General features: G+C 37.0%; 10 protein-coding genes, 1 long non-coding RNA gene and 2 pseudogenes across 17 annotated transcripts; 4 read left to right on the top strand and 9 right to left on the bottom strand.

Moving 5' to 3' along the window:
- Window positions 1-465: 465 nt before the first annotated feature.
- ccdc120b (coiled-coil domain containing 120b) lies at window positions 466-17,804 on the bottom strand. 3 transcript variants are annotated; one of them, XM_059529550.1, is made up of 11 exons: window positions 17,590-17,804; window positions 9,810-9,923; window positions 9,621-9,724; window positions 9,284-9,414; window positions 8,819-8,926; window positions 8,270-8,390; window positions 6,486-6,542; window positions 6,170-6,368; window positions 5,973-6,074; window positions 4,247-5,278; window positions 466-887 (listed from the first exon to the last, which is right to left on the bottom strand). In XM_059529550.1, exons 3-11 carry the CDS (start codon window positions 9,667-9,669, stop codon window positions 788-790), a joined length of 1,899 nt encoding a protein of 632 aa, XP_059385533.1. In that variant the 5' UTR covers window positions 9,670-9,724; window positions 9,810-9,923; window positions 17,590-17,804; the 3' UTR covers window positions 466-787. The 3 variants fall into 3 exon arrangements, with proteins under 3 accessions (XP_059385533.1, XP_059385532.1, XP_059385534.1); XM_059529549.1 differs by lacking the exon at window positions 17,590-17,804 and adding an exon at window positions 12,429-12,588; XM_059529551.1 differs by lacking the exon at window positions 17,590-17,804 and adding an exon at window positions 12,429-12,587 and having other exon boundaries at window positions 6,170-6,326.
- Window positions 17,805-19,047: 1,243 nt separating this feature from the next.
- LOC132119513 (uncharacterized) lies at window positions 19,048-26,555 on the bottom strand. 2 transcript variants are annotated; one of them, XM_059529547.1, is made up of 16 exons: window positions 26,418-26,555; window positions 25,548-25,918; window positions 25,233-25,370; window positions 24,481-24,604; window positions 24,254-24,395; window positions 24,049-24,217; window positions 23,872-23,954; window positions 23,672-23,703; window positions 23,397-23,567; window positions 22,420-22,482; window positions 22,307-22,339; window positions 22,140-22,220; window positions 21,714-21,878; window positions 21,115-21,345; window positions 19,927-20,061; window positions 19,048-19,840 (listed from the first exon to the last, which is right to left on the bottom strand). In XM_059529547.1, the coding sequence occupies exons 2-16, from the start codon at window positions 25,883-25,885 to the stop codon at window positions 19,364-19,366; spliced, it is 2,382 nt and encodes a 793-aa protein (XP_059385530.1). In that variant the 5' UTR covers window positions 25,886-25,918; window positions 26,418-26,555; the 3' UTR covers window positions 19,048-19,363. The 2 variants fall into 2 exon arrangements, with proteins under 2 accessions (XP_059385530.1, XP_059385531.1); XM_059529548.1 differs by having other exon boundaries at window positions 21,115-21,342.
- A 1,290-nt stretch (window positions 26,556-27,845) lies between these two features.
- On the bottom strand, window positions 27,846-34,230 carry LOC132119512 (CXXC-type zinc finger protein 1-like). The gene is made up of 15 exons (XM_059529545.1): window positions 34,144-34,230; window positions 33,961-33,985; window positions 33,387-33,502; window positions 33,195-33,295; window positions 32,957-33,081; window positions 32,543-32,698; window positions 32,322-32,459; window positions 32,022-32,129; window positions 30,228-30,406; window positions 29,906-30,113; window positions 29,667-29,777; window positions 29,496-29,545; window positions 29,024-29,120; window positions 28,202-28,354; window positions 27,846-28,121 (listed from the first exon to the last, which is right to left on the bottom strand). Exons 1-15 carry the CDS (start codon window positions 34,215-34,217, stop codon window positions 27,975-27,977), a joined length of 1,788 nt encoding a protein of 595 aa, XP_059385528.1. The 5' UTR covers window positions 34,218-34,230; the 3' UTR covers window positions 27,846-27,974.
- A 313-nt stretch (window positions 34,231-34,543) lies between these two features.
- On the top strand, window positions 34,544-38,918 carry si:dkey-245f22.3 (uncharacterized protein LOC492819 homolog). Its single transcript, XM_059528803.1, has 6 exons — window positions 34,544-34,666; window positions 36,287-36,337; window positions 36,846-36,978; window positions 37,070-37,207; window positions 37,284-37,511; window positions 38,314-38,918. The coding sequence occupies exons 3-6, from the start codon at window positions 36,873-36,875 to the stop codon at window positions 38,625-38,627; spliced, it is 786 nt and encodes a 261-aa protein (XP_059384786.1). The 5' UTR covers window positions 34,544-34,666; window positions 36,287-36,337; window positions 36,846-36,872; the 3' UTR covers window positions 38,628-38,918.
- Window positions 38,919-39,221: 303 nt separating this feature from the next.
- Window positions 39,222-56,813, bottom strand: LOC132119511 (transcription factor E3-like). The gene is made up of 9 exons (XM_059529544.1): window positions 56,714-56,813; window positions 55,569-55,804; window positions 53,997-54,221; window positions 45,764-45,859; window positions 44,731-44,842; window positions 44,569-44,625; window positions 44,401-44,476; window positions 43,652-43,799; window positions 39,222-41,685 (listed from the first exon to the last, which is right to left on the bottom strand). Exons 2-9 carry the CDS (start codon window positions 55,758-55,760, stop codon window positions 41,233-41,235), a joined length of 1,359 nt encoding a protein of 452 aa, XP_059385527.1. The 5' UTR covers window positions 55,761-55,804; window positions 56,714-56,813; the 3' UTR covers window positions 39,222-41,232.
- A 5,862-nt stretch (window positions 56,814-62,675) lies between these two features.
- Window positions 62,676-64,952, bottom strand: LOC132119510 (red-sensitive opsin-1). The gene is made up of 6 exons (XM_059529543.1): window positions 64,737-64,952; window positions 64,123-64,419; window positions 63,859-64,027; window positions 63,538-63,703; window positions 63,215-63,454; window positions 62,676-63,120 (listed from the first exon to the last, which is right to left on the bottom strand). The coding sequence occupies exons 1-6, from the start codon at window positions 64,837-64,839 to the stop codon at window positions 63,022-63,024; spliced, it is 1,074 nt and encodes a 357-aa protein (XP_059385526.1). The 5' UTR covers window positions 64,840-64,952; the 3' UTR covers window positions 62,676-63,021.
- Window positions 64,953-66,503: 1,551 nt separating this feature from the next.
- LOC132119509 (uncharacterized) lies at window positions 66,504-70,550 on the top strand. 2 transcript variants are annotated; one of them, XR_009426164.1, is made up of 3 exons: window positions 66,504-67,024; window positions 67,273-67,307; window positions 69,331-70,550. It is a non-coding gene; the product is annotated as an uncharacterized LOC132119509 (long non-coding RNA). The 2 variants fall into 2 exon arrangements; XR_009426163.1 differs by having other exon boundaries at window positions 67,207-67,307.
- Window positions 69,531-71,915, bottom strand: LOC132119508 (blue-sensitive opsin-like). The gene is made up of 5 exons (XM_059529542.1): window positions 71,406-71,915; window positions 71,116-71,284; window positions 70,733-70,898; window positions 70,013-70,252; window positions 69,531-69,872 (listed from the first exon to the last, which is right to left on the bottom strand). Exons 1-5 carry the CDS (start codon window positions 71,776-71,778, stop codon window positions 69,765-69,767), a joined length of 1,056 nt encoding a protein of 351 aa, XP_059385525.1. The 5' UTR covers window positions 71,779-71,915; the 3' UTR covers window positions 69,531-69,764.
- Window positions 71,916-76,982: 5,067 nt separating this feature from the next.
- LOC132119507 (host cell factor 1-like) lies at window positions 76,983-92,632 on the top strand. Of its 2 annotated transcripts, none has more exons than XM_059529541.1 (28): window positions 76,983-77,129; window positions 78,227-78,406; window positions 79,541-79,689; window positions 80,174-80,334; window positions 80,419-80,627; window positions 80,734-80,818; window positions 80,911-81,017; window positions 81,599-81,778; window positions 81,963-82,301; window positions 82,425-82,567; window positions 82,671-82,865; window positions 83,165-83,383; window positions 83,471-83,575; window positions 83,673-83,886; window positions 83,963-84,099; window positions 84,201-84,333; window positions 84,477-84,673; window positions 85,463-86,321; window positions 86,841-86,968; window positions 87,169-87,501; window positions 88,325-88,550; window positions 88,657-88,923; window positions 89,111-89,214; window positions 89,301-89,438; window positions 89,543-89,728; window positions 90,049-90,346; window positions 90,446-90,509; window positions 90,965-92,632. In XM_059529541.1, exons 2-28 carry the CDS (start codon window positions 78,235-78,237, stop codon window positions 91,002-91,004), a joined length of 5,388 nt encoding a protein of 1,795 aa, XP_059385524.1. In that variant the 5' UTR covers window positions 76,983-77,129; window positions 78,227-78,234; the 3' UTR covers window positions 91,005-92,632. The 2 variants fall into 2 exon arrangements, with proteins under 2 accessions (XP_059385524.1, XP_059385523.1); XM_059529540.1 differs by having other exon boundaries at window positions 88,657-88,935.
- A 649-nt stretch (window positions 92,633-93,281) lies between these two features.
- Window positions 93,282-93,960, bottom strand: LOC132119194 (ras-related protein Rab-7a-like; annotated as a pseudogene).
- A 6,484-nt stretch (window positions 93,961-100,444) lies between these two features.
- LOC132119054 (GATA-binding factor 1-B-like) lies at window positions 100,445-105,744 on the top strand. Of its 2 annotated transcripts, none has more exons than XM_059528801.1 (6): window positions 100,445-100,577; window positions 102,845-103,052; window positions 103,609-104,100; window positions 104,183-104,328; window positions 104,930-105,055; window positions 105,142-105,744. In XM_059528801.1, the coding sequence occupies exons 2-6, from the start codon at window positions 102,845-102,847 to the stop codon at window positions 105,424-105,426; spliced, it is 1,257 nt and encodes a 418-aa protein (XP_059384784.1). In that variant the 5' UTR covers window positions 100,445-100,577; the 3' UTR covers window positions 105,427-105,744. The 2 variants fall into 2 exon arrangements, with proteins under 2 accessions (XP_059384784.1, XP_059384785.1); XM_059528802.1 differs by having other exon boundaries at window positions 100,446-100,573.
- A 2,447-nt stretch (window positions 105,745-108,191) lies between these two features.
- On the bottom strand, window positions 108,192-114,049 carry LOC132119505 (activity-dependent neuroprotective protein a). Its single transcript, XM_059529538.1, has 4 exons — window positions 113,483-114,049; window positions 111,556-111,668; window positions 111,326-111,415; window positions 108,192-111,231 (listed from the first exon to the last, which is right to left on the bottom strand). Exons 2-4 carry the CDS (start codon window positions 111,661-111,663, stop codon window positions 108,532-108,534), a joined length of 2,898 nt encoding a protein of 965 aa, XP_059385521.1. The 5' UTR covers window positions 111,664-111,668; window positions 113,483-114,049; the 3' UTR covers window positions 108,192-108,531.
- Window positions 114,050-117,179: 3,130 nt separating this feature from the next.
- On the bottom strand, window positions 117,180-117,296 carry LOC132119767 (5S ribosomal RNA; annotated as a pseudogene).
- Window positions 117,297-121,896: the final 4,600 nt, after the last annotated feature.

Raw genomic sequence — 121,896 nt, 5'->3', positions numbered from 1 at the left:
GAACATAAACCCTCTAGTCTAAGTGAAAGCTCAACTTCACTTCAAGGGCCTCTATATGAAATGCTTTTTAGCATACTCTTCATAGCTACATATAGATATTTTACATATACAGATATAAACAAACAGGTATGCAACACATTCACTGCTGTTATAGTACATTAAAACGCATGAGTTCATTAAACTCTGTATATAATTAAATGACTGTTAACCTGAAACATATTAGTTACAAAATAGTCATTTAGAATACCTACATCTTATAATCTATTTTATTCTCTGAAAATATATATATATATATATATCTATATATCTCAGGATGAAGTTGAGATGATATGATTACCTTTATATTTTGTTTTGAAAATGTAAATACATTACAATAACATCCCAATAATACATAAACCGAGTATGAAGGGGGGGGGGGAGCTCCTTGTAAACATCAATTTATAATCAACACACTGATTACTCAATTTTAGTTCTGAGCTGTTACAGATGCCTCCTTATTTGCTCAACAATATAGGGACGCACCAAAATCATTTTTAAATGTAGTATAATAATTGTACTTTTAAATAATGCTGCAATTATATACCTATCTCCAATCAAATTCTATTTTGTCCTGCTGTCATTGTTTGTGTGCCAGCATTTATGCTACAAAGGATGCATTATTTCAATGATTTTTCCCCCTTAATTTTGAGCACAGTATTGGACTGGTGCATGCCTAAAACAAGGTGTCATTTTGCATCAGATATTGCAACGTGTTGCACTGGAGGCTGTGGGGTGTGTTGGCTGCCAGTCAGACAAGTGTTCCAGGTGAAGGAGGCTCAGAGCCCGACTCTTTCGGAGAGCCCCCCTCGGTGGGAAAAGGCTCTGGGTAGAGAGAGAGCTCCACAGACCTGTCATGATAAAAAAAAGAAAAGAAAAAGAAAATGTCATCATCAGAAAACATGTATCTAATTAACTAATTAATTAGTTAACTAATTTTCTAATTAAACTAATTAAAAAACTACTCAATCCAAACCATTGTGTTATATATAGATTTAAAGCTGCAGTCCTTAAGTTTTGCCTCTTTGTCGCCATCTCGGTTTGAAAACCTGTAATTGCAGTTATTTGCAGAATTATTTTGCTCTAGTGGGTTGTGCACCGGCACGGCTCCAGCATGGACGAATCTAATGTGTGGATACTCCACTTTGTATTCACAGATTCTATCATGAAAGTACGACCCAAATAAGAGTTGTCACTGGGGGATTTAATCTGTACAATTAAGTAACAATTGCCACTTTTGTTCAGATCAACTGAGGAAAAAAGCATTACAATAAATTGCGATATCAATGGTGAGTAACTCAACTGATTCGGTTAGCTCAGATCACATCAAACCGTGCCAATTATTATTATTGTGATACTTTGTTTTCAAATTGTTGACGTTAATAACATCAGCATTTCGCGAGTATGTGTATTTAGTGTGTATTATTCTGGATAACAATGGGCAATTTATTCCAGCTGTTCTGAGAAATGATAAACAATCCATCACCTGCACATCCTCACGTGTGATATAGCATTCTATATTCTTTATATTTACAGATGTGACATAATGACGCAGCGCCATGCTCGAATTGCCTGTGAAAACCTACCCATGCCACTCAAATTAGAAACCTTTATTACAAGTTTACCATTGGGGGAAGTCGTGGCCTAATGGTTAGAGAGTCGGACTCACAATCGAAGGGTTGTGAGTTTGAGTCTCGGGCCGGCAGGAATTGTGGGTGGGGTGAATGCCAAATAAAAAAAGTTGTGGCCAAAAGTTTTGAGAATTACATAAATATTGGAAATTGGAAAAGTTGCTGCTTAAGTTTTTATAATAGCAATTTGCATATACTCCAGAATGTTATGAAGAGTGATCAGATGCATCGCATAGTCCTTCTTTGCCATGAAAATTAACTTAATCCCAAAAAAAACCTTTCCACTGCATTTCATTGCTGTCATTAAAGGACCTGCTGAGATCATTTCAGTAATCGTCTTGTTAACTCAGGTGAGAATGTTGACGAGCACAAGGCTGGAGATCATTATGTCAGGCTTATTGGGTTAGAATGGCAGACTTGACATGTTAAAAAGAGGGTGATGCTTGAAATCATTGTTCTTCCATTGCTAACCATGGTGACCTGCAAAGAAACGCGTGCAGCCATCATTGCGTTGCATAAAAATGGCTTCACAGGCAAGGATATTGTGGCTACTAAGATTGCACCTAAATCAACAATTTATAAGATCATCTAGAACTTCAAGGAAAGAGGTTCAATTCTTGTAAAGAAGGCTTCAGGGTGTCCAAGAAATCCAGCAAGCACCAGGATCGTCTCCTAAAGAGGATTCAGCTGCGGGATCGGAGTGCCACCAGTGCAGAGCTTGCTCAGGAATGGCAGCAGGCAGGTGTGAGCGTATCTGCACGCACAGTGAGGCCAAGACTTTCCACTTCTCTCCAAAAAAAACATCAGGGACAGATTGATCTTCTGCAGAAAGTATAGTGAATGGACTGCTGAGGACTGGGGCAAAGTCATATTCTCCGATGAAGCCCCTTTCCGATTGTTTGGGGCATCTGGAAAAAGGCTTGTCCGGAGAAGAAAAGGTGAGCGCTACCATCAGTCCTGTGTCATGCCAACAGTAAAGCATCCTGACACCATTCATGTGTGGGGTTGCTTCTCATCCAAGGGAGTGGGCTCACTCACAATTCTGCCCAAAAACACAGCCATGAATAAAGAATGGTACCAAAACACCCTCCAACAGCAACTTCTTCCAACAATCCAACAACAGTTTGGTGAAGAACAATGCATTTTCCAGCACGATGGAGCACCGTGCCATAAGGCAAAAGTGATAACTAAGTGGCTCGGGGACCAGAATGTTGAAATTTTGGGTCCATGGCCTGGAAACTCCCCAGATCTTAATCCCATTGAGAACTTGTGGTCAATCCTGGGTGGACAAACAAAAACCCACTAATTCTGACAAACTTCCAAGAAGTGATTATGAAAGAATGGGTTTCTATCAGTCAGGATTTGGCCCAGAAGTTGATTGAGAGCATGCCCAGTCGAATTGCAGAGGTCCTGAAAAAGAAGGGCCAACACTGCAAATACTGACTCTTTGCCTAAAAATTTTCATGTAATTGTCGATAAAAGCCTTTGAAACGTATGAAGTGCTTGTAATTATATTTCAGTACATCACAGAAACAACTGAAACAAAGATCTAAAAGCAGTTTAGCAGCAAACTTTTTGAAAACTAATATTTATGTAATTCTCAAAACTTTTGGCCACGACTGTACAGTGCTCTCTCCACCCTCAATACCACGACTTAGGTGCCCTTGAGCAAGGCATCGAATCCCCAACTGCTCCCTGGGCGCCGCAGCATATGGCTGCCCACTGCTCCGGGTGTGTGTTTACAGTGTGTGTGTGTGCTCACTGCTCTGTGTGTGCACTTTGGATGGGTTAAATGCAGAGCACGAATTCTGAGTATCGGTCACCATACTTGGCTGAATGTCACGTCACTTTCACTTCACTTTTGTGAATGGAGCTAAAGGCGATAGTTCTGAACACTGCCTGGTTATGTACTTGCTCAAAAATTTATTTTGGATAATTTTTAAACAAAAAAAAGTTAAGGACTGCAGCTTTAAGGTTTTTAAGATTAATTTTTTAGGATTCATTAAACAATGCATTAAATTAATCAAAAAGTAACAGTAAAAACATTTAGATTTCAAATAAATTATGTTCTTTTGAACTTATAAATAATATATATATTTTTTTTAACGTACCACTATTTCCACGAAAATAGTAAGCATCACAACTATTTAACATTGATAATAATAAAAAATGTTTCCGGAGCAGCAAATCAGCTTATTAAAATGATTTCTGAAGAATCATGGGACACTGAAGACTTGAGTAATGGCTGCTGAAAATTCAGCTTTGCCACCACAGAAATAAATTACATTTTAAACTACATTAAAATAGAAAATTGTTATTCTAAATTGTAATAACATTAAAATATTGCTTTTGCTGTATTTTTTATCAAATAAATGTTGCCTTGGTGAGCATAAGATGACTGTAACACAAAAACTAACTTCCAAATGTCTTGAAAACTGACAAGCAGCCGAGCAAGAAGTAATATAATAATTTGTAAGTTTATTATTAGTATTAGTACTACTACAACTACTACTACTGTTTCTGCTACTACTAATATAAGTTTACTAATATAAGTTTTTCATTATCATGGGAAACCTCACCTGGCATGCAAGGGATGCCCATGAAATGAAGCTGACTGAGGTATTTGACGGTGCACAGAGTACAGTGGGTCGGCTGTAACGGACTGAGGCTGGTGCACCAGGTGGTGAGTATGTGAATGGCGCATGGTGAGTCCATCGTGACCTTTGGCCATAGTGGAATAACCTAAGGCATTCCTCAGATACCAGTCCCGGAGTCCTTCCAGAGCGAGAGCCTTGTGCAGACTGCGGGTGGAGTCCTCAGGAGTGGGCAGAGAGAACTGAGGTGGTCTGCGGCCGAGCGCTGCAGCAGTGGACAGCTCTGTGTGGTGAGGGAGCAGGTTAGGAATAGAAGAAGTTGTGGATCCAGCAGAGGGATGTGATAGATCATACGCAGAGAACAACACGGCATCCTGTGAGTGCTGCTGTAAAGGGATGAAGGGTCCACAGGACTTTGTGCGTGTCACTTTTACCCGACGGGTTTCGGCCTCTTGACCCCGCAGCAGCATAGGGCTGTAAAAAGGTGGGGCGGCCGCCAGATGTAACTGCGAATGAGAGAAACCATTGTAGTGTGGAGGGGTGCCCGATGGAGGAGTGGAGAAGTCTGGCCAGATTCGTCCTGCTGACTGGTTCTGTTGAGCCTGGATGGGCCCCTTTTGCTGTTTGCCCCAAATGTAGTCCATCAAAATCTCATTGTAACCCATGCCACTGCTTTGGCCGCCCAGAGAGGAGCGCATTCGACCCTGGTCTTTAAATCCCATCATCTGTCTGTCTGGGCTGCCTTGATAGATCTGACGGAGCTTCCCATCTGTGAGGGACTCGGAGCTCTTGTATGGTCCAGCTCGGGGTGGCATGCCGTTGCGGGAAGGACCAGGCTCAGGGAGACTCGAGCGGTCGAGTAGCGCCTCAGAGCTGTTGCTACGACGGGCACGGGAGCCGTACGGGCAGCTGCGGCGCTCAGAAGAGGAGCCCTCTAAAGATGCCAACGGGACAAACTGAGGAACATCTGGACTACCGTACCACTGCTTTAGTGCAATACCAAAAGACATCTCCGGCCTAGCAGGAGGAGAAGACACTAACAAGTTATTATGCTTTAAATTGATCAAAACTGACAGTAAACACTTATAATATTACAACAGATTTATATTTCAAACAGATGCTGTTCTATTGAATTCTTTTAAATGCAGTTCTTTAGAGAATTCTATAAAAGTGTTTCATGGTTATCACAAAAATTAAGCAGCACAACTGTTTTCAACATTGATAAGAACTGTTTCTTGAGCACCAAATCAGCATATTAGAATAATTTCTGAAAGATCACATGACACTGAAGACTGGAGGAGTAATTACTTGCCATTGCCATCACAGGAATATTAATATGCAATAATATTTCACCATATTATTGTTTTTGTTGTATTTTTGATCAAATAAATGTAGCCTTGTTGAGCATAATATTTGAGCATAACGTTTCAAAAACATTTAATAACTCAACAACCCCAAACTTTTGAATGTAGTGTATGTCTATGAATAATATATTTATTTTTTTAAGCATAGCAACAAGCTAATATCAAACTATATTAGAGTATTTTGTGCAGAATGTGCTATTTTGTGTTGCTGCCCATGTAAGTGTGTAAGTAAATGTAAGTTTAAATGCTGCTTTAGAAGGCAGATGCCTATGTAGGGAGTAGAAAGCTCCCTAGCCATAGTCTACATATAGCAGAAGAAAATGGTCAATAAATAAAAGAGCCATTACCTCATGTGGACGCTCATTGGTGCAGTGCGGGACAACAGCGGTGTGGCTGGAACACTTCTGCCCTCCACATTGGATGCACTTCTTGGGAGTGAGTGACTCGGGCTGGATCAACATCCACACATTCATAAGTTAGAATTATAGTGTAAACCTCACCCATATCAGCTTGTGGAAACATCTTGTCCTCCTCCTCCGCTCACCTCACAGAGCTTGAGGCTGAGTTGCGGCGAGTCCTCATCTCATAGTAGATCTCCACAGGTGACAGCTTCCTACAGAGCCTACTGTCAGGACTGCCTGGGGCCAGCCGGGGGTGAGACAAGGAGCGATGCTCAGGTGCCACACTGGGAGACGAATCCTCTGTGAACCACAGTTGACAGGGTTGTGTATCAAAGTTACAGCCTGTAATACACAGGCCAATGTGGTAAAACTAATTATTGAGAGAGAAAAAAAATAATAAATTTTTGAAAAAAGTATTGAGATGTACTTTCTTTGTTTCATAATGACAAGACTCCTCACCATTGTCATGTGATGTTGAGTCTGACATTGAACTGCTCTCTGACTTCACAGTTTCTTCTAAAAAAAAAAAAAAATGAGAATAAAAAATAAAAACAATTACACAAATATCTAGTTTTTCTATGGTCTATAATAAATATTATCATCACTATTATCTAAAAAGATATATAAAAAATATTATATATGAATTAATATTTAAATATAAATAATCAGATGAAACACTTCATTCACAATTGTTTACACTACTGTACAAAAGTTTGGAGTCAGAAATATTTTTCAATGTTTTTGAAAGAAGTCTCTTATGCTCACAAAGGTTGCATTTATTTAATATAAAAAAAAGGTAAAAACTAATCTTGTGAAATATTACTACAATTTGAAATAAATGTTTTCTATTTTAATTAAACACTCCAGCCTTCAGTGTAACACGATCCTTCATAAATCAGTGTTTTCAAAAACTCTCAAATTTATTACTCAATACATTTTTCAAAATAATTTTTTAAAGGGGTCATGATTTGAGATTTTACTTGAGCTTTTGATATAGAAGAGGCCATCGTACTAAAAGAATATCCTGTAAGTTTCAGAACTGAAAACGTCCTTGTTACTAAAATTAAAGCTTTTATTGACACCAGGCCGAGTGAACGCCAGATCCTGGAATGTGCCTACCTATGACGTAATAGATACGTTAAACCCCGCCTCCACACAAGAATGTTAATGGATAATTATGTAGCCCCGTCCACTGATTTGCGCATGACATATCAGGGAAATAACATAAGTGGTGCTAAACCGGATCAAGCAACCAAGCAATAAACATGCCGTTGAAAATCAAAAAACATTGTGCAATGCCTCGTTGTGGAAGAACACAGTCGCTGCATAACTTTCAACTGGTTCAACTGGTTGAACTTTATTTTTAACAAAGTTTCAGCTCACATGAGTAAAACATTGAGTGTTTGTTCACTTCTTTTGTACACAAGACACAGGTCGAAGCAGGATTTGCAGAGAGACCGAGATTAAAAAGCAATGCTGTGCTTTCTATATTGGATCCAACAGGAATGGCGCAGCACACTTATGGGAGTAAAAAAACATTTGTACTGTGTCACTACTGCTTTGTTAGAGATCACGTGATTTGTCCTGATTATTTTTACGTGTCTAACCAAAGTCACAGAAGGCTCCAAGTATGAAGGACGCAGCTTGTCAAACAGACTGTTACCCAGTCATAGCAGAGGGCATTTACTTCCAAGTCTTCGATGTGGCACGCCCATAAAAACAGAGCGTTTCTCAAGCCGACCACAACAACAGGCTCTTACTTATTGATTTTGATATTTTTGAATGTAAAAACCACGTGATCGTCATAAGCGGACGTCAAACAACAGTATAAAATAGTTTTAAAAAGCCAGTTCATGACCCCTTTAACACTGTAAATGTCTTTTCTCTCACTTTAATCTAATGCATCCATGCTGAATAAAAGTATTAATTCCTTTAAAATAAGAATATATCTCCTACTGACCCCAAACTTTCCAGCAGTAGTGTAAAAGACCAGTAGTTAAAAAAAATTATAAATTCTCTGTGCAAGCTATTTGTTTAAAACACATGATCAGGTCATTTATAAATATCAAACTCTGTCAACATGTGTCCATTGTCCTTTTCAAGCAAAGGCAACGGTCTTGGAAAATAAAGGGAAATGACTCAGTTACTATGCACTTCCTGTAGAGACATTCCCAATGTGTGCACGTTACCAAATTACCAATGCTTACCAGAAACGGTTTTGTGGTTTTGTGAGTGTGTTTTACCTGTGTGGCATCCCCGATGAACAGTCCTCTTACTATGCAATGCATTTTTATCAGAATCGATGCTCCGGCGCAGGGCACCACTGAAGAGAGCCTTCATCTGTCGTCGCTGACCTGCATCATCCTACATGGAAGACAGATATGGCTGTTATTGTATAAACCTGTTAGGAGAATCCTTCTACCGTATTTTTCGGACTATAAGTCGCACCTGAGTATAAGTCGCATCAGTCCAAAAATACGCCATGACGAGGAAAAAAACATATATAAGTCGCACTGGACTATAAGTCGCATTTATTTAGAACCAAGAGAAAACATTACCGTGTACAGCCGCGAGAGGGTCAGTCTAGACTACAGGAGCACTGAGCAGCATCTCTGGCAGCATAGAGCGCCCTCTCGCGGCTGTACACGGTAATGTTTTCTCTTGGTTCATGTCAAATTAATTTTGATAAATAAGTCGCACCTGACTATAAGTCGCAGGACCAGCCAAACTATGAAAAAAGTGTGACTTATAGTCCGGAAAATACGGTATTAGCTTTCAGAAATCAGACTCACCTCTCCTTTTGAGGTAATATGAGGGGCCAGACCAGCTCGGCGCTGAACAAAGGGAGGTCTTTCCCCTTCTTCTAAAGGAAAATCCTGTGGAAGCTTCCCAGTGAGCTCCTGTACAGACATTTAAATCTTTTACTTTTGAATCACTGCACTGGGGAGTGTTCTGGCATTGGATAGAACAGATGGTTCTAATACGTACGCCCGTTTCTTTCTTTTGAAAAACACAACTTAATAACAAACGGTTCTTCACATTAATGCAAATCCTAAAATCACACATCGAATAAGATAATTCACTTTCAGAACAAAAAGAAAAAAATATTAAATCATGTATACAGCTGGGTGCACATTTCCTTCACTGTTGAAGTCACCATTTGTTTTTGTTTTTGTTTTGTTTTTTTTAGAGAGAGAACATTATTTTATAGTGACTGCCCAAAAGTAAAATACTGCTTTAAAGATTCATTTCCTCACCGCCTCCAGAAGACACACTTGTCGCAGTTCTCCGAGACGACTGTTCAAAAGGCTCTGCAGACTCTGCTTTCGCTCCTGGAGTTCTGAGATCCGCTCCACTTGCAGTTTGCTGTCCTGACAGCCCTGGACATCTGTGCATGAGCATGATGCGCATGAGACAGAAAGCCAAAGTTCAAAATAGATTTACACTTTCACACTTCCATTATTTTTTATTAAATAAATGCCGCTTTGGTGAGCATAAGAGACACAAAAGGTGTTTACGGTAAGTATGAGCATGCAAAATTCAATATCCAAGATTGACCCACACAAAAATCAAAATGAAAATAAGCAGACTCACCTGGAGCCCCTAAGCCCATGGCAGTGATGAGGCGACCTTTGACCTCCATAGAATGGATTTGAGGAAGTCTTGTGAAGTCTTTAGCTCCCAATTACCCTCAGCTCCTGCAGACAAAGAATATTGACCTAATTAATAAGGTATAATTTGAGCTACAAGTGAACCGAGACTGATTTGAGAGCCTCCCATCACCTTGTATTTTGAGTCACATGAGGCATGTCATTCAGTGTTGTGGTCCACAATGCTGCAGTATCCCAATGGCCTGCAGGGGAGCCACTGTGCGACTTCTCAATTTACTGCTGAGACCTTAGTAGTCAGGAAAAAAAAACGTATGTTTGTTATACACAAACTGAAAACTTCTATTAGTTTCTGCTGGCTGTAACATAGTCCTCTAAACGATGGCTTATATAAAAGTTGAATGGCTCGTTCTGCCACAAAACACAATTTAAAGACATCAGAATTTATTTATTTAAAGAGGCAAACAGCACTATCAAAAAATAAAAAGGATGAAAAAAAAAAAATCACTGTCATACTTAAATTGCTGCTCAGCCATTAAATAATTTATTAAACAATTAGCGCTCTTCTTTCTGGAAATTACGTCATGACAGCCAGGGTAACATGACCGAAGGTGTGAAAGTGAGAGCCCATATCAGGTCATTGTGGCAACCCAGGTTACCCAACAAGTGATTCAAATCTTGGTTTGCAGTCTACTGACAGCTATATGACCACATAACTCATATTCATATGAATGAGCAACATTTAACAAAAATACTGTGTAATTTATGCATTTTTAATGTCAGCATTTTCACCTAAAAATGTTTAATTCTGTCATTAATTACTCATCTTCATGTCATTCCAAACCCATAAGACCTTTGTTCATTTTTAGAACATAAATTAACATATTTTTGATGAAAGCAAAGATAGACAGCAATGCATCCTGCGTCAGCAGCACCACATACATGCGTTGTGGTATTCTCATGAACGCGCATCGAAGACTGATACGGAAGAGAAGAAATTGTTAAATAAAGTCATTATTTTAGTTTTCTTTGCACACAAAGTATTCTCGTAGCTCCATAAAATTACTGTTGAACCACCGATGTCACATGGATTATTTTAATGATGTCTTTAATAGCTTTATGGCCCTTGAACTTTGTAGTTGTGTTGCTGTCTATGCAGGGTCAGAAAGCTCTCAGATTTCATCAAAAATATCTTAATTTGTGTTGTGAAGATGAACGTAGGTCAGAAATGACGAGGATGAGTAATTAATGACAGAATTTTCGTTTTTGGGTGAACTATCCCTTTAAGATCACTAATGAAAATTATTCACTGGCATAAATTATAAACCATTAATAAAAATAAATTCTAAACATTGATGAAAAAATAACAACCCTGCATACTGACATCCGTTTAAAATCACCCTGGATGCATTTTACTTCCGAAAAAAAAAATATATATATATATAATAATAATAATAATATTATATATATATATATATATATATATATATATACATAATAAAATGGTAAATGTTGCAAAACTGTTTATCGAATCACAATTGTAGTATAAAGGCTGCTGGCAAAAATTGGAGAGAACAAGCAGGATGTGTTTTTGTTTGTGAGGAAGTGGCATTGATCGTGTGGTTTCGATAGGTGGCTGGGAATGCATCCAAAAAAATTAATAAAAAAAAGACAAACCACCATGTGCCGGCTAAACAGACGACATTGAACCGTAAGTGTAAGTAGGCGAGTAAATAAATGAGGCAAAATATTCAAAACAAGAAGCTCTCAATATTCATATAGGAGTAATTGCAAAAATAAGATTGTTCAAAACACTGTAAGCACATCTGGTGGACACATGCTAACAGATATCGCACACCACAACTCTTGTAGAGACCTGGCAAAGAGCATGATGGGAGGAGATATGGGAGGACAGATGCTCAGAGATCAAAACCCAACTCTGAGGGAATGATGAGATAGATATAAACAAGGGATTTATGGGAATTTGATGACAAAGCACCCAATGTCCTGGGACAAAACCTGCAAGAAAGTGTGAGAGAAGGAAAAAGCACACAACACACACACAAAACTCAATGAAAAAAATACTAATATGCGATTACCACGCATATTTAAATATGTCTCTGAAAAATACCCACATAATTCCACATTTTGCCGAGTGTTTGCTCCATGTTGTGATAAAAGACATTTATGCTGTTGTTTATGTATTTACAAAACTGTCAGTTTTCATTTTATTGGGCCAGTGATAATAATAATAAAGGTGCAATGTTTAATTTTAATGAAATGTTTGTTACTTTTGTACGGTGTATGGCCGCAAGTTATTGTCACATGTAAAACCTGTCTCCTGAAGCAAAGCCAGTTACTGTCTCAAAGGGTTAAATCTGACAAAAATGTAAAACTTTTATAACAGGAGTTGTTAAGCAGAAAGAGAGTCTCAGGCACAATTAACTTGTGTGTGAAATGACCAGCTTTAGCAGGTGTGACTGTATACACAGCTGACTCCAATAAACTGTCTCTAATCGTTTCAGGAACATCCAAATCCGTCAAGATCAACATTTATTTGTTACTGAAAAAGCGATGCGATTATAAATGATCCGACAAGTGGCTGTTTTCATTTTACAGATGTTATTCCCATCAACTAAACACGAGTCAAAAGAGGGGACTATCCTTCCTATAAACTTCCTCGAAAGCAATTACGTTACGTTAGACTGTTTATAACGTAGCCTTTTACACTCTTGAGCAACTGGGGAAAAAAATTGGTTTACCAGCCTAACGTTAAGTAGTTTCAAGAACTTACCTTGACAAAATTCACTGAGAATATATCCACAAAAGGACAGAAAAAGCAGGCTTATTTCATTGCTTGTCTGATTTCATTAACGAGTTACGCTTGACGTGGTCTCTAACGCACGAACTCAACAGTTTCTCGCGTTTCTTCTGTTGCAGTCGTTGCAGTTGCAACTCGAGCAAGTCATTTCTTCGAGCCCTAAAGGCAACAAGGGCGAAACCATTTACACGGGCTGAAGGGGGTTAGCTGCTGATAGAATGGATAGAAAATATTAAACTTTAACAATTTTAAAGAAATTATAAGATCGTTATCTTTCGAGACAATTCGGCTATATATAAACCGCATACAATCGCATTCATGTCCAAACAGGCGATATAAGTCCAGGTTATCCCGGCAACTCATTTCAATAGTTTCGTCTGAAAAGTGGACAGGTGAGGCTTTGGCGTCCGTGACAACCATATGGTTTCGAACTTAAAGGGATAGTTCACCCAAAAATTAAAATTATGTCATTAATAACTCACCCTCATGTCGTTCCAAACCAGTAAGACCTCAATTTATCTTCGGAACACAATTTAAGATATTTTGTTATTTATTATCTGGCTCAGCTCGGTGTTCATCTTCAGTTCTCTCTTCACAGCAGTTCAGTCAGTGTACTGTTTGAGTAAATGAATTACTCCGGGATATTGGTTTGTTTGAACTCAGAGGAAGCGTCAGCCACATTAAAAAAGTTAACAGCTTAAGTCATTTGTGAAATGGAGACGCGAACCGTTTAAAACGATTCAGTTCAATTTGGTGAACTGTTTCAAAAAGATCCGGTTACATCGAATGAACAGACACGGAAGAGAAGACAATGCTGAATAAAGTCTTAGTTTTTGCTATTTTTGGACCAAAATGTATTTTCGATGCTTAAAAAAATTCTAACTGACCCTCTGATGTCACATGGACTGCTTTGATGATGTTTTTCTTACCTTTCTGGACATGGACAGTATACCGTACACACAGCTTCAATGGAGGACTGAGAGCTCTCGGACTAAATCTAAAATATCTTAAACTGTGTTCCGAAGATAATTGGAGGTCTTACGGGTTTGGAACAACATGAGGGTAAGTTATTAATTACATAATTTTGCAAATTGGGCGAACTAACCCTTTAAACGTCGCAGACATGAATTATTTACTCTGATTGCAGCACTTGGAAATTTATGGAAAACATTTTTTATTTTTTTTTTTAAGTATAAGAGGTTTATCTAACACATGCGTTACGTTAGTTGCAAAGGTAGTTGTAAGGAGTCTCATTAACCATTGTATATTTTAAGGGACAGTACAACCACCCCAAAAAAGAGATAATCCTGTCATCATTAACTCACATTGTGGTTTCCAAATATGGATGATTTTCTTTCTTCTGCAGAACTAACAAAAAAAAATTAGCTGAAACAAAATGCATGGAAAAAGAAACACGAATCATGACTAAAAATGCCAAAATCACCATGAAGGTTTAATTGTCCATTAAATGTACTGATTGGGCATAGAAGAATTCTAGAATAGTGATGCAGATACTTTTATTTATACTTTTTAGTAATTTTGCGTCCTTTTAAAAGCTGAACCTTTTTGGTCCATTCATTCTCATTAAATAAAAAAAGTGACCAGTACACTTCATGATTTCTCATTTTGTCTTCCACAGCTGAAAGTATGTCATGGGTTTTGAACGACATGAGGGTGAATAATTGACGACTGAATTTTTTAACTATTCCTTTAAGTCAATAGTCATGTGGTCAAACAAATGTTAACTGTCAGCAGTGATTACTTAGCAAGTTACTGACCTCTGCATCTCAACTTTCTTCTATGCTTAGGAAAACAGCTGTGACAACAGTGCAGGTAATTATTTTATTTTAAAACGGATTTACAGTATTTAATCTTTAAAACGATCAAGCATTATGTGATTCAGTGCCAAGTCCCTCATGTTGTATGTTTTTGTACAATATGCTTACACCCCACTGACAGATAGGTTAAGCATCATACAAATTCATGTGAAATTGCCACCTCGTAAAATACCTGTAGTTATGTTTCATCATGAGATTGGGTTGTAGTTTCTGAGGGATGCTACAACACTAACATACTCAATAACATGAGCAGGACGACACCAGCAGACTATGAACAGGCAGCCTAGAAATTTATGACACGCTTTTCCTGCACATGACAGCATGGTGAATTGGCATAGCAGAGGGATCTGACGCAATTTGCAACCTTGAGACCTTATTGTAGAAATTGGCGGGGTTGAGATTAGCACTTGGGGGAGAAGTGCTTTCTCAAAGCAGACAAAGGCAATTCCAGGGACCTGTCATGACCTGTCTGTCATTTGCACTGCCCTGTTTTAGCACACCAATAGGACTTTGGCACACAAAGAAATGGAGGATTACTGCTTGGAGATTACGCTGCTTCTCACTTTCTTTCTTGCTCTGGCCATTGCATCACGTCGGAGTTCGAAATACCACAGAGATGCAATGAAAAGTGTTTCTGGGTCAATGACAAAATTACTTGAGCATCATCTAATGGGCCATGCTGGGAGTGTAATCATGCATTCTCCAAGTAAACAAAAAGACATAATTGAGGACACATTTAAATTGACATGGAGTGTTGATAGTCTCCAAAGCAATTTGACTAATTATTAACAACTGTAGGTCAGAAAATATAAAATAATTCTACAAGAATGTGTATTGCGCTTAATGATCATAAACACTGCAGGTGGGGTCTTTTTTATTCAGTGTTTTATAAACACTGCAGGTGGAGCCTTACAAAACACAACAAAAAAGTCTAAAACTCTAAAATGGATGGCAGCTTAAAAGTGTGTTGTTTCTGCCTGAGTAATTGCTCAACTCCTCTTTCTTGTCCATCCAAAGACGAAATTCTTTCCTCCATGTTTTCTTTACTGGATAAAGAAAGACAAAACAGACAGTCAGCAACAAAAAGCTGACCAAAGCTTGGCAACACTGTGGTAAATCCCTCTGTGAAAGCATGTACATTTCACAGCCTAGCCAGGGTGGAGACAGTGTTTTGCCACCTCAGACCCTGTCCTGGGGTCAGACAGCATGGCAGCTGGACAGATCACAGAAAGACACTTGTCTGGACACTAACACTCACACCCTGCACAATAGTTTGTGGTCATGACTCAAGCCTGTAAAGGGATGGTTGGTTCACCCAAAAATGTACATTTGGTCATCATTTTAATGTCACTCCAAACCTGTATGACAATTTTATCTTCTGTGAAATATAAAAAAGAAAATATTTTGAAAAGTGTCTCAGTTTTGTCTTTGTCAATACAATGAAAGTCAATGGGTTTTATTATCCCTTTAAGCAATTAGCTGTGGTCTCTATATATTGTCACTTCCTATAATCATCTAAAATACTCCAAACTCAAAGAGACAAGGGTGAAAATATAACAAGCTAAACAGATGTTCCCTGAAATTCCCAGCATGAGTCTTTAGTGCCTGCTTGTGTGCACAAGGTTACAACATCAAGCTACAATTATCTGAGTTTGAACTCTTTTTTTTTTTTTGCCAGTGCGCCCTGGATAGGAAGGAGCTCAAAAACAAAAGAGATCTGCTGAAAATACACTCTTGACACTGCTAGACGGAGCAGGAAATCGGTGCTTTGCAAAGCGTTGTGAGTCAGAGTCTAGACACTTTAAACCACACTCACCTCCTCACCTATAGCAGTGAACTCAGTGGGACATGATTGAGAGAGGTTCAATCATAGAAGAGCAGTTCATGTGCCATGATAGGCAAAATGTAAATGTCTCGTTTAAATTATTGGGCAAATTTATTGTTAGTCATACAAATTAAGCATTATTATATAGGCTAGATGAAAAAAAATAAATCACATGATAGTACGAATGCCACACAAACGTCCCCTTGTCAAATGAGTGCTTTATGCCTGGATGCAGGTCAGTAGTGTTCCTGTTAACAAACTATTAAAATCAGTTTTGTTAACTGATATAAAGCTAACAATAAAATATAAATGTTAGATGAATTACAAAACTTAGACTTACAAAACTAAATTTGTACTTAAAACCTAAATAAATGTAAATGAAAGCTAAATATAAATCTTAAAAAGAAAAAAAATGTCTCTCTCAGCATGCTCCCATCAGGCATCAAATATAAAAAAAAAAAAGACAAAAACACATCAAATTACTGAAATTTTAAAATAATATAAAATACAAAACTAAATAAATAAAATGGCATTAAAATGACGAAAGGGTGTTCCTGAAACATTTATTTATGCTTTATAGCTTGATTCAAATTATAACTAGCAGTTGACAACTGGATATAAAGATATTAGAGTTGATTTATTGTGGGGAGGGGGGGGGGGTGTTCAAGCACTCTTTCTGATGTCTTTTAGTAGATTTATGGACGAAACAATTATTTAAGAATAATACGACTATGGTGAACAAATCGGTGTTCACTCAAGACACACAAAATGAGTTCTTAATAGCATACCGCATACTAGCACAATATATATTGTTATGCAATAAGAAAGCAGCAAGACTTTGTATTATTATAATTATTTACCTGTGTCCAGCCACCTACTACTGGCGATGTAGCCTGCGTCACTGAACGAATCAGTAACTGATTCGAACTATTCGAATCACTTAAATGAATCAAACTGAGACACACGCCACGATACGTAGTATCGCATCATTGATCAGAGTGGCTTTTCCAAAAGAACGCATGCATTTACACACGACACATTATTGTTAATCAATCCAAGCCGACAAATAACATCATTATTTGTTTTGCATCATTAACCCATCGCATAGCAACATGCCACAGAAAATCCCATTGAAAGCCACACGCGACGCTTTCATCAGCAAGAACTACATACTGGATGAATGAGACGCGGATAAGAGAATGTGAACGCTAGTCTTCAGTGACAGGATATTTTCATACAAACATTCAGCACAACACCAAAAAAAGGTGTTTAAACGGGACAGCAGGTAGATTCCTCCTCACGCGTCCCTGCATTTTAGGGAATCACATTCGGTGTCTGCCATATCCAGCCCACATATAAATCTAGTGATATTTATATTTCATATATTAAGTTACTCTCTTTACAGCTTGTCTGTTCGAAAAAACGCGACGTTTATGAGAGGATAACGTGAGAAAAGACCATGCACACGGACCTGCGATGCCAATTAATATTCATCTGCGGCTCTCCTCAGTCACATCCTGCAGATCACATCCTCGCCTTCACGCAAAACACACACAGGGTCCCTGCATCACGCCGAAACGATATTATAACAACATCTCTCACTATTCAGCAGTCACCCAGGTATCCAGTGTAAAGCGCGGTCACGCCTCTGGAACAAGACTGGCAAACAGAGAAGAGCAACACGCATCCACTTAACTGATTAACTCTTTCAGTCTCGCCCATTTATATAGATCCAACTGACAAACTACACACACTGTTTCTGAACTGAGGTTTGCGTTGCTTTCTAGTATGTTAACAGTCTGTTTGCAACGAAAACAGGGGAGGTGGGTACAGGTCCACATTCCAGTGAACGACTTTTCATTAGCAATTAATAAACTGTTTAGGAGAGTAAATAGAGTTTTATATTTCATTATATTTTATTGTGTCTTAATAACGACATAGGCCTACTTAAAAACCATTTTTAAGTTCAACTTTGCACGAACTGAATGCTGAAGTGCAGTTGTACTGTGTCATGGCGCCCCCTTTGGCGTATGTGTGAATTGCGTATTTTATCCATGATACCGCAGGGGAAAATTGACGTGGATGCTGCAGCAACTGTGTGGTAAAGCGACTTTTCGTTAATCCATCATTTAATTATGCTATTGAACAAGGCAAAACACTACAGCAAAAAATAAAATTTAGCTTCCATGTCTTCTTTTGATTTTTTTTCCCCAGACGGTTGACATTTTTTTGATTTGAGTGATCCTCCCTCTGTAAAAATCTTTACTATATCAACAAAATGAAAAGAATAATTTTCAACCTGGATTTATCCACAGTTTAAAGTCTGTTTGAAATGTATGTAAACTACATAATTAGATAATGCCTCATTTTATATATTTAAAGATTTGAGAAAACTTATACAAAAATGTACTGTGATAATTAACTGGCAAAGTATGACGATATCTATTGCACATAATGGCAGTCATCCAACAGATAATATGATTTATTAAATAAACAGAATTCAGATTATTTATATGAAAAGCACATACAAAAATTCAAAGTGTTTTGTAATGAAGGAAACAGAAATTACGAATAGCAAAGGACATGTTTAAACAAAACAAACAAAAAAACATTCTCTATATTTTTCTCTGATTTCTCTGCCACCACTTGCACCATGTACAAAATTGTCTATCCAAAATGAGAGCAGCCTCATCCCATATCATACAGCAAATATTAAATCTTTTAACAAACATGGATCTTCCATCTGATTAATGCATTCTGAAAAATCCCCCCTGAGAAGTACATAAGCATTAACACATATAAAGATATCATTGGTGTGAGGAATTAATCCACAATGGATGTGAAGCACTATTACAACTTTAGTGCAAGGCAAGATGTACAGTTAAACTGCTGACTGTTTCATTGAGTAAAACATGCCCATTCACTACAATTAAGTCATTATTTATTTAGCCTGGTGCTGTTCATTTTTTGTCCAAAAAGAAAGAAACTGAATTCTGCATTATAACAAAACCAGGGCTGAACCAACCTGTTAATGTGGGAAGTGATGTTTTTGTGGTTTAAAGTAACCAAAAAAATATTAAGCTGTCAATGTAATGGTACCAATCCTTCTAAAGAAAAATAATAATAATAATAAATGGTGGTCTAATATTTCAATATTAGAGTATAAAGATATTCTAGAATAGTTCAAAATCAGAAATAGGAGATGTATTACTTTAAGACTAACTCCCTTGTGCTGAATAGTCTCTTCATACCCTTTGTAGAGCTTTGCATTTTTCACAGCATTCTGTTTCTGAAAAAACGAGGAAGTCACAGGTAGCCGCCCGCTCAGGAAACACAGCCTCAGACCCTTTTTTTGAATTCTTGTTTCCCGAGCCCTGGCAGACCCAGTACCTTTCTAGGTCCTCGAGGAGGGCAACAATCTCTTTAGTTGTGGTGAGACGAGACGGGTGGCTGTCGTAGAGTCTGTGAGTGGGCAGGAGAGGCTGTCCCTGGATGCTGATGTGGTAGTGGAAGCTGGGCTCAATATGAATCGTGGTGTCTGCCATAGTGGAGCGCTTGGAGCACTGCATCAGCTGTAACCGAGGGCCATCCACCACGACGCAGAACCAGAGGACAGGAAGTACAATGCTACGAAGAGATCTCAGGAGAGGCATCAGTTCATGATTGCTGTCGATGCCTTGGATCATGGGGTCACTGTCTGCCATGCTAAATATCTGAGTGATCTGCAAAAGGCAGAAGTACACAGTCATAGATTCTCCAGTCTTCAAACTTCCAGATCATATGCCATATTCCTAAAACGGCTTCTTACCGACGGACAAGATACGTCCTCCTGTTGCTCTTCTTGATACGGTTCCTGACCTGCCAAACCTTGTGATTGATTCCCTTCCCTCAAACTCCCCCGAGCATAGTTTATTGGAATTGCCATAGGAAGAACCTCTGGTCGCTATAAATAAATTGGTACAGGAAATAAAGCTGGTTAATTAGACCAAGCAAACAAAGAAAAACTATTAATAGACTGATAATGAGTACCGGAACCAATGTTTAACTAAATGTATTTTTATCGGGTAGACCCTTGAGCTACCTGAACAGAAACATACAATGTGATATTTACAAAGAAAAGATACATAATAATAATAATTATATATATATATATATATATATATATATATATATATACTGTATATGTATGCAGTTAAAAAAAATGAATTTTCACCAACCATTACTCCAGTCACAATGTCACATGATCTTTAAGTAGAAAGTTAAAAAGAATAGGATTTGTTTGAAATACAGATATTTTGTAATATTGTAAATATATTTATGGTCACTTTTGATAAATTTATTGCATACTTGCTGAATAAAAGTATTCATTTCTTTAAAAAGGTTATATAAAACAAATATTTAGTTATTTAATTTAGTACATTATCTAAAGGCCATGCGTTACTATTATTTTCGGATTTGTTTTGTCAAGATAATGTGAAAGAAAGCTTTTATTTTATTGTCAAGACAACCAAAACTCAATGTAATTACTGAAAACCTGCCTACTCATTCAGTTCTGAAGCCCACAGTCTGCCTTCTCCACCTTATCTTTTCCTCTCTGCATGGGAATATCATCAGAAGCCTACAGCTATGCATGCACACGGTTTAGAACAAACACTGATTGGTAGGTACAAACCTGAATTTATTCATTCTTTCACAACCCAACCTAAGGTAAGACAGCCCCTCATATGAACTTATTGGCTTGCTTTTTATTTCCCACTTGCTAATCTTTGTTTCCTTTTATTTGTTTAAGCTCAAACCAGACAATCATCATTATAATATAAATTTCTATATACCCCAACTTTTCGTGGATTGTAGAGTGGGATGTTGTTAATCAAATAAATGTTAGCTACATCAGAATAACCATAAGCCTATATCAACAAGAATAAACCCCCCCAAAAAAAAAATGACTGAAAGCCAACAAGAAAAGGTAAAACTTCCTTTAAGGACTCCACCGTACCTTTCCATTGTAATTGGCATGAAGGAGCCTGTCTCGATTCACCACCTGGGCAACACCCGAGGAAGCCTTTGGCACATACGCTTCAGCCTTATTAGCAGGAACCCCGATATTCAAATATAATAACTTTTTGGACCTGTTTCTATTATGTCCATATGTGTAACGTGGCCTTCTGCGAGGAACCCAGCCCTGAGAAAATAACATCTCCGCCTCATCCATGGGCAGTAAATGCTTCTGTTAAACACATTGAGACAAGATTATAATAGTTTTTTTTTTTTTTTATCTTAATAAATCATAAGGGATTTAACTGTTCTAATTCCACTAAACAACATTATTCATACACATTACCAAAATACACAAAACAAGTAACGGTACAATTTTTTTGTTAGATTAATTAGAAAGAACAAGCTTAGAAAAGTCATTGACAATGAATCAGTTAAAAATGATTTTAATAACAAACATGTTAGTGTATAATAGTCTTATTACTACTAGAATAATACTAGATATAGTAAGCAAATTAAAGGTTTCCAAATAATGCACCATTCAACAACATTGTAATTCATGAAAAATAATACGGTTTAAATTATATTTTGGCAGCTCACCATAGCCTCTCTTTGGCACTGCCGTAAACGGCATTTCTGTCTTTTTTTATTGCTGCCTCCAAACTTGGGTTTGTCCATGCAAAAATCACAGCTTCCACAGTCTGTACGGCGAACGCAGCCTTTACACTTCCCACATGAACGACGACGTACCTTTGGTACACCCATCTGCAATTCAAGAGAACAAAAATCACTATTTGAAGAGTATTAAGGACGCCAAGTCTCTGATTAAATCTGCCTGTATTAAATATTTGCAGCTTAAGCCTGTAGCATGACAATTTCATTAAAATGCAATATATCCCAACTAAGAAGAGAACAAATATTTTGTGAATCTCTTCAAACAATGTGAACATCAGTGATCGAGGCACTTGGATCATGCTACTGCTGTGTAATGATGCAGTGTGTTTAAATGGCTAGCTAGAGCTCTACCTCATCCAGGCCACCGTCACCATCATTAACCCCAAAGAACACAGACAGGTCCTCTGAGTCACTGTACTGCAAATAGGAACTCTGCTTACAGGAAAACAACATTTAGATATAGCTGTTCTATAGCAATCCCTCAGATTACTTTGAGAGATTATTCATAAAACTGTTACCTGTGATTCCTCAAAATCATCTGAGACTGTGGGCTGAAATATAAAAGAAGAGGGAGACTAAATTATTCATATGTTTTATGAGCATAATGAAGCACTGTGTGGCAAGTTTTCACCTGTGAAATATTTGAAGCGGTGCTTAGCGATCCAGCCATGTTGGAAAACTGCCATTCTGATGTCTGTGGATTGGATAAAGATGAGTAAAGATTAAAAAGTGACTTTTGTGATCATTAGACATAAAAAGTAACTCAGAAGGTTACTGTTCAAAAGTTTGAGGTCAGTAAGATTTTCGTTCTTACTTTTAAATTTTTTTTTTTCAGCAAGGATCCATTAAATTGATCAAAAGTGACAATAAATACATTTCTATCGTATCAAAAGATACCGATGTCAAATGCTGTTCTTTTAAACTTTCTATTTACCAAAGAAAAAGTGTCATGGTTTCCACAAAAAAAATATTTAAACAATAATAATAATAATAATAATTATATATATATATATATATATAAAACCAGAGGACCAAATCAGCATAGAATGATTTATGAAGGATCATGTGACGCTGAAAATCCAGCTTTGCCATCACAGAAATAAAAATATAAGTAGAATGCTTATTTTATATTACAATAATATTTCACAATATTGCTGTTTTTACTGTATTTTTGATCATAAACGTCTGGTCTTGATGAGCATTAAAGACTTTGAAAACATTTGTAAAAAAACTTACCTACCCTAAACTTTTAAACATTTAAATTACAATACTGTATACGAAGTGGGTTGCAGTCACTGATCTATAATATAGAATATATATAGTCATATATATAGATCAGTGGTTGCAGTACAAAAAACGGGGTTCTTCTAACAGAACAAACAAATATATCATAAAAACAACCTAAATGCGCTTAGTTTGATATTTTATCATCCCCTTCAGTGGAATTTATACTTTGCAATGTGCCCGAGGGTTCAAACACTTTGAGGCCACTGTATATTTAGAACATTGTAACGGTTTAGATTATATTCTAGGTTCTTTTTATTCTTAAACATATTTCCTTACATAACATAGAATATCATGTACTGGCTGAGAACAAATAAAAATTACCTTTACAACCCTGTCCCTACGCTTGGGGTGCAAACACTTCCGTTTGCGACATTTAACGACTTTACGAGAGTTTTTATTGAGTCGAAGGCGTAGCAGACCATTTTTGCAACTAACACATTTTCCACAGTCCACTGTATTTCGGCAAGCCCGGCATCGGCCACATGGAACCCGCTGAGAACAAAAAATACAAATAAATGTTTTTATTTGTAAGGCAACATTACAAACAGCAAAAAAAAAAAAAATTTTTTTAAATCAACAACAATATGAAAACATACCTTCTTGTAGGGTTTTCTGCGTCTTAATATTGCTAAACCAACATAAAAACAAATCATTCAATAAATAATCACCATGTTATCTGAAATACATAATTTAAAAGGAACAGCAATAGCCAAAAATACATTTCTGTTATTACAATAAAGCTGCTTAATTAAGGACATTGACAAAATGGAAAATAAATGACTACTTTTTGACTTACTTGTGTTACCCTCTGGCCTGCAGTTCTGGCACATAGTTTGTCCCTCTTCAAAAGTATAGGTTTTATGACACTTTTCACAGACACTGATTACAAACAAACAAAAGGAACACATTCACACCACTGTTTTTGACATTTAGGCTAGAGTGTAAAAAAAAAACAAGAAAGGGCACTGCCTACCCAAACATGTTTTGTGGATCTCCACTGGCACCATTGATGGGTCTAACTGGGGCCGCAGACACTGAACTGCCCACCGGAGGAGGATTTGAATGTGCAGAATCTTCAATCAAATCAACAATAGGATGAGTGGTGGTACTTGGTAAAGCAGTATTTGTCTCAGGACCAGTATTGGTACTCCGTTTTTGCGTGGTCACTGTATTGGCATCCTTTTGGATCGAATACGAGCTCGACTTCGGAACTGTACCAAGGCTGAGACTAGTTGAAGATGCTGGACTTCCGGCCGCAGGACCTGCATCTGTTAAACTGGGTACAGAAGAGTGTGCCTGGAGAGAATCCAGTTTCCTTCTCTATAGATACCAGAATGTAGGCATTAGTGGGAAATATGGGAACAAAGTGAAAAAATTGAAAAGAGCATGCTGAACATCATTTCACCTGTCTCCAGTGAAGCCCTTCACCAAGAAACTGGCCCGTTTTAAAATTAAAATTTGTGAGGTCCACAGATTGCCTTACATGTTTCACAAGCTCAACCCTACTTCTTACTTTATGACCTCTTGGACTGAAAGGAAAAAATGCAATATATGAGTAATGCAAAATGAAAGTCCCACATAGTAATGCCTTAGCATTACATCATTTGCTCACCAATGGATCCCCTGCAGCGAATATGGGTACCATCAGAAGAGAGTCTGAACAGCTGATTAAAAACATCACAATAATACACACGACTTCATCAATTTATGCTTGTGTAGTGAAAAGCTGCGTGTTTGTAATACATCCATCCACACAATTTTAACTTCAAACTGTTGTTTCTGGCTAAAATACGAGTCATCTATTCATAATATTGCTTTTTCCAGTGAACAAAGAGAGGAGAAAAATCTTAATCAGGAGAGAAAGATGCACAGACCAAGCACCGTTTACACGCAAAAACAGTCCAAAACAGGTGTAAACAAATAAGTCGGTAGATATTGATGTGAGAGGACATTTTTACTGGAGAAAGTGTTATTATAGATTCATATTTTGGCCACAAGTGACAGTTTAAAGTTAAAATGCTTTGCAAACATGAAGCTTTTAACGTAAACATTCTGACGGCACCCATTCAACTGCAGAGGATCTATTAGTCAGCAAGTCCTGTAATGCTAAATTTGTCCAAATCTCTTCAGTTGGAAAAAAACACAAACTCAAGATACCTCATATAGTATGTATCACTGCGTCCTTCACTGGTGCCTGATCGACGAAAAACCAGTTTGCGTTTCCATCCTTCTCCTAGTGATGGACAATCTTCCCAGCCTTCATCTGCCTCAAACTGTGTTCTCTTTCTAGGTCTCCTACACACACACACACACACACACACACACACACACACACACACACACACACACACACACACAAACCTGTTTTAGCTTAAACAATAAAGTAGTGAAGAGCATAAAAGGAAAATGTATTCTTTTTCTGTAACTTGTAAATGAGATGTCAAGTTAGTAGAATCCAGATCATGTACATACCCAACACCTCTGCCACTTCTTTGTCCAGTGGTTTTCCTAATACTAACCACACTCCCACTCCGTTCACTCCCCACAAGGCTCTCTATTTCTCCATCAAAGCTCTGGGAATCAACATCATCACAGTCTTCTTCGAGTGGCTCCAACCAGTCAAAAGGTGGTTTGTCAATGTCTTTGGAAGGCTCCCCTTCTGTTTCGGTTACACCTCCCTCTTTGTTTTCTTCTGTGACATGGTCCTGAATGTCTGTGCTTGCTGTGGACTCTTTGCTTTCCTGTGTATTTGCCTCTTTGACCTCGTTTTGTTCTGCAGGTACCTCGGCTGATACTTCCTCTGTCTCCATGCTAGTAAAGCCTCCCTGTTCTTCTTACTTCAGCTGCAAAAAGGAAATATGAAACAGTGAAGCAACCCTCAGACTGTTTCAAGCAGCAAACAATCATTGTTTAGCTCTTCTGCCTTTCAGCAATGTAAATCAACCAATTTTTATCTCTCTGAAGCTTTTTCATCTTAATTAAGCTGAATTATTTGAAAACTCTCTTTGCAATATGTTAGGCATTCAGATCAGACACCTGCAACTGAGTACAACAGTAAGCTTTCTGCCTATTGTTGCTTTCCATATAAGGGCCAAACGCTTTCTCTATTAAACCACGACTTCTGATGCGGAAAATGCTGTCTAGGTAGTCAGCATACAAAGTTTTGAGACACCGCCTAACACGTTTTAGCGACAATACTTAGCGTGGTAGCTAAAGTGTCAGCAAGCGTGAAATGATAGTAAATAACACAATTATTGAGATTTTACGAGACATTTTGCTGTTTTTAACGGTCCTGTTAGAATAAAGTCATGAACACGGCCTCGCTATTTTTAAAAAACCTACCTGTAATCTCCTTAACAAACCACACATTGATATATTTTAAATACTGAAACAGGAGAAGGGCCGGAAGTGTTGTTGTAACCCGGAAACACGTGACTCAAGCATTCTGAATATATTAAAGCTCCCCTGCTCACGTCACACAAAGCTGGGTCGTTGTCGCAGTTTGAGATAACGTTCATTTTGTACTGTTACACGATGGGTCTTCAGAGATTTAACAACATAGCATATATACACTTTTATTTAAAAAAAATTATATATATCGTAAAAACACTATATATATATATATACAGTACAGACCAAACGTTTGGAAACATTACTATTTTTAATGTTTTTGAAAGAAGTTTCTTCTGCTCATCAAGCCTGCAGTTATTTGATCAAAAATACAGAAAAAACTGTAATATTGTGAAATATTATTACAACTTAAAATAATAGTTTTCTATTTGAATATACTTTAAAAAAAAAAATTATTGCTGTGATGCAAAGCTGAATTTTCAGCATCATTACTCCAGCCTTCAGTGTCACATGTAACATCCAGTCTATCACATGATCTTTTAGAAATCATTCTAATATTCTGATTTATTATGAGTGTTGGAACCAGTTCTACTGTCTAATATATTTGATGAATAAAATGTTAAAAAGAACTGCATTTATTCAAAATAAAATAAAAATTTCTAATAATATATATTCTAATAATATATTTTCTTTACTATCACTTTTTATCAATTTAACACATCCTTGCTGAATAAAAGTATTGATTTTATTTAAAAAAAAAGAAAGAAAAAAAAAATTACTGACCCCAAATTACTGACTGTATACTGTTATTACAAAATATTTATATTTTAAAAACAGTTTTTTTTTTCTTTTTATTCATCAAAGTATCCTAAACAAGTATCACGTTCTGAAAAAATATTAAGCAGCAGAACTGTTTCCAACTTTGATAATGAATCATCATATTAGAATGATTTCTAAAGGATCATGTGATAATGATCCTAAAAATTCAGCTTTGCATCACAGAAATAAATGATAATTTAAAGTATAATACATTTAAAAACAATTATTTTAAATTGTAATAATATATCACAATATTACATTTTTTTCTGTATTTTTGATCAAATAAATGCAGGCTCGATGAGCAGAAGAAACTTCTTTCAAAAACATTAAAAATAGTAATTTTTCCAAACTTTTGGTCTATACTGTATGTATATATATATATATATATATATATATTTTTTTTTTTTTTTTTTTTCTGTGTACTGAAAGCTTATACCAAGACAAAGAGATTGTAAGCATGCTTTCTTATATATCAATTAAGTTAAAATAAAAATAATTAAAATAAAGCAAGACATCTGAGGGTCACAACAAAAACTTGTTTCAATTCCATAACTAAATAATTTGAACAGTAAAATGTAAAGTAAAATGAATATATGCACATTGAAGGAGACAGATGAAGAGCGTGTTTTAATAAGAATGACTTCATCCGAACAGTGACAAATATACAATATGAAAAGTATACAAATATAAACAAATCATTTTTCAAGCAAGCGCTGATTTTTAACACGGCTATCTGTCTTTGTTGCTGCGGAGGTCAGTGGTCAGAGGGTCGTGCTGGATGGTCTGGTGCAGCATGAGGGCCAGGAGTCCTGCTCTGTTGGTCATGGCCGTCCTCACATTGCGTTCTTGTTCAAACAACTCATCCAGCTTGTACCACTGTTGGGAGGGGGAAATATGAGGTACATTCATATAAATTCAGACTATTATGACAGTAAGTTTTGAAGGTCTTGACTGACCACTCTGACGCGCTCCAGGTCCACCTCCGCTCGTCTCAGCTTCTCCCAACAGTAATGCTTGTTGCACTTGCGTTTCGAGACCCTGCAATACTCTCCAGTCGGCTCAAACACATTACGTACTAGTGGACATCCACACACCTCATCTGCTGTGACCTGATAAGAGAAAAACAGAAAAGAGATTTACTGAACATAAATCCTGTCATGAAGAGATGTCTGAAGACATCAGGGGTTTTTCAAACTTATCCTTGAGGCTCCCCAGCACATGTGCTATTCTGGTCTTGCAGTCTTTGCTAATGAGCTGATGAGGTGTGTTAGATGAGAAAGCCATACAGGTTTGGAAAAACCCTGGTTTAGGTGGTGTTTACACAACACCATTTTCAACTAAGAACAAAACTTTTTATGCATTTTGTCCATTCATTTACACAACAAAAGCGTTTTGCGGGCCTGAAAATGTTTTTTTTTTTTTTTTTTTACTTTTGTAAGAAAAAGAAGGTTCAAAGTGCAAGCTTTTGAAAATAGCTTTTCCGTGTGAACTACGAAAACACAAATTAGTAAAAACAGTGACATCAGAGGCACCCATGTTCAATCAAAAGGATTGCATATGTGTGCAGGCGAATAGCATTTCTTTACAAAGTGACATCACCAACTACTGGCCTAGGATGCATAATACAGCCTTTTTAGTCCTTTTCATGGATCCATGTGAGTGGGAATCATTTTGACAATGTTGTCAGCTGTACACAAAACTTGTAAAAACTGCAAAGGTGTTGTACATGTACCCATAGTTTGTGCAGAAACACTGTGAGCATTTCAATAAACTCTCACCTTTGGATCTCTAGAATGTTCTGGACATAATACTTGAAGTCTCTTGCAGTATGTTTTACTCTGAGGGTTGTAAACGTCACAGAATAGTCTTGTCGCCCTGTTAGAGGAGAGAAAGAATGAAATATATTATTTATATTTGAAAAAATAATATGCAGTTTTTGGTTTCGAGTCAGCCAAATAAAAACGAGAAAATCAAATGAGAGGAAATACCACTTGTGTAGTATTTAATTTACTGTACATATCAAAAACGAGTCATTACAGTTATTCTAAATAATAATAAAAATGAAAGTAAAAAAACTCTTGGGAAAAAAAAAAAAAAAGGTTTGAATTATATACACCACGTAAAATTTTGGTCAGACTAACCACCCATAAAGAAAGTAGAGAAAGTATAATCAGAAAACAAAGGATATTGAGGGTAATTCAAACAAAATTGCTGTGCTGTATAATAATGTTTGAAATATAGCCCTCTTACCCTTCTATTCTGGTTGGGAAAATGGAACCAAAAGAGGTCTGACTTTCATACTGTTAAAACAACAAATCAAGCATTACTATAATTCAAATACATTTACCAAAAAAAGTATGCCATATAGATACAAAAAAAGAACAGTGATCAATAAATAGGCACAGAAAACAAAACATTCACCTTGGCATAACATCTCTCCATATGCCTCAGCGCCACCTTGGGGTTGATGGGGTGACTGCAGGACACACAGAAGATCTGAAGGTCTGTGTCCTCACTGTCTGTTTCATTCACCTGCAAGACAGGACATTAAGCTAGCTTACTCTAACAATCATGACAAATCCCTGGAACACATAAATTCCATTCAGTTATTCTATAAAATTCAATGACATTAGCATGAGAAAGTATTTCAGGAAACTCACATCCTCATCCTGTTGGACCACCTGCTGCTTGGCTTTGGCAATGATGCCCTCGAGCTCGTGGAAACGGCGCTCCATCTCGGCGAGGCGCATCCGTGCGGCCTGCTGCTCCCTGCGGATGCGCTCCAGCTGTTTTTTGCCCTGTTCCTCAGCGATGCAGGGGCTCTGCTGCCACTGCTGGATACGCTGCGGAAGGATCTCGTAGATCCGGCTGCACAGATCAGCAGATCAATAAATCAATACAATCTTCTTAAAACACATTAAACTGGTATAACATTGTGTGACTCTTCCATGCTGGTTGGCTGCACTTAATGAAATAACCTACTTGGCAGCCAGCTTCATGCCACAGTCCTCAGAGCAGTATTTGGAGTTTGGACGTGCTGACTCAATACAGTTCGGCCCCAGACACTGTTGCATGTCTCCTCCATGTCTGCCATCTCCCCTCTCACTGTGTCTGGAACGATCACGGTGCTTCTGTTTCTGCTTGTGGCGACGGGACTCTTTCTGTGAAAAGTGAGCACAATTAATGAAAACTATTTTTAAGAATGTAGGTAACAAAACATATAATATTTTCGGGTGAACTATTTAACCTTCATGTTCCGATCAGCCTATAAAATTGCTAATAAATTTCTCTTTACACTATAATATTACAAAGCACTGTATTTATTTATGTATTTTTTGGTCAACTTTTTCCCCTTAAATGAACACATTTTGTATTTCTTTTTGGAACTGACTGATCATTGAGTTTAAGCTTCTCAGTTTTTGAGTGAACAAAATTACCAACATGTAATGAATGCTTTTTTTTTCCATTTCGTACTGAGGTGAAGAAGCTCAGATAAATGAGGCCTACTATGAATCTGTTCTAAAAAGAAAACAAAACCTGTGCTCATTGAAAAAATACTGGACAGTACTACTTTTCTAAACTACCTTTGCATTTCAATTCTTATCACACGATGTCTGCGATTCCATGTACTAATTCGAATTTGACAAAACGAGTGTTTTCTAGATGTGAAAACGTTTATGTCTAATGAAATATGTATAAGTATCATTTTAATTTATTATAAAATCATTATTTAAATACACTTCACATGAGTTTATACAAGTGGCTGCTTATAATAAACCCATGTAAGTGAGCAGGGAAATCTAGACAAGTATCTTAACATGACACTGATGTTAAAATGGCCAATCATAGCAGTTTCCATGATTTGGCTCTTCTTATTAATTTTAATATTAAATTTTTTCGTCAGATACCATCCATAGTGAAAGGTGCAGAATGTGAAAGATTGGTGTGCAAATGGCAGCTCAGGTAGGAGAAAAAAAAATACATCAGGAGAAGCGTTGGGATTATACAGTATCAGCAATCACACACATCTGCATTCGGACGGGATTCGTTTTCTCAGAGGATCAATGCAGAAAACAGTAGGTGATTTGCTCTGGAATTTTTATAGAGGTCGTGTGAGAAAAACACAGACATGGCAGATTTGCACAGGATTGAAATCACAAAGTTAATGGCGCTTTTCCACTGCATGGTACAGCTCAGTTTGTGCTTTCACTGCAGTTTAGTTCTGCTTTAGAGTGGGCGGGATTATAGACATTTCGATAAAATTGCACCGCCTCTACAGCTATGACATCATCGTGAACGTGTTCGATCCTCACTGGCTGTGCTGATTTAATCTAGCAGGTCTAGTGTCTTGTATTGCAAGTTTAATGACACAGGTAGTGGCGATTCTTTAATGGCGATTCTCTTCGGCCAATCAGTGATCAACAGGGTTTACATGTCACAATTTGGTAACGGTACAGCTCGCTTGGAACCTCAGCCGAGGTGATACTGAAAAAAACTACCAGGTACTGTACACAGTGGAAAACCCCAAAAAATGAGCCGTACTGTGCCATACTGTACCCTGCAGTGGAAAAGCACCATGAGTCTGTGCAACACAGCTTTCTCTAACATCCCCCTAGAAAACTAGTCTCATTCAGATAGGGCTTAAGATTTGGTTTGATAATATAGCATAACAAGAGATTTTCAAATGGTCAGTGATTTTTGACTAGAAACACCAAATTAGGTAAAGGGCTGTCAGCATGGCACAAGGGTTAAGCAACTCCGTGTTTCTCATTGTACCTTTTTGTCAAATTTCTTGTTTCTCCTCTTGACGTGCTTGACTTTTATAGCTTTCTTCCGTGGGACAGGACTGTAAAATGGGCCGTCTTCATCATCACTGCCCCATGACTTAAAAAAAAAACAAAAAAAGTAACAAGAGAAGGGTGAGGTTTGTTTATAAGTGATAGACTTAAAGCATCCTCCCCAATAAGCATATCTCACAAAATGACTCATGTCAAATTATGTCTTATAACCTGACAAGAGCTCAAATGAATGTATATACTAAGCGGTTGTGGTTAAGCTAGTGCAATTAGTCATTACCGCATTTCTGTCCTTGTAACGATCATTTGGCTCCATATCGTTCTCATCATAATCATCTGAGTATCGTCTATGCCTGTGCATTATATTGTCCTTTCTCTCACACAGAGAAAACTCCTCGTCTCGAACACGCAGCATTTTCTGCAAAAGCATTGTGAGAGGAAAATTAACAACAAAACTAAAACCACCTAAAAAGTAAATAAAGCACCTAAATAAACACTTACTCGTGCACGGACAACACACTGCCTTAGACGACATTTCTGACGAATCTTGTTTGGGCCGCCAAATTTCTTCATGTCTTTACAGAAGTCGCACTGACCACAGTCCTCCGTCCTAGTGCAGGGTTCACATTCACCACACATACGGGCAGAGCGCTTCACCTGCAATGCAGTTAGTGGACAGTAATATCATTTACAATTATTTTTTTATTAATAAATGTAATAATTATACACTCTAATATTACACATGCACGTATAATAACTTAATAGTTATAAGGTATATATTCAGTATATGGTAAGTGATTTTAACTGTTTCTTTAACTAAGATGAGATTATATACATGACCGTCCCCCCATAATGCAATAGAGGAGGTGTTGCTATAATAAGCAAACTTATATGGTAAACTGGAGAAATACTAACTTTAGACCCTCGTCGCTTATCAATCTTGTACTCTGGAGTGCTGGATCGTCTTTCAACTCTCTCTGGCTCAACATCTTTATCACGGTTCCTTTTCCGATACCGTATCGAAAGAGATGGATCCAATTCTAAGAGATGAAGAATATTTTAGAATGCTACATTAACAGATATTCTAACACAATATTTAATTTGTTCAAGTGCATGTTTAAATATCTTCAGGTAAAAGTCATTAGTCACTGACCTTGACACTGTTTGCAGTACCACTCCCGGATCGCTTTGGCCATCTTCTCTGTCACATTTATACAGTGACCATGGAACCACTCATTGCAGTTGTCACAACCACTATGGGAAAGGGATTTGTTATAAATTAAGTTCTCAATTTGGAAACATGCACTGTTTTGTCATATTTTTGTGAGAACAAGATTTGACTTACATCATAAAGCAGTTTATGTCTGGTTTTCTACAAATGCAGTAGAGAGGAGCATTCTCTCCATCTACTACAGTGTTGTTCATAGCTGGAATCTGCTCTATATCAGACATCTCGCTGTCCTATGAAGACAGTAAGCTAATGATGGAAAACTGTTTACAAATACATGAACTACAACAAGCTAACGTTACACTAAACGGAAATTTATCAACCTCAAAAGATTGTCGAGATTCAGAGACAGTGTTTGTATGGCATCCCACACCCGAAATTATAAACAATAACAAAATGATACTAATAGTAACAATAATAATACTAAACAAAGATTAGACATTATGTTTACATGTTTTGACTGCAGTTCTACACCAGTGAGTCGCAATACATATTAGCATGATACCACACTTGTAAACAAGAAAACTGATTAGATATGAATCTATGAAAATGTACTTTTGTTTACACAATTAGTGAAATAATTCGTTGTTTCATTTGCAACGATTGTTATTAGAGCATTTATTTTGTTTTATTTAAACTGCTTAAGAATTTGCTAATATGCTATCAAATCAAATCATAATAGCAGACTTACCATCGCTAACGGACTCCCCCGCCTTCTAGAAGAGCCGATCAAACAGAGAAAATGAGGGTTAATTAAGATAATATCTCACTGCGTGGACACGCCAGGGTCTTGAATGCTTCGACCATGACAACAGTAAAATTCCTCACACAAAACTACGAATTGGACCGATATTATAAACCTAATAATTATTACCTCAAACAGCAGCTAGCAGCGTCGTTTCGGTTCTGTTTGGCCAGAGGTCTGCTTGTCATAATAAAAGTCCTCATTGAGAAAACTACGTTCACTTTCTAGGTCGTTTAAAAACGAAACTTATTCTATGGTAGAGCCTAAAGGCCTAACAATCAGTGTGTTGTCTGTTACTGTTTAATAATAAACAACATCAATAATAACAATAATTATATTACTATAAATGCAAATATATATATATATATATATATATATATATATATATATATATATATATATATATATATATATATATATATATATATATATATATATATATATATATATATATATATATATATATATATATATATATATATGTGATTGCGTTTATTTATTGGTAGGGGGTGTGGTGCATGTGGGTCCTATCAACACTTTATGTCATGCTAACGAGTGGATAATGATTGGGCAAAGCAACGGCCCCTACAGCACAAGTACGAGAAAATCAATTTGGCATCTGACGGACGATGGGATGAATGTGGTGGTGAAGGTTAGTGCATTTAAATAAATTTGAATGATCAAAGATAACAATTCCTAAGATTATATATGGCATAACTTGGAAAAGTAGGAAAAGTCAGCAGGCAGCTTAGTGTGTGTGTTATTTATTTATTTAAAGAAATTGATTTAGGTTGATAAAGAAACTATTATAAATGTCATACTTCTCCTGCTGATATATGTATCTGTATTAATTTGTCGACACGATACGGGTTAACTTTGTTTACGTGATGACGAGGTCAAGTGTGTTTTGTGTGTTTTTACGATAATGATTTGATATTTGGGTTCCAGGAGAGTTTTAAATAACTTGTAATGTTGAATTGTTTGTGATGAGAATATTCAACATCAATCAATCAGTTAATCAGTCAATTAACTCTGTTTATTTCGGTCCTTACAGACAACTTAAAAATAAATAAATGAATAAATGAAAATAATTTCCGAAAAAGCTGTATGCCTTGTTTAATAAGCCCTTCATACATATTTAATCGATGTACGTAACCTTTTTACACTAGTTTGATAATACAAGATAAACAAAAGTTACATAATACATTTACTGGTAATTATGGCCATAATATACAAACATACATAATTACAGGAATACACATTCCAGCTATTATTTCAATATGTTAAATAATACTTACACTTTATTGATGAGTCATATAATTATTTAACACGTTTTTATAAATTTTCTTAAATTTGCTAAGTGAATTAAATAATTTTAATTCCTTATCACAATTATTCCTTTAAAAGATATACACTGATTTTTAGCATTAGTTCTTGCCCTTTCTTTTTTAAACAAACATTCTCTCTTAGTTTATACTGACTTTCTCTTATTTGGAAGTAAATTATTATAGTACATTACCTGTGCTGTAGATAAATTAACTAAATCAGCAAATTTTAAAGCATATAATTTAATAAACAATTTGTTTGTTGGTTCGTAATAATCACCCTGTTTAACAATTCTTATAGCTTTTTTTGTAACATATATAGTGAATTTGTATTAGTTTTATATGTATGACCCCCACCCCCACACAATAAGTAATGTATGGAACTATGAGCGCACAATACAATGTGTTTTCATTCAAAGTATGTTGTGTTTGTTTAATATTGCAATGGATTTGGACATTTTTGTTTTTACATAATTTATATGAGCTTTCCAACATAATTTCTGATAAATTATAACACCCAAAAATTTATTTTCATACACTCTTTCTATTTCCTCATTGCTAATCCTTATTTTTACTTTACTGTTACTTTGGCGAATACTAAATATTAGAAAAAAATTTTTAAACTCATCAGTTCGACTTCCACTGTACTCAGAAGCTGTTCCAAATTTTTTCCAGAACATTATAATTTGTATCATCAGCAAACAAAACCATTTTCAATACTTTGAACACTTTACAAATATCATTCATATACAATAAAAAAAATTGGGGCCTAATAGTGAACTCTGTGGAACACCACAAGTAACTTTGTGTAAATCTGATTTAACACAATTTATTTGTAAAAAGTGTAAAAATATATATTTTAAACATCTATTGCATATAATCAATTTAAGGTTTATCTCAGTTAAAATCCTTCCAACTTGAACTGTTATTTATTTTTTCAAAACAAGGTTTTGAGATCTTCTTGAAAAGAAGCTTTCCTGGCATCTCTCAGACTCAAGGTAAGCAAACATTGGACTAATAGGTTGCTGAAATTTATTGCCCTCTTTACATCTAAGATGCCTCTTATCTCTGTCACACAATATGTTTGCCAAATGGATTGACATTAATAATAGATTAATGACTCTGGCACTTTTTTGCTCCATCAGTACTTTTTGTGCTAGGCTTTGTATTTTTTGCATTTATATAATATTATTATATGCTTTGTGCATATCAATTGTATAACTCGAAAATGAATATATCCATCCATAAAAGTAGTCATATTTGTCACAAAACAAGTAAAAGAGTGTTCAAATTATGAACTGTTAGTTCCATAATATATCAACATGTCAAGTGATCAATTAGCTTTCTCCCTCTACATTATTTTACCGTTAGTATTTAAAATATGCCACAGACTGTAGCACATCTCTTTTCTTTGCTTCCTGTGTTTGAATATTTAATGACATAGTTAAGAGTTCAATTGCTCCGGCATTTTTTCACTCTACATCTTTACGCTTATTCTTGTTGTAGCGAATACAGTGAGAGGAGTTTGAAAAGATGGAATGTGACCACGAGGATGAACATGGTGGTTCAAAATCCAACTTTCGTGACGATGAGCTGCAAAACAATTCAGGTCTTAGTACATCAGCTTGCGAACACACTGGTAATGTTACCAGTAACACTGTTCTGTTCTCTTTTTATACTTCAGTATAGAGGAAAAAAGCAACTAATAGTGTGGTTTATTTATTTAGCAGAGTCATCTGATGTAAAAGACCTGGAATCTATAAGAACGTGTCTTAAGGACAGTGAACTATCACCGACTGATGAACTTTCTGGGAAGGAAAACTTGTGTCTTATTTCTCCTCTGAGCAAATCAAAACCGCTAGCATTTGGTGAATATCCAACACACCAATGTTCATTTTTTAAGCTAACGTCCATGTAACTTTATTATTGTCTCCTTTTTTATAGATGTGCATATCAAAGAAGTACAAACAGATGTGAAAAAGCCATTTCAAAATGTCAAAAACCCTCCTGGCAGTGACATCAACGATGCTTTTCCTGTCTGCGTTCAACTACCCACAAGCCATCTTAAAAAATCACATATCACTGATTATAAAGCAACACACCGTCATCGCAAAATCAGCAAGTCCTCCAGCTCCACATCGAGTCATTTGAGCCTGAAAGCTCCTGTTGAAGGTAAGCAACACTTCAAATTACATTTGACTCAATTAAATGAGGGATTCAGTTTTTTATGACATCTTATGCATTATAGATGCTGAACTCCTCACTAGCACAACTGACAACAGCTTTCTCTCTTCCTGTCATCTTTTATCATACTGATGAGGATGCACAACAAACATTTTGGTGTGGTGCTGATTAGTAGTATAAAAGCTCTTAAATTTATACAAAACAGGATAGCAGATTTATGATGGACTACACTGTCGTCAGCAAATCAGTGCAATTTTGTCAGTGATTCAGCCATTAATGGAATATGCTGGGTTCAATACAAGTGAAGCTCAGACAACAGGTGTTGTTGATTACCCCAAAACAAGTTCATTTTGACTCGCCCCTCCTTTTCTTTAAAAATAATCTGGTTTACAGTGAGGCGCTTACAGTTGAAGTGAATGAGGCCAATCTTTGTTTTAATATAGTATAGCAACAAGACATCAGCAGTGTGTGTGTTAACATGATTCTACCGTGAAAAACCTTTTCTAACCCTTTCTGTCTAAAGTAACATTCAGTTTGAAAACTTTTTTTATTCAACTTTTTTTGTTGCCATGACAATGTAACTTAAAACAACTGCACAAATTATGATGAAAAGAAATAGTCCACCAAAAATTTATAAGGCCTCATATACTGTAAATGCATTACCATAACCTCAGTGTTTGATTTTAAGAGATTATGCCACAAATGTCAATTGGTCTTATCTTGTATTGAATGCAGAATATGCATTTCATCTTAAATAAATTATTATTATTTTTTTTTCTTGCACTTCTAGACCTGTGTGCATCCTTTTTGTTGGCGTGTTTGTTCTGCAAGTTTTGGGATTGTGTGCTGGCCGTTGGTGATGGATGTCAGTACAGCGTGGCCTCTATCTGTTCATCCTTCTGCTCTAACGCATGCTGTTGCGACCCTTCCTCTCTGGAGGACTATATAGATTTATGTTCATGTTGCAGCTGCGCTGAATACATGGAGGCTTGTGGCTGTACTTGTGGAGAAAACACCTTTGACTGCTCCATTTGTGATCTCTGTCTACAGACAACTGAGTGTCTGGAACTAGGCATGGAACTCTCTCAGCTTCTGTTTCACTAGCTGCTCATGATATCTCACACTCATTTATATACTGGTCATAACAATCACATAAAGGTGGAATGGAATGTAGCAAATATAATGTGCTGATTTCACAAGCATGCAAATCTGCTGGTTGATCCCCTGGCTGTGATACTTCTAGGCTGCATTTGATGCATTAGAGGGAGAAAAAAAAGCATATGTCATTTACATGTCACCTGAAACAGAATATATTGAAATATTAAGTTTTTGTTTAGCTCATTACAATTTGTCAATATTTGGTCATATTTTTTTTATTTTATTATGAAGATAAATTGCTTTCATTTGGCTAATTTTGATGCAATGATTCATGATATGATTTGGCAAGATAATGTTAGATTGCATTATACTAGATGTATCATATTCTGTTCTTGAATTAAAAATATAAAACAGCTGTCTTTATCTTTTAAAACTCCTTTGTGTGAAATGGATGCGAGTCGATGTATACATAAGTACTAGATTTATTTACCTACAACCGATCACTTGCACAACAAATCTAGCACTTCAAATTAATTTTAGATGATACTGGAGGAGGATATGCAAATGGAAACTCAAAAAAAAAAAAAAAAAAAAGAAACATTTGAAAGTCAAGCAATCTAATGAGATGTATTCTCATCAGTTTATTTTAGCCAATCAAAGGCCACCAACACACAAGAATTATAATTAAAATACATTTTCTCTCAATTATAAATTAAGTGCTTTGAAAAACCTTGTTTACAGAAAAAGATCAACACCTTCCCTTTAATTGAGTACAGATGTGCTGAAAGTTAAGGCAATGACACACACCAGCAGCAGAACAATAACTGGCAATTTAGTTTTAATGAGTGGAAATATGTCCCAAGACACACTATTGCTTATTTCTAAGGACAGTTCTGTCAGCACTTGAAACAATAAAAAAATATTATTGCTCTGTGGCTTCAAACGTCCATGCCTGTGATAGAAAAAAGGGATACTGCATAATCACATTCACATTCAAGTTTTTAAATACATTTAACAAGTCTGCGTTTAGCTTTAAATCATAGTTTTATATATTATACATTCATTTGAATTGCTGCAGAATTAATAGAGAACAACTTTTAAACCTTTAAAGAATTGTATTCATTTTTCTATATTTACAAACAAAACAAATGACTTTTGTTCGTTTACGCTAAAGGCACAGTTTGATCAGAGATGAAACTTCATTTGGCTTTCAGAGGCAGTAGTCTTAATGTCATATTTCTGGCCACAATACAGATGTGTACGTTTATCGTCAGAACATTTATCTTCGCTGGCAAGCATGTATTTAGCTGCATCTAACAAAATGCTGATTTAGATCTACTGGTTAAAAAAAAGCGCTTTAGGTAGAGGTAGCTTATAAAATGTTATACCTGAAAAGCTATTTGTGCTTGACATTTATGTGGCTTGTTTCCTTCTACACATCGTAAAAATCTCTAACACTTTATGCAAAATTAATTAACATAAGGTATCATGAACTAACAATGAACAACAATTTCAACAACATATATCCATCTAGGTTAAATGTTAATTTATAAATATACTACTGTACATTGTCCATAATTAATTTTTATTTATGAATTTTTAGAATGCATTACAAAATATAATCTTAAATTGTATTAGTATATGTAGAAATTAACTTCTAGTAAACTAGAAATAATTTGATGTTTTTTTTTTTTCATGATACCTGATGTATTCAGTAATGCTAATGAATTTATACAAATTTTACCTTATAGTAAATTGTTACTAAAAGTCATGTATGAGCACCTGCACCATCACATATTTGTTTAGCAGTGTAACATTGAAGAAGGAACATAAAAGGAAGGGTTGTAAATGAACAAATAAAATGTAGAAATTTCCAACCAGTTAGTAGTAAATGCGCAAGTACTTAGCTGAAAGTAAAACCAGCAAAGAATGTTAAAAAATAGAATTTTCTGTAAATATTGCTCTAACATTTTCAACATTATATGAAAAATAAGTTCATGCTATAAATCTACTCCAAAACTACTCACGACACACTCCAAAATCATATCTATATATATGTACATATATATCTATCTATCCATCTTTATATATATATATATATATATATATATAAATGTATATGTGCACACGCATGCTCTGAATGCAGAGTCTAAAACATTAATAAACGTCACATGATCCACCCTTACAGCAACACAGCTATGCATACATAGGTAAAAATGTCCTAAAATTTTGCTACAAAAAGGCTAAATGTTTTGGGTGCGTTTCAAATTTGGAATAAATTTTTGGGTTCACTGACTGCCTACAAAACAGTGTTAATTAACAGTTTTTTTTCAATTTTATGGCGATATGACAGCACAACACATGGAGTGTTTCTAAAAGGGACAGTCCACATTTATGCAGAACACAAAAGAAGATATTTTGAAGAAATATTAATCAGTTTTAGTAACCACTGACTTCAAAACTGAGACATTTCTCAAAATATCTTCTTTCAAGTTCCAAAGAAGAAAGTAAGTCATACAGGTTTGGAAAGACATGAGCATGAGTAAATAAACATCCCATGACATCCCACACGAGGAAAAGCACAGAAACATACATATAGTAGTCAGTTGGGTCACAAGTCATCCTCCATGTTCACACTACTCCTGCGGCTGCTGGTCTTGGAGGGTCCAGGGGACATCGTGGAGAAGAGCGGATCTGAAGACCTGAAGGTGGGCATCGTGTAGCCGTCATCCATCAGAATGTCACTAAAACCCACTTCAGGGTAAAGATCAGAGGCAGTATGGTCATCCAGCTCCGCAAAGCTAAACGTATCCAGACCGAGAGGGCTGCTTACTGCTGCAGCAGCCGAAGAGCTGGAGGAAGGTACTGTGAGGAAGGGAGAAGGGGAAGTCTGTGTCATGACGCCATCTATGCTAAGGTGGTTCTGAGGTTGGCCTTCCCCAGAGCCAGGCTGCATGGACTGGTTTCCTTGTAGAAGCTGTTGCTGAAGGAAGGGAGCGTCTGCACTCAGGCCTGGAGGCATAGTGGTGGAGAGGCCATGATGATGAGCTCGCATCTCTAATTCCTGTGTGCAACAAACAGCAGGGGGTGTTGGAGTCATGCGCGTAATTTGCACGGGGGTTACGGGGGTCATGACCCCCCCAAAAATCAGATCCAGCTAATATAACCCCCCCAATATCATCACATCATTCAGATTAAAATAGATATGAAATATTCAGAATGAATACTTTTGTTCATTTTCTTTATTAATTTCATTTGCCAGCAAGAAAGATAGTATCATATTTTAAATAATCTGTAATGTACCCCCCGCACCGATTTGGTATTACCAAAGTCTCTGGTATTACCCAACCCGCTTTCTGTACCAAGTTTGTTCACTATTTTGCGCAGTCGATGGGATGAATGGTTGGAGAAAGCTGACGGAAAGATGAAAAGGACACTGAAAGGCAGCCAGACAACGATTTTTCATTGTTTGTCGACACCAGCCAAAAAAAAAGAAAAAAGGAAAAAAAAAGAAACGAAAAATCCTGACCAAACGGAGGTACCCTTAAGTTAGCTGTTAAGTTAGCTCAGCGTTTCTCAAAGTGTGGGGAATAGAAACATGACAAACAGGTTTTGTGCCCATCTTTTTAATTCCTTTATTTATTGACCATACACTCAAAACAAAGACACATTTAAATGTAAGCCTTGACGTTACTTAACCTCTTCACACGTAAGTTTAAAAGTATTTCAAGGCTACCGTTATTGATCGTAGTATCGCTTTATGGTTCCCATGGAGACGCGCCATTCATTGCTTGTCACACCGTAGCCACAATAGTGCTGAATGACTGATGATCTGCTTTTATTTCCTTTTTTATTCAAAATTTCACAAATGTGTTAGCTATAGCAGGATATATCTGATATTCCGATTGTGAAATATGTGCAAGTGGATGTGTTTTGTTGTTCAAACACCTTTATAACGATCGCATTACTTGAGCTGTATGCGCAACGTATTTTAGGTATCTATCTTATTAAAATACCTAAAAAAAATACGTACATTATTAGGAATTTACCACCTCTGGTTCAATTTGAGATTATTTTTATTTTTGTTTGTTTGTTTGTTTTTTTGTTGTTCTTTTTGCATGGATTTTGCAAAGTGTCAAAATGAATCAAAGCACAACTAGGTTAATGTTAGTCCACACTTGTATTGATGTTATCAGAAGCTAAATGCAAACACAATTATTATTATTTTTTAATCTAATTTTGAGTCTTATTTCATGCAAAGTGATAATATAATTGCACTTTCATTTTCTTTATTTGAAAATTTTTAATGCTGTTATTTGATGTTAAGTTTTTAAAATGTGATGTTAATAAAATACATTTTAACAGTTAAACTTAAAGCCTAGTTTATTAACATTTTGTTGGGGTGATTGGGGACAGGTGGGGCTCGGAACCCTTTCCTACCTCTGAAGTGGGGAATGGCAGAAAAGTTTGAGAAACACTGAGTTAGCTGATGATTTGTTTTGTTGACTGGAGTTGGCTGGCTAGATGTTCGTTTGCCAGTGTCCTATGAGGTAAAGCCAGAGGGTGCCAGGGACTGTGTAGAACCAATGTCACTGAATTGTAACTGCTGTTTGCTCCAATACAGTCACCCGTTTTGGGGGGGATTGCATAATTAAATTATGCAAATTAGCATGTTACCTTTTACACAAGAAAATAATACAATAAATTAATAAATAAATAAATATGCCGCGAGTTTAACCCCCCCCAATGGTAGACCCAAAGTTACGCCCTTGGTTGGAGTTCATCTTTTTTCAGTATATCACAGTGTTCAGTTTTCTAGAAAAAACGTTTTTACATTCACATTTATGTTGATGGCATGTCCATGCCATCCTGCAGGCATGAATATTGTATAATAGAAAATGATGTGCAAATAAATATTGATAATTTATTGGAGGAAGTGACGTTTTAAATGGGATTGATAAAGGATGATGTGTTTTTGGGTCCTTATTTGGACGTTGTGTTGTAATACAGAATGACAGTTGATCACATACCTGTATGCGGAGCAGCAGAGCCTGGTTGGATTGCTCCAGTTTCTTCTGCCTCATCTCAATCTCTCTGGCCCTCTGTTGCTCTTTCTGAAGTTTTCTGATATAATCAACAGAAGCCTTCAAAATGGTTCCCTTGTTCCAACGCATCTCCCTGTAAATATTATGCAAAAACAGTAATATTGTAAAATATTACAATTTAAAGTAATGAAATATTATTACAATATATGGCATATATATATATATATATATATATATATATATATATATATATAAGTATTTTAAAATGTATCATTGGTGACAAACAAATAAGTTGTACTGCTTATTTTTTATTTTATTACATTTTTTGTGGAAACCATGATTCCCCATTTCATGATTCTTGGATGAATAGAATTTTTCAAAAGAATAGCATTTATTTGTATTTCATAAATCTTTTGTAACATTAAAAATGTCTTTACTGTCACTTTTGATCAATTTAATGCATCCTTGCGGAATAAAAGTTTAAATTTTTTTCAGTAAAAAAAATGACAGACCCAACATTTTGCACTCCGCACAATTTTTAAACAAAATAGCAGTGGTTCAAGTGCTGCTGACATGCCATTCAAAAAAAAAAAAAAGAGAGAGAAAATGAAATCAAATAAGAGTGATCACAGACTTCAAAACTAATTTCAAGCATAAGCCATAAAATCAGCCAAGAATGTCCAAAACAAAAGTATTGCACATTTTTGTGACATTAGGTGTGGAAATGAACTTACGGATCACTGGATTTGGGTATCATAGCCCCTAATTCCTTTATTCTGTCATTGATGTTGAATCTCCTTCGCCTTTCAACTGCAAAAAGCAAAACATTTATTGAGGCTAAGCGGTGCAATGACATAATACACAAGCAATATACTACTGGAGCCGGTGTCTTCTGAACTCACTGAGATTGTGATTATCTTTCTTTTGCCTCTCCTTCATGAAGGTTCTGGTATCTACTTCTGAAAATAAACAGCTGTTGTAACTACCACACAATACTGTAGATACATAAACACAACAATCAAACTAAAACCAATTAAGTACAGATGGGCTGAGTAAATCATTACCAGTTGATTCCCTTTTAATATTAGTCAGATCTGCTGGACAAGAATTGCTGACGGTGATGGTGGGGTTCAGCATGCCAGGACTGTTGTAGACATCCAGAAGGTTGCCTGGTAGCTAAGACAATAACAGAGAAGCTGAATAAAAAATCTTCAAACATCAAACTGCACCAGGAAAGATCACATTAGCCTAAAATAAAACAAAATATCACTTTACCATCAAGTAAACTACTGTTCAAGCATCTATGAACTCCAAGAACACTGACACGTGTTATAATTAACTGATGAAAATCTTGTCAATTATGTATACAAACTAAATGTTTTAGAATTAAATGTGACTATAACATGCAATTAAATTACTGTATTGTTCATATCATTCATTAAGAGAAAAAAAACTTGCAAACAAGTTATTATAACATTATTATTAATTAAAATAACTATGTAATTTCATTCTAATATAAAAATTTCTTATTTATACATTACAATGAAATATATAATATATGAATAAATTATAATAAAAACATTATTTCTTTAAGAATAAAGGCTAATAATTTAAAGAGTGAAGTTTTACCTTTCTTTTCTTTTCATGCTCCCGCAAAAAAACAAAAATCCTCATTTTCTGTCAATTCACTTTTACTCTTTGCTCCAAAAAAAAAAAAAAAAAACTAAAGTAAAATCCTTTCACCAGTTCTTTCTATCCCGTGCCATGCCCCAGCATGCTCTGTACACTCGGTCCTTTTTAAGCCCTCCCTGATGATTCCTGCCTGGCAGGTGTTAGTAAAGTGTTAGAAGTGAATGTTTATGTCGATTGCTGAGGTGCATCCCCATTTGTCGCCTCCCTCATAAGTGCAGTGGTTAGCATTCGCTCTTAAGAGGGGTGGGGACATTTACGTTCAGGAAGTGATCTCTCTGTAGCTTTCAAAATGGTTTGTGGTGGTTGACCACAAATATAGCTGGGGTTCAAAGAGGCTTTTATTCGAAACATCGCCGTAATGTTATGGATCTATTCATCAATAATGAAGATGATTGCTCAGCTTACCGTGTTTGGGAGCTGCAGGCCAGAATCTATCAGGGACATGATGTCATCATTGTAGCTGGATTCAAGGCTGATGATGTCATCGATTACATCATCCATCTGAGCATTAAATGTTGAGTGTTAAGACCATTAAATGTTGAGTGTTGCATATCTTATCACATAATTAAACAAACTGGGTTCTAAACATGTATTTAGGGAACCAATGAACTGTGCTCTTAACAAGAAAACTTTCCAGTGTGTGTTAAATGGGCGATCTAAAGCAGAAGTGCTGTATGGTGGGAAAGAGAGGTCCAAATATAATTAAGCCGTTGATGTGGTATTTTGCAGTACATTGTGACACAAAGCTAGTGAGAGGGCAAGCTGAACAGGGAAAGGTAAGCGTGATCTCCTATTAAAAGAATGTTAATGAAAAATACTTCAAAGCCATTTAGTAATCTTAGTTAATGTTAATTTACTAATACATTATTGAACCCAAAGTTGTACCAGTTGAAATTTAATGCACCTGTGCTAACTTTTGTATTTTGCAATCAGCCAATCAGAATCCATTTTGCGTTAACCCTCAAAGACCGAGACTGCAGCCCGCGGCTAAAAACTGTTCTTCTTAAAGGGTTAGTTTACCCAAATAGCAAAATTGTGTCATTAATAACTCACCCTCATGTTGTTCCAAACCTGTAAGACCTCAGTTTATCTTTGGAACACAGTTTAAGATATTTTAGATTTAGTCCGAGAGCTTTCTGTCCCTCCATCGAAGCTGTGTGAACGGTATACTGTCCATGTCCAGAAAGGTAAGAAAAACATCATCAAAGTAGTCCATGTGACATCAGAGGGTCAGTTAGAATTTTTTGAAGCATCGAAAATACATTTTGGTCCAAAAATAGCAAAAACTATGACTTTATTCAGCATTGTCTTCTCTTCCGTGTCTGTTGTGAGAGAGAGTTCAAAACAAAGCAGTTTGTGATATCCGGTTTGCGAACGAATCATTCGATGTAACCGGCGTCTCCAATACGCATTAATCCACAAATGACTTAAACTGTTAACTTTTTTAATGTGGCTGACACTCCCTCTGAGTTCAAACAAACCAATATCCCAGAGTAATTCATGTACTCAAACAGTACACTGACTGAACTGCTGTGAAGAGAGAGATGAACACCGAGCAAGATAGTGACTCGTTCTCGAGTCAAGAACCATTTCTGTCAGACGCGTCCGATTCGAGAATGATGATGCTGCGCATGTGTGATTCAGCGTGAAGCAGACTGACACACAGAGCGTCTGAACCAAACTGATTCTTTTGGTGATTGATTCTGAACTGAATCTGTTCTAAGGTTATGAGCGCGGGTAAACCGAAGGCTTGAATCAAGGGCAAACATCACCAATGACGTCATTACATCGAGCGCAAAAGAACCGGTGAACCATTTTCTTCAACCGGTTTATTGAATCGAACTGTCCGAAAGAAGTACTGGTGATCCGAAAACCGATGCAACCGGTTCTTGACTTGTGAACGAGTCAGTCTATTGTTCGTTATCTGGCTCGGCTCGGTGTTCATCTTCAGTTCTCTCTTCACAGCAGTTCAGTCAGTGAATTGTTTGAGTGCATTAATTACTCCGGGATATTTTGGGAGGAAGTGTCAGCCACATTAAAAAAGTTAACAGCTTAAGTCATTTGCGGATTAATGCGTACTGGAGACATGAACCGTTTAAAACGATTCAGTTCGATTTGGTGAACTGGTTCAAAAAGATCCGGTTACATCGAATGATTAGTTCGCGAACCCGATATCACAAACTGCTTTGTTTTGAACTCTCTCTCACAACAGACACGGAAGAAAAGACAATGCTGAATAAAGTCGTAGTTTTCGCTATTTTTAGACCAAAATGTATTTTCGATGCTTCAAAAATTCTAACTGACCCTCTGATGTCACATGGACTACTTTGATGATGTTTTTCTTACCTTTCTGGACATGGACAGTATACCGTTCACACAGTTTCAATGGAGGGACTGAGAGCCAGAGGTGGAAAGTAACGAATTACATTTACTCGCGTTACTGTAATTGAGTAGCTTTTTTGTGTACTAATACTTTTTAAAGTACTTTTTTAAATCTGTAATTTTACTTTTACTTAAGTATATTTTGTTTGAAGTATTGTACTTCGCTACATTTTAAAACAGATTAATTACTGAGTAAAAAAAAATAAAAATAAAAAAAATAAATCGCTCCCTGGAAACTACGGCAGTAAATAATGGGCAGGAGAGCAAACTGGCGCTAAAATCACAAGAAAGATGCAGACGGTCAAAACAGGCGTTAGTGGTGCAGACACCGCTGAAAACGAAACCCCGTCATATTCTGAAGTTGAACTCGAAGGAAATGAAGTGAACCCATGGCCATATGTATGCTCTATTATGCAGTGTAAGCTGTACTTGCCTGGGAAGTAGCAGCTTATAAAATCTCGACAAGACATACCCTGCTACCCTTCGCAAGAATGTAGAGGTAAGCTAAATAATTGCATCGTTGCATTGGTGGTTAAAATGAAGCTTTGACATTTTAGCAAGAGGTTTTGCACAAATTAGCCAAAAAGACAGTGGTGAGGAGTGTGCTATTTTTGTTTTAATGATGTGTGCGCGCATTTATAGTGCGTTCTTTCACTTTGTGATTCAGTCTCCTAAAATGCATTTAGAATGATCACAAAATTGAAGATATATGGGCAGAAAATTCACATATTTATATAATTTCATATATTAAATCAAAATCACACAAAAAATGCCATCTTTTCCTCCAAAAATCATCATGAATATATACATACATATATATAACAGTTCAGTAATAGGGTGACCACCCGTCCCGCGTAGCGCGTGCGCGCACAGCGTTTGAAGCCCAATTCATGCGTCCCGCAAATTGAGACTGTGTCACGCAAGATCAATGCTTGCTCAAAAAAAGTTGATGGCTCTATATCCTCGAGCCCCAGGCAGCCAAACGAACATTACTTGACAGTTCAGCACGCTACTGCGAGAGCGAGCGAGCGAGTTTGAATGAGAGATGAAGTTTACATCTTTATTATTTCTGTTTTAACGTTTTTGCTACATTATTTATATTAAAATATGTTATGTAGGCAATAACTCAGTTTACTATTTGACTAATTTACTGAGGTGGCATCGTTGTTAACTTACAAAAATGATAATTTGGTGGATAATTGACATTTTTCCGTTAATAACAGGTAGTGTATTCCGATGTAAAATTAACAGTCGCCTGTGGACGCTCAACAACCATCTTACCTGAGCTCAAAACGCTGCTTGAGCAAGTGTCAAGATACTAAAAGTAATAAATACATAATTATGAACGTTTATGTGTGTTCATTTTTGTTCTCAGTGCGTTATTTTAATAGCAATTAATGATTATGAACATAAAGCATTACAATATATATATATATATATATATATATATATATATATATATATATATATATATATTATTACTATATACTATCGATGAAACCACAAATCTGACGCGGGAGGTATGTATAACTGCAATATAAAGTAATTTTGAGTATTATTGCTATTAGTATTATTTTCTAAAATTAGGTAGATGTAATATAAAAGTAATGTTTTTGCAACAGCTCCAAGTCTCACGCGCAGTGTAGGTTATACGTCACTGTCCGAATCCGTTCACTTATTTATTTATTCACTCCTTCCTGATATAGTGAACTCAACTGCCATACACTATATAGGGATTAGTGAATGAGTGAATTCCCTTCCCTTGAGTTGTGATGTCAGACTTTTTTTTTTTTTTTACTTTTCCTGTGGTGTTGAGCAACTACAATTCATTTTAATCCTATAATTTTATATTATAATTTATTTAAAGTGAATAAATTGTAATGAAAAATTAATAAAATAGCTAAAGTAAATCGTAAGTGGAAGTGCATCTGTCAATTCTGTCATGAGCATACATCAGCAATTACACATGTTTAGGGGAATAGGGCATTATTAATATACCATGTAAGGTGGTATGTGCTAGAAATGGGTAAACCACTATCAGTGAGTCTGCCCATGGGGTGTCCCACATTGTCCCTCAGAAACGTACCCCTTGTCCCCACTTGGGCTTATTAGCAGGTGGTCACCCTATTCAGTAAACATGTTAATTAAGAGACTTGCGTTTTAGACACCATATTGCCTTTTTTAGCTCTATTTCTACAACAGAAAATAATTCCAAACACAGCCACCAAAGCACAGTTTTGCGTCTCTGAGCAACGTGACAGTGTTTCGTTCCTGAATGAATCAACCGTTTAAATGATTCGGTTCAGTCGCAATGACTCACTTATTAAAACAGTGACTTGCTGACACATACTGGCCATTTTAATTTCACATATAAAGTATCTTTTGATTTTTTTTTAAATAATTAATTTATTATCATTTCAAATGAGTATTCAACATTTTATGTCTTGTATATCAAAACATTATTCATGCATTTGTAACTGCAGGTTAAATGCATTCTTGTCCTGCCTTAAACAGTGTAATACATCTAAATGCCACTTCCAATGAATCTTCTGCATTTCCTCTGCATTAAAAGATGAGTTTGTTGATACTGATTTGCCTGGTAACAGCCCAAATGTTTTATTATTCTAAATAACTGATTCCTTTAATTAAAAACAACTAGTTTGAGATTAATAGACCTATCCCAGGGGTGTCAAACTCAGTTCCTGGAGGGCCATAGCCCTGCAGAGTTTAGTTCTGACCCTGCTCCAGCACACATATCATGTAGTTTTCAAATAAGCCTAAATGATTAGATTAGCTGGATCAGGTGTGTTTAATTAGGGTTAAATCTAAACTGTGCAGGACTGTGGCCCTCCAGGAACTGAGTTCGACACCCTTGGCCTGTCCCATTTTGACTCCCTCCCACTGTTAAAATGTAACTAAGTAATTTTTACTCTGAGTAAATTTTAAATGAGCTACTTTTTACTTTTACTTGAGTAGATTTTTAGACTGGTACTTTTACTTGTACTTAAGTAAAATTTCATTAATGTAACGGTACTTTTACTTGAGTAGAATATTTTTGTACTCTTTCCACCTCTGCTGAGAGCTCTCGGACTAAATCTAAAATATCTTAAACTGTGTTCCAAAGATAAACTGAGGTCTTACAGGTTTGGAACAACATGAGGGTGAGTTATTAATGACACAATTTTGCTATTTGAGTGAACTAACCCTTTAAATTTTTAATAACGTTTTAACCGCTAATGCTATCTGAATGCTTTAAAAAGTGCCGTTAAGTGGAGATTCTCCGCGTTTCGGTAATATCTGATTTCTCTCATTTGCTCCGTAGTGTATGTGATTACGTCATCACATTTCGACAACATTGATTTGTCAGAAGAAAACAATGCATTTCGTTCCTCTGAGCCAAACAGAAATGGTTGTTGAAACTTAGTCCCACCCCTGTGCCCAGATTGGTTCAAACTGTCCCATATTCAACCAATAAACATAGGTTTTGGACTTTTGAACAACTATTTAACATATTTCTTTGAAATATGAACAGACGCATAGTGAAAGAAAAGTATGTCGTGCGTGCATTAAAACAAGCACAAAATAACACATTTGCATGAGAAAACTCTCTGAAAAAGCACAGAAAAACACACAACAGGGTACTTTGACATAAAACAAACCAAAAACAAGGATAAAACAGTGGTACATGTCTGAAAAACACTGGGATTTATGTGTTCGGGTCACTAGGCAATGGCCCGGTACAATAGATTCTGACGTAGATTACAGCCAGATTACAGATCGATCATTTATATTATTAATAAAGATAGTTAATAAGTTAACAAAGATAATTTGCACAGTTTTTTCTGTTGCTTACTGAATATTTCTCACTCATTTTGTGCGTAGTCTGTGAATCATTTGCACTGTTTGTATCAGGGAACTACACTGCGACCAAAATGGATCTATCACTGATTATTTTTGTACCTACCTTATGTTTTAGGCAATATGCTATGATTTACTATGAGCATTTATTAAAACAGAAATGTGTATTTTAAAAATACGAACTGAAATAGTTGAACTGAGTAGCTGGTTACTCGTGCGCTGTTTTCGGTGCGCACGAGAGAGCCGCGTCTCACAGACAGCAACACTGAATGGATGCATTGTCTCTTAAAGTGACCGCGCCTAATTTACTAGCTCTGCTGTCGGTGTCTTTAATGTTAATCCAAGAAAATTCAAGTAAATCACTCACTGCTCTTGATTGAATTACTTTGTAGTTTTAACAAGAATTTATCCTCAGTCAAACTAAAAATCAGATATAATTGATTATATTGATTTACTGGTGGGTGCAGGACACTAGTTCATTTATGTAAGTGAGTATAGCAAAATACAGCGAACTGTGAAATATTATACCCAAAAATTCTTCATACTGTAGACTACCAGTGAAATTGATAAAAAAAATATTTAAAAAAAATTAGGGACCTGTGCTGTTTTAAATTAGTTTCTGGACACCTACAAACTTAAAAAAAAAAAAGTTAACATTGTGTAAATAGCACAAATAAATAAATAGAACGAACATACAGTAAATATTAAACAATTTCCAACAGGGCCCACTGCACAACCTGCACCAGGGCCCCTCTAACCCCAGCTACGGCCCTGGGTTAAAGGTGCTCTAAGCGATGCCGGGAGTCGTAACTTCATGTTGACGTTCAAATTGTTCTCAAACAAAACGGAGGCTAGCTAGACCCTCCCTCCTCCTCATCCGTGCACTAACCCCCCAAACCCCACCCCCAAATCTTTCTTGTCGGTTATTGGCTGGGCCAGTTTGTAATGTTTTGTGGTGCGGGTGAGCCCAGTTTGTTTTTCCTGTAGTTTGTGGAGCCTGCGGTGTCTAGAGAGACCCCGTTTTTTTTACTGTGTGTTCAGGTGACAAGCAGCTAGCGGATAGTGAGGAGATGTTTGCTGGATGTGACAAAAAATGTTTTGGCCTAAAAAATGTGTGACATCACTTAGAGCACCTTTAAGGTACCAAGACAGAGCAATGCACTGTGTGTACTGTAAGGAATAAAACAAGAAGGCATGTGGTTTAAAAGATGGCAAGTAAAATAAAAAGCACATCTGAATGCAATACAGTTTCATTATTATCCAGAGCGGCTTACTATAAAAAATTTGTGCGACCAAATCATGATTTGCGCCAGTAACTGAAAAAGTTAGTTGCGCAAGTGCCACCAGTGGAAAAGGTTAGTGTAGTTCCCTGTGTATTGTTGCAGAAGACAATTTGTGCAATTGTTTTTAATACTTGCTGGTTTTTGTTTATTGTTCATACTCAGATTGAAAATATATTTATCTGAAAAAAAGAAAAGAAAAAAAAAGTGTTTTGTTTTGTTATTATATTTCCAATATCTTTTTGGCCACATCTCTTTTATTAGTAAACGAAATAGGCCGGTTTTTCATTTAAAAGCCCCGATAACAATATTGTAATAAATGGTTATAACTTGCTTGGGGAATTTTATATGTAAACAAAATTTTTGTTTGGAAGTGTAAAACACCCAGAACTTTAAATATCCAAACTTTAGGAGCTACTGTTTGAAAACACAGTAAAAAAAACACCCAATTGTTGCTTGCGTTTTTCTTAAAATTCTGTAATTTCATTCATTCTTAGAAGAAACGAGGAAAATTGGGACATTAAATTAGTTAGACTTAAACCTAAAGTTCTTCTGTTTATAATGATATATGGCACTTGATGCTGACTGCTAGAATAGGTCTGAAAAACAAAGGAAAGTGCAGCTGTGTCAGGTGCCCCAAAAATGTTCTAGGTCTTTAAGGGTTAAAGAGCTCAAGCATTAAAATTAGCAGATGACTTAGGGACGTGACGTGGCATTCAGCCAAGTATGGTGACCCATACTCAGAATTCGTGCTCTGCATTTAACCCATCCAAAGTGCACACACACAGAGCAGTGAACAGACACACCCGGAGCAGTGGGCAGCCATTTATGCTGCGGTGCCCGGGGAGCAGCTGGGGGTTCGATGCCTTGCTCAAGGGCACCTAAGTCGTGGTATTGCCGGCCCGAGATTCGAACCCACAACCCTAGGTTTAGGAGTCAAACTCTCTAACCACTAGGCCACGACTTCCCCATTCTATCATCTTAACTATAGTAGAATGTGATTGGACGCCAATACAGTTATCTTGATAGTTATCATTCTTGATGTGAACTGGTCTTTAAGAAACTCCTACATTTGAATGAGATGATCAGCACACAGTGTATTTTAAGATGTGTATTACCTCTTCTTTGTTGGAGCCCAGGTTAAGATGTGCCATTGGGCTGTTGGGAGCACTGCTTGCAGAGAGGCCCCTCTCCGGAGCAGAGTTTGACTGCAGAACAGGGGATACACCGAGAGTTTGAGTGGCAACTTTATTTCCTAGTGTGGTGGACAAGTACTGCTTCACTTGCTGCCTCTGAGCCTGCTGGATGTGGTATTTAGTTGGGTTTTCAAGATGAGTTTGCACCTACAGCAGAAAACACTGGATCAATGGCCACGCTAAAACAGTGACAATTCAAGCTCTGCACCAGGGCTATTCAATTATTTTCATTTGAGGGCCAGATAATCAAATAAAAAATTTAAAGGGGGCCGGGTCGGGGCAATCATCCCAATGTCTTTTTGGGGGGGGCATATAAAATAAGAAATTCAATTGAAAAGCATATTCAGCTTTAAACTAAACAAAGATTATACCAAAAATGACATCTTTGAAAGGTTAACAATAGTGGTGTGAATTGATTAAAAAAAATAACTAATCAATCATACATTTTTTCTAAAATTAATTGCGATAAATTGCACATTAATATATTTATGTTATCATAATTTCACATTGAACCTCCAAATTAATGAAGAAACAACTTAAAGATAGTACATTTTAAATAAGGTTTACTTAGTAGCCTACTGTTAATGAAGGCCAGTATCACTGAAACCAGTAATGTTACCATCTCTTGTTAAATTAATTTCCCCTCAATTTTAGCCAGTAATTATAGCCTTTCAACATTACAATATAATTGAAAGCCATTATTTTTAACACTTAGTATGCTCTGAAAAATATGACAACTTTTAATTTAAGTGAACTTAAAACAGTCTTCACATAAACTACAAATGTTATATGTATAAACATTAAAATGAAAGTTAATTAATCGTTATTCAAACTACAAAAGTTAATCAGTGACTAGAGCAGTGGAGTGATTTCTCCTTTTTCTTTTGTTCTTTGATTTACATCAATGACAGACTTCAGCAGAGTTATCTCTTTAAAACCTGATCCACATGCAGTGGATCTGACACATACATTCGCTTTTCTCCCAACATTTTACCATCATTTAGAACTCACTTAAGACTTTAATTAATTTTTAGGTCATTAAAATATACCTTTTAACTATTTAGCATTTTTCTAAAACAGCATCTGCAAAAGTAAAAATTTAGCAATATTAATTTTTTTTATTTATTTATTTATTTATTTTATTTATTTTTATTCTATTTAGCGATAATATTTTATTTCAATTTTGGTTTAAGCTATTTTAGTACTTCAGCTTAAAAATAAATAATAAAAATTTAGTTTAGGTTAAGTTTCCAATATATCAAAATCCAATATTTACATTTTATTCCAGCTTTATTTCAGTTAATACAAATTATTTTTAATAGTTTTTGTTTACAATATCAGAAACTGGTTTTAAAATATTTATATTAATTTTTGTTTTACAATCTTTTGGGCCTAGTTTTAAACTTTCAGCTGATTGTATTATGGCCCCTAGACATGTAGAGAGAGTTCCGAGCAAGAAACTGTTGTAAGGCTCATAAGAAGATCCAAACCAACCTTCAGAACCTCCACCGGTACTTGAGCTGGAGAAGGCCGGGCAGCCATCGGTGGCACCGTGACGGAGATGGCAGGAGTGGATTCTAAAGGGCGGAGCTGAGCGACAGATGCCTGCTGCTGCGCCTCCCTCCGCTCCTGCTCCTGAGCCTGCTCCCGCATCAGCTGTTGCCGTAGCAACACCCGGGATGACATGGCTACACTGGTTCCAGAGGTCAAGTTCGAGAAGAATTAACAAGCTGCAGTGGTGAAAGCATCAAGAGGGTCGTCAATAGTACTAGAGCCAGCATAAAGGGAAATTATGGAAATAGTCACTTCTCCCTTTGTACAATGAAGGGTTAAGAAACGGAAATATATTTGAGTTGAGTCATCACACTCAGTTGCATTCAAAGAGAAATGTAATACTCTACCAAAGCTCGATCAGCAAACAGATTCGGCTCTCAAACTACATATTAAAATAAATTATATCAAAAATACTTATATACATAATAGAATAAACACACAAATCACAAGTAGCATACTTAAATGCAACTGTGCATTTGTTTAAAGCTATAAAACTACCCTAGAAGCGAGATATATATTCAGAAATACAACCATCCGCATCATGTCATATGATTGAAATAGAGCTCTATCATGGGGAAGTTCGGAATTTACCAGATGACAGTTAAACAAATTACCCTTTAAATACCAACAAATCACCAGGAATACTAATTGAATATATTTCTGGAGCTGTAAACAAACAAAAACACTTAAATCACGATTGTACAGTTAGATATGATACTGTAGCTGAGGAGTTGTGTAATAGTTCGCTACACTGTCGGGATTAACCGAACTATTTAAAGTTGGGCAAGTTCGTTAACTTAAACAAAATTAACTTTTGTATTCGTTATTTACAGCATTAAGCAAATGTAAGTGCATATAACTATCTCTATGGCGCACTTAACAAACCAGGAACAGTTGTTTTTGACAGCATCCAGCTGTTTACGCTAAGCTAACAAGCTAGCTATTTGACATGTCGAGCAACGGTAAATTGACACGTTGGCTGTATTTAACTTCATTTTCCTTCACGAAGAATTATTATGAGATTAACACGGTTTACACATAAATCTCAGCTCAACAAGAGGTCGAAATTAAGTTGTTTGATTTACCTGGTCGGTGTTAGCAGAAGTATAGCGAGTTGGCTAGAAGAATCGCCATTACTTACATGACGATTTCCTTGTTTTGGATGTGACAGACTGAGCCCATCTCTCCTCATCACACTCGTTCCTTTCCTCGAATCACATGGAAAGTTTTCTGTCACTGTTAGCTAAAACTAAAAACTATTAAAAAGTTAGTTAATTTAAATACAGCTGAAATATAGTAATGATATTATATGAAAATTAATCTTTAAAATTAAATATGCACTTTTGCATTCATAACTGGATAATAAGACAAATTAAAAAGCACATCAAAATTACACAAACTTACAACGAAAAAATAAAACGAAAACTTAAAATATAAAAATAAAAGCTATTTAACTATATAACTATATATATTAACATAGGAGAGAGAGAGAGAGAGAGAGAGAGAGATTTTAAGTAGCACTGGCATGGCATCTACATGTTTTCAAAGCTTACAAACATACATTTGTTTTACAGCACCAGTCAAAAGGTTGGACATACCTACTTAACTATTATTTTTAAAAATGAAAATTTTTAATAATGTCAAAATTCCAAAATGACAATGAAAGTATGGGAAAAATATTGTGAATACATGTGTGCTTGTTTTTTCCTTAAAATTCATAAGAAATAACACATTTCAAACCACCACAGTTGTATAGCTCAAGTCATACATTTTGAAAAGATTTAAAAAAAAAAATAATAATAATAATAATAATTATGGTTAAAAGATGGTTGACCAGAGATGAGTTTCTCTGGTACACGGAGCTATACAGTAAACAAAACCTGCAGGTGATTTATGAAAGGAGGTCAATAAATAGCCAAAGAAATCTAGTGGTGTTCAGAAATCTTTTTTTTAGTCAGAGTAAATATTTTTTATTTGCTTATTTTAAATTATAGAAAATGCATTTAAAAATGCATGTATTTCCAACTACATGTGAATCTACTTCCCTGACCATTTTGGATTTAATGCTACTGTAGCTGCTTCAGCTGTCAAGGAGAAATTCAAAGCTAAAGTAAGAGAATCTGAATGTTTGGTGCCCAGTTTATGAAAGAAGAATGGAGAAGATATGTTAGAATACATAGTTTTTAGAACAGTGAATATTTGGTTTGTACTACATGTATAAAACCAACCGTATCCAAAATAAATGTTTAACGGCAAGCATGTTGTAGATTACCTGACAGGCTGTCAATTAATTAAATGATAAGCTGGTTTGCCACAAGGCAATTTTTATTTTTGCAGTTTATTCAATGTAGTCTTTCCTATCTATCTATATACCGTATTTTCCGGACTATAAGTCGCACTTCTTTTCATAGTTTGGCTGGTCCAGCGACTTTCAGTCAGGTGCGACTTATTTATCAAAATAAATTTGACATGAACCAAGAGAAAACATTACCGTCTCTTGGTTCTTGGTTCTAAGGTCCAAATGGCATCCATGATGCCATTTGGAGTCTTGAATACCCAATTCATCAGACGGGAACAGCCCTTGAATCTGGCGCCTTAGACCACTCTGCCATCCTGACTGATCTCAATTGTGTGTAATACTATACTGCCCACTGAATTAAAGTTGCGGAAATATGGGTTGCTACCTGTGCTTTATTTTGTTTTCTCCACTCACTGAGAATCAACATATTTCATGATATAGCCTAGTTAATGGGTTTTGGGATGTTTCAAATAAAAATAAGAAAAATAAATCAAACATAGGCTAAGTGCTTTTCTGGTTGCTGTGTGTCACATGATGACCCTGCCTGTTACTAACAGGCTGTTAGGATAACTTCAAATAGGACTAAGCAATGAGCAACTCACACAAATGCCCTCATACACACAAATACACTCAACAGTGTTTTAACCTAATGAGTTCCGTCATATAAGCTTCCTAGTAAAAGTGGTGACTTTACTGGCCAGTCTAGGTGAAATCTTCTATCCGCTTGATGTGGAATAGAGCTTATGTGAGATTATAAGATGTTACCACTTCTGCTTCATGTGCTCTTCATTTATCTATAAAACCATTGCAAGATACTTTTTGAGATATTCTTAGATTCTTCCATAAGTTGAGGAGATCCAAAGTGCAGTTATCATTTAAGTAAAAAAGCGAGTTATTTATTCTTGAAAAGCATCATCTTTTATTTCTGTTCTCTTAGCTCATCTGCAAAACAACTTTACGTGGATTTTAATCTGTTCCCTGTACAGTGGGCTGAAATAATCAAAATACTGAGATGAGGGAAAAAATAAACAATTCACTTACTGGCTAAAATAAATAAATAAAATATTTGCAAATGCATCTATAAAACAAAAAAACTCTGTGACGATGACAACAACAACATTATTAATCGTACCTGTTTCTGAACATTTATTACAACTTTGAGAATGCGTGCATATGATAAATTTCATAAAAGATTTGAATGACATTCAAAATCTTGAATCTATTTGCAATACATTCAAACTAAATTGTATTGAAAATACAGTGGTGTGAAAAAGTGTTGTCCCCCTTCCTGATTTCTTATTTTTTTTGCATGTTTGTCACACTTTAAAGGTACAGGTTATAGGACCTGCCACTAGAGGGCGAACTACCAAAACAATAACAATTGCGAGGTTTGATGACGCTAAGAAGGAGCGTGGAATGATGGGATTTGTTTTCTTCTACCTAACCGCTGACGGCCATCAATCAGAGGATATGAAAACGATTACCACTTGTTCAACAAATATATACACTCGTGTACATTCAAACACAATAATTGGGCATACATAGCAAACAGGAGTTCAACAATATACGCGAGTAGATTACATACAAAGAGATCAGACTATTGATCCCCCGCGTTTGGCGTGTATGCCCCATAATACTAATCTTGTTGATCGTTATAATAGTATAAGTTTTCTGTAAAGATACGAATCAAAACAACTCACCTGTCGAGTAAAACACAAGCGAGTTCGGCATCTCTTTCTAGTTGAAGATTGTCGCAAAGCTCTCTCCATCTAGAAAATGCAACACCAATATTGATCCTCGCTCTTTCTCTCCTCTTGTCCCAAACTCTTCTTGGGTCGTTTGGTTGGCCAGTACGCTTATGTTTAAGGGAGCTGTCCTTGTCGACAAAACCAGCGGCAGCCGGTAAACACAATCCACCATAAAATGTGCAAGAAGAAGTAAATAAGGAACTGCTTGAAGCAAGCTAGTGGTTTGCTGGACACTACTTCCTCAATGAAAACATTAGAGATATTGTTAGTAATCAGATGGACAAAATATAAAAACAAAATAAACACTAGTGGTTTTTAGATATTTTACTGCAAATATCTTACAAATTGTACCTTTAATGTTTCAGATCAAACTAAATTTAAATTTTAGTAAAAGATAACACGAACACAACATGCAGTTTTTAAATGAAGGTTTTTATTATTAAGGGAAAACTAAATCCAAAAATACAAGGCCCTGTGTGAAGAAGTGTTTGCCCCCTAAACCTAATAACTGTTTGGGCCACCCTTACAAGCAACAACTGCAATCAAGTATTTGCGATAAGTTGCAGTGAGTCGGTTACAGTGCTCTGGCGGAATTTTGGTCCACTCATCTATGCAGAATTGTTGAAGTTCAGCCACACTGAAGGGTTTGAGCATGAACCGCCTTTTTAAGGTCATGCCACAGCATCTCAATAGGATTCAGGTCAGGACTTTGACTAGGCCACTCCAAAATCTTCATTTTCTTTTTCTTCAGCCATTCAGAGGTGGACTTGCTGATGTGTTTTGGATCATTGTCCTGTTGCAGAACCCAAGTTCGCTTCAGCTTAAGGTCATGAACAGATGTCCGGACATTCTACTTCAGGATTTTTTGGTAAACAGCAGAATTCACGTTTCCATTTATCACAGGAAGTCTTCCAGGTTAGAGGTGGCAAAACAGCCCCAGACCATCACACTACTGCCACCATATTTTACTTTTGGTATTATGTTATTTTTCTGAAATGCATAATGGGACACACACCTTCCAAAAAGTTCAAATTTTGTCTCGTCAGTCCACAGAGTATTGAAATGGCTTTATAAACATTTACAGACTGATAGATCTCAATTACTTTCTCATTTGTTTCTGGATTTCTTTGGATCTTGGCATGATGTCTAGCTTTTGAGGATCTTTTGGTCTAGTTCACTTTATCAGGCAGATCCTATTTAAGAGATTTCTTGATTTCGAACAGGTGTGGCAGGTATCAGGCCTGGATGTGGCAAGAGAAATTGAACTCAGGTGTGATAAACCACAATTTTAACGGAGACTTAGGTCTGTGCAGAGCAAAAGCGGGCGTTTATCACCTTGTGGGGGTTTTCAAACTGCTGGGTGTTTCTAAATCATGCAATCAAAATGATCCCCGTAACCAAACCTCACCCGTAAACCTAACATCACTATGACGTCAGGCAATCAGGTATCATGGTGTAAAAACACCCTGATCTGGCAACTCCCATTACTTTCCTGCAGAGACCTATACTTGTTTTAATGGGGGGCTAACACTTCTTCACACAGGGCTTATCTTTGACTAATATTTAAATTTGTTTGATGATCTGAAACATTAAAGTGTGACAAACATGCAAAACAATAAGAAATCCTTATTTTATAAGAAAGTCTTACAAAATGTTGTTCAACTTGAGTTCAATATTTCCCAGGACAGTAAACCATTATTATTGTTTTTTTTCCAGAGAAGTGTTATCTACAAATGTGCAGTCAAGACTATTACAACTTTAAGCCTGAATGTTCAGTTCAAAGCTCATCTCCTGTTGATAGTTGGCTTCCTCTGATGGATTTGTAAACAGATGAGACATTATTATTCAATCTTCCGTTTCTACTTATTCACTTAATGTACAGAATTCCAGCTGTGACCTGAAGATCAAACATTTGATTATTTTGCTGTATTATTGCTGCTGTACCCCTTGTTGTCTGGCCCACTCTGACATTTAAAATTATTACTTAATTACTGCCAAATTCCATTCTCATTTTCAATTAATTTGACCAAATATTGTAGTTGTTATAACCGTTACAGGTTTGGTGGCTGGCCCCTACTTTGCCTTTTAATTCTCCTTTTGTGGTTAAAATCACAACCAACAAACTGGCAGAGTGCACCCAAATCTGCATGTGAAAGTATGGGCCTTAACTGTCATCCATGACCTTACATAAAAACACACATCCACACATACATTTGCACCCACGCACACAGGGGCACATGGATACTCAGAATCAAAAAGGTAAGGTTACACCTCAATTCGAGGTTAATCTTCCTTAAATAAGAAGTGCTTTTAGTGTCACGTTCCAATTGAAATTGCTTAGCCCCCTCAGGCTTAATAGAGGAACTGCAATTGGCTTGCTCTTATTTGCAGTCTTCTAAGTGAACTTTAAGCTTTAAATCCTGTCTAGCAAAATAAAACATATTGAACTGAAAGTTATTTTTCTCTAAGAGGACTACATCCAGTTGTCTTAGGGATTTCAGTGCAATTTCTTTATTTTTGCTTTCTTTTAAGTGAAACCTGATAAAAAAATATGTAAAATTTAAATAAGAGACATATCTGAGAAAACTTAATGGACTCATAAATTACATTTCCAAGTTTGGACCACAGAAGTATGGGAGACCATAGCAAACGTTTTTCCATTCCCATTAGCTTCAACTGCCAAAGACAAATTAACTATTGCCTTTCCAAGACTTTCCAAAAGTGGAAAAACACATAGAGAGATGGATTATGGTTATGGCTTGCCAGCTGTATTAGAAACTGTATAAAGAAATTTAATGCCAGGGAAATATATGAAAGACACAAAAAACAATATATTTAGTTCTTTTTTTATTTTCATCAAAGAACAAAATAGAACCATATTACATGCTGTATGGGCAGGCATCTATCTATCAAACATTTTTTTGTTGTTGTCATTTTAGTTTTCTTGCAAGATTGCCACAAAATAAAGTTAAAGAGACACTATTATATTGCCACTGAACATCAGAATGAGGCAATTACTTTTCACTGAGTGTCACTTTCCCACAAAAAGGTGCTATATATAGGCGTACAACCTTCTGAATAGCCAGTGGACAATAATAGTGTGACACATGCTTACCATAAAAACTGTAATATTGTTCCTGTGGATCTTAAGTCACAGAGCCATTGAGAAAGTAATCTTAACACACACTGTCATGCAAAAAGATATTCCCCATCACTCCAAGGGAAATATCTGGAAGCAGAATCATCAAGATACGGCGAGGCTAAACAAGGAATATAAAAAGTCCCATTTTCATCTTTTTTCCCCATGTCTGACTCGAGACATTTGCTCTGAGATCTGGTGTGCAATTTATGCAGGAGCCACAGAGGACACTTCTGTCTTGGATGTGGACACCTCAGAGCCATCATCCACCTTCTTTCCAAAGAGCTGCATTATGCATACACGGAACTGCAAAGCAAGAGATATCAAGAATATTTAGCGAATATTTAGCGTTTTCTCAATGTGCTCACGGTCTGAGCTCCATTAAACAGCACGGGCTTACTTGTCGGTTCATGAAGACATAAATGATGGGGTTGTAGATGGTGGCACTCTTGGCAAAGTAGGCAGGCATGGCTGCTGCCAGTGGGTGGAAGGCATAGCCTGGGTTTGCAGCTGCAAAGCAGGCGAAGAACGTGTAAGGTCCCCAACAAACACAGTAGGCCAGGATCATGACAACCACCATTCTGGACACTTCCTTCTCTGCTTTCTGTGTTGACTCAGAATCCTTCTGCTGCTGGGCGACCTGTTAAAAAGAAATGACAGATGCTTAACAGCTTTTTCACAAACTGGAATACAATTTAGAAACCAGTCCTAGAGACAACTTACAGCATGAATGGCCAACCACACGGCAATATAGCAGAGAATGATAACGGCCAAAGGGATGATACAGCAAGTGATCATCAGGACAATCATGTAGGACTGGACACCGGGGTCTTCGCTTCCACTGAAGACATCAGGGCCGCAGGAGGTCTTCAAACCATGAGGCCAGAATCTGTAAGAAAATAATGGATTTTAAGATTCACATTTATTCTTTTATGGAACGTATGTGCTTGTATTACAAGACAAAGAATTTAATCATTTTATGTTGAAATACATTTACATAGCTGTCAAATGTCTTCATTTTGATAATTTAATAATGTATTTTACCTGCTCCAGCCAAAGATGGGAGGGGCACACCAAAAAGCAGACCAAACCCAGGAGAAGATGATACCACCAGATGCCCATTTAGCATCAAACTTGACATTTCCAAATGGTTTGCAGACAACCACCCATCTTTCCCAAGAGATGACAGTCAAAGACCACAGAGCAGCGATACCTATTGTGTTATATGTATTAAACATTTTTTTCTAATGCATTTATTTGTAGTTGTTATTTGACTGTGAATAATGGTGTCTTTGGTCAGTAACTTACCACACACAGACACAGTGTATCCCTCAAAAATACACATGGGATGTCCGAGGATAAAGTACCCAAAAAACTGGTTGATGACACTGATGGTGCTGGCCAAAAGAGTCTCTCCTAGATCAGCTATAGCAAGGTTGACCAGGATCCAGTTAAGAGGGTGACGGAGCTTCTTAAATTTGGCTGTGGCCACCAGCACCAGGCCATTGGTGAAGGTTGAGGCAACGACCACAAAGAACATCCATACTGTTGCTAGGTTGTATACCCATCGAGGGGCAATGTGGTAATTGGGTCCCTCAAAGGGATCTGGAAATTATAAATAGCAGTAATATCACCATCTTGAAATAGTTCTTACCCAATAGCCATTACAACCAACTATTATTTTTCTAAAGCTTCTTATTCATCAATCTGAAATTGTATATTCCTTCTGGCAGTAAAAAAAAAAAAAAAGTTTAAGACTATGACTACCAAAGACTTCCGTCTTCTTTCTTTGCCACTGTTCAGAAACAGCTTAAAGCTCAAAAAGACTTTCACATGGCTTTGTCATATTAATAGAATAGCTATATTTTTCTAATTATTATGTTTTTAAAAAATAATACAGATATAAGTTACTAAAGACTTACCCCTGGTGTTATTACTGTTGGTATATACAAACATTGTTTCCCTCGTCGTTTCATCTCCCTTTCGCCTGGCTGCAAAGATTGCATCACCCCACTGCTCTGCCATTTTTGGAAGTTGTAGTATAGCCCAAACCTGTAGTTAATTAGCTGTTGTAAAGGTCTGGGCCTTTGAACTTTTACTATCTGCTGTCTCTGGTCAACTCACACTGACTTTGGGCTCCTGTCAAAGTTCTTTTATAGACAAAAATAGAAAATGCCCTGGCTTACAGGGTGAAGATTTTTTTTTAGGTCAAAACAGGTATCAGGAGTAGAACAAAGACTCATTCATTAGGCTTATAGGAGGCCTAAGCTACTGTTCCTTCCTAGGATTGTTGAAGCCATCACAGGTAAACCAAAACAGTGTGCAGTGACATTTGGCATGACTTAGCCAGGAGTGATTATACGGTGACAGTGCCCATTGATGCTTCCTAAGTTTTAAGTTTAGGTCACAGATCACTTTTGCACTTTACTGAAGCTTCTTGGACAGTGTGTCAAGAATAACTTTTATTTGAAAATCCAAAAAATAATATTGCAAATAATTGAGACAGATGTCACTTTCTGAAACAATATAGCATTAGAATACTCTGGCAAAAAATAACAGAATCCTTTCTGGTACTTACTAATTACAATTCTGCATTTTAGGTTTAAAAAAATGGATTTGTATAGAAAGGTTGCATTTTGTGTTTTACAATAAAAAAATAAATTAAAGTTTAACAAATAAAAGAGGATTCTAAAGTTAGCTTGTTTTTTTATTATTTTTTTTATAATTATTTTTTGCATTATTACTATACATATTTGCACATTCATACATTATATATTGCATAGTTACATAGAATCTATTACATAGCTTCAATTCTATAATATTCTACAACCGCAATATTTCATGGGAAGTCGTGGCCTAGTGGTAAGAGAGTTTGACTCCCAACCCCAGGGTTGTGGGTTCGAGTCTTGGGCCGGCAATACCACGACCTTGAGCAAGGCACCGAACCCCCAACTATTCCCTGGGCACTGCAGCATAAATGGCAGCCCACTGCTCTGTGTGTGTGTTCACTGCTGTGTGTGTGTGCACTTTGGATGGGTTAAATGCAGAGCACGAATTCTGAGTATGGGTCACCATACTTGGCTGTATGTCACTTTCGCTTCATATAAAGGTTCTTTAGGTGTATGTGGTTCTGAGAATTTTAATATCATTAAAGAAGCTTTAATTTCAAAATTTCAGACTATTTCAAACCAGAAAGTTCACCTAATTTCAATAAGTCGTAAATAATGTTAAAATTACTGCACAACTTTACTAAAGACTTTACGGAGTATATTTAAGTCTTTATAAAGTACAGGAACATTTTCTCAATGATATCAATGCCATTGTAAACACTGTGCCATACAGTTCTTACTTAACACTTAAATTTTACTCTCTCATGCCCATTTAAAACAAATTCAATTTCAATTGTAATCATCATGTTTTGTGCAGGGTAACTGTAAGTCAGACATCTAGGTTACAGTCCAAGATCCAAATCAGCTTACTGGGACAACTGGGGTACCCTGGTACCCTCCACAAGGGATCTTAATTAGTATTGACAAGGATGCAGCCCAAACCTTCCTAATCCCAATGGATTGATGGTTCAGTTTAGGGAAAGCAGGGTTTATCTGAAAATCTTGATGAGGTCAGTTTTAATCTCTCCCTTTTTCTGACCATAGGCGTTTTCTTTCTTTCAGTTATCTGCTCTGCTTCTACTTCTATTGTGGCAAAGTGGAGCAGGAGGAAATGCTAGAACGTGAACAGACCAAACCAGGATGGAATGGATCCAACACGAAGACAATAGCAGTCTGTAAACCTTTTTTGTTTGTTTGTTTATTTCCTTGTTTTTGGCGAATAAGAAATTGCTGAGAGTTGTCAGGTATTTTTTTCAGTATGATCTTTTACACTTTCTTTTAAAGTGGACTTAATGAATTTAGTATATGCTTTGGTGGGATTGAAAATCATTGTGATGTTTTGTTGCTATTGCAATGTAAAATCAGATATATTCAGTGATGTAGTTGAAAAGGATGTTTTTCAGAAACGGATGGATCAGAAAGTATCATGGGGCAGGACTCAGTCAGTCGTATGTCTGGAATTCCGCTAGTTCTGAACTATTCGTGATTGGCAAAAGTTCACTACTAGCAGAACTCAGATATACAACTGAATTCTCAACGAAAGCTCAAGATTAGCAGTTTGGTCTCATATGGCCTGCCATTGGACAGCTGCTATATTCGCGGTATATAGTTCTGAATGTGTATTTAAAAAAATACATTTGAATGAAATTAATCCATATAATTGATGTTAATCTAACATGGGCAAAACTTTGCTTTTACTGCTCATTGTTTGTCTAACATCATTTGTGGTTTAATTTCTAGATGAACTACCAAGTTGTTCTTGTTCTTGATGTGATTGTGTTAGGCTGGATTGAAAATGACAAGAGCTCACTTCTTATTTTTTCTTTCCACTTTTCTCTTGATTTGGAAGTTATCTACTTATTGGATGAAGTACATTAAGTTAAGGTGAGTAAGCATGCATACATAAATCTGCGGTGCATGGGAGAGGACATGGTCGGTTTACTTAGCTTTGTCGTGGCCACGAGATATTAATTCGTAGGAACGTCATGATGATGTAACGAGATGTTATGTTGAGGGAACATGTTTTTCTCGTGGCCACGAGTTTAATTCGTAAACAAACCTACATGACCATAGCAACCCGGGATTATCAGAGATGTATTCATTAATATTTTAGGTGCCCTTGAGCAAGGCATCGAACCCCCAACTGCTCCCCGGGTGCTGCAGCATAAATGGCTGCCCACTGCTCCGGGTGTGTGTTCACAGTGTGTGTGTTCACTGCTCTGTGTGTGTGCACTTCGGATGGGTTAAATGCAGAGCACAAATTCTGAGTATGGGTCACCATACTTGGCTGAATGTCACTTTACTTTCACAGCCCCCCCACCCCAAGGATTTTCTAAATGAAATGTAAATGATAAATAAATTCATAATAAATTATGTTCCTGTTTTTGATGTCACTTTCATTAACATTATATCATTAAAAAAAAAAAAAAAAAGAAAAGAAAAAGCCTATTATGGAGGAGGTCTCAGGCAAGCAACACATAAACTGTGCAAGAGTTATGCCGGAGAACATCAGTCAATTCACTATAGAGAAAGTGGGAAAAAACACTGACAGAGCTTTCTAATGCTGCGTTAATGGCTAATATTCTCTGAGACAATGAGACAAAAGACGAAATTACCTCAACAAATTCTGATAACTATATTTAACTGTCTTAAATTATTTCCTTAATATTCCTCTTGTGTCCCGTATAGTGCAAAACATGAGAATATACATATTGTTAAACAGGTTGTTTTTGAAAATTGGTGCATGAAATAAAGCTGCTCTTAATTTTCATTGATGACTGCAGTGTTAATACATTTTTATTATAGGCCTATAGTTAACTGCATAAATTAATAGACCTGTTAAAAAAAAAATATATATATAAGGCCTACAATAATTGGAAATGCTAAATCATCTTAATATTGCCGATTTTTGATGCTTTTGACAATATCTCTGGCTATCGTCCACGCATGATACGACCCATCTTAGCATCATACATCAGAGATGTAGTCATTCATATTTTATTTGAAAAAATTCCAGTTAGCATAATCAAATCTTGATTTGCATGTCGAGCATTTACAGTAGACTATTATTTACAAAAGTATTCAGAAAATTAAATGTAAAAAAAGAATATAAAATATAACCAATAATAATCTAATAATAATAATATTAAGGGGAAAAGACGATCAGTTATCGGATTTACAAGATTGTAGGATGGATAAAAATGTTTTCTTTATTCATGATAAACTTAATTTGAATGCTGACTATAACACATAATAAAGTTCAGTAGCCAAGGTATATGGTTAATATAATATTTTAATAATGAAATATTTTCTATAATAATAATTTTATGATTCAAAATAAAATATTAATGAATAAATCTCTGATAATCGCGGGTTGCTATGGTTTGTTTACGCATTCAAGTCGTGGCCACGAGAAAAATATGTTGTTCCTTCAACATAAGAAGTTGTGGGCATGAGAAATGGATGTCATTTCCTCAACATAGCATCTCGAGGCCACGGCATAAGGATGTGGTTACCTGGACAAAATGATCTCGTGGCCACGACATAATATGACGCTCCCACGAGTTAATATGATGTTCCCACAAATTAATATCTCATGGCCACAACATATTATCACATTCCCACGAGTTATTATGTCGTGGCCACAACAAAACTAAGTGAACTGACCATGTCCTAAATTTAATTTAATTTAATTTTAATTTTAAAAAATTTAATGTCTTGTACCGGGCACCGTACAAATCAAGGATCCGAGCAATGACATTTTTCTTCAAATCTAAAGAGATATTGAAATCCACTGTACATAAGTTCTCATTATTGCTTATTAGTGCAATAATGAAAAATGATTAAATATTAGTGTAAAACAGTTTTGCATACTAGTTAGTATAGTCTGTTTAACTTTATGTTTCAGACCATCCTTGGATGTGTTTACTCCATTAATTATAACTGAAGGGCTATGGACTTAAGTACAACCAGACATGAGATACTTCTCCATTTTTATGTTTTAGTTGTGGTAAAATGGTGTGTTTGAGTCTGTGTGAAACAGGAAGAAATAAGAACGTGAACTATTTAATATACAAACTATTGTATTGTATGTCAATAACTGCTACATTTAACAACACATTCTTTATTTCTTTAAATTTATCGTACATTTTTATTGATAATAATGATTTTCTACTCATTCTACCAGTTCAGCAAGCCAAGAACAAGTTACAAAAAAAAATGTTGACATTAAAATCAAAAATTCCTATTGTGTCTATGTTTATTATTTACAATCATTGTAAAATTGTTTTTCACTTGCCAAAGTGGTTCTGTCCGCAGGAGGAGGTTACATTAAGAGTGGGTTTATTTCTCTGGTGCAACAGAGGAGACCTGGGTGACCTGAGATGAAGAAGAAGCCTCATCTTCCTCAATATTTTTGCCACAGACCATCTTCATCATACAGGACCGGAACTGGGTTTCAAAAGAGAAGAGCAGAACATGTTACTTGAAGTGAGTAGTTATGCAATGTGAATATGGCACTTGGTACTGTATCCCTGTAGGGACAAACATCAACAATACTGCAAATGTCCACTTAGCACATAACACTATACCTGTTTGTTCATTAAGACATAGATGACAGGATTGTACACTGTAGAGGATTTAGAAAGGCAGGATGGTATGGTAGCCATTCTCAGATCAAAAGCTTCACCACGGTGGGAAACTATCCAGAGAGAAAAGCTAGCATATGGTGCCCAGCATAACAAGAAGCCGAAAACCATCACCACCACCATTTTTGTCACCTCCCTCTCTGCCTTCTGGGTCGAAGCGGAATCTGCTTGAGCTTTGGCTGCCTGGTAGGACAAACATGGGATTTTAGAGCACCTGGCAACATGAGCAACACTGCAATAATACCGTCTCCATCTAGTGGACACGAGCAATGTTTATCCTAAAGCATTAAAAAGTGTGGCAGAAGAATGAAAGACACGTATAATTTATTCATTTAAAAATACATAATGAATGGTATTTTATCAGTATTTAATGTTAATACGAATCTTACCTTTATTAAAACAACAAAGTGTGCATTTCATTTTATGATCTGAATGTTCATATAGCTAAGGTTTTCCGATCAAAATAAAGAACAGAAAATAATATGGTTTTGTGGCTTTAAAATTTATTAAAATTATTTATTTTTGTATTTTTTATACAACACTGTTGTTCTATAAAATTCTTCTTCCTTACCCAAACTTTTAGTCTTTTCTTAAAACACTGACATTTTACTAAAATTATTCGTTCTGGGGCAGCTTTCAATGTGAAATACAAATTGTACTCACCAATTTGAGTGTAATGAGTAGTTGACCATAACAGAACACGATGGTGCCAAAAGGAACCGCAAAGCAGAAGCCGAACAAAAACATGACATAGGATTCGTTGTTGTATTTGTTGTTAGTGGTATACCAGTCGGGTCCACAGGAGCACTGCAAACCTTCAGGTATGTACCTGTAAAAGAGATCTTATTGAGACTGATGGGATAGACACAATTAATTTATAATTCATTCCACACACTTGAATTATAATCAGAGGATTTCACTTCTGGACTTCAACTAGCTGTTTAGAAATGGAGCAAAAAGGTGCTAGGTGTTGTTTTTCTTTCTTCAGGTTCAGTGGAAGATGGCACTGTGGCTTTATTCAATGTAGTATGAGCACTGGGACTTACCGGCTCCAGCCAAACAGCGGAGGGAGTGAAGCTGCCAATGCACTAATCCAAGGAAGTATGCAACCAGCTATGGCATGAGGGGTTTTGAAGGTAAAGTTCCCAAGGGGTTTGCAAATGACCAGCCACCTTTCCAATGCCACTACAGCAAGAGACCACAAACTCACCATTCCTGCAAGAACAAAGAAAAAAAATAACAACAGAGAATCAGTTTATTGAATCTATGAACTACAATTAACTACAACAAGCTAACACAGAAACTTTAAAATAATGCGATGCATGTTGCATTTTACCTCCAAGTGTTGCAAGGAAGCCCTCAATTTTACATGCTGTCGCCCCGAAGATGAAGTACCTATTAACGAACGAGTAGAACGACAATGGGGAAGCAAAAATGGCCACAAACAAGTTGGCAATGGCAAGGTTCACAAGAATGTAGTTAAGGTGCGATCTGAGTTTCTTGAATTGAATTGTGCAAACAATGGTAAGGATGTTGATAGAAGTCCCTCCGATGAAAATAAGAAACATAAAGAGAGCCATGGCCATGAATACGCCTTGGTTTCCCAGGTGGTCTTGGGGGACCAAAAAAGGGCTGTAAGCTGAGATGTTGTGGATATCTAAAGGGATGGGGATGTAGAAGTCTTCTTGAAACTCTGGTACTTTCTTCATCTTGTTTGAAACTGCCAACCACTCCACAGAGAACGCTGTAACACCTTGAAGCTTAAATAAATAGTATTATTTCCTTCGCAGATCACTGTAGCATCGCAAAAAATAAAGTCTAACCAGAATCGCTGTGAATTCTCTCTTCATTGATCACCAGATGAAGCCTACCTCAAACTATTACCAAGTGATCCTTCTTTTATAAGGATTCAAAAGATACCATTTTGCTCCTCCCAAATGGCCTTAATGGAAGGATTTGTGTTTTGTTATCATCTACCATCTTGTGCACGCACACACAAAACTACATCTGTGTATTGCAAAACACACAATTCACCTAATCTCATTTCCAACACCAAAACCTGGCTAATTCGGATCATCCCTTTCACCCTGCAGTGTGGTTCTGTGTTAGCGGTGGCAGTTAATCTGCTGCACAGTGCATATAATTCGGCTAATCACTTGCAGTTAACTCCTCTTTAATCTGCTTCCCATCGTATTATCTCCAGCTCTGAGCCTGGAATCACAGCCTTTGTGAAGAGCCTTAAATATCTGACAGCTGAAATGCCCTTAATGCTAGTCTGTAGAGGGTTCTTGTGTCAGAGTCGAGAAAGGTACTACAGATAAAAATGAATAAGTGTATATATAAATAAAATATTGTTCATTATTAAAAGGTTTGTTAAGTGCAACTGTTCACTATTCATTCTAGTATAATTTGAGACTGCAGTGCAGGATTGACTGCTTGTGCAATTGGCATTTAAAAGGCAATAAATTGCACACAATTAGTCAGAAAGAGGGAATCAGTCAAGCAGGCACAGTCATATTGTGTCATCCTGTGAAATGTAAAGATTGGGATTTGAATTAAAGTCTTCCGGCTCAAAATACTCCTCTGAGCTACAGTAATCACTCCCAGAAAAGAAAACAGTGGATTTCCCATACAAACATGTAGCACGGATAAAAAGGCACAAATATTCAAGACCAATATATGTACTGTACTTAATGTGGTATTATATGTTAAACTTACTATACTCATTATGTTTCAGTATTCCTAGGGTCTCATAAGCTTAAATGAAAGTTATCTGGGAAGTATTTAGTACCTTGGAAACTTTGCTCAACAACAAGTAACAGTAACTATGAAAGAAAGAAAGAAAGAAAGAAAGAAAGAAAGAAAGAAAGAAAGAAAGAAAGAAAGAAAGAAAGAAAGAAAGAAAGAAAGAAAGAAAGGTATATATGTAAGTTTGGGGTGGTTCTAAGGAGTATTAGCACACAAAATGTAATTATCAAAATGATCACAATCTTTTTTCCCTTTCATCATCAAATCACTGCAGATGAGCCTTTTCTCTCTACGTTACATCACCTTCTGTGGCCAAAACTCTGTCCCCTCCTTCTTTTTCTGTTTTAATCTATGGTCTTCCTCAATTGTTTGACCCATATGTTGAGCTGTTTAGTGGCTTAGGACTAATTTTTGGACTTGTGCTAAGGCTCTTAACTACCACAGACAGTGTGGACCAGTTAAGAGGGGTGCCTGAGGTAAAGGAGACCTGTAAGTGCGTCACATAGTTATCTCCGGCATGTTAACCTGCTTCAGAGCAGAGATTGTGTCAGTATGTCTGCAGCCAGTTCATGCAGTCCTATATTTACCAGTCTTAGTGATTAACATAAACAAATGAATGTACAATAACAAATATAGAAGCAAAAACACACAAAAATTTGAAGATTTGTTGTGATACTGTTCTGAATACTGGCTTGTATAGTGTAAGTTTCAGAGTATTTGATGTAATACAAATCTGTTAATTATTACATAATTGATGTAAATGTTATTAAGGAAAATTATCAGTGATCAAAAAGTGAAAGTACCAAGTAAATAACTTTAAGTCAGGAAAGAAGCTGAAAACTGCAGTAAAACTGTTATGCATACCAGCTTACAGTAAAACTTGCCAATAAATTGCCAACAGAGCATTTAAAATAACAAGTTTAAGTTTTATGAAATGCAATAACTTTAATTAATGTAATTAAAGATATTATATATTGTTACGCACTTGCATATAATAACCATGAATGGCTGGGTTTGTAAAAATGAAATTGACTGAGGTTTGCACAGCTGGGCTTAAAAATAGACATCCTGTATCTGACTCTGTGCTAAAGCACATTGCATGATGCCTTAATTGTTTAATCAACATAAATACCAGTACTTCATTTCACTGTTCTGGTATTATACAAGCGCCATAATGTATGTGCAAACTAACACATATATTTGATAACACTTTACATAAATGTCTCATTTGTAGGACTGGTCTATTTTGCAAAAAAAATAAAATCTCGATTTTTCTAGAATGTTTGACAGATTCTGAATTTAAAATATATTTTTAACTATAATCAACTTGAAAATGTTAATACAACATGATTCAAGTTACCTTTTCTTTATTAACACTAGTTAAAATTCTATTTCAAGTGCAACACACATGAAGTTGCCAACATGATGTAAATATTAAACAAATCACTTGTAAAATATATTTGCAGAAAACATGCAAAAACTACAAGTACTTATTATACATATTATTTTTCAGAAATAATACGAGGGAAATTATTTTAGAAAATCTCAGAGAAAAGTCAAGGTAATTCAAATACAAAATGACTGGAGGTAGCTATAACACCAGTAGACTTTTATTAACTATAAAAGTTCTTTGAAAACAACAGCAGTTTTCAGCCATGATGCAAACATGAAATATCAGACATACAGTAGGCTTAGTAGTTCTTCACAGGTTTTTTATTCGATCGCGCTGCTTTTCCATTGTTTTTTTATGTAAACATGGATGTGGTTGACTTTTACAGCGTGTCATGCATGAAAGAACACGCAAATAAAAACACGGAGCTCAAGTTAAAAGAAGTACACTCCCATCTTCTTGCATGTTTTACCTATTCCACTGCCCGCGTCGTATCTTTGTTAAAACAAAAGCGCTGTGTGAATGACACCTAGGGCTAAATTTATGCTCCTTCACAGAGCGGTTAATCACGTGCAGGTGAATAGTTATTTTCTCTTTACTGTTATCACCGGCACATTGTCAAAGTGTCTAATTCTAACATTTGGTAATATTTCTATTCAAAATCGCAATTCCTCGATTTCTAAAAAATGTAATAGTGGCAAAAAATACAAATAAAATAATCGATTAAATCGGAAAAATCGCCCAGCCCTACTAACTTGTTAACATCATTTAACTAACAACAAACAATACTTATACATAATATATTAATCTTGAAAAGTATATGATTACAATTATTCAAATTATTATTTAAAAAAAAAACATTGCAATATCATTAAGCTGTCAATAGGCCTATAAAATTTTGACTGAAATCATCTTTCTTAGATTATGATTTGTCCTGTTGCAGTTAGACAGATTTGGCTCTACTATGATCAGATTCAGAGAAAAATTAATGCATTGACTTCTAACATGACATAACACACATGTAGACTGATAATAAAATTTGCATCTTGACAAACATAGAATTTTCAATTTCTTGTGTAATGGATTTTAGTGAAATGGATCAGGTCAAAGACTGAAGGGTCAGAGAGATTACGAGTTGCAAATGCACCAAGTCCGGAAGAGGGAGGAGTCTACTACAAAGCCAATGATCACAAACCTCTTTATAAGACATCTGAGACATAGTTGCAGTTCCAATGCAACCTTAAGAAATGCAAACAGACTGTGAAGGTATTACAGCATGGTTGTGCCTATTTTTTATCCTTTAATAACAAAATAAAAACATGAATGAAAACCAGCAGAAACAATATATGTTGTTGGTAGATGCAAGTAAATATTATGCTATTGTCCACTGAATTAAAAAGTATCATAAGTTCTCTAATGTGTTTAACCTGATTCATAAGAAGTACATTATAGATTTATACAGGGATACATACTTACAATTGGACCTAATTGCTGACCTTTTGATGGATCATTGGCAATAAAAGTTTGGATTTAGATCTTCTGGATACAACTGTTGCCTCCAGAAAAGAAAAAAACACAAAATGTGACACAAACGAGGTGTCTTTAATATCTAAATTATCTATGTAATATCTAAATTAATTGAATAGTAAAAGGAGAAAAAACCCTGGTAATGTCATGTCTCCATGTTTCGTGGGGCTTTTTAGCTGACGTGTTTTTTCTCCATATTATGGAAGTCAATGGAGACCAGCAACTGAAGATGAACTATTTTTTATACCTTTAAGCCAAGTGTATCAGATTATATTACTGAATACAAATTTTGTCATGTAAAAACACTAGAAAGAATGAAGAAACAATCAATAATTGCTTAGATATATCAACTATTTCATTTATATTTAGTCCAATAAGTATATAAACTGTCTTTCTTAATTTTGAAGCGACAAGTAGCGTACCTCAACTGCAACAGCAATTTTATTAAATAGGGTGAAAAAAAATTTGTGAACTGTTCAAAGTTAGATTTTTGTTTTAAAATACATATTTAATTGAGCTTGAAACTAAATCTGTGTTTTTTTAAATAGGGATCCTTGGATTATGTTGTAAATGAACGTTTTAACATGCACAAATTCAATTTCGCCTGGCGTTTGCCACTGCATTTTAAGAATGACCCTAAGATAGCTTACATTTATGCATTTGACAGCTTTTATCCAAATCTCCTTAATGTAGTTCACAGGAATTTTTGCACGGGTTTACAAAAAATAAAAAAAGAGGAAGAAGAAAAGAAAATAAACCCCATTTTTTTCCTAACAATGTGTCTATTTTAGGAAGATAACAACATTGGCTTCATGTAGACGATAAAGTATTTGGGGGGGCGTTGCTTCAAGAAAATAGAAGCCCAGTTTACATTCATTCGTGCCTAACTTACAAATTTACCTTTTCTTCGAACATAATAATACTTTTATCATGCATTTTTGGGAATACACTAATTTCACAAAGAAAGAATTAAAGAAATGTGTCATAAAAAGAATATATAACAATAATCTTCGACTTCAATCGCCATCTTTAGTGTGGGACAATAAGCCCTTAATACATAAAGTGTAAAAATATGTGGGAATTATCTGAATAGTTTTAGTAGATCCCAGATTCATACATATAGCGTATAATAATTAAAAAATAATTGATAAAGTAAATCAGGATTGTATATCTGAGCTGTGAGAGCGAGTTTTCCAGGGAGCTCTAGAGAGGGACGTGGTGGTTCCGCCATATTTGTTACTGGTGGCTGCACGAGCGGCTGAACATTGTCAGGAACATGGCGGCTTCCAGGCAGGCATGAGAGGGGATACTTCTTAACGGATTCGGATGAACCTGGGCTATTATTTAAAAAACAGACCACCGAAACAGTTCATCGGATACTACAAAACGAATCGTGTACGTATGACTCTAGGCGAACAGAATGCATTTAGCCGATATGTGTATTTTTTGATGGCGAACGTAAACTTAGCCGCCATTTTTCTTGTGGGAGCTGATTTGACGACAAGATGGATGCTTACACCGGGGCGGCATGAACTGAATAAAAGACAACCAGTCTATAGTTTTCGCTTGGAGGATTTGCGCGGACGTATCTTCCACTAGTATGTATCGGGATGCCTTTGGTCTTGCGTGTTTATCTGCGGATGTTTTGGTGAAATGAGGTTAGATGTCCGTTTACACTGCGCTGCTGTAACATGAATTCATGCAGGCTTAAAAGTTTCGCTTAAATGCCCAAACCGCTTGGAAACTGTTGCACTATGGAGGTGGTTTTATTTAACACTGCATTTGAATAAAATTGCACCCTTAAAATGTAGTATTGTTGCTATATTGAGTGGTTGACAAGATGGCGACTCCCAGAGAGGGGCATGAAAATAGTCTTCTGCAGCAAACGGGGACTGCGTTTCGAGTGTTGTTCTCCGATATGATATGTTTGTTTACCTTCGCGGTGTTTTGCGGATGGGGTTTTGAATAATTCTCATTTAATAGTCAGTAGAGGGTTTGTTCCCTTACACCTGCTGTTTAGTTGACTGAAATTGTTTTTATTTGCCGCTCCGCCATTTTTCAGACTGGCGGAGGCTTGTTTCAAGATGGCGACTTCCATGGGTTGATACTCTTTCTGCATCGGGGACATCTAACTGCACAATGTAATTTTAAGATGTGACTTTTTAATCTGGTATATGGTGCTGTTTGGTTTTTGGTGTATAAAATTATCGATGCTCAACTTGCTGCACGCGTTTTCTTTTAGACTAACGTTATCTAGCCGGCTTTTAGCCCGTCTGCAAGCGCCACAATGGCGGCATTCCTGAATTAATCAAACTTCTGAATAACCCAGTGTTTGGGATTCCGACGGCACTACTGTAATGTTATAACAATGCACATCTATATTCAGAACGTGTTATTTAATATATACACACCATTCTATTTTGTATTGTATTGCTCACAGAACAAACGGTAGTTGTTAAGGGTCTCTGAAGTACATTGCCTTGTTTCCCCAGTAAAGGGCATGACGTCCACCGGAGCTCCGCTGCAGCCGCGATGGAAGCGGGTTCAGGGATGGTCCGGGCCGGTCCCCCGACCGAGACACGGACACAGAGCCGTAGCCATCAAGGAGCTCATGGTCGTTTTCGGCGGAGGAAACGAAGGAATCGTTGACGAGTTGCACGTTTATAATACAGGTGAGTAAAATGTGTTTTTTTTTTAATTATTATTGTTATTTATTTTTTTATGAGGAACGTTTGTGTGCTTCGTGTTTACCTTGTCACTACACTTTCATTATTATATTTCTTGTGGGCAATGATGAAGGGCCGACTTATCTTGAAGTCACTGTCGTGAATTTGTCTGCGTCTCTGAGAAAATGTCTTATATTAATTAAACGCATAGTATAACCTGTAAAACATTCTGCGAGTTCATTGCGACGTTTGACGCACTGCGTGTCGCTTGCAGCTCGACGGGAAAAGGCGCCAGAAAACAAAAATGGACGTCACGCGCACGAGCACGCCCCCCTCCTGCACTTGCACCAGTGCGCCTTTTTGTTATCTTTCGGTGTGACTGTTGAGCCCACAATGACATTAGTAGTATTGTGGAAATTAGGCTGCACTAGACCATACTCTGCCAGTAGATATTTCCAGACATGTTTTATGATGTTGAGTTGTAAGAAGTTTGATGTGTGTGTGTATGTATGTGTGTGTGTATATATATATACACACACATACACACACACACATTACATTTAATAATATTCATTAAGTGGGTTATGGTGAAATCTTTATCTACCAATGTTCCCAGTAAAGCCAAACAATCAAATTACTCTGTTGCGTGACTTTTCAGTTCTTTGAATTGCAATTCAGTGAATATATATGTTCATTTAAACTACTTTGTATTAAATTACTTTGCATCAAATTACAAAAAGTAGTTAATGGTAATGCAAGGGTTTTTTTCTAATACAGCGTCATTTGAGGTTTTGGTCTCAAAATCAAAGTGTCTCCTGTAAAACCCAAGTTCCCACCCTACATTTTTCTTTCATTAATCTGTCACACTTGGATGTGTATCGCTATATGGACAAAAAGATCTGTCGCTAACCTCAGATTCATTGTGGTTTAGTTTTTCTTTTATTTGACCTAAGATGTCATGGCGCGATGTGTTGTTCTTCTGTTGGTCATGTCTTCCCTTGTCCTTGATTTTTGTCATTTTGTTATTTTGACAATTAGAAAGTGCTTTTTAACTGCAAGAGAGCTTTATTTTAAGTCGTCTACACCTTTTCACTGAAATATTGACAGAATAATGAAATAGGGTATATTTATCTTTTTCAGCTACAAACCAGTGGTTCATACCAGCTGTTCGTGGAGAGATTCCTCCAGGCTGTGCAGCTTATGGTTTTGTATGTGATGGCACTCGTCTATTAGCTTTTGGTGGAATGGTGGAATATGGAAAGTACAGCAATGACCTTTATGAGTTACAGGTAAGAAAAAGTTATTTAAAATCACTCTTGTTATGTGACTAAAGGTTGAATACATTACACAACTTTTGCCCAAATTTGCAGGCTGAGTTAGCCAATGTTAGTTGCTGAAAGATATACCTGGCCTGATGATTTTGGCCAGTCAGAGTTGACAGATTTCACAGAAAATGACAATGTATGATAGGCACAGACTCTGAATTTTTAGCTTCAGACTTTTATTCCAACCAGTCAGATGATAAAACATGTTTGATATTTACAGCCATCTTTTAAGGCACACATTTGTTTTTATTGTAATGTGTGTCTGAACAGTGAGACGCATGTTTCTGTGTGAGTTTGTATTTGGAAAGATGTGGCTGTCTGGTAATTTGTGGCCCTCAGTCATTTTAGTGTATAATACCCAGTTTTTCCTCTTTTATCTGTTCACATAGTCAGCAAGTGTGTGATGCGTAGTGATTTTAAAATCTCTTCCTTTGGTTCCTATTATCAGGCAAGCAGATGGGAATGGAAAAAATTGAAACCAAAAGCCCCTAAAAGTGGAGCACCACCATGCCCTCGCCTGGGCCACAGTTTTTCTCTTGTGGGCAACAAGTGTTATCTTTTTGGGGGGCTTGCCAATGACAGCGATGACCCCAAGAACAACATTCCCAGGTATTCCTATCATATAGAAATGTGGTCAGGAAGTAAATATTTATATGCTCTTTGGTTTCTAGACTCACTTATGTGTGCTTCCAGATATTTGAATGACCTTTATACCCTTGAGCTGCGTCCGGGCTCCAACACTGTGGGCTGGGATATACCGGTCACGTATGGTGTACTTCCTCCGCCAAGAGAGAGCCACACTGCTGTAGTTTATACTGAAAAAGCTACTAAGAAGTCCCGTCTTGTTATATACGGAGGAATGAGTGGTTGCCGTTTGGGAGATCTTTGGACTTTAGATATTGGTATGAAGGTTATCATTGTTTTTAATGTGGTGCTTGTCAAACATTGGTCATTAATCCAACCAGTCAATTAGGTTAAGCAATAATTAGGCCATTCTTTGCATTTCAGATACACTGACCTGGAACAAGCCTGCAATAAGCGGCGTAGCTCCCCTTCCCCGTAGCCTCCACTCAGCCACCACGATTACAAACAAGTGAGTTTCAGTGTAATCTAGAATTGCATCACCACAGGAATTCCCTAAATGCACACAATGGCATTACTGACCTTTAATACCTTAATTCGTAGAATGTATGTTTTTGGTGGCTGGGTTCCTTTGGTGATGGATGATGTGAAGGTGGCCACGCATGAGAAGGAATGGAAGTGTACAAACACACTGGCTTGCCTGAACTTGGGTATGTTTTTGCTTAAGTACATGTAGTATAAAAATATCTTTCTTTTAAACCAAGTCTCTTCACCAAGGCTGCATTTACTTTCATTGATCAAAAATGTAGTGAAAACAGTCATGTAGTAAAATATATAACATAAACTGTTTTCTAGTTTAATTTATTTTAAGTAATGATGGCAAAGCTGAATTTATCAGCCATTACTTCAGTGTCACATGATCCTTCAGAAACTTTTACAACAATTACTGATAAATGTATCTAGTCTGTGCGATAAGTGTAAATGTGTCCTGATACTACTTTAATGTTGTTAATGTACTAATATAATGTTAACTCTTTTCTTTGTTTACTTATTACTGCCTGTCTCTGTAATTATCTGTAAAAACATAATTGTATTAAAGATTGTGAAATTTCACTTAAAGTGGTATCTACAGGAAGTTATGGTATTGTGACAATACTATATGTGAAATAATAGGGCTTTGGGATTGGGCCCAAACAGCTTGTTTTGATTGCAGTTTGTCATGTTATACCATATCCTTGAAATGTGTAAAAAAAATAAATAAAAAAAAAAAGAGCATCCTTTTTTCTTTTAGACACCTTGTCATGGGAGACTGTTTTGATGGACACTTTGGAGGACAACATACCACGTGCAAGAGCAGGACATTGTGCTGTTGGTATTAACAACAGACTTTATGTTTGGAGTGGACGGGATGGGTACCGCAAAGCTTGGAACAATCAGGTGTGCTGCAAAGATCTCTGGTACCTGGAGACCGGTGAGTGCGAGAGAGATTAAGTATAGAGCATTTCTGAGATAGTTAAACTGCTTCATCAAAAATCCAAATGCATAAAATGATTCACATAGAGTAATTTTTTTTTTTAATATTTTTTTTTTGCATCAGTTGATTGTATTGAACTGTGCAATTTGACTGTTTTTTGGCATTGTTCATTTTCTTGCAGAGCGACCTAATCCCCCTTCACGGGTACAGCTTGTCCGGGCCAACACAAATTCTTTAGAGGTTAGCTGGGGAGCAGTGTCTACAGCAGACATGTACCTGCTTCAGCTTCAGAAATATGATATCCCAGCAGCCACTGCTGCCACATCACCATCCCTCAACGCTGTTCCATCCCTCCCTGGAAACTCGCCTAAGAGTCCAGCGCCTGCCGCAGCTGCACCGTCTGCTCAGAGTCTGCCGCAAAGTGGCTTCACCCTCGTGCCCCAGGCTGCTTCTCCCACAGCCTCAGTCCTGCCCAGCACACCTGCAAGTCCTGTGGCTGCCTCAACAGCACGGGGCCCAGGTACCAATTAGTTAAATTGTTAATAGCACAGTAATGTTTTGTTTACTCAATACTTCAGTATAATTAAAAATTTCTTTCTGAGTTTAACGGTAAGTTTAACATATATTTTATTTTATATTTAAGCTATTCTGAAAGTTGCAGCCCCTCAGTCGGGCACCGGGACGTCGTATGTCACTGTTCGGCAGGCCGGAAAATCCCCAGTCACTATGACATCTCTTCCTGCAGGTGTTCGCATGGTAGTGCCAACACAGACCACTCAAGGAACGGTATGAAGCGAAAAAGTAAAGCTGGAATGTAAAAATGTTGATGTTTCATAAATTGTTTTAATTAAATGTGTACTCCACTTTGTTTTTTTGTTTTTTTTTTAAGCCCATTGGCAGCAGCCCTCAGATGAGTGGAATGGCAGCTTTGGCCGCAGCTGCTGCAGCCACACAGAAAATCCCTCCTTCTCCTGGAGCTACTCTTCTCAATGTGCCGGCTGGGGCCACAATTGTTAAAACGGTGGCTGTGACACCTGGGTCCACCACTCTCCCCAACACCGTTAAAGTGGGATCACCTGTCATGGTATTTCTTAAGATTGTCACTTTGTGTAGTTCTTCATATTGCCTCTTGTCCCTTGGGCTTTATTTTTCATGTTGGGCCTATTTTGGTAACGCTTGAATAAAAAAAAAAAGACTCCAAAACAGCAAAACCTAAATGGTTCCACCTCTAAATTATGATTGAATGTTCTGAATTCAAAACTTGCATTAGCCAGCATACACATGACTGTAAATGTACGTCAACTGAATTACATATTTATGTTGCAAGCTATTTTGCAGTCTTGGCCAGCACTGGTTTAATGACTCGCAATTATTTTGTCATAGGTAAGCAACCCTGCCACTCGCATGCTGAAGACTGCGGCTGCACAGGTGGGCACTCCGACAGTGTCCAGTCCCACCACGGCTGCTCGGCCCATCATCACCGTGCACAAGTCTGGCACAGTAACCGTAGCCCAGCAGGCTCAGGTTGTGACCACGATGGTGGGTGGAGTCACCAAGACCATCACTCTTGTTAAGAGCCCACTTTCCATGGGAGGAAACCTGGTACAGTATTGTAAATTCTGGCATAGGAGAAATTAGGGCGGCATAGAATTGGTTTAGTATTATTTATCTTTATTTATTTATTTTAAGATTTCCAGCTTGGGCAAGGTGATGTCAGTGGTACAGACCAAACCAGTGCAGACAACTGCTGTGACTGGACAGGCCTCCTCCAACCCAGTGACTCAAATTATACAGGTACAATAAACCTATAGTATATAGTTAAATCTCTCAGGCGCTCACATAAATTACAATTTGAAAGAATCTGAACTTCAGTGTCATTCTTATTCCATAGACAAAGGGTCCCCTCCCACCCGGCACCATTCTGAAACTGGTAACGTCTGCGGATGGAAAGCCAACCACCATAATTACCACCAGTCAAGCAGGTGGCACCGGAAACAAACCCACTATCTTGGGTATCAGTGGCATGTCCCCCACAAGCACCAAACCAGGCACCACCACTATTTTCAAAACAATCCCCATGTCTGCTTTACAGCAGGGAGCTGCAGGTAAAGAAATAAGTGTGTAAAATATTATTTTAGGTGGCTTTGTTTGGGCTTAACGAGTGTCTGTATTCTGTTGTAGGCCTGACTAGTAGTACAGGGGTGAAGAGCCCAATTACCATCATCACCTCAAAGGTGATGACATCTGGAACTCCTGGCAAAATCATTACAGCAGTGCCTAAGATTGGTACAGCAGCTGGCCAGCAAGGCCTAACACAGGTATTTGGTTCAGAATATCTGGTGCGAAATGAAAAACATGATGCCGTTGTAGAGCTTCAAGACACGTTTTCTTATATGGGTTGTGTTTTTCCTCTCTGAAGGTTGTTCTGAAGGGAGCTCCTGGTCAGCCTGGAACAATCCTTCGCACTTTGCCGATGGGAGGCATGCGTCTTGTGTCTCCAGTATCTGGGGTCAAGCCAACTGTAACCACGCTGGTTGTCAAGGGAACAACTGGTGAGGATATGAACCTAGTAAAGTCAATAGTAATTGTTCATTGTTAAAAGACTGCATTCGTCTCTGTGCCAAGAGTAACTCAGCAACCTCTATTATGAATGATTGAAATATTTCCTTCTTGCCGTGTCTGTTCTCTTTCCAAGGTGTAACAACACTTGGCACAGTCACAGGAACTGTTTCTACCAGCTTAGCTGGAGGAAGCTTAGCCAGTGCCAATGCCACCCTGGCTACTCCCGTCACCACTCTGGGCACGATTGCCACCCTTTCAAACCAGGTCATTACTGCTACCGCTGTGTCAGCTGCCCAAAGCAACCTAAACACTGTCACCTCCACCATGCAGGTTAGAACCAGATAATCAGAGGTTTTTTGTATATAATTATTTCTTAAGTATTGCAACCATTTTATCTTTAAGTAATTTATTTTTTATACAAGTGTACTTTAAAGTTATATATTTTATAAATTATTATATTTCAAAATAATTACAGGTCAACAATTCACTGAAATAATTTTTGCAATTAATTTTCTTTCCCTATAAATACATTAAAATCAAAAATACATAAAAAATTATATCTTGTAATATTACAGTTGAAGAGTTTATATTATAAAACATTTATTTATTTCTGTGATGGCCAAGCTGAATATTCAGCAGCCATTTCTTCAGTCTTTAGTGTCACATGATCCTTCAGAAATCATTCTGTGATGATTGCTCAAAAAACATTTCTTGCTATCAGTGTTGAAAGCTGGTAATATTTTTGTGGTAACTTTTTTTTTAATTTTTATTTTACACACACACACACACACATATATATAGATATATATATAATTTTTTTTTTTTTTTGAGTAGAATGTTCAAAAGCACAGCATTTATTGGAAATGTAAATATTCTATAAGATTATAAAATTATAAAAATCAGTTTAATGTGTCCTCTGTGAATAAAATTTATTTCAATTAGTCATACTGACGGAAAACTAGAACTGTAGTGTTATTTAATGTGTAATAAAGCAAATGATTGAAACTTTATGCTAATTATATAAAATATAATTTGGTAAAATTGTATTTAAAATCAATAGTTTTCACAATATTAGCTTAATTTACTGAAAAATATAACAAAATCTGTTTTTGTGTCAAGCCCACCCAGGTGACTCTCATAACTACACCCAGTGGTGTGGAGGCTCAGCCTGTCCAAGATCTGCCTGTTTCCATCCTGGCCTCTCCCACCTCTGAGCAGCCCACCTCTACTGAGTCTGGTGCAGGCGATGCTTCTGGAAATGTTACTTTAGTGTGCTCCAACCCACCCTGTGAGACTCACGAGACGGGCACCACCAACACGGCCACCACAGCAACAGCAAATATGGGCACTGGACCAGCTGGCACAGTACAGAGAGTGTGCTCCAACCCGCCCTGTGAAACGCATGAAACGGGTACAACAAACACCGCCACAACAGCATCTGCCAACATGGGCACTGTACAGAGGGTCTGCTCCAACCCTCCGTGTGAGACTCACGAAACAGGCACAACCAACACGGCAACAACAGCGTCATCTAACATGGGCGGAAATCAAACCGGAACGGTGCAAAAGGTCTGCTCGAACCCACCCTGTGAGACCCACAAAACAGGCACCACCAACACAGCAACCACAGCATCTTCAAATATGGGCACTGCTCCTGCTGGCACTGTCCAGAGGGTCTGCTCCAACCCACCCTGTGAGACCCACGAAACAGGCACCACCAACACCTCAACAACTGCTTCATCTAACATGGGCGGAAATCAAACGGGAACGGTGCAAAAGGTCTGCTCAAACCCACCCTGTGAGACCCACGAGACGGGCACCACCAACACCTCAACAACAGCATCATCTAACATGGGCGGAAATCAAACAGGAACGGTGCAGAAGGTCTGCTCCAACCCACCCTGTGAGACCCACGAGACGGGCACCACCAACACGGCAACCACTGCAACCTGCAGTATGGAGACTGATGAAGGAACAGGTACTTTAGAATTCCTGAAGATATGATAAATATGCACATTTACAAACTCACTGGGTCTCATTTGCTAATAATTGTGCGGATTATTTGTATTTATACACACAAGAATAAAAAAAATCCACTTAATTCACAAAAAGTCCATACGCACATTAATTTGTTCTTAGCCTTGTTCTGAAATTGATGACTGTGTGCCTGAGGCTAGTCATTTGCATATAACTTTAGTCTCCAAACATATCCATATTAGGGATTTCCCAAGATGAAATATGTATAAAATTTCTTCTCAACATAATTTTAAGGTCAATCTAGAATGTAAATTTTGTGTACGTGTGGTTTCAGTTGTTTCTATTTTTGATGGGGGGGGGGTTATTTAGAATAAATTGTAAATTGATGAATCATGATTTGTGGAAACATTTGTACACCGATTTCATGCACAAAATTGGACATGCGCACAGTTACTTCCTGCAATTTGTCCTTTTTATGTCTTTTATAAGTTGATTGTAACAATTTCTTTTGCACATTTAGCCCAACAGAGTGATGAAGTATCAGAATCTACCACTAGTACAGAAGGCCTGCCTTCCACTGCAGCTTCCCAGAGCAGAGCCATTACCATAGTCACACAGGCCACACCTCTACCAGGACCAGCTGTTCCGGTGAGTGGCCTGTATTTTGAGATCTAAACTTTGAATAGGCTGAGACTTTGTATACTTTTGTAGACTTTGAAACTGATGCATACAATTACGGAGGTTAAATGCGAGTGGGGGACTTCATATTGAAGGTGGTTGGAGAGGGTTGAAAAGAAAGGGGGATTCATAACATCAGCAGTTTTTCTTTCTCTGTCTTTCTCCTGCAGTCTATCTCTTCAATCACGGAGTCGTCCTCAGAGGCCGGAGCTGAGCCGGTTGTTATGGAGAGTTCGGAAGCAGAGTCTTTGCAGACAGAAGGCCAGGCTGAAGCGGAGGCAGTCTCCATGCAGGCAGAGTTCCAGACAGAGGCGGGGGAAGTGGCTATGCCCAGTGACTTCCAGGCAGAGGCAGCGGCCTTGCCGAGTGACTTCCAGGGAGAAGCCATAGCAGTAGCCATGCAGGCAGAGAGCCAGGCGGAGGAAGGGGCAGTGCCCATGGAGCATGACGCTTCTAGCATGGCAGAGGGAGGAACAGCTCAGGAGCAACTACCTACAGCAGAGGTACAGTCCGTTGCATTCTAACTACCGTATTGTCCGGACTGTCACACTTTTTTTCATAGTTTGGATGGTCCTGCGACTTAAAGTCAGGTGCGACTTATTTATCAAAATTAATTTGACATGAACCAAGAGAAATGAACTAAGAGAAATGAACCAAGAGAAAACATTACCGTCTGCAGCCGCAAGAGGGCGCTCTATGCTGCCAGAGATGCTGCTCAGTGCTCCTGTAGTCTACACTGAGCAGCTTAGAGCGCCCTCTCGCGGCTGTGGACAGTAATGTTTTCTCTTGGTTCTTGGTTCTAAATAAATGCGACTTATAGTCCAGTGTGACTTATAGTCCGAAAAATACGGTATACATTTATTATTTTAGTTTTTAATTTTTGTATTAATTTAGTGCTTGACTTTGAAAAATTAAAAAAAAATTAATTTTTATTCTAGAGATAAATGATTTTATTTCAAGTAAAATGCTCAGCAAAACTTTCCAGCTATTATTGCTAATTAAATTTAATTTAGATCTAGTAAAAATGTATTCATATTCAACTTCATATAATTATTTTTTGGTTTGTTTCAGCTATTATTGCAAATAAATTGGTGAATTCAAACTAACTTGCAAAAAAATATTATTTTTAAATTTTTATTTAATAAAAATAAGAATTTTTTAATGTTAAAATGTTGGTAAAATATTACCGTTTTATATTTATAGGGATTATAAAAAGTTTTTTTTTCCAAGGTGTGAATTATCCAAATACATTGAAAGTCCAGACTCCTGGTTCAAATGTCCTGTATTTCATTTATTCATTTATTTATTTATTTGTTTGTGGGGTAGATGGAGGGTGTAGAAGCGGTGTCAGCATCACAGGCCGAGGCACTGGCCTTGCCACCAGAGCTGATGTCAGAAGGGCAACCCACAACACTGATGGTGACTGGTCTGACCCCAGAGGAGCTGGCCGTCACGGCAGCCGCAGAGGCAGCGGCCCAGGCTGCAGCGACAGAGGAGGCCCAGGCCCTCGCCATTCAGGCTGTACTGCAAGCAGCACAGCAGGCTGTTATGAGTGAGTCACCATCATTCATCCACAAAATCCCAACCTATGACCTGCGTATGTTCATATTAAATCCAAAGCTTGCAGTAGTTAATTTTGGGTCTTATCCCCCTGTCAGGCTCAGGTGATGCTGGAGGAGACAACCAGCAGACCCACACAATACCCATCGTTCTGACCCAGCAGGAACTAGCGGCTTTGGTTCAGCAGCAACAGCAGCTCCAGGCAGCCCAGCAGCAAGCTGCTGCTCAGGCCGCACTGCCCACAGAGGGCTTGGCTCCGGCTGACAGCCTAAATGATCCCTCCTCAGAAAGCAATGGACACAATGAGGTCGCCGCCGCTGCCACTAGTACAGTAGTGGGACTGCTGCCCAGCACCTCAGCAGAGAGTATGTGTGAAGGTTCATGTTACTTTTCAGTAGTATAGACTAAATTAGTTGTTTTAACCATTATTATAGTTGAATTCTCAGTAACTTAATGAAACTTAATGAAAACCTGCTTACAGATAAAAACTTCACATTTATTAAAAAAACAAAACAAAAAAAAACATCAAGATTCTGTTTATTCCCTGTGTAGCCTTGGCTCCATCCTGCACATTAGCACCTGCAGTAGTTGCCAGTCCAGCTAAAATGCAGGCAGCTGCAGCTTTGACTGAAGTGGCCAATGGTATTGTGGCTGTGGTGAGTTTCATAAGTAAATAGTCACAGTAATATGCACTGAATGTGAAAGAATATTGTAAAATCCCGTTTTCTGTTTTTCCTCACAGAAACAAAACCCTCCCACTGTTACAGTCAAACCTCAAGTGAAGAAAGAAAACCAGTGGTATGATGTTGGCATTGTCAAAGTCACCAATATGGTTGTAACGCATTTCTACATGCCTGCAGATGACTCTGCTTATGTTGAGGTGAGCCACAATGAGATTCTTCTTCAAACAGTATTTTAAGACTCTACACCATTGCTTGTTTGTAAAAGTAAATATACTGACAGAACTTGTGTATTATGTTGTAGGATGATTCTGGCACAATACCTGACTACAGCCAGATGAAGAAGGTGGACCTTCAGCCCGGGACGGCCTATAAGTTCCGTGTGGCGGGTATAAACACATGTGGCCGTGGAGCCTTTTCTGAAATATCTGCTTTCAAGACCTGTTTGCCAGGCTTCCCAGGGGCACCATGTGCCATAAAGATCAGCAAGGTACACCTCAAATCTTAGTTTGCACTTGATTTACCTGTTGTTACATATGGTGTTATGATAAATAGAATGTTGTAAAAAATTAAGGAATTGTATTAATTTTGTTTTACAAATATAAATTTTGACAGATGTTTTTTTATATATAAAAAAATACAGTAAAAACAAATTCTAAATTCTTTTAGACCAATTTATTGTGTCCTTTATGAATAAGTGTTAGTTTCTTCGATGCAGTTGGATCAGCAGGATGTTCAATTGATGCAACAAGAAAATGAATTATTGCACTCATATAAATGCATCCTCTCTTTACTTTTTTCTCTCCTCAGAGTCCAGACGGTGCCCATCTTACATGGGAGCCTCCATCCGTGACATCAGGAAAGATCACCGAGTATTCTGTGTATTTGGCCATCCAGAGCAGCCAGACCACTGAGGTGAAACCCTCGGCCCCGGCCCAGCTTGCCTTCATGCGCGTTTACTGTGGGCCAAACCCCTCATGCCTGGTCCAGTCCTCCATCTTGTCCAACGCCCATATAGACTATACCACCAAACCCGCCATCATTTTCCGCATCGCGGCACGCAACGAGAAAGGTTACGGCCCGGCTACACAAGTGCGATGGCTGCAAGGTAAAGGTTTTCTGTTTTTCTTTGCGGGAGAGTATTTTCTGTTTCAGGCAGTGACACGGTAGATTTTACAGTTGTTTTGTACTGCCTCTTGCTTTGTAGAGTCAAACAAAGATGGCCTTTCTGCAAAGCCTGCCCCAAAAAGAGCAGTTTCTTCACCAGATACGTGAGTGCCACATGCCTTCAGTATTACATAAGTGCATTTGATCAAAAATATAGTAATAATGTTAAATATTATTTCAATTTCAGATAACCGTTTTCAATTTTAATGCATAATGTAATGTATTCCTGTGATGGCAAAGCTGTACTTTCAGCAGCCGTTACTTCAGTCTTCAGTGTCCCATGATCCTTCAGAAATACTAATATTTCTTATCATCAGTGTCTCTGCTTAATATTTTTATGGAAACAGTGATATTTTTTCAGGATTTTATGATGCAAAGAAAGTTCAGGATTTTTTTGAAATATAAATATTTATAAAACATTACAAATGTCATTATATAAATATTTAATCAATTTAATGCATCCTTGCTAAATAAGTGTTAAAAAAACGACTGTCCCTGAAATTTTAAACTGTAGTAGAATTATGGTTGAGTATTAAAATGCTTGTACGTTTTATTACAGGAAAGGGATTGGTCAGAAGAAAGCAAGAATGGACCAATGAGCCCCTCTCTCCGTTCATCCTCCAAGACCAGAAAGACTTACACTATTCCTAATGCTCCATCCGGATCCAACACTTCTTCAACTGTAACCATCCATCACAAACAGCACAAATTCAACAAGGAAATAGTGTTTAAGAATACAGTTACTAGGGAAATAGTTTTTTCTTGTTAGTAGTGTGAATGGAGAAAAGCACATTGCATATTTTGGGGTATTTTTCAACATACTTGGAGTGGGAGGTGAAAAAAAAAAGCTTTTTCCATTGTAGAGTCTTCCTTTCCTGCTCTCCCCCATTACTTTCAATACACGTATCTTGCTTGAGTAAATTCAAACGCCAGTTTTAAGATATTCGTATCGGTTGATCTGTTAGCTGGGCTCAAATGAAGAAGCTCTCTTTTCTGCGATGGACTTGAGTGTGAAGTTTTAGTTCACGGTAAATGTGTGGACATGATTCTGATTGGAGATGAGTGATGTAATTTTCACGTGAGGGGAAAAAACGGAAATGGGGTGGAAAACAAAAACAAACCAAGCACTTGTCCTCAGACAAGAGGGGATATTTTTCACTTGAATGGCTCGGTGAAATTAGATCTGCATAAGGAATTGTTCTGGACTCCAGCCTCCTAGTGAAGTCTGGGCTCTTTTGCATTAAGCAGAAATCGAGCAGAACTGCAGATAAAGACGTGGCCATGGAAGTACATTACCGGCAGGACAGAGACTTTGCTAGAACTGAGATTTGCCATAAAAAAAAAGAAAGAAAATTTGAAAAAAAAAAAAGGAAAAAATTCAAAACTTCACAAAAAATTAGCAAGCGATGATGGAGAAGATCTTTTGTGTAGTTTATTTTTGTATTTTTAAAGCTTTTCTCCTGTGTGTATGTGTATGTGCTTTTTTTTTTTTTTTTAACTCACTACTTTTATTTTTCGGTTTGTTTTTGTTTTAAAAATTGCTGGCCATCCTCTTTGATTAAAGGGTTTGTGGGAAGAATGGCTTTTGGATGGGCCGTTCTCATGTCAAGTACTTTTACTAAAGGAAAGACATTGTATTTGTGCTCAAGTTGAGTGGTGATGCAACTGAAAAGGATGTAAACAAATGTAAACATCTGAAGGGCTTTTACTTTGTTTACTGCATATTTCTATGCTTGATTCCACTCTGTGTTTGTGTATGCCAAACCTTGAGATGTAAAAATCATAAAACATTGTTTAACTTTTTTTTTTTTTTTTTTATTCCTCAACTTATCAAGGCGCCTTTTTTTTAGTAAACACTCAGCTTTTTCCCTTCCTCTGGCTTTTCCTCTTAACTTTTTCACAACATATTCTTTGTCAAATTTTCTCTGCTCTAGATTGTGAAGGAAGTTGTCCATGTGAAGATGAATTTCTACTGTTTTCCCCCTCCTTTGATTATCTGAGAGGTATGCAAACTAAATGTTCAGTGTATACCTGTCTCCATGTGGGTGAGGATGGCTTTACTCACTCTTGGTGAAAGTTCAGATTCAGCTGTAATATAGTTCATTCATAATGCAAGATGATGATACCCTGGCCTTTTATATATTTACCTGTACAACGTTTTTACATGTTGGTCATCTCCTGATTGCCTTTTTTGTCTTGACTTATAAAAGAAAAGGAAATATATAAACTGTCTCCCTGAATAATTTCGACCAATTTCTTTTAGTTTCATGTAGCACATCTTGAGAGTTCGTTCCACCCCTAGTGTCTTTCAGAAATGTAGTCCATTTGAGTAGCTATATTTGATTATACTCTTTTCAGAAAGCTAAATGGACAAGGCGGTTAACTCGTTTGCATTTAATATGGAGATATTTCTGCTGAAATAAAGGAATGATGTCCCAGCATTGTATTCATATGACATAGTTCATGGGGTTTTAGTTTCATATAAAAGTCTTACACGCATCAAACAAGATCAGCGTTATTGTTTCATTTTAGTTTGGTTTTAATGAAAATATTCTTTAAATCATGTTTATGTCATTAATTTTACACAGACTAAAATGGTTAATTTTAGTAGATGAAAAGTGTAGTAGTTGATTGGAAATTTTATCGCTTGAAACATTTTATATATTTAAGCATTTAACAAAAATGTTATTGTCATGATGTGCATTTTCACCTATAGTCGTCTTTAGTGAATCAGTGAAATGACTGATTCCATGATTAAAGGCCCATTCACACCAAGAATAAGAACTAAACTATATTAGCCTCCACACTAATGGAAAAAAAAACATTGTTTATTATAATCATACACTGTAGTTGTCATCCTGAAGAAGAATCCTGATTTAGTCTTGGTTAAACAGAATGCTTGAACTCACATACTGCAAAGCCGCTCTGTCTTCTTTGGCAGTAAATTCTAAATATTCAGCTCTGATTTCACTGCACCACTGCTGGGCCTTGTTAGTGGACACCTGTCAATCAAATCCAGCTATCAGTTATTAAGCAAAGTCACTGGATCTTATAGCTCATAATTCAATTGTGATGACTAACCTCATGATAATCCAAGTCAATGTTATTGCCAAGCACTATTAAAGGGAATGCTTGCACAAGGAACTCTTTCTTCCAGACTTCCAGTGCATCAGAGGAGATGAGATGGACGAGGTAACATCAAACACTAGGAGGCAGCAGTGAGCTCCACTATATAGTGTGGTACCCAGGGAGTGAAACCTCTCTGTTCCTGCAGTGTCCCAGATCTGGTGCAAAAACAGCTGAGTATTGCATGACACAGTTTGTAGAGCCCTATTCGGTCAGTTGAGATATAACACGTTATTGTGATGAAAACTCTCTGTGGATCCTGTGTATGACATGAAGTCAATGATTTTTTTAAGATTGCTTTTATTTTTAAAAACTGTTGGTTTAACATAAACGGGTGTAAATGTATCTCACCTGAAGAATCACTGATCTTTTATCAATAGTGATTTCTTTAGTAAGGGGGCGGGGCTTGATGTTGCAGGGAGGGACCATGGTGGGGGATTAATATCCTAATATTAAACATCCCAAACTCTTATAGATCAGCATACAAATGAAGATGTATATATGAATCAATATATATTTGTGCTTTTGTTATTTTAGTTCAAGAATTATTTATTTAATATTTCTATTATTTAAGAGGGTTTTAACTAACTACAGGGCATTACCATTGAGTTACAGAACCAAATATGCCAAACTTTAGGGTTTTTTCTGTACTTCCTTGTTTTTGTTTAACAGTGCATTGTTTTTTGTTTTTGGGTCACACAAACACTGGTGTTCAAAAGTTTGCAATCATTTTTGAAACGTTTTTAAAATAAATGTATTTAATTGATCAAAAATACAATCAAAAACACTAATAGGTTAAATTAAAATAACAGTTTTAAATATGTATTTATTATTATTTTTTAAACATTAACATTTATTTATTTATATTCTATATAAATAGCCATGTGATACTAGTTAACATTTATTTATTTATATTCTATATAAATAGCCATGTGATACTAGTACTGTTTTGTAAGGGTATCTTTTCATCATTCATTTGGCTTTCAAAGTACAAAATAGAGGCAAACACTTGGCAGAACCCGCTATATGTGAGGTAGCTCTATTTACAGTATTTTTAAATCAATATTATGCAACCTTGGTGAATAAAAGTATCACTCTTTCAGAAACATCAAAATTAAAGTGATAGTGATACCAGTCATAGTCATACCAGACATTTGAATGGTAGCATTAAAGGGTTAGTTCACCCAAAAATGAAAATTAGGCCATAAATTACTCACCCTCAAGGCATCCTAGATGTATATGACTTTCTTCTTTCAGATGAATCCAGTCAGAGTTATATAAAAATTTGTCTTTGATCTTTCAAGCTGTTTCATGTTCAGTTCATGGCACTGTTGCAATGCATCAGTTCAAAAGAAGTGAAATAGAAAGCGCCCATCCATTAAAAAAAAGTGTCTCACGAGGATCGGGGGAGGTGAATAAAGGCCTCCTGTAGCGAATCGATGTGTTTTTGTAAGAAAAATATCCATATTCAAAACATAATAATCACTTAAATTTAGCTTGCTCTAACAGTTGTACACGGAAGCAGCTCCAGGCTGATTTGAAAGATCAAAGACAATTTTTTATATAACGCCGACTAGATTCATCTGAAAGAAGAAAGTCATATTCACATAGGATGCCTTGAGGGTGAATCATTTATGGCCTAATTTACATTTGTGGGTGAACTAACCCTTTAATGTGTTTGTTGTTCTTGCAAAAGCTATTCTGGACTGTAATAGGTAACCGGAAAAGTTGTTCATATTACCTTTTATGTGAATTTCACATGGGTATACATGTACATGCTTCACTGGTATCACTATCAATACTTTCTAAGACAGACACTCACCCAGAGTTTCCGATAAGAGTGACTTTCAAGTGTGATTTGCGTGTGCTTCACTGTGTCATGATACAAATAACCAAAGCTGTCTTCAATGAAAAGAGATCATGAAGGATCTCATCTCGGTCATCACTTCTTTCGTTCTGTATTTCAGACTGTAATGTCCTGTTCATATCACAGATCCATAAGAAAACATGGCAAAATAGGTAACGATTAACCACCTTCACAGTAAAAGATAAACAAACACCCTGCGAAACTAAACGTGGTGTAGGCTAATAAAAATGTAGCCTATTGCAATTGCAATCCTATGATCTGATATTTGAAAATACAAGTCGACATATAGCATTGCTCTTCATTTTTGAAGTAGGCCAAAAATGACGTTGTTTGATCACTGTATACATGCTCCTGTAATTCCTTGGAGAACCATATACAGTAACATACATGTATTAACTACCATATTCTACATAAAAGTACAGCAGTGTAGCCATGTGATACAAGTACAGTTTTGTAAGGGTATCTTTTCATAATTCCTTTGGCTTTCAAAGTACAAAATATAGAGGCAAATACTTGGCAGAACCCGCTATATGTGAGGTCCTCACATGGGAGGTGTCTCGTTCTATGTCAGTTAAGGGTGTGGAGGCCAAAACTGTAACAGTGTAACAGTGAAGATTGAGACCAGTTCTCCTTAACTGAAACGTGGTTTCGACTAATTTACCTCACAAAAACACAGACAAACTTAGCTGGTACCTTTGAGTCACACTATTACTTATGGGAGCTGTGGCTTTGAGGTCAGGTACACATCCTCTTCTTTGAAAGTTTAGAATTTCACCTCTGTCTTGCATGCCATTCCTCACTCTCTCTATGAATTATATTCATAAGTGTTACATGTATTCTGTCTCTGAAGGAACCCATCCATGGATTTCAAATGGGTTTTTAAAATACTGTTTTTACTGTATTTTGATTAAATAAATGCAGCATGGGTGATCATAAGAGACTTTTTTCGGCCTCAAACTTTTTAAACATTGTTAGCGATTAACTGCAACTACCACAAGGATGTGAGATTGCATACTTAAAGAATCGGACAACCACTGTAGTTTCTTTCTTGTTATTCATCAAAACCAATATTCTAAAAACAAATGAGACATTCCCCTTGGGAACAGATGGTGAATATGCCTACAAATTTGCATCATTAATTAACAGCTTTATTCTTATATATGCTGTGGATGAAGTGGTGTGGAGGAGGGACAGACCAAAAATGATTTCAGTGTGATATATCCTCTTACAGTCTGCAACCCATAGACAAGAAGCATTCTGTGTCCTCTCACTCGGACTTATCTTTGGGATAAGACTTTTGACTAAAAATGATTTTATAGAGTCTTGAGGATGAGATATGTAATTATTTGGGAATGAAGCTACTCGTTGGCAATTACACTTACAAATGTGGATGACCTAAAGCAAATTAATTCTAACTTTGGATATAAATAAAAATATGAAGTCAAGGCAGAAAGAGAGAGGCGGTCCTTTGAGCTGTAGCCTCATGACACGGAGTCGCTCAGCTGGCTGTGTGAGGCAGAGATAAGGGCCTGCTTTCATGGAAGTTTCTTTCCTTGGAACTGGAACGCTGCCCCAAGAACCCACAACTGCCCCCAACCTTTTGCCCTTTCTGCTCTGGCCTCCACACCACCCTGATCAGTAACAGTTCCCACAGAGTCTTGTGTCACTCACCCAACTGAAACATCTTTATGGATCCACACGGCATTGTGTATTTTGCACCTGGATCTAAGGGCTTCCTGGTTTCAGGAATGGATATCATTGTACTAACAGAAATGCACTGTCACTGTTGTCAGTCACATTGCACCTTAAACAAAACCCTGGGTTGCAAGCACAAAACACAAGTGTGCATGCACATAGTTGTACTGAGTTATTTTATTCGAGTTATAGAGAGACCAATGCAATGCAATATTTTTAAACATATATAATGGAGTCTGTTTATAGACGGTTTCAACGGCAACAACATAAACAAACGTTACTGTGCATGCGCGCTTTTTGGACCTAACTTAACTTCCGGTAGACTTCCAAATAGAATCAATAATAACAGACAAGTCCCTCTAGAGTAGATATTTTTTGATAACAAACAAAATATGTTTGCTGCGTGGATCAGGCAGACTTAATGAAAATGCAAATTCATTCTTTGCCAGCAGGAGATGTTTTAAAGCATAGACATAAAGCGCGAGAAATAGAGGTTTCCCCAGTAACAGCTGTAAACAAAGCAGAGCTTGTATGCTCACACGCTGCTTTATCAGACATATAACATGCAAGTTTACCGCGATATAAAAACATATCAGCGATATAAAAACCTGTGCCTCGTTTTGATATTTAAACATATAAATGTAAGGAATTATTATTATTAAACGTGCAGTACATAACGTTACTCATGTTTATTCAACGAAGCCTTTTTGAAAATCGATCAGTTTTAAAATTGTGGGGAGTCTCCAAAAATAAATAAATGTATGGGAAACACATCCCGCAGCACAAACACCTGAGCCCAACTTCAGTCTACTCATCACCTTGACTTTAACTGCGTTTGTAGAAGGCACCGCAGCCAGACCGATATACACAACACAGACCGGAAGTTAACTTAGGTCCAGGCGCGTGCGTCCGATGAAACCGTCTAAGGTCATGTTAAATTGATCAAAAGTCACGCTAAAGACATTCATAATGTCGTTAAAGATTTTTATTTCAAATAAATGTTGTTCTTTTCAATTTTCAAAGAATCCTGAAAAACATATCACAGTTTCCACAAAAAAGTAGCAGAAATGTTTTCACCGTTGATAATAATAAGGAATGTATAAGTTTCTTGAGCAGCATATCAGCATATTAGAATGATTTCTGAAGGATCATGTGACACTGCAGACATGAGTAATGGCTGCTGAAAATTCAGCTTCACATCACAGGAATATATATATATATATATATATATATATATATATATATATATATATATTAAATACAGTATATTCAATTAAAAAGCAGTTATTTTAAATTGTATACATTTTTCATAACATTAATGTTTTTACTGTATTCTTAAGCACATAAATGCAGCCTTGGTGAGCATAACAAGCATAACATTTTTTTTTTTTTTTTTTTTTTGTAGACGTTTAGTTCGTTTAGTAGTGTGTAGTGTAGATATATACATACAATCAGAAACTGTTTTTTGAGTCTTTCATATAAAAAATGTGGTTAAAAACATTACCCCCAAACTTCTGAACAGTATATAATTTATTTGTTATTTATGCTTTTTATAACTTCATTTTTTATTTTTATTGTTTATATATTTGTATGCATGTGTGTGTTTAAAACAATGAGAAACATTTATTGATTTAGGCTTGGTTAGACTATGTGTCATATTAATTAGCTTCATATACTAGAAGCGGTCCTCATTTAAATAACCAAGTAAACGTGTATGTTGTGTGTGAGTGTAAAAAAGAGTTGTCTTGACTACCACTGTAGGGTGTCACTGTTCCTGTGAGTTTGTTCATGTAGTGTCATGGCTTACGATTCCCCAGCCTCCCACTCCAATCTTGATAACCTCTTATCACAGTTCAGCAGCCACGCACACAGCCACCAGCCACATCCCTCAACACTGCCTCTCTTCAGAGACTTCTTTCTATTTTTTTAATTTTAATTTTTTTAGGGTCCAAGCTTTTACAAGCATTTTAAATTCTACACATTTTCACTTCAACCCAAAAATGGATAATTTACATTTTTTTTTATATAACAATGGATAATGCCTTATCACCACAAATACTGTAACTTTACATGTATTTATTCGTCTGTTTTTGAAATGCTAGTTAACTTAAACAGAATGTGCAAGCTAGTAGCCTATTTCTCATACAAAACCTGTGCATAAGTCGTATAGACAACTTTTGTGATGATTTATGTTGTTATGTGCCTTTATGCAGCTTGATCCCCCTATAGTCAATATCCACTTTTATTACATGTAAAATGTAATAAAAGTTCCTTTAAAGTTCCTTTGTGTTCCACTGAGGGGAAAAAAAGTCAGTTGTTAGGAATGTACACTTTGGAATGAGGGTGAGTATATCAAAAATTATATATATATCATTTTTTTATTATTATTATTTTTTTTTTTTTTGATGCAGCAGTGTATTGGCCTACATCCTGAAGTTCTAAAATTGAGCCTTATGTAAATCAGTAACCTGTCCCTTGTTGAAGGATTTGCTTCTCTGGATCTCTTCCCAGTTTCCCTGAAAATGATAAATGCACAATGGTGGAGGGAAGTTGAAAGTGTTTTGACTGTCAAATGACAGTGACAGTCTAAGTCCTGTGCTCAGACAGGCCATTCTGCGTCCGTATCTCTGACCATGATTGCAGCATTTGAGTTGATTTGCATTACTGTTCTGAGCTGCACCAGGGAAAACTGCTTTTGCATTTTCATTTGCTTTGTTCATAGTCACCGTTTCCATTTGGAATAGTCTTTGTTACTAATTTGTGCTCTTTTAATTTCTAGATTTATTGTATGTGTGCCAAAAGAAAACTTGCTTGCTCTATGATTTTTTTTTTTCACAGAACTGCACCTTTATCATTGTGCTTGAATCATATGAATGATACTTTTATGGTTGTTGTAAACTAGGGTTTCTAATATTCTTTGTGGGTTTTTCTCAGACAATGAACTGTTGGATTTGCCTCTTTATCTGTATTTATGTATACAACCGGTAATTTTATATAACCTCTACTAATATTAATCAAATGTCAATTATATCTTTGTAAATCTTTTAAAAGCTGTCTTGCTAAAATCTTACAGACGTTTTTGTGAACCAGAAAGCTGAATAACTGATTAAAAGTTTTGAGATCTGAATAGGATATATAGGATATAGGATCATGTTTTTGCCAATCATAATTATTAAGAATATTTGTACAAACCATCATTGTTAAACTCATCTATACGTAGTTGCTGTGCCAGCCAGATCTGCCATGTAATATTCAAAACTCTAAGCATGGCCGTATGGTAGGAGTGTCCAAAGAAGTACCCCAACCCCACCCATTGGTGCCCTACCATTTCAAATGAAGTTAACTAGTTCCCAAAGACTGAGGGAGATAAGCAAGCGAGCAGAGGACCAGACTACGCTGTCTTTCCTTAGAGGTCCTGCATGATCTGTGCGGTGGTGTGAATCCACTCACCTGATAAACAAGATACTCAAGACATCACTTGTAGGTAAGTTCTTCCATACAGTGCCAGAAAAAGTGTCTCACAACACATTACCTGGCTTTGTACTCACAAATTTATTTTCTGTGTTTAGATAAAGAAGAGAGTATTTCTTTAAATGTATTTAATACTTTAATATTTGCCAAATATTTGATATACTTCTGATGTGCAGAAAGTTTTGTTATGGTCTAGATCCAGTCCAGAGTCCAGACAGCCTAAAAGGAAAACAATTTAATCCATCAATTAACATATAAATCAATAAATAAATGTGTGTACTGTTTGCAATATATTTTATGAAATTGTATACATATAAATGGGCAATTATTATTTGCTATTATAACCAGCACATTTTAAAACAGTGTTGAAGATCATACAATGAGTAAGTTACTGCTTATTATATTTAAGAGACTATACTGCAACAATAATTTAATACAAAGAAAATGAAAAATGTGGCCAGAATCAGTTGTTACCTCTTAGTTAAATGTCAAGTAAAAATATTCCAATTATGTTTTTCTCCATTTTATTACTTTATACATGTATTGTAATTGTTTTTAAAAATACATCATTCTGAATGTTCATAACGGATTCATATTAAAATAAAAAGAATGATAGTAACATAATATTGTTATTATTAAATACAAATTTTATATATAACATTTTAATGGTATTAATATTAAACTAATAGAACTACTTGAAAAGCAAACGCATATTTCTCCAAAGTACACGTAACTGCCAGTGCCTTCACAGTTGAAACGCCTCATTCACACTTTGATTCAAATTTTGTTCAACATTGTTCAATTGATTGCACAGCATTATGCTAATATGCAGAAAATGGACTGAATTCTGTCTGACATTTTCAGTATGTGCATTCATTACAGACTTATAATGATAAGCTACAGTTATCGGGAGAATAGGATGCTATTCATAATTACTCAACTAGATTACTCAACATTATTTATGGTAATTTCTTCCATTATATCCCTTTGTCAAATATGATTGTCAATATTTGTGAATATATTTTATGTTATAGTTTAAGTTACAATGTCTGAGGGTGTTTAATTTAATTAAACTTAAATTTAGACTTCAAGCGAATAAATAATAAAATAAATGAGGTCCTTAATAAATAAAAACACATAATGCCTTGAATGCATAAAGTGCCAGTGAAAGTTAAAGTGGAAAGGCTTTCTTTATCAGTGCAATAAAGACTAAAGCTCTAAGATGATTTATTCAAAAATATTTCTGATAATGCTAAAAAAATTTTCACTACTTTCTGTGCTTACATTTTGTTTGACATTCTAATTTAAAATAAAAAACCATGTAATTTTAAATGTAATAAAATTTGACGCTTCTAGAGCAAAAATAAACTTTTTTTTCAGGACAAATATACAAATCAATACTGATCTTGTTCAACAGTTAATCTGTTTTTCAAATGCAATGCTATGGTCTTTCTGTTAATCTTTTAATAGTCAATTCCCCTAAGGGAGTAAACGTTGTTGTGAGCTAATGCTAGCTGTTATGAATGTACATGCTGATTTATTTTTAGTTTTGACTTTTTGCTACAGTCAAATGAGAACCTTTTAAAAGGGAAGTGTGACCGGCCGTACTGTCTAGATACCTTAATAAAGTATTGTGTGAACCAAGGAGGTCTACAATACCTGTCTAGCTATCTGTTAGCATTCCCATCCATCTTTATGGCAGTTGATCATTTAACAAGAATTGAGAAAAATGTTTGTCTAGAATTTTGAATGCATTCATTTATATTATTACCTGTTAACATTAATAATGCAATCATCATTTTAAAAATGTGCTCAAATTTCAAATAAATTAATAATCTTTCCTATAATCTTTCCTTTTAATAATCTTTCCTTTAAGGGAAGTCGTGGCCTAATGGTTAGAGAGTCGGACTCCCAATCGAAAGGTTGTGGGTTCGAGTCCCGGGCCGGCAGGAATTGTGGGTGGGGGGAGTGCATGTACAGTTCTCTCTCCACCTTCAATACCACGACTTAGGTGCCCTTGAGCAAGGCATCGAACCCCCAACTGCTCCCCGGGCGCCGCAGCATAAATGGCTGCCCACTGCTCCGGGTGTGTGCTCACAGTGTGTGTGTGTGTGTTCACTGCTCTGTGTGTGTGCATTTCGGATGGGTTAAATGCAGAGCACAAATTCCGAGTATGGGTCACCATACTTGGCTGAATGTCACTTCACTATTTGAATGTCACTTCACTATACCGTAAATAGATGGTTTGCGAGTCTGAACATTATTTTTCCCACATGAAAGATGGAGAACTTATCCGAGCAGTCCCGTTGGCTGTCCCCCGGCCTGATTAGTCCAGACCCACTGGCAAACTACACCACAGAGCCTGGTTTACTGCCACCCAGCGAAGATGATGAGGCTTTCTACTCCAACTCTGAGACTGACTTACTGCCATCATATTATTCCACGAGTGGACAGAGTCGAGCCTCATCGTCTTATAGACACAGTCCAGGTGAGTTCCTCACTGCTGCAGTTTCTGCATCACTAGCATCACAATGGCATTGCAAATATAATAAAAGATCAGTAGGAGTTATATGAAGACATGCAACCATTTACTGTGTTCCACACCACCATTCACTCTTAATAAATAAAGGTTCCAAAAAGGGTTTGTCACTGTAATGCCATAGAAGAACCATTTTAGGTTCCCCAAAGAACCTTGCAATGAACAGTTGAACAATTTTAAGAGTCTGAAGAACCTTTGTGCAATGAAAAGGCACCAAAGATATTAAAGGTTCTTCATCAAACCATAGATACCAATTAAGAACCTTTATTAATAAGAATGTAAAGGGATAGCTCATCCAAATATTAAAAGTATGTCATCATTAATCCAGGGAACACAATTTCTCATTGTTTTTTGCCCATACAACGAAGGTCAGTGGTGTCCAGTGTTGTTCAACTGTTACTGGAAAGACAAAAAGTTAAAAACATATTTCACTTTCACTATAAGCATGAATACTATGCTATACTAGTGCCAAAATGTGTTCATTTTTTTAATTAATTTGAAATAGTTCGCCAAGTCTACTCCTCGCCATCAATTCTGGGAAACATCCAGTGGCTGGACAACTCTGGTGGTCACTCTCTAAACTCTTCCTACAACCCCACATCCACTGTCTGGGCAAGCAGTCCATTCACAAAGACGCCTCTACACCCTCACACCTCCACGTCCATCTACCCCAACAGCGCTACCCCATCTTTCCCTTCCCCCAAAGATGGCTTCCCTTCCCCGAGCCACGATGGGAAGGAAAGTCCCAGGCTTCAGGAAGTCCTGAAAGCCGAGCGCCTGAGTCCAATGGGTGGAAGCGGAAGCAGCTTTCTCAATCTGAGTTCAGCTGCTGGAGGTGTGTATGGTCCTTCTTCGCACATGCTGGGTCCATACGGGTCGTACATGACCACATCACAAGACTATAGTTCAGCGGCCCTCTATTCTGCCGTGGGACCCTGGATGAGCCCTTCATCATACTCACCCAAACTTTGTAACAAGATGAGACTTTCGCCACCAGGTATGTATATCTCCTCTAGAATCTATTGGGAATTTTAAAATCATGGATGATTTGGCATAATAATTACTGCTGAATTTGGCAGAGGCACGTGAATGTGTAAATTGTGGTGCCACTGCCACTCCTCTGTGGCGTCGAGATGGGACGGGCCACTACCTCTGTAATGCTTGCGGACTGTACCATAAGATGAATGGCCAGAACAGACCCCTCATAAGACCAAAAAAGAGGCTGGTATGTAAAACAATGTAAAAATATATATATTTATATATCATTTGCACAGTACACATTGTTTCAGAAAAGCATGATATGAATGTTTATTATATTTTAATATATTCATGCCTTCATGCCTAGTTGCATTTAGTTGCCTATTAGAGGTGGGTGATAATAAACTTACATTTTGCAACAATATAAGAAACCTAGCAGTTAAGATTTGATATAGTATGCATCGCTTTTACAGGAATATACTGTATTTCTGCAGATAAAGTTGAACAATCTTATATATCCAACTTTATATATATATATATTGCTTTATGTGAGCATACTGTATGTACTGTATGCAGTAAAGATCCAACTTTTTATATATCGCTGAGAAATAATATATTTAACATTTTCAAAGGATTTAACAATAACATAGCCGAGATTTGCTATATAGTATTTACTGCATTACGGTATAAGCGTACTGTTTGTATCCAAGTAAAGCTGGATATACCGTACTTATAGTAGTTTTGTCATTTTTTTATTCATCATGAATGTCTTTAAATTGAGTCATATTTAATTCATTATCTGGGGTTCATATACAGTTTAGTGACAATAAACTTTGCATCTGTGTCAGATTGTCAGCAAACGTGCTGGAACGCAGTGCGCCAACTGCCACACGAGTACTACAACACTATGGAGACGCAATGCCAGCGGCGAGCCTGTATGCAATGCCTGCGGCCTTTATTTTAAACTGCACAATGTGAGTGCACTCATTCATACTACATTCATCAGAAGAAAAAAATTTGTAACTGCCAAACCTGAAATCTCCGCTATGTCTTTCTGCAGGTCAACAGGCCTTTAACTATGAAGAAGGATGGTATACAGACGCGGAATCGCAAGGTGTCTAATAGAAACAAGAAGGGCAAAAAGAGTGCTGCTTCAGAGGTTTACCCTGACATGTCTTACATCGGAGCTTCTGATGAGCATGTAGGACACTACTCTCTGACTCCAGGACCCCTCCTGTCCTACAGTCACACCCCTCATCTACTGACCCCTTCCACCTTGCACTCCTCTCCAACTTTGCCCTACACCCACCACCCAAACTCTGGCATGGTGCCCACACTAGTGTGAAGGAAATTTGTATAGGACCATAATGAGGCATGTACATTACGCTGTACCTATAGTTAACACATTTCTTGCATAAATGCATTCCATCACATTTTTTAAGTAAAAAGAAAATGCGTTAAAGCTGCTCCATAAGAGGCGCATTCTAACAGCTTGTCACTGATTTGATTTTGTCATGTAGTTTGAATAGTGGAACAGTAAAACTAAAACTGTCAGCTATATTATAATGACAAATGTAAATATTTTTGATTTTATGGCTTATTGTTTGTGCTAGAATCATACTAGACTTCTTTTAAGATGTTCAATAAATGTCTTATAATTAAATGTTTCGAGGTCGAAAGAAATAACTATATATACGTATATATATATATATATATATGTTCAGTATAATGCACTGATAAATGCTTTAGATGTGTTGATTGATGTTTTTGTCTTATGTGCTTCAGTTACCCCTTACTGACACCAAAGTTTACCTTATATATATATATATATATATATATATATATATATATATATATATATATATATATATATATATATATATATATATATATATATATATATATATATATATATATATATGTATGTATATACACACACACACACACCTTTAAGGTGATCATTTTAAATTTTTCTATGTGGTGATGGTTTTTAATTATTGCAAACTGTTTTAGACCTTGTGGTTTGGACTTCATGTCATTCCAGCCATGCAATAATAGTGTCATTGTCCATTCATTCACTCTGCAGAGACTTTGACAATTGATCTGCTTTTGGAGCATGAACATGCAAATGAAACACTTTCCATAAAGCTGGCAGAGGGTGCAAAAAACATTTAACCAAGGTTCCACTTGAGACAGGTCCTAAATTTAGCTCAGACGGAAAAACTGTTATATCTGTATCCAAAACACAACTGCATGTTCAGGTGCTGGCAAAATAAATGCACCTGCACAGAATTCTCACAGAGAACATAAGAACCAAGATATCTTGAAAAACAATCAGACTGTATCCATATACACATACTGTCATAGTATGTACTGGATTTGTCTGTTAATTAAGTATTTTCAGTAGTGAAAATTAATTATATCATATGAATTAATTCCCGGACATACTACAGTGACCTTTGACCTGTGTGTTCTGTGACCTACACATACAAAAAAAGACAAGTAATTTACTCAGTTGTTACCACTTAGCATTTACACTCGATAACCACCGTTCCGCAAGGTGTTGGGACAGTTCAGTTTAGACTGCTGTGAAAGTGATACCTTATCATATTCATAACATTCTCAACTCCTCAGCATCTCCAGAAATCACATTTACTGTCCTTTAACCACAGGATCCGCTTCCAAATAACAAGACTGAAAATGTTTAAATGCATCTCTGAAATTTAAATAAACATTATTTTATCATTAATACACTGAAAGCCTTGGCATTAACATAGAATCTGTTTATAGTTTCTTTCTTTCTTTTTTGTATCATTGCAGTTTAGAGGAAAATTGCAACTATAACTCAAGCACAAGTATATTCAAGTATATTTTATGGATACATTAAAACAAAAACGGCATAATTATTGGCATACTTGCATATACCAGGGGCAAATCATTGCATGATTGATCATTAGTCATGTACAAGAGATGAACGTTCACTTCTCAAGGGGAATCATGAATATCTGTGGACGCCACCTGATCCTGACCCCTGGTTGACCTGTTATTTAGAAAAGTCACAATTTGCAAAGGCTTGCACAAACTGCCAGACGTTCAATCTTGAATATTAACACTGCTCACAGACACAGGTTTGTAAAATTAATAAATCTCTCTTTTCTCAGACTTTTGCAGTTTCATATCCCTAAAACATTGATGTACAAATATTAAGAGTTTGATAAATAAAAACAGACTTAACATATATGGCGTTTCCATAAAAGACGTTTAAATGTTGAACTAACAAACTGTGAGTGGCAGGTGGGTATTTATTTATTTTTTTTGTTTTGTCCTCACTGAGTTTATCGGCTGGGACGGCCAGCCATGTATTGGGGAAATGGTGACAAATGACTGTAAGAGATTAGCAACCACAGGACCAGCCGAGCAAATACAAAACATCTGTTACAGTCCATGTGCCTCCGTCTCTCCTTCTTCACTACAATACTTGCTAATACAAACCCCCTATGTTAAATACCAAATATTTTATAAAAATTCTACTGAATCAGTGCACATTACATATTTTCTATAAAGATCTTGAGCAACCATGCCCTCCATGAATGCAATAGCACCATGTAAATTCTGCATAATACATCTCGAAATTGTATAAAAGTGGGAAAACTACATTTTTTTATTTAACTAGAAGGCTTTGTCAAGCTAGCATGACCATCAACAGGTTTTAGGACTGTTGTAGATTAAAGTTTTTAATTGATTTAGCAAGATGCAGTTGCCATAAACGTGTAAATTATAATCTGTTTGAATGACATTGATCTTATAGACAGTGACCTCTAAGGGCAGTGTGGTGTCAGTACAATAGTCAAGATAGAGGTTACAACTGAGTTCTCAAATAAAGCAAAATAAATATATAAAACAAGTATAAGAGATGTTTATTTGCTGAGATTCTAATACTAATTGAACAAAACCAATTATAATAGTGGTCTGTGTGTTATAAATTTATTTATAATATAAAAGAATAATCATGGAATTCTGAATTCTTTACAAAAAAAAACACATCGAAGCACTTGATTGTAAATTACACTTTTGTTTTTATTTGAATTAAAAACAAAAAACAAAAAAAAAACAATAGACCTATCAATTTTGTTACAAATCCAACAAGTATATGATTAAATACAGAAAACAGTATACAAAAAAAAGAAGGAAAAAAAAAACCTCACCAATGACTACGGATTGGTTGGAAAAAAATTAACAGTATACAGTATATTAGTTTTTCTGCTTTTCTGACAGCAGAATTGTTTGAGTAAACAGTACGTTCAGTAAAACTGCATAACTCATCCAACTTTACATGTTTTACTCAGTTCATATAATAACGTTCAATGTCAGCCAAATGTGAGGTAAAAGCTCGGACCCAAAATCTGGGCATGGATAGATCGAAGAGAAAGGGGACTGTCACCTTAAGTCATCATCTACCAAGCAACCCAACTTTCTTCCCCTTTACTTCGAATCGTCCTGCTGGTCTGCAGTGGCTCTCTTCAGAAGGCATGCTGCCTGACCAGGTCGCCTCGTCAGGACTGGAACTAGAAATGGAGCCATCTAGACTTTTTGGCCCAAGTCTGGGAGAACTTCTGCTACCCCTGACATCTCTTTCGCAACGGAAGCTCTCTCGCAGCAATGCCTCTTTTGTCTGGGACTGAACTACTGAAGGCCTTAGCGCCACAGTTTGTTGATTAAGATTTTCACTAGGCATCACCTCCAGCTCTGAATCACTGTCAGAGTCAATGGCAATAGGTTCTGAGGATGATCCAGGGCATGGCTTGAAGGCACAGTTGCTTTGACTACTTTGTCCAGTGTTTAATGGCTGCTTTTTCCCCTTGAAGTCTGTAGAGAAACCAACAGGAGACTTCAGCCTGAATCTTGAGGTCTTTGAGAATCCGCTTTTTTCGTCATCGTTGACTTCAAACAGCCAGCTGGTATCAAAGCTCATGTCATGCTTGAGCTGGCTTACGGCCCGCATGTTAAAACCTAGTAACACAGCAGGTTTGCGGGAGACAAAGTCTCGGTCACATGAGCGCCGATGGTTGGCAAAATGGCTCGAGACATCGGACTTCCACAACCAAAGGCTTGCAGCAAGTTTCTCGATCTCCCGTTGGGAAGGGTAGGGATGCCGATTGAAATAAGCTGTAAGGAAAGCTTTGCGTGCTTCATAGGATTCGTCGCCATGACCTTTCGGATCCAATGCCAACACGACTGGCTCCTCTGGCTTCTCAACAAAGACTGTAGGGTAATAGCTAGACTGGTCTACCATCTTCCTTCTCTTGGGGTCAGATGCATCTGGGGTGACTAACTCATGTTTGAGAGACCCAGCTCCAGGTGAACGCAGTCCAGGTGTGATGGGCTTGGTGCCTTTAGGGGTTTGGCAAACACCTCGGCAGTGCACCAAATGGAGCGTGATCGTGGAAGCAGTCATGTTGCTAGTGTACACTCCCAGGCAGTGGATGCACTTGTAAGTTAGTTTTTTCTCTACAGGGTGCAACGTTTGGAGTACTTGATGACGATCCCGTAAATGATGGGCTAGGGCGTCCGAGATGGGACCTTTGAGAATAGTGAAGCATAGCGGGCAGAGTGTCTTCCCAACTTCTTTCTTTTGCGACACCGAAGACTGGGACATGTTTCGGACCACAGAATCAATTTGAGTATCTTGCTGCTTTGTAGCCATCTTTGCAGGCTTTGCCATGGCGCTGTTTTGTGGTGGTTGATTGGCAGCTGAAGAGGCTTCAGGGTTCTCTTTCATGTTGTAGGTGGTTATAATAAGCTGAACATTTTTGGGGCTTCCTTGTTGAAGTGTGAGATCGAATGTAAGAGGAGAACCAGTTGGCGGATCCCCTGGCTCATTGGGGTGCGCCAGTCGCTTGTGTGCTACAATTTTCTCAACTTCGTGAAACGTGGAATGGCATTGGGGGCACGATAGCCCATGCACTAGCATATGGTTCAACAAAGAGTCACTAGGTAGGTAACGGTTACAGTACAGACACTTGCTTGTAAAGTTGTGAATTTTCATGATGTATTTAGCCATCGCCCTCACCTTCTCCGCCTGATGTTCCTTTTCAAAGTGAGCACTATATGTGCTTTCAGGGAAAAGTTCATTGCAGATGGTGCAAATCTTCCACTTTTGTGTTTGTGAGGTGTTCAGAGCATTGGCTGAAGCTTTCTTGGCCTGCAGTGACGTCAACGTGGCAGCAGCAGCATGCACGGATGAAGAGAGAGGTAGACTCTTCAAAGAGGGGGAGAAAGAAGCCGGCTGGGCATTAAGATGTATAGCACCATGTACTCCAAAGCTGCCCAGGTGTTTTCCTGTGTGTGACTGAGAGACCGCACCAGACACAAAAGCTTTATCAGGTAGTGTTACGCGTACTGGGTGACCAAGCATGGAGTTGCCTGCAAGGGTTTGCTTGAAATGGTTGCCGACAGGTAACCCCAACATTTTGGGCACATTGAAGCGATTCATTTGAGGTGTCTGAGGACGCACACCAGGAGTGATTGCAACGCCTCTTTGGATTAAGTTCGCCTGGGGCCTCTGCACTATGACATTGGTGTGCCCAATCATAGCGGTGACTTGATGGCCAATGCGCTCGTGGAACTCAATGACGTGCTGCACCAGTGCTTCATAAGAACGAGGTGTAAAGTGGCAGCTCTTGCAGTGAATCCCATGACTGTTGCCAGGGGCCTCTACACTGTTTTCTTGCTTCTCTGAGTTTTTTCCCAGGTAAGGTGTAGTTACATGCTGGAAGTGCTCCCTGTAGATATGCCTGCGCACCACATTGTACAGTCTATCTCGATAGGTGCACTTCTTGCAGTAGTACACCGGGAGCTCCTTTCGATCACCCAAAAAGGGCTTGTCTACCCGCATACCGTCCCTAACTCCAATTGGTGCTCCGTGAGGGCCAGCGAAACCCTGACGCACAATATTGTGAGGCATATGGAAGAGCCTGACATGGGCCTCCAGTGTCCTCTTGTTCCCACTGTATGTGCAATAGGAGCAATTAAGAAGGATCTTGCTCTCGAAGTCTTCTCTGTGAACATTGCGAAAGTGGTTTTTGTAGGCAGAGAAGTATTTGGAGGCAAACGGGCAATCTGAGCAGCAAAACTGCTTTGTTCTGTAGTCCTGCAACATTTGAAAAAGCAAATTACAAAATGTTTTCGCAATGCAAAATATTTTGCTTTGAGGACTTTTGTTGCAGTGGCTATGGGTGACATACCTGTGACTTTGTCCAAGATGGATCCCACATACAAATGTCAAGGTAAAATTGTTTTATGTAAGAATCACTGGGGCTAAGATCTTTGTAGTCCTACAGGAAAATGGACAGAAAATAACATTAATGAAGCAAAGATTTAAGTTTTATGCATTATCACAAAAGTTGTGTGTTATGATATTGTATTTGATGTTCAATATGACTTGGAAACAAAATAATAATTCAAGAAGAGTTACCTCCACATGCTCTTTGCAGTAGTCAAGCCCAATGTCACTCAGCAGTCTCTTGACTTTTTTCCTGGCCTTCCTCAGCCGAGTGAGGTTATTCACTGGAAGCTGAAACATCTCTTCTAAGAAAAGAAGGATTTTAGTAAAGCTTTCAGTTGTTAACATTTCAATAAACGATTACTATTTATGCTGTGCAGAACAATTTAGACTTATGCACTTATATGCAATATAAATGTAGTATCATTCAAAAGCAGTAGTTTTCAGTTATTAATACCATTGTAGAAATGCTCTAGTTGCAGTCAACCATGATTAACTTATTCCACAAGTGTAGGTGTTCAAAACAGAGGGGCTACAGGGATAAACATGAGCAGAAATCTGCTGGTCATGTGATTTCAACATATAGGCCCCCAGCTTTCATTAGCCTAATGAGAGCGTACATCACATTAAACAATTTTAAAGGGATAGCTCAGCAAAAAAAAAAAAAAAAGTATATCATCAATTACTGACCTACATGTCGCTCCAAATCTATAAGATTTTCATTCATCTTTGAATCATGAATAAAGCCATTTTTTATTAAATCTGAGATTTCGGTCTCGAAAGTACATTATACCAAAACTTTGATGCTTCAAAATCATAATTAAGAGTTTGTAAAAGTAATCCAAATCAATCAAACTGTTTATCCAAGTCTTCTGAATAGACACAATTGCTTTATATGATGAACAGATTTAATTTAGGCTTATGATCGATGCACACACACAGAGCACATCAAATATGGTAAATGGACCTTGATTCAAACATGAAAACCAATGAGGTTTGTTCTTGACACATAAGCATGTTTGAGCATCCACAAGAACCAGTGAGGTTTGTTCTCATGTGTCCATCGAGTATAGTTGGGATTCTGTTTACCATATTTACTGTGCTCTATGTATGTGCATTTTTTTTAAGTTTCAGGTGAACTGACTTACAGTGGAGGAAAAATAAATTAAACATAAAAGTCTTATGGGCTTGGAAGAACATGAGAGTGAGTAAATGACAGACATGATTTTCTTTTTGAGGTGAACTAACCATTATTCCATTAAACAATTCAACCAGGTTACACTTTTTAATTAATAATACATTAATTATTTAAGATACATGTTTTTAAAAAAAACTGAGACCAACAAAACAATCAGTATGTAATTGTGCATACATTAACCAAATGAAAAATACAACTGACACATCTTCCACAAATACTTAACAACCGTTTTAAAAACTTCACTTATCTTTTCTGCAGTTTACTTCTGTTCTAGCTTATGGTACAAACCCATCTTAAAGTGTCATTGTGCACGTCAAATATTGTTTTGTAAACAACAAATACATTTAAATGTAAATGTACAGTTATTATAAAAGTGACGTTAGTGCTATCAACTTGTCATTGGACTTAACATCCTCATCCTTAGGCATACAGTAAGCCAATGACGATCAGTTATGCTAAATGAAATCCAGCACTAGGGTCAATGGTGTGATAGAGTTTGTAAATGCAAAATGTAAACAAACCTCCCTTATAAAACTCTGACTCCTGAAACAAAACGCATACATGCAGCCCTGTAACTGGGAAGGCTGTTCATATGAATGCCACTCCACTAAACAACAATACAGGCCACAGCAGGCCTTTTTAGTGGTCTCAACAAAATATCCCTTTTATTTTAACAGGTTACGCTGGCGTTGCCCTGCCCAGCACGTATCAACTTTCCAATGGGAGGGAATTACTTCAAATGTATAATTTCATTTTAAAACAAACTTAGTTTAGCGATAAAAAGGCAATTGTTACTCCATGCACATACATGCAGTTAGCCCGTTAGCTTAGCCACACGGGATGCTTGATGTGCTCATTGAACTCCACACAAAAGCACTGATGACAAAGAGAAAAATGCAGACGTTTTTAAAGACACATTACCTGCTTTTCTTCACGGTCTCGCATGGAATTCCCTTCAAGCGATTTGCTTTCAGGCCAAAATAATAGTTAGGATGAGACGCCAGATACAGATGGAGGTTTATTCGGCAGATGCTGCAGTCCGCCGCGCCGCTGCCGCCGGTGGATTTCGGCAACTCATCCCGAATCCGCACCTTGTGTCTTCAGCTGGATTTATACAGACTACAGGGCAGCTTCTGTCCGCTCCATGAGCTTGTTCTTCAATACACGATTTGAATAGGCTGTTATGTCAATTCATTACAAGCACGGGGCACAGAACAGACTTTTTCTCTCTCATTACTGTTCCGTTCCTCAAACCAGCCCAGCCTGTTCAAAATGGCGGACGGTTGCAAACGGAAATGACATTTGTGTAAAGTTCAAAAGGGGCCACTTTGATGTCTGGAGACCATTCATCACCGCCGCTCAAGTCTAACCAAGTAGGTTCAAGTCGTTGGTTCACGAAAGAATCGCAGGTCTTGTTCTTGATTAAGTTATAATCGTTTGGGTTTACACTTCATTTGAGAGTATGATATTGTGTTAGTGATCAGATTAGTGCTGGTCCAGTCATCAGCGGTGATGCTGGTGGTAGGGTCAAATATACAAGACTACTGTCATATATCTACCAGTCCAACACTAACACATATTAATCTGGGTATCTTTATGATTAAAAATAACTATATTTGAGCATGAACTAGAAACAAAGTGGTTTTTGTTTTCAGAATCACTCAATGTTCACACTTGCTCATACATATTCAGGATTGAAGGCACCGAAACTAATAATTTAAAGTTGACATGAAATAAAAATTCACCCTATTTTCTAAACCCATGTTATTGATCTTATTGTGAATGTTTATGTTCACAATAAATATGTTTTATTTTTTTTAAGTTCGACCTCGTAACTTACACACTTTTCTCTGCTGATGTGTGCCAGACTTCTCTAATCATTTAGTTCACTTCTTAAACCATGCCTGGCGAATCGTATTTAAGCTTGCATTCAGATCTGCCTCCATGATCCATCCAATCAACAACCAATGTATAAAAACAAATCATTGCCCTACTTTTTTTCTTTTTCATTAATGTTTCACTCAACAATTTGTCGCTACTTTCATTTCATCACAAATATAAGGATAAACTAGTGAAGATAACATATTGGATGACCACTAATCTGAATATTGGAATATTGAATATGTCCCAGTCCCTGTAAGTGTACAGTCGTGGCCAAATGTTTTGAGAATTACATAAATATTGGAAATTGGAAAAGTTGCGTTGCAGATAAATGGCTTCACAGGCAAGGATATTGTGGCTAGATTGCACCTAAATCAACAATTTATAGGATCATCAAGGACTTCAAGGAAAGAGGTTCAATTCTTGTAAAGAAGGCTTCAGGGCGTCCAAGAAAGTCCAGCAAGCACCAGGATTGTCTCCTAAAGAGGATTCAGCTGCGGGATCGGAGTGCCACCAGTGCAGAGCTTGCTCAGGAATGGCAGCAGGCAGGTGTGAGCGCATCTGCACACACAGTGAGGCCAAGACTTTTGGAAGATGGCCTGGTGTCAAGAAGGGCAGCAAAGAAGCCACTTTTCTCCAAAAAAAACATCAGGGACAGATTGATCTTCTGCAGAAAGTATAGTGAATGGACTGCTGAGGACTGGGGCAAAGTCATATTCTCCGATGAAGCCCCTTTCCGATTGTTTGGGGCATCTGGAAAAAGGCTTGTCTGGAGAAGAAAAGGTGAGCGCTACCATCAGTCCTGTGTCATGCCAACAGTAAAGCATCCTGACACCATTCATGTGTGGGGTTGCTTCTCATCCAAGGGAGTGGGCTCACTCACAATTCTGCCCCAAAACACAGCCATGAATAAAGAATGGTACCAAAACACCCTCCAACAGCAACTTCTTCCAACAATCCAACAACAGTTTGGTGAAGAACAATGCATTTTCCAGCACGATGGAGCATAAGGCAATAAGGCAAAAGTGATAACTAAGTGGCTCGGGGACCAGAATGTTGAAATTTGGGTCCATGGCCTGGTAATTCCCCAGATCTTAATCCTATTGAGAACTTGTGGTCAATCCTCAAGAGACGGGTGGACAAACAAAAACCCACTAATTCTGACAAACTCCAAGAAGTGATTTTGAAAGAATGGGTTGCTATCAGTCAGGATTTGTCCCAGAAGTTGATTGAGAGCATGCCCAGTCGAATTGCAGAGGTCCTGAAAAAGAAGGGCCAACACTGCAAATACTGACTCTTTGCATAAATGTCATGTAATTGTCGATAAAAGCCTTTGAAACGTATGAAGTGCTTGTAATTATATTTCAGTACATCACAGAAACAACTGAAACAAAGATCTAAAAGCAGTTTAGCAGCAAACTTTTGGAAAACTAATATTTATGTAATTCTCAAAACTTGGCCACGACTGTATAGTGCTTACACCTCTTATCATGGAGAACCAACCCTATAAGCAGATATGAAACTGGATCAGTATGAAAAATTTAATGCTTATATATATATATATATATATATGTATATGTGTGTGTGTGTGTGTGTGTGTGTGTGTGTGTGTGTTTATATTTTTTATTATATTATGTTGACATACTGGAAGATTTAAATGGTATATGGAGATAAAATATTGCACATCCTTCACCTAAATCTCTCTCTCTCTCTCTCTCTCTCTCTCTCTCTCTCTCTCTATATATATATATATATATATAGAGACATAACAAGGTGATTTTCCTCGTACTACAAAGCCCCAGCCTAGGGCATCACCTGGGATCTTTAATTATAAAACTCACATAATCTGTAGTTCAAGGTTCTTTGCGTGCCCAGCTAATCATGATGTATGCATGACTTAAAGATAGAGATAGAAATAATAGGTCCTCGCAATTACATGTCTTTTCAGCACTGTCAAAAATAATACACAATAATACACATTCTATCAGTCACTACATTAGAAACTGATAGATTTATGTCACTACATTTTTTGCATAGACTTTTAGAATGCTTTTCTTCTGGAATATAAAGATTATGCCCGTAATAGATTTTCAAAAGCATGCAAATGCTCTCCTATAACCTGATGTAGGATTGCATCGAATTGCAAGGGCAGTGGTAAGGGAAGCAGTGAATGGCTATCCACGTGAACTATGCTGCTGGTGGGTCAAACTTCCACGTCGTCCATTTGTAGGCACTTTTAGATCCTTAGTTGTGTGAGCTGGAATTAGAAATCAGAATTAATTAATAATTATAATTCATTACATTTATATAGCGCTTTTCTAGGCACTCAAAGCGCTTACATAGTCTGGGGGTATCTCCTCATCCACCACCAGTGTGCAGCATCCACTTGGATGATGCGACGGCAGCCATATTGCGCCAGAACGCCCACCACACACCAGCTTACTGGTGAAGAGGAGACAGAGTGATGAAGCCAATCAGTAGATATGGGGATTGTTAGGAGGCCATGATGGTCAGAGGCCAATGGGCGAATTTAGCCAGGATGCCGAGGTCACACCTCTACTCTTTTCAAAAGACATCCTGGGATTTTTAATGACCACAGAGAGTCAGGACCTCGGTTTAACATCTCATCCGAAGGACGGTGCTTGTTGACAGTATAGTGTCCCCATCACTACACTGGGGCGCTAGGACCCACACAGACCACAGGGTGAGCACCCCCTGCTAGCCTCACTAGCACTTCTTCCAGCAGCAACCTAGTTTTCTCAGGAGGTCTCCCATCCAGGTACTGACCAGGCTCAGCCCTGCTTAGCTTCAGTGGGAAACCGGTCTTGGGCTCCAGGGTGATATGGCTGCCGGAGGAATTATGAATTAGAAAAGTTTATACATGGGTTTTCACTACCATTTGAATGTTTGGGTTTATGCTCAGCAAGGCTTTATTTGACTTTATTTAATCAAATATACAATAAAACGCTAATATTGTAATAAATGTGCACAATTTGAAATTTCTATTTGATTATATTTTGAAATGTAATTTATTCCTGTGATGGCAAAGCTGAATTTTCAACAGCCGTTACTACAGTTTTTGGTGTCACATGATCCTTCAGAAATCATTCTAATTTGCTAAATGGGTGCTCAAGTAATATTTCTTATAATTATCAATGTTGGAAACAATTGTGCTGCTTAATGTTTTTTATTTTTATTTTTTAGAACAGTTTCTTTTTTGTCAATTTTCCTGCATCTTTGTTGAATAAAATTATTACAAAAAGGTAATACTGACCCTGTTATATTATATTAGTACTTAGAAATATATATCAGTCATTTGCTCAAATGGTTATGTTGGCCTAATGGTGCTCTTGTATTAAATTTTGTCATGTCAGGGGATCCATGAATAGTTGGGGTTATGAAAAGGGGCCTTTGGTGTAACATTAAATAATGAGAAACCCTAGGTTAAGGAGCTGGGTTGCTGACACAAAGGGTGCAGGTTACATGTATGGGTGTCCATGAAAATAGAGAGTTACTGAGCTCATTATGCTGTGCCTTTGAGCAAGGCACTTAACACTTGCTTTATTACTCCAGAGGGGCTGACCTCTGGCTTAATTGGGCCATTTGCCTAAGCACCATCTCAAGCTCTAACACGCCATATCATAGCACTGAAATATATTTGTTGTATTTGAGAAGATTTTGCTACCAGATAAGAAGTAACTGTTGTCCTCACATGGAAGAGTTTTGTGCAGCGTGAAGGGGCTGTCAGCCTGGTCTTCTTGGCTTTGGTGTGTTTTACATTCAACCTCTTCATTCTCTGTCTCATGCAACAGTTCAGAAAGACAGCGTCACCGGCGAAAGTTAATGCAGAATTGATACAGCAGCCCACTGTCAAAGAAGTGGTGCTTCAGAGAGACTGCAGAGTGAAACAGCAAGACAAAACTTGAAATAGAAAATTCACTGTAGATATAATGTTACTTGAAGAAGTCATCGCTTTATACACGGGTATGTTGCATTAGATTAAATTAATAAGCAGTGCATTTAGACCTGATTAATGGTGAAATAAAACACACACTATTGTGCTCTTACCATGCTGAATGATACCATGCTCTAGTTCTGTAACAGCCAATCAATTAACATGTAACCAGGGAAAGAATGTTCATAAGCCACTCCCTTTTGCTGTCTCAGCTGGAAGATGGAGTCTCTGCTTGTAATCAGACTTTTAAAAAGCAACAGATACATTTTTGATACATGAATTCTGAAAAAACATGTTTGAAAGAGACTAATAATAAACTAATAATGAAAATACTTCTACAGAATTTATGACTGTAGGTAAATGTTAATTTCTACATTTACAAATACACTACCGTTCAAAAGTTTGGGTTTTGAAAGAAGTCTCTTATGCTCACCAAGGCTCCATTTATTTGATTAAAATACAGTAAAAACATTCATATTGTGAAATTATTATTACAATTATTACTATTTAAAATAACTGTTTTATCATGGTGTTTGTAATTTATTCATGTGATGACCAAGTTAAATTAAAGTCATTTTAATATGCTGCTTTGGTGCACAAGAAATATTTCTTATTAATGTTGAAAAAATTGCTTAATAGTTTGTGAAAGCCATTATAATTTTTTTCAGGTTTCTTTGATGAATATAAAGTTCAAAACAACAGCATTTATTTGAAATATAATTATGATCTTTTTTTTTTGTAACATTAGAAATGTATTTACTGTCACTTCACTGGTAATGGCATCCTTTCTGAATAAAAGTTTTAATTCCTCAATTTACTGACCTCAAACCTTTTTTTTTCTTTACATTTCAAGTTATAGAAATTAATAGTAGTTAAGTTCTCTAGATAACATCAGAACAGGCGGAAGGTCTACAGTCGTGGCCAAAAGTTTTGAGATTTACATAAATATTAGTTTTCAAAAAGTTTGCTGCTAAACTGCTTTTAGATCTTTGTTTCAGTTGTTTCTGTGATGTACTGAAATATAATTACAAGCACTTCATACGTTTCAAAGGCTTTTATCGACAAATACATGACATTTATGCAAAGAGTCAGTATTTGCAGTGTTGGCCCTTCTTTTTCAGGACCTCTGCAATTCGACTGGGCATGCTCTCAATCAACTTCTGGGACAAATCCTGACTGATAGCAACCCATTCTTTCATAATCACTTCTTGGAGTTTGTCAGTATTAGTGGGTTTTTGTTTGTCCACCCGCCTCTTGAGGATTGACCACAAGTTCTCAATGGGATTAAGATCTGGGGAGTTTCTAGGCCATGGATCCAAATTTCAACATTCTGGTCCCCGAGCCACTTAGTTATCACTTTTGCCTTATGGCACGGAGCTCCATCGTGCTGGAAAATGCATTGTTCTTCACCAAACTGTTGTTGGATTGTTGGAAGAAGTTGCTGTTGGAGGGTGTTTTGGTACCATTCTTTATTCATGGCTGTGTTTTTGGGCAGAATTGTGAGTGAGCCCACTCCCTTGGATGAGAAGCAACCCCACACATGAATGGTGTCAGGATGCTTTACTGTTGGCATGACACAGGACTGATGGTAGCGCTCACCTTTTCTTCTCCGGACAAGCCTTTTCCCAGATGCCCCAAACAATCGGAAAGGGGCTTCATCGGAGAATATGACTTTGCCCCAGTCCTCAGCAGTCCATTCACTATACTTTCTGCAGAAGATCAATCTGTCCCTGATGTTTTTTTGGAGAGAAGTGGCTTCTTTGCTGCCCTTCTTGACACCAGGCCATCTTCCAAAAGTCTTGGCCTCACTGTGTGTGCAGATGCGCTCACACCTGCCTGCTGCCATTCCTGAGCAAGCTCTGCACTGGTGGCACTCCGATCCCGCAGCTGAATCCTCTTTTGGAGACAATCCTGGCGCTTGCTGGACTTTCTTGGACGCCCTGAAGCCTTCTTTACAAGAATTGAACCTCTTTCCTTGAAGTTCTTGATGATCCTATAAATAGGATCATCAAACATGCAATCTTAGTAGCCACAATATCCTTGCCTGTGAAGCCATTTATCTGCAACGCAATGATGGCTGCACGCGTTTCTTTGCAGGTCACCATGGTTAACAATGGAAGAACAATGATTTCAAGCATCACCCTCCTTTTAACATGTCAAGTCTGCCATTCTAACCCAATCAGCCTGACATAATGATCTCCAGCCTTGTGCTCGTCAACATTCTCACCTGAGTTAACAAGACGATTACTGAAATGATCTCAGCAGGTCCTTTAATGACAGCAATGAAATGCAGTGGAAAGGTTTTTATGGGATTAAGTTAATTTTCATGGCAAAGAAGGACTATGCTATTCATCTGATCAATCTTCATAACATTCTGGAGTATATGCAAATTGGTATTATAAAAACTTAAGCAGCAACTTTTCCAATTTCCAATATTTATGCAATTCTCAAAACTTTTGGTCACGACTGTATACTGAATTTGTGGGATGTAGCTGAAAACATCTGGAAATAAAATGGACTCGGTAACAGATATATACAGTGGACAAAATATTATGTCAGTATTAAACATTATGAGGGAGGACTGCAATTGCCTATACTCCAGAAATAAGCACCAGATTAACATTTTGAACTTGCCGTGCCGTCATCCTTTCTGAATCTGTTTTGGCATCTTTAACTTATCACACACTATAAAGATGAAAAGATGGTAGCATACATTGATAAATACAGTCTCTTCATTGAAACGAGTCAAATAAACGGGTCCTAATATGAGTCAACAGAGAAGGAAAAGAGACATGACCTTCTAATATACTTTTTGTTTTTGGTGTACACTGTACAGTAAATAATGTGCCGTGCTGCATAAGCTGGACAGCAGTCTCTGTCAATCTTTATGAGCAATCAGTAAAAAAGCTCCTGAGCCACAGAACAATTCAGGTGCATTCGCAAATGGTGTCTGTGGTCCTTTATCAGCTTGCTATCATGTCACAATCTTCAAAACTAAGATAGTTGTATTAGCAACCATTATCATACAAAAAATAAGATTATTAGGCTACCTACTATAACAGAATAATGTTTCGATATCCAACAAATAAAAGTGGTGAGAGTCGTGTAAATGTCCTCCTGGGACTAGCTTCTTCTTCTATATATATATTTGTTACAGGTCCCGGGCAGTCGGGAAGACTGTAAGCAGTAATCAACTTGACATTAAATGAGAGAGAGAGACAAGAATTAGTTGTTTCCTTAACGGTCCTCTTTGTTGTCTGAGGATGCGCTGCAATCGTCATGGTAACTCTACTCTCTCAACTGTCACCCAGAGGTCAGAAAATGCAGCTGAACTACACAGTGCAAACTCATCATATATTTAAGTAATTAAGTATAAGTAATTATAAGTAATTAAGTATAATTAAGTAATGTATAAAAATGAAATATATATAAATAATTTAATTTGTGACCCAAACTATATGTAGGGTGGTCACACACACACACACACACACACATATAG

The sequence above is a fragment of the Carassius carassius genome, chromosome 38 (genome assembly GCF_963082965.1).
Source record: "Carassius carassius chromosome 38, fCarCar2.1, whole genome shotgun sequence".
Taxonomy (NCBI): domain Eukaryota; kingdom Metazoa; phylum Chordata; class Actinopteri; order Cypriniformes; family Cyprinidae; genus Carassius; species Carassius carassius.
This window is presented reverse-complemented; position numbering and strand designations above follow the sequence as displayed.

What these genes read in the sequence shown, in the direction of transcription:
- ccdc120b (XM_059529550.1), bottom strand. Translation starts at nt 9,669, where the DNA reads ATGGAGGTCAAAGGTCGCCTCATCACTGCCATGGGCTTAGGGGCTCCA. An exon ending in ATATTACCTCAAAAGGAGAG is followed by an intron (nt 8,391 to 8,818) that starts GTGAGTCTGATT and finishes TCTTCCATGTAG; the next exon opens with GATGATGCAGGTCAGCGACG. An exon ending in GGGCATCCCTTGCATGCCAG is followed by an intron (nt 888 to 4,246) that starts GTGAGGTTTCCC and finishes TTATCATGACAG; the next exon opens with GTCTGTGGAGCTCTCTCTCT.
- LOC132119513 (XM_059529547.1), bottom strand. Translation starts at nt 25,885, where the DNA reads ATGGAGACAGAGGAAGTATCAGCCGAGGTACCTGCAGAACAAAACGAG. An exon ending in ATGATTTTGAGGAATCACAG is followed by an intron (nt 22,221 to 22,306) that starts GTAACAGTTTTA and finishes TCCTGTAAGCAG; the next exon opens with AGTTCCTATTTGCAGTACAG. An exon ending in AGTGCCAAAGAGAGGCTATG is followed by an intron (nt 21,346 to 21,713) that starts GTGAGCTGCCAA and finishes TGTGTTTAACAG; the next exon opens with AAGCATTTACTGCCCATGGA.
- LOC132119512 (XM_059529545.1), bottom strand. Translation starts at nt 34,217, where the DNA reads ATGAGGACTTTTATTATGACAAGCAGACCTCTGGCCAAACAGAACCGA. An exon ending in GACATAAACTGCTTTATGAT is followed by an intron (nt 33,296 to 33,386) that starts GTAAGTCAAATC and finishes CCTTTCCCATAG; the next exon opens with TGGTTGTGACAACTGCAATG. An exon ending in GGCATGAAGCTGGCTGCCAA is followed by an intron (nt 30,114 to 30,227) that starts GTAGGTTATTTC and finishes TGATCTGTGCAG; the next exon opens with CCGGATCTACGAGATCCTTC.
- si:dkey-245f22.3 (XM_059528803.1), top strand. Translation starts at nt 36,873, where the DNA reads ATGGAATGTGACCACGAGGATGAACATGGTGGTTCAAAATCCAACTTT. An exon ending in ATCAAAACCGCTAGCATTTG is followed by an intron (nt 37,208 to 37,283) that starts GTGAATATCCAA and finishes CCTTTTTTATAG; the next exon opens with ATGTGCATATCAAAGAAGTA. An exon ending in CCTGAAAGCTCCTGTTGAAG is followed by an intron (nt 37,512 to 38,313) that starts GTAAGCAACACT and finishes TTGCACTTCTAG; the next exon opens with ACCTGTGTGCATCCTTTTTG.
- LOC132119511 (XM_059529544.1), bottom strand. Translation starts at nt 55,760, where the DNA reads ATGTCATCCCGGGTGTTGCTACGGCAACAGCTGATGCGGGAGCAGGCT. An exon ending in TACCGGTGGAGGTTCTGAAG is followed by an intron (nt 54,222 to 55,568) that starts GTTGGTTTGGAT and finishes TTTCTGCTGTAG; the next exon opens with GTGCAAACTCATCTTGAAAA. An exon ending in TATTAAAAGGGAATCAACTG is followed by an intron (nt 44,626 to 44,730) that starts GTAATGATTTAC and finishes GTTTATTTTCAG; the next exon opens with AAGTAGATACCAGAACCTTC.
- LOC132119510 (XM_059529543.1), bottom strand. Translation starts at nt 64,839, where the DNA reads ATGGCAGAGCAGTGGGGTGATGCAATCTTTGCAGCCAGGCGAAAGGGA. An exon ending in ATACACTGTGTCTGTGTGTG is followed by an intron (nt 64,028 to 64,122) that starts GTAAGTTACTGA and finishes ATAACACAATAG; the next exon opens with GTATCGCTGCTCTGTGGTCT. An exon ending in CCCATCTTTGGCTGGAGCAG is followed by an intron (nt 63,704 to 63,858) that starts GTAAAATACATT and finishes ATTTTCTTACAG; the next exon opens with ATTCTGGCCTCATGGTTTGA.
- LOC132119508 (XM_059529542.1), bottom strand. Translation starts at nt 71,778, where the DNA reads ATGAAGAAAGTACCAGAGTTTCAAGAAGACTTCTACATCCCCATCCCT. An exon ending in CCGCTGTTTGGCTGGAGCCG is followed by an intron (nt 70,899 to 71,115) that starts GTAAGTCCCAGT and finishes TCTCTTTTACAG; the next exon opens with GTACATACCTGAAGGTTTGC. An exon ending in ATGTCTTAATGAACAAACAG is followed by an intron (nt 69,873 to 70,012) that starts GTATAGTGTTAT and finishes TTTGAAACCCAG; the next exon opens with TTCCGGTCCTGTATGATGAA.
- LOC132119507 (XM_059529540.1), top strand. Translation starts at nt 78,235, where the DNA reads ATGACGTCCACCGGAGCTCCGCTGCAGCCGCGATGGAAGCGGGTTCAG. An exon ending in GCCAGCAAGGCCTAACACAG is followed by an intron (nt 84,100 to 84,200) that starts GTATTTGGTTCA and finishes TCCTCTCTGAAG; the next exon opens with GTTGTTCTGAAGGGAGCTCC. An exon ending in GGTTGTCAAGGGAACAACTG is followed by an intron (nt 84,334 to 84,476) that starts GTGAGGATATGA and finishes TCTCTTTCCAAG; the next exon opens with GTGTAACAACACTTGGCACA.
- LOC132119054 (XM_059528801.1), top strand. Translation starts at nt 102,845, where the DNA reads ATGGAGAACTTATCCGAGCAGTCCCGTTGGCTGTCCCCCGGCCTGATT. An exon ending in TAAGACCAAAAAAGAGGCTG is followed by an intron (nt 104,329 to 104,929) that starts GTATGTAAAACA and finishes CATCTGTGTCAG; the next exon opens with ATTGTCAGCAAACGTGCTGG. An exon ending in TTTATTTTAAACTGCACAAT is followed by an intron (nt 105,056 to 105,141) that starts GTGAGTGCACTC and finishes GTCTTTCTGCAG; the next exon opens with GTCAACAGGCCTTTAACTAT.
- LOC132119505 (XM_059529538.1), bottom strand. Translation starts at nt 111,663, where the DNA reads ATGTTTCAGCTTCCAGTGAATAACCTCACTCGGCTGAGGAAGGCCAGG. An exon ending in ACTGCAAAGAGCATGTGGAG is followed by an intron (nt 111,416 to 111,555) that starts GTAACTCTTCTT and finishes ATTTTCCTGTAG; the next exon opens with GACTACAAAGATCTTAGCCC. An exon ending in CATCTTGGACAAAGTCACAG is followed by an intron (nt 111,232 to 111,325) that starts GTATGTCACCCA and finishes CAAATGTTGCAG; the next exon opens with GACTACAGAACAAAGCAGTT.